Raw genomic sequence first — 124,924 nt, forward strand, 5'->3', positions numbered from 1 at the left:
AGAAACCTTCACCACTGGCCTGAAGCATCTAGAATTAATTATCTTAACATCTCAACATTATCTTAAAAGCAAACTCGGGCATGGGGAGATGGCTTGGCACTGTCAGCCTCTGGTCTGAACAAACAGGGCTTCCTAAAGCCATGGACTCTGTTTCCAGATGCATCAGATCCACCTTCCTGCCATCAGCTGAAGGTAAAAGGGTTTGCACGCAGCTTGCTGTGTGATGAGCCATGCTGCAGAGCTCAGTGCTGTGAAAACACTGCATGTTATTTACCGTTCCCAGCCCCCCCTAATCACGCCTTAAACAAAGCCATATTTATTGAAGAGAGGCTTAAGAAATGTCCCAAGGCATGCTTTGTGTGACTGGGGACTTTCCTCAAACGAAATTTCATTGCTCCACCTCCTTCTGCAATGGCATCCATGTCCCAGTTCACAGCTGCCCAGTCTCCTTGAACAAGCTTCCCTTTAACAAAGCTCAAATATTTAATTTGCTGAGTGCTGTGGGAATCCCAAAGGTTTGGAAGAACTATCTATTATAAATGACAAAACACGACATTATTATAGGTAGCCTGCCTACTCGATGTCATCTGTGTTCTACGCTGCTCCTTTAATGAGGCTCTTTCAGATCCTGTGCATAATAGAAAAAGATCCCGATGTTAGCACTTCCCCCATGCCGTAAAAATTAAAACAGTCAAGTCCTTACAATACAAAAAAAGACACTTACTAAAGCCTAAAACCCTCATGTTCAGAGGAAGAGCTTTTAATATGTGTTATTTAGTTGTACAGGCATTCGGACGGAGGCTACTCCCAGCCACCCGGTGTAATTCAGTAAATGTTCCCCTGAAACCTAACAACACACTGCCCTCTGCTGCATTTTTCTCTGACATATTAAAGGAAAAAAAAAAAAAAAAAAAAAAAAAAAAAAGTGCCGTGCTTTGCAGCCTATCCTCTGGCTCAAATTGAGATAAGCAGATGGTTTGTTAGCACTTATCAATGACTCAGTAACATCCAAGGTACTACATAAAACACTCTAGCCGGAGAGAAGTCAAAATAACAAAATGGATTCCATATGAGGGAGAGCAAAAGCAATTGAAAAATCAAGTAGTGAGCGCAGAAGTGCGAGCAGTTCCACGCCCTTGCCCGGCTGTCCCTCCACTCCAAGCGGAGCTTCAAAAGCAATTATTGAAGTTAAATAACTAGTTGCTATTGTGCCTCCTCGTGTTGTCCCTCCCACTGCCCTCAGCCCATCCGCCACAGCCTCCTGTGACAAAATGCTTATGAGAACTACATAAACAGAGTCAAGGATATGCAAGATTGGCAAGAGCAAAGACGATGGCATCCACACAGCCCTGATGCCATCTAACATCACCTGGAGCTGGCTGCAAGCAGCTCCACTGCAGGGTACAACGAGGACCTTGGAAGAAGTAATTTCTGTCGTCCTACTGTTCAATCTGACGGCCGTGCTAGGTGTTGACATTCAAGGGGAGAGGGATTTGTGGATTACTGTAGAGGAGAAGGACAAACACCAGCAGCCTTGGGAAACTCCAAGGCCAACAGCAGTACTTCAGCAGTTCTTACGTTGAGCTACTATCACTTCGGATTCAGTTAATTAAAATCAATAAACGCATTTGCTTTGATTTGGATTTTAGACCTTTACTGAACAGCACTAAGGCTTTCCTCCACAGATCCACCAATCATAAAGTCAATAATTTAAAATTAGCTAGATAAACTCTGAATATTGTCTCAGCAATGTAAGGGACCTCTGAGCGCAGGCAGTCCAACAAGTGCACAGGAATTAGGATTTTAACGTAGCGCCCTGCTGGTGCTGTGGCTGAAGCCACCAAAAGCTATGTTTAGACCTGGCCAAACATCAGTGTTTGGGAATGTTTTGTTCCGGTTTCTGTGCTAAGCCGCTAGAATGCCATTAAGAATTCTTTGCATGGTCAGCCTGATCTTTGAGATTGCCAAATCTTTATTTCCAAGCCATTGTTTGCAACAAAAGCTAAAAAGGAAGGCTGAGTTTCTCTCCTCGCCACTGCTTTAAGCAAAACCAAAATTGAGAGAGGTGTCTTAAAATGCTGGGATTTGACAATAGTCTGGGTTTGTGTCTCGATTATGCTGTTATCTAGCAGGGCCATGAAAACTATCCCAGCACAAACACAGGTTTATTTGATCCTTCCCTGAAATTTGAGCTTATCCAGTCTCTAAACTTTTAGCAAATGTAGGTTCTGTTATGCCTTTCTCCTTCCACAATACCTTCTCTTGTGCTTCCTGCACCCTCCTGGGCCCCAGCCAGGCCTGGAAGCATCAAATAACCACAAGAAAGATTGCTGCTTGAGATCACCACCCAGGAGCAGGAAATACTAAGAGCCTCTTGGGCGGGTCTGTTTTTACTGATGGAACCACCCTTAGCAAATGTGAAACCTTGAATGGATCAAAATTCAGCCTCCAGTATCCTCATCAGCATTAGCCACTACTAAGAATTATCTCATTCCAGTGAAGCCCTGAAAGTCCTAACAGTTTGGGTTTGTTTGTTTTTTGGTTGGTTGGTTGGTTTTTGACATATGCAACCAACAACAACATTCTGATCAGCAGAGAGCACCAGATGTGTGAGCCAAAAGGAACAAAGGGCAGAGCTCTCTGTACCAAGGATTCAAAGATTTCCAGCCTTCTCATCCACAGAATGGAAGAAAAAAAACCAAGAGGGTGACTACAAACTGGGTGGGAATTGGGACACACAGAAGGATCTCTCTCTGATGCAGCTACCCCGAGGGTGAAAAACTGGGAGAATCCCTGCTCTCTACAGCACGCTATTTAATTACCTGAAGGAAAACCCATGTAAATAGACTTTAAGAGACACACTTGATAATAAATCTACGACAAAAGGCAGTGAAGAAATCTGTGCTTTTGAATTTATTATCTGACCTCCCTGCTGAGCATTCCTATGCAGCTGCAGGATAAAATAATTTGGCCTTGCTGAAAAAACGGTAGGAAACATTTGAATATTCCCTATTCTGAAATTTTAACCTCTGGTGCTTCTGACCACCTCTCTCTCAAGTGCAGAATGGCACGGTCACAGTGGGCAGATCAAGACACTAGAAATTTCACTGGAAGTGAGGACTGCAGAGGGGTGTAGACCCCAGGCCAGGATCCCTGCATTGCAAGTGCAAAAGAGCTGTCTTGCTAAATCTGACTAGAATTAACTGACTAGGGAAAAAGAGAAAAAAAAAAATGAAAGAAAGAAATAAAAAAAAAAATGAAAAAAAAACACCTTCATTAAAATACTCTCCTGGGAAATGTGTAACATATGACTACTTAAGGGAACTGGTTTTGCTTAGAAATACAGCCAACTTTCCATATTTCTAAAAGATTAAAGACTTTTATATCCTTTCTCTCTACACTTCTTTTATTTTCTTTTCTCTTTTAAGAAGCCTTTGTAAGAAATGTAGCACGGAAAGGTGACTCGGGTGCACAGGAGATGGACACCATGCTGTTCATTAAAGCAGGCAAATAGCGGGCTCATTCTGTAAAGTAGCTGAGCACCAACTCTTTCTGTCAGCTCTAGAAAAGCTTCTGGCTTGTAGCATTTAGCACAATTGAATGCTGGAGGCCATTATTCTGCAGGTTTATATCCGGACCATGTCTCTCTGACATCATTAAAGCTTGACCAGGGCAAAGGGAGACCCTGGTCTGCATGAATCCTTGGAGCCTGACAGCCTTTCCCTCTTGCTGCAGCCACCTGAGGAAGAAGACCTGGCACTCTCTACACGACTGTTTATTGTAAAATACGTATACCATCATAAACCAGCCTTGTGCCCTGCACCTCTGGGAGGAGACGTTCCCTGAGACAAAGTGCTGGCAACCTTATTATGATGCATTCAGACAGCCTCATGCTCACCTTAGTGCTTTATAATAATGATGTTAATTATTACTGTTATTAATGAACAATTAATCATTGTTCAAGGGACACTCATCATACACTTTAGTCTGAAAGTGTGATGGGTAAAATTAGATTCAGCAGAGCCGAATTTTGAAATGCAGGACCACCAATATCACATCCACAGAAAGGCAAATCCACAGCCACCTCTCATGTGCAAGCACAAACTAGCAGATGGTTTGCAAAACCAGGAGGGTGAACTTCAGAAACCCACTCTGTCTGTTATGACTTCACAAGCATGAGTTTTGCATGGAAAAAAACACATGTGCACATCATTAGCAGCAGCAGGTCCCAAGTGTTCCACTTCAATTATTTCAATTTAACTGCCTTGTTTCTGATGCCCCCTTAAAAGGAGCACAAATGTTTCTCACTATTTATTCAAGATCTAGAAGAAAAAATAATTCCTGGTGGGTCTTGAGCTTCCCCCATCGACTTCTCAATAGCAGTTAACTTCCAGGCCTCATTTCAATGCTCCACCAATGCCCAGACAAGCATTTCGGGGTGGGATGTTGGATCTTTACAACAATGAAGATGTGATTGCCCTCTGCTGTGTGCATGTTCACTCTATTTTAGCACTACCGCTGCTAACAGAAGGTACTGCTATGCCCAGCCCTTCCTGGAGAGTGTTTCTTCTCAGCTAAAGAGCTTATTTCCTCTTTCTTCGGTGAAGGAAGAACAGGCATTCCCCCTCCCTCTCTGGATGAAGTCTCTTATGATCTGAAAGGCCCTCCCAGTCTCAGGCCTGAAGCACAGGATTATTACACGGTCTGTATTTTGTGTGCCACCAGGACTCCAACAAGCCGACGGTAATGTACTGAATTGTGCCAAAATCTGTCAATGTGCCGGCAGGCTTCTGACATCATTTGCCACGAACGCTAATTCATAAATTCAGAGCTGCAGGCAATCTGCATGTCACCCAAATGACTGGCTATCAAATCGGGTTTTCAGCAGCCTCCAGCATGGCTCAGTCTCTCTATTGTTAATGTTGACAAAGGGTGGAACCATGCTCATGGCTAAAGACTTCATCTGTCTCCTGGCTTATGAATGATTTCTATGGTAATGCTTGAAGCTCTGGGAGACAGGAGCTCCTTCTGCAAAAGAGGAAATGTGGTCCTAAAATGTGGCCCCCTTATTCTTCTCGTTGTGCAGAGGGTAAGCTTCCAGGTCAGGGAAGGCACTGGCATAATGTGAGGAAAAAAATGGGCTTTTGTCACCCTCTTGATCTTTAGGACACATTTTCTATTATTTCTTAGCTCTGTTACAGCATTAAAAAGGGAGAAACCTTGGGGAATAACTCCTCATAGAGAGATCCCCAGTGGAATATAAAGCTGGAGACAGGCCACGCTCTTTCCTTTCCTGTGCTGTGACATGAGGGCTGAATCAGGGAACAAAGGGATGTGGCTGTGAGGGAGCTCTCTGTCTATTCTTCACTGTTAAACTGACTCCCTTTAGCAGCATAAAGGCTCACAGCTATGTGAATGTCCCCAAGGAATGGGAGCAAGCCCAGGTGACACATGATTTTGGTTTTAGGCAAAAAGATGGCTAAAACCTTTCATGTTGTTATGTTTAAAGTAGTTCCCTGGTTCTTTTCTACCAGCCATTTGTTCCTTCCTCCACATCTCTTCTTTCAAACAGTTTTGTTTAGAATTCCTTCAATGCCTGCTGTCTTCATCAGTTTGTCATTTGGAGACTTTTTTATGGCAGAGATTGTCTTACTCCATGTTTTCAATGATGATGTGTACGTTTACACTTTTAAATATGGGATCAGATGCCAAGATGCCAAGAGCCCTCTAGTGCTGTTGAAGAGCTGTGGAAATTATGTATCTTTATTCTATTCTATTCTATTCTATTCTATTCTATTCTATTCTATTCTGTTCTGTTCTGTTCTGTTCTGTTCTGTTCTGTTCTATTCATCCTATTCTAGAATCTCTCCAGTGCGTGTTTTACCTCAATGTCTTACCGTGGCACACCACCCACTTGTGACGTTGTCCCTCTTATCCATTCCCGATCTAAGTTAACACTGATAACAATAACCAACAGCAGAAAGAGCACAGAAAGGAAAAACTCAAGTGACATTATTTGCTTTGGACATTCATTCCTCACAGAAATTGACACATATCCATCACTGTTCAGAGTCTACAGAAAAAAAGTATTTTGAATGTTTTTTTTTTGTTTGTTTGTTTGTTTTTTTTTTTTTTTTTTTCTGTTCTGTGACTTTCTAAAGCTGATGGATACCAAGTTCAGGATGAAAACAGACCAGCCTTCAGATGGTGACACAAAATCTTGAGCTTATGATAATAATTACTGGAAGAATACCAAGGGTAGCAATCTTTCTCATCTACCAGAAAGAGTCTGAGAAGGAGGGAGAACAATTAGCCAAAACTAGGAACAAAACAAGCAGTTTTCATTGGACTATGTACCAAGCACAGTGAATAGTTCTGGACCCTGCATGCTATGTCAAAACTCAGCAGCTGCGGTACTGTATCCGCTTTCCTACATGCTGATACTGAAATAAGAGCCTGCAAAACTTGGATTTGTTTTTATCTGTGGGGAGCATAGAAACACTTAGTCTAGAACTCTTTCATTGTCAACATTAAAATACACGTAATATACAATTTTTCAAGCTCACTGGGCAGCGAACACCACTGATATATGTGATGAAAAAGGAATTAAGTTGACTCAGTTGCCTTCCACCAGGCCCATTTTCATCACTGGTGGCAGTACAGCTTTTATATGTGATTATTTTTAGCATTACTAAATAGCAGTAAGGCTGCTCTGTGGCAGGCGTAGGAGGGAGCACTGGACTTTATTGCCGGCTTTGTTAGAAACTCCCCACTGAACTGAGTAAATCACTGTTGTCTCTGTGCTTTCGTCTCCCCACCAGTTGAAAAAGATTCCTGTCACTCAGAGGCTTGCAGGGTTTGTTCTAGTAACACCAGGGAAGTTCTCAGATGTTAAACCAGGGTAACCCCTTATGACTGTTTACGGAAAGCTATTGCTGCAATCACTGAGCACGGGCATGCTCTGCAGGAAGATAAGCAGGTTCTTGAGACCTTGACACGCTGCCGAGCGTTCCCCAGCCAAAAATCCACCAGAGCAGGGGAATAACCTGACAGGGTGCCTCCTGCTCTGTGCCCTGAGTCAGGCTCGTTGCGCTGCTCAGGTCAGCACCACGTCCCCTCCACCCTGCAGTCCTGAGAATTGCTGATTCTTGGGAGAATAATGAACCTAATCAGAGATGCGTATAACGATAAGCAGGACACATGATAACACTTCAGCATTTCCTTTCCTTTAACCCCGCATTACTTAAGGGATTTTATTTTGGCTGCCTTAGCCGACCTTTCCTCAAGCCAAAATCCATTTCATTTATTAATAAACACAATTATTTTTTCCACGCGGATTTAAAGGCGATCCCCTCCACCTCAGGCCGGGTTGACCCTGTGGAGCCCAATGCGCCCTGAGGCAGCCCTGAGGCGGCCCAAAATGCCGGGGACCCCCCCTCCCCGCCAGGGGAGGGCTCAGCGGGCACGGCCCCGCCCCTCAGCCGGCACAGCCCCTCTGCGCATGCGCGCTCTCGTCACACCCGTCTAGGGTCATTCCACAGCTCTCGGCGGGGGGGGGATAAGGCTTCAAAATGCACGTTTATCCCTCTCTGCACCACCTCTACATAAACACTAACGCTTTGCTCTCTAGATCCAAAAATATCCAGATTATATGATGCGGCTTGCGTTTCTGCGTGCCCTCATTATTTTTTTTACCCCCCCTTGGCGGAGGGTGGGTCGGCCCAGCCCTTCGCCTTCCCTGCTCCGGAAGGGGCAGGGCTGTTGAGGGGAGGGAGCCGGAGCGGGCGTTGGGCACGCGCGTGGGGCGGCCTCTGGCTGGGAGGGGCACGCGTGGGCGGCTTCACCTCAGCGCCGCTGCCCTGCCCGCGCCTCAGCACAGCCCGGCTCGGCTCGGCTCGGCTCGGCTCAGCACAGCACAGCCCGGTACAGCCCGGCACGGCTCAGTACGGCACGGTACGGCACAGCACAGCCCGGCCATGCCGCCACCGCCGGGCCAAACCCAGCTCCCGGACTGGGACGGCTTAAAGCTCCGCGTGCGGACCCTGATCGCCTCCCACCGCGTGATGATATTCAGCAAGAGCTACTGCCCCTACTGCAACCAGGTGAGGCGGCGCCCCCCGGGCCTCTCAGCCTCTCCTTCAGGCCCGACGGCCCAGGCCTGGGCTTCTGCGGGCTGAGCGCGGTCGCTGCGGGGATGCTGCTTCGTGCCAGGGCTCCAGCGGGGCTTTCGCCGTGGTGTTGGGGTGCTGTGTCCGCCTTAGCGCCCGGTGGGAGCACGTTTTGTGGGGATTGAGGTGAGGTGAGGTCCGAGCTGGGGTTCTGGGTGGCTTTTTTCTTTTGCCACGTGAGCGAAGGGCAGCGGAGTGCGTGGGATGTGCGACACGGCGTGCGCCTTCCTCCGCTGCGGGACCTGCTGCTTCAAGGTCAGGGCGCTGGCAGGGCTGCTTTCCTGCCGAACGTGTGAGCGCCTTGTTTGTGCTCAGCTTGGCCGAAGCTGCACCCTCAGTTAACAAAAAGTTTCTGTTTTTGAAATCTTGGGAGAGAAGACTGACTGTAGGTAACTTCAATGAGAAGTTCAAAGTTCTAGCCATGAAGCGTCTTTTCCCAAAAGAAATTACTACTGACGAGCTGTGGTGATTCTAGGGAGCAGAGATCTTCCCTAGCCCTGTTATGTGTGAATCACACAGGTTAGCTGTAACTGGTGAGCAAGAGTCATTAAAGAAATGCGGGATCTTCATTAGAATTCAGTGATACCAACAGGCTGTAGTCATAGCCCTCCCGGATCTGGGTGTTTGTAGGCAGTATGATTCCTGGATGTTTACAAACAGCATGTCATGGGATGTTAGTTAAACCTAATAACGCCAAGTTTGATGTGGCCATGGTGGAAGAAACACAAGTGGAACTGTAGGATTGAGTTCTGATAGGCTTCAATGGAGCTGACAACCCGGGAAGGTTCTCAGAAGCTGCGCTCCTGTGTGTAGCTAGGCTTAGTTACAGTCCCTCTTGGAGGAGGTGTTGGGGCCCTGCTGTAGGAAACTTGAGTGAATGTATTCTGTCTCGCTTGCAGCTTAATTGATGCTTTAAGAAAGGGCACTTCTGTGTGTAAGAGGACAGGACAAACCAATCTGTTGTCTTCTCTTGAGGAGAATCGTTTATCGATGGCTTCAGTGCTGTCCTTTGAGGAACAGTTAAAGTCATTCCTATCTGTATTGTTCTGTGTGCTTGTAGTGATCATGATTGGCCAGCTGTTGACAAGTATGGCACTCGGTCCAGTGGTTTTTGAGGTCATAAAGCTTTAAAGCTTGCAAGCTGTTCATTCATCTCTTTTTGTCATTGTGGTGGGACTTCACTAATGTAAGGAGCTTAAGGTAAAAATACACTCGATTGTAGTCCAATAATTAAATGCCAGATTAACGTTCTTTTTTTGCTCGTTCGGAGTTTCTTCACTAGGCAGGATTACTTCCTTCAAAGAAACATTCAGACCTGAGGAGTGTCATCTTTATTGTCCTGGAACAGAGAAGAACAAGTATCTGAATTTTGGGGCCCTTTCTAGGAGGGAGAGTTAAAAGACCTACTATGAATCTTTGAGGAGCAGATCATAAATTGGGAGGGAGTAGGAGGTGAGGGAGAGAAGAACTGAATTCTCTTGTAGGCAGGTTACCTTAGTTAACCTTTCTTTTGGGAGGGAAAGGTAATACAATGAAGAAATCCAGTAAAAATATATATTGCAGAGAGATGATTAGAAGAAAGCTTGAGAGAGAGAGGCCTTAGGAAAGACATCAAGTGGTAAAACAAGTATCTCCAACAGCGTGAGTTTTAACGCCCCTTCCCTATGAAGACTTAGAAAATAATGAAAGGAATGAGAGAACAATGGATAATGCAGTGTTCTTGCTAGCTGATTTAGTCTGCAGAATTAATGAAGTGGATATAATTTGAAAAAGAAGTTACCAGCTTAGGTAGTTAGCCTATAATCACATAGTTTTGAGACAGAGGGATATCAATGCTGTGCAGTGTGTCTTCTTTCACCATAGATGGTTGTTAGCAATGTGCTTTTGGTAGGATTAATTGAAAAACGGATGGACTTGAGCACTGGTGCTCCATGTATTTGTGTTCTAAAAGGGCTGTAATTAGGTGTGGGGGAAGAATTCTTTGTTTCAAATGGCTGTAGCTGTGCTGGAAAAAAAATCTAAAGGAAAGCAGGATCTTAGGAGTACTGCAAGTAATTTCTCTAAATAAATTAAGTAGTTGATTCTGTTTGTTCCATTTAGCAGCATGACTAGGCAGTTGTGCAGTTCTTTCTGCAACTGCAATTTATTGTTCAATTGCTTTAGCCAGCAGTAGCGGGAAAGGGGTGGTGTTAGACTGACTTCCTTGTCACAACTAAGTTTGACTGTTCTTTATTTTTTGCCACCCTGAAAAGATTAACTTAAGGTAGAAGTGTATAAAGAAAACACTTTTAGCATGAAAAATTGCAGAGTCTGAATGCTGTGATGTGTTGAAATAATTCTAGGAGCAACAGCTGTAGCTGTATAGAAGCTGCCAGTTATTCTTGTTACATGTTATGCTATTACTGATAATTGTCTGTATCCACAGGAATGTCAGGTAAATTCATCTGTAGCTATTAAAGAGTGCTAGCTGATAGGTGAAACAGCAGACACACGACATACCCTGTTACTTAACTTTGCTGTATGAAGCTTCACATCTACTTAGCTACCGTAATGACAGAAAGCATCTCCGGGAAGAAGAGTTTTCTGAAGAAACTTGCCTAACACTAAGTTTTGGAAAACCTGTCTAATGTTTAGTAATATCTAGAGATCTTCCTAGTTTCTCTCTTTGTGAAAACTGGAAAGGCTCAGTAAGGAAAGAAGGCCAGTGCATTGATCAGAAAGGAAGTAAATGATTGGATTGAGGGACCATGCAACCTGATATCCTGGCTCTGACACTTGGAAAAATGACCTTAGGACTGAGGAATAAAGAAGAAAACTTCCCAGTATGCCACTGAAGTTTCCCGCAGTGTGGCTCAGGAATTTGTTGACCTGAGTTTGTAATAATTTTGAGTTAAATGTTTTGGGTGTACAGTTCTTTCATTAGCTGGTCTAATAGCTCTTTTGATCTCTTTTCAATTGTGTCTCTTAAAATGTCAGGGGCAAGTAAGCTCTCCAGTGTATGTATTGCATGCAGGTTTACTTTTTGTTTCTTTTTTTTTTTTAGTAACTTCAGTTGTTGCTGTTTGTTGAATTCTTAGTAGTTCTCAGAAATCTCTTCCTGTTTACTTTCTTTAGGTTACTCACGATGAGTGTGTTATCTTTCTATTCTTTCTATTGTTCCTAATCACTTTCATTTCCGATATGAAATCTAGTCTCTTGCCTGCATTGAAGATCTCAACCCTTCATATAGTTGTCATTTTTCTTTCTACTTCATCACTGCTAACACATGCATATTCTGTTCATACAGGTATAAAGTGTAGTAGCTACTTCTATTTAGAGTGCTGGTATTTCTCTAATTTTTTCTTTACACCATATTTTCAGTGGAGAATAAATGTGACCTAAAGGCATTGTCTTATATCTTTTTCTTTATAATAATCCTTTGTTGTTCCAAAAGTGTTCTGTCTTGTCTGCCACCCTGCTGGCTGATACGTCAATGTTCACGCTGTAGAGCATTTTTTCATATTTTTTTTTAAAAAGCTGCTAATAAAATCTTGCATGTTACACCCTGCTGTCTTGCTGCAAACTAAAACGGCAGCCAAGTAGCTAATTTGGTGAGTTCACATTCTTAGCGTACCACTTCATAGCAGCAATCATTTTGAGCTTTGCTTTTTAGATCTTCAGTGGCATTCAGGTTGGGCTTTATAAGGCAGTTGCAGAGCTGGAGCAGTTCCACTGCTGTTTCCCTTTGGTTCAATCCACGGCTATAGTCACTCTTAGCCTTAGGGTAATGGTGAATTTAGGACAAAAGCCTTTGGGGCCATGTAGATGGTTAGAGGGCTGGAGTAAAGGGTGTGTGTGAAAAAGAGGCTGGTTTGTTCTGCCTTGAGAAGAGAAGGCTAAGGAGGGATTTTGTTGCTGTCTTCAACTACCACTCAGCAGATGATTACAGGGAAGGGAGCCACACTCTTCTCAGAGCTGTAGAGCGAAAAGCCAAGTAAGGAACAACGTGTATGTTTTGAAATGGGGGATATTCCAATGAGATAAAACGGAAGTTCTTCACTATGAAGATGATCAAACATTGGAACAGCCCAGAGAGGTTGTGGTATCTCTGTCCTTGTAGATACTCAGAACTGGGTTAGACAGTGCTTTGGCCAACATGATCGAACTTCACATTTGGCCCTGTTTGTGTAGCCAGTTGGATCAAATGACATCGAAGGGGCCATTCCAACTTCATTTAACTTGAAGCTGTAAAACTAATGTCATCAGTCATACACACGGGGCTTATTGTAGTATGCTACAATTACTATATGATGTGGTAAGAAATGTGTCATGTTGGTAATACGTAGTACAAAAGCTTTATGTTTGAAGAAAGCTGGAACTCCAGTAGAAGACAGGAAGCAGTGAAATACCTGGCCTTTGTCATAGTAGCACTATGGATCACAGCAGCATTAAAAACACTTTATCATGTGTTTAACATTTGTAAGCTTGTTAGATATGACTCAATTTATGAGTTGCCACCAGTAAATCAGGAGTTCATCAGAAAGCTGGTTGTAAAAGATTTCTTTTTCTGAATTATCGGCAGCTTAGTGTTTTATTGTTCAGACTTGATGCTGGCAAGGAGCGCACAAATCTAGTGCTTCTTGTTAGTGCTATTCCTACATCACAATGGTTATGATTAAAAGCAGATATTTTATCCAATGCCTTATGATATCTGTTGGCACAGATAAGTCTGTCAAAGTATATTTTGAAGGAATAAATACTGCCAGCTGTATTATTGCCTCTCCCATGAGGTATGTCCCCCTGGAAGAACAGTTCATAATTTCAATGCTGCTGATTTGCAAATGGATGTTACTGTAAAAATACTATTTCAAAAAGGCCACCTGATTTGAATCTGGTAATAATAGCACCCTGTCCATTCACAGCTAGTGTTACAAGAACACCCAGAAGTTGTTGGGGAGGAAAAAAAAAAATCTCAGCTGAGTTGTCATTTAGGATGACTTTTCTTTTTAAGGCTAGGCTTGTACATAGAGGTTTTAGCTTGTTTCCATACTGGTTCATGGGTACATGAAACATGTTTCTGGAACATGTTCTAGTGATGCTGTGTCTGAGATTTTTCATGGCAACATAGGAGACAAGCAAACTTCTCATGACCAAGCATCGATAGACCCTTCTCCTGCCTAGTGGGGTAGAATAGCAATTTAAAAGGTTAAAAATGTAACTTACATTCTGATACGAACTCTGTCAATATTTCCCAAGATGTGAATGACTTAGTAAAACAAAGGCGAACAAGTTAGAACTATTCCTGCTTTATTCCAGAAGTCTGAGGCAGGTGTTGTTAAACAGCAAACCAAAAATCAGAGCTGGAAAAAAGTCTTCTCTCCAACCTCAGCGTAGGAGAAGCTGTAGGTCAAATACTTGTGACGTGTACTTTGAAGCCACTCACTGATCAAGATTTTCTTATATGTAGGTTATATGTTTCAGCATTTTGCTATTAGGAAAAGCGTTTCCTGAGGTCTCATCTCAATCTCTTGATGCAGTTCAAGCCCATTAGTTGTTGCATCCACCACCACTTTTCTTCTTCCTTATGGCAGTCAACTCTTTATTGAAACAGTTCTTTTTTCCACTTATTTTCTTTAAGTTGAACTGAGCTTATTGACTTCTTAGTCAGAATTGTGCTCCACTTGTTCTAAATCTTTTCTGAGGTGCAGTGAACAAAACTGAATGTAGGCAGGGCGGGTGGACATGAGCTGTCCCAGTGCTGAGTACACCTGGGGAGTCATTCTTCTTGTGGCTTTTTTATAATGCAATGCTTTTATTGTTCAGTTTTGCATGTGCTCACCAGTGTTTTGCAAGTTATCCTCTGCTCCATGCTCTTCTGCCTTTCCTTAGTACTGTCAAGGAGTCTGGCTGCTGCATTCTCTCTCTTCTTTGATACTGCATATAGCAGTTACTGTCATGGGCTTTTGTTGTCCATCAGGGGATGGAGAGATCTGCAGCTAAGCCAATTGTATAAGGAAACCGTCTGTTAAGGTCAGTAAAACTTGTAATAGAAGATTGCTCAGACGTGGGATACTTAATCTGAATGCTGTTTAATAGTCTGGCTTTAAATAGGGACCGTGCAAAATGTAGCAGTAATGCCAAACTTTATCAAGGACATCTACAGGCCCTCGAAGAATTATAAATGAGACTTAAAAGTCCTTACATGCTCATATAATTAAGACTTAAGTTCTTACATCCAACAATTAGGTTTTACCCTGAACTGTGCATCAGATCTTGTGAAAGCTTTGGCTTGGCAGTCTGCCTGTGTACAAAAACACTGTGTCCCTTTCTGTTGCAGGTGAAAGAACTCTTCAGCTCCATGGGTGTAGAGTACTATGCTTTAGAACTGGATGTAACAGGTAAGTAGCAGAAGGGAAACCTACCAGGTGTTGCTTCATGCAGCTAAAAATCAGCGACTGTGCATGACCATAAGCTCTCTTGAACTAACTGGAAGTAATATAGAGCAATTAAAATCAGTTTTAATGTGTACAGAGATAAAAGACTGGTTAGCCTTCAATGTGGATTTTAATGGAGCATGTGTTTTTAATGTAACTGATGGCTTTGACTCTCTGCAAATTGTCAACTGATTACACAGAGGATGTGAGATCAGATCTCTCCATCAGGAGTTTTGTCTTTCAGGAAAAAAAACTAGTAGTTTTCTACCTTCTCGGTTTCTGTTGTGGCTTTAGATGAACTGTTAATGTTTGACGTGTTATAAGAGTGACCTTTATAGGGGACATTGCTGAGTCATGGGAAAGAACAGTGAATTCCAGTATCTTGACTGTTGCCAGTTTTAGTTTTTTCTAAAACCCAAGTTGCTTTAGTTTCACTACAAATATGGTACTGTGTGCCTTGCATTATTTATACATAAGTGTAGTTTTAAGAACAAATATTTTCTAGCTATTCTAATTCTTATTAAGCTCTTCACCACACCACTGGTAAACTGTTGATTGTTTTTCATCACCCACTGACTTTCTCTATATACAGAGACAAAACTTAGTTTCTAATGCTTTTTTTTAAAGTATTTGTGCTTAAGTTGTGTTTGGGGGGAAAACACATAATTAGTAATCCAAAATATCTCTTTGTACTTTTTACTTTGAAAGATGAGATACTATGAACCAGTTAATAGTCTAAGATTCACATAATACAGCTCTCAGTATTTTTTTTCTGGAATTACTTCTCATTAAGAATAACTTTTCCTTGCAATTGCTGTAATCATTGATGCAGAATAGATACGGTCTTGGAGTGAAAAGCATTTAAAATAGTTGTGTAATTTACCTGTTGTATTTATTTTTAGCTGATGGACCCAGTATTCAGCAAGTATTAGCAGAGCTAACTAATCAGAGGACAGTGCCTAACGTATTTGTGAATGGAAAGCATGTAGGTGGCTGTGACGCAACTTACAAGGTAACTTTCCTTTTAAAATCAACTGGAAGTAAATAAGAGTAATGAGGAGTGGGATGTTAGGTCAAGCCATTTTTCTTGTGTTTTTACTGCCTGGTTTGTTAGTGAATTAACTGCTATGTTTGTTACATGTATGCAAGCATTTTTTCTTGAATTTGTCAGTAAGACAGGCTCTGGAACTTCTATACTGTTCTTAGAAAGTTTGTGTAGCACTTAATCTAAGCTGTATGACTGAGGAAATAGACCATGAGTAATTTTTTTAATTTGCTGTTTGATTCTTAGTGCCTTTTCTATGACATAAAGGCTGTTACACAAATAAAATGTGAAACACGTTTGAATCTTTTCCAGGACCATGATCTTCACAATCATAGAATTACTTTAGGAGCCCCCCTACTTTCAATGCAGCCTTAACTAGATCAGGTTGCTTGGAGTCTCTGGCCATACAGATCCTGAAATTCAGGAACAGCTGTATCTTCTGTTAAGATATTTCTGTTAAGATATTCTGTTAAGATATTGAGGGGAAATGTCAGCCTGGATTATCTACATCAGAAAAGGCAATGTAATTCAGTCTATTGATTTTACAGGCTTATCAGAATGGAACGCTGCAGAAACTTCTTGGGGATGTCAAAGATGCAGAAACCTATGATTACGACCTCATTATTATTGGTGGTGGCTCAGGTGGACTTGCTTGTTCCAAGGTATGACACGAAGAACAGGTTCTATATGAAACTTCTTGAAAAATTAGTCTTCATATTAATCACAGTAGAATAAAAGAATCTATATTTTGATGATTATTAGTGTTCAACTTGCTAATGAATCAGTAGTGGTCTAGTAGTGTGGTTACTGAAAAGATCACAGTCTGCATGAAGCATTTGCAAGCCAATGCCTAGTCAGGTCATCTAATAATAGGTTTTAGGTTCCTGGCTCAGGGTGGAACCAAAAGCTTTTTAAGTATCTCCTCTTCATGTGTAGTGTACAGGCACTTGAACACATCCAAACAGTAATCTAGAAACATACAGACTATTCTTGAAATATTTCTGTTTAGGATCCAGGACTACCAACAGTATAAAATGAAAAGCTTTTAGCTGTTATCTCAAAAAACTGGCTTACTCTTTTTCTCCTTCTAGCTGCTTTTGCAGAAATGGTAATAGAGATTGTGTACCTCTTACACAATTAGCTGTTGTTCAGAATGCCTCAGGACCTGAGATGCGGATTCAGTTTTCTCTTCTACATGAAGGATTTGAACCCACAATTCCTACCTCTCAGCTAGCTATCCTAACCATCAGTTTATGGTTTGGCCATGGTGAGGTTACTCTTGGCAACATTTCTGATTGCTGTACAAGACAGTTAAGTATGCAGCTATAACTAGATCAATGTAAAAATGGCAGAAGGTGATACAGCTTCATGCTTTATTCTAGTTTGTGGGAGAAGGTGTGAGTTCTTTTCTTCCACCAGAACTGCCGATATGTCACAACTGGCAGTCATGGGTGATTGATGAAGTATGGACTTCTATGTCCTCAGACTAAAGAGGGCTTTTGAAAGACTTTGTCCTATTTTCTGAGATAACACAAATAAATTGTTAAATATGAACCACCGTCTACTCTGCCCCACAACTGCTCCATTTGGACAGTCTCCTTCATTAGTTATTTTCAGAATGCTACAGATCCTTCTTCAAAGTGCCTTCTGAGACATGAATTGTAACCTTAGTGATAATGGCCAACCTGTTCAGAGTGAGTTTGAATATTCATAGAATACAAAATAACTGGGTAATTCTAAACCTTGTTTGATCCAGGATCTCAGCAAATGTGCAGGAGTTCTTAAACAGTTTTGAGACACCTGAAGACTTGTTCCAAGCCCTTAAAATATCAAACAGCGAGTAGATTCAGTCAAGTGTCTGGTCATTCCGTATGTATAAGATTATTCAGATTGGAATGGACATTAGGAAGTTGTCCTGCTCCAAGCAGGGTCAACTGTGAGGTCAAATCAAGGTTATGTAGGGACTTAACAATTTAGGTCTTGAAAATCTTCCAAGGATGGAAGTAGCATAGCATGTCTGGGCATCCTGTTTTGCTGCCTGAATGTCCTTACAGTATGAAAGTTGTTTTTCGTATCCAACCTGAACCTCTCTTGTTTTAGCTTATGGACTTTGTCTTTTGTCCTTCTACTACTCGTTGCTGTGATGAGCATGGCTCGTAGGTATCAGGAGGTTGCTGTCATGTACCACCAAAGCCTTATTTTCTTCAGGCTGAACAAGCCATATTTCCTCATACCTCTCAAAGGATGTGTTCCAGCACACTGAGCATCTTGGTAGTCCTGCATTGAAATTTATCCAGTTTATTAAAGTCATTTGTCTTCCTTCATGAACGTACTAGGTCAGTCCTGCCATCCTGAGAGAAAAAGAAGAGGGTATGCATAAGCACTACTTTGGGTGGAGTAGAGGAGCTTCATAGGCTGACAAGTCCATTCATACCCTCTTCAAATCATGGCTTTGACAGTATTGGTTGATATGGATGCAGCACTGAGGGTGATAAGCATCCATTAAAAGTTTAGAAGAGGTAATAGTCTTTGAGGGATATGAATTTTTACTTAGTGGAGAAGGTAGAAGAGGCATGTAATGAGACTAGCAAAAGAGCCTGCTATTATTGGTGAATATATCATGACTGTAAAAGAGCAGGCAAGCTTTCCTTTGTTGAGGAGTAGTATGTTGATGCTGTCTTTTTTTTACAGGAAGCTGCTACCTTGGGAAAGAAAGTAATGGTATTAGATTATGTTGTTCCAACACCTCTTGGAACCTCCTGGGGTAAGTCTCAGTTAACTTGTATTTGGTGTTTGAATGCCTGTCATAATTATTGTTTTGTTAAATGTTAGGAATTTGGGGCAGTAATTCTGGAACACATAACAAACATGATGCTTTTCTGGACAGTTATTTCTGTTTTGCGTATTGTTAATTCTCAGTTCTTTAAGTGTCATTCTAATTCTATTCACTTTAAAACTGTAGCCAAATACTATGTGTCCATGTGTTCATTTTCTTGTGTCTGCTTTATTGTGCACTTTAGTTCATCTAGTTCTACTTCAAGGACAACTGATCTAGGCTACCACTTAAAAAATGTAACTATGGCTGTCCATGCCTCACCTTTTCATAATTAGGCAGCTACTGTCTGACCTAATTAATGTTATTGGCAATTGAGAATGAGTAAGGTATTTCACTGGTCAAACTTTGAGTCAAGCTATGAATGTACTTTTATAGCTAAAACTTCAATCAAATACATATTCCAGATTCCACAGAATAGACAATGCTAAATTTTAGCAACTCTGGGCTTTTTGCCATGCTTACTTGCTGATCCCACTAAAATATGAAGCACTCTGTAAGTAACTATCCTCTGCTTAACTTCACATGGTATCCTTCTTGGCTTGATAAGTCAGATGAAGTTCATTGTATTTTAAAATGTCTAACAGCAGAAATTCCATGTTACAGCAAGCATCAACAACTGATCTATGGGTGGCTGTGTAAAGCACATAACAGCAGAAGCATGTTCTGTTCATGTGGGCATACAATAACATGTTTCTTTCCATCTTAGGTCTTGGTGGCACCTGTGTAAATGTAGGTTGTATTCCAAAGAAGCTAATGCATCAAGCAGCACTTCTGGGGCAGGCACTCCAAGATTCAAGGAAATATGGCTGGCAATACGAAGAACAAGGTTAGTAAGAACAGAGGACAGACAAGGCAGTGTACAGGTGGCTGAGATAGTTGAGATGGTTCTTGTACTTCAGACTTAGTAAATAGAGGCAGAGTTCAGTAGTTCTCGTAAGTGAATCAGAAGCATTTCTCCTTCTTGAGTCATACATGGAATCTGAAATAAATGGATTAACTTTTAGAATGGGCTTATTTCAGGTAATAACAAGTCAGGTAAGTGTACCGTAGTAACACATGACTTTAATAAGTATCCTAATTACTGATGACGATGGCTGCTTAGCATGATGTACAATAAATGAGGCAAGTTTTTCTTCAAGGGTTCGTTGTGCTTTGTTTTCTAAAATATTAATGTCTTGTTTCAGTTAAGCACAACTGGGAGATCATGGTAGAAGCAATTCAAAACTACATTGGTTCTTTAAACTGGGGTTATCGATTGTCCTTAAGGGAGAAATCTGTGACATACCTAAATTCTTATGGAGAATTCGTTGAACCACACAAAGTTAAGGTATGTGCTGTGTTAAAACATTTTATTCACCTGGGAGAAAACTTGTATTCTAAAGCTGCCTTTTAAAATCCGTCAAGGAAAAGGCTTCATGATAACACTGCCAACTTAAGTCAGCCTAAGTTAAAAGAAATAATTTCTGAAATAAGTTGATTAAAGTTAATATTGTGCTTTATTATGTGTCACAGTATTTGCAAACCTAGTAACTTACATAAGAGTAATGTGGATTTTGGTGAACTTAAGTTTTGCATGAGATGGTCTTAGTTGCTAAGGTCAAGATTAAGGTCAGCAAACTGAGCCAAAACCAAAGAAAATAACATTTAACACAAAACCTTCAACTGTAACAATATGCCACTTGGAAGCTCTTCATACTAAATCACACACTGTAGAAATCAAATTTGGATTAAACACTTGCATAACACTGCTGATAGAACCTTATGCTGTATCAGCATAAGAATTAAACTGTCAGTTTTGCAAGACAAAGCATGTGCCTGGTAATCCTGCTGTGAGTGATAGCAATGTAGCAAGGTTAACTTAGAAGAATTGCATTTTGAAGACAACTGCTTGGTTCAGTGGCTGCAATTTTCTGTTTTCAGTATGAGCTTATGAAAGTTGAATTAAATGTCTTTCAAGCTAAAAGACTAGTGGTGAGGAGATGATATGCTTTACTTACCTCGTCTACCAACTATTTCTGTCCACATACAGGTCATCTGCTTAATAGTGTCCTTAGTATTATAAATGAATTAGAACAGGGACTTTAAGATCTAGGTTGTACTAGATGACCTGAGATCCCTTCCAACCTGAATCCCGTGATGATTTGATGGGGGGGGGGGGGGTTAACTTTATCTGTTTTGGCAAATAACTAAAGTGTGTGAATGAAGGTTGGATTTTGGAATAGATGCATTAGCAAGATGAAATTCCCAGGGCCTCTAGAGATCAAGAAAATAGCTAAATTTAGAATTTAGTTTTAATTAATTTAAAATAAGGTATTAGGCCCCCTTAAAGCAAGTAAATATGATTTATTTTTTTAATTCCTACGTTAGTTTAAGAAGTAATTGAAGTTACTCTGTAATTAGCATAGTGTTGGCCTTTCCGTGGGAGCACCCTTAATTTGGTGTGGGTTTTTTGTGATTTTTACTTTCAAGTTAGCAACTACTCGTTTAGGTTGAATCCTGTCCATATAGCAGGATTCAAATAGTAAATTATTTTAGGTACTCTAACCTAAAATGATAGTTGAGAATAGCCTAACAATCTGTAATTTAAACCTTTTAATTCTTCAGTGATCTACATGGGTTCTCTAAATGTATGAGGCTTATATTTGAAGCTAGCAGTTAATTTTTAAGCATATCCACAACGTTTAGGTTAGGATTATGTAATTTTAAATTTGTAGTTCCTGTTCCTATGATAAAGACTTTTAACTCTGTCTATGTAACAGGCAACTAATAGAAAAGGACAAGTAACCTATCACACAGCAGAGACTTTTGTCCTGGCAACAGGAGAAAGGCCTAGATACCTGGGTATCCCTGGAGATAAAGAATACTGTATTACAAGGTGAGATGAAAAGGCATAATAGACTGAATTTTGTCTGCTCTGGTGTTTGCGAAGACAAGCCTGCCTTCAAAGAGCCTTGTAACCTATACTTCTTTTCTTTTTAGTGATGACCTTTTCTCCCTGCCTTATTGTCCTGGCAAAACGCTAATTGTGGGTGCTTCCTATGTGGCACTAGAGTGTGCAGGATTTCTTGCTGGTCTAGGTCTAGATGTCACGGTAATGGTGCGTTCCATACTTCTTCGGGGCTTTGACCAAGAAATGGCAGAAAAAATAGGTGCCCACATGGAAACACATGGTGTAACGTTCATCAGAAAGTGTATACCTACTCAGGCAAGTGCTTCCTAAGCTTTCTTCTCTCCACACTAAATTACTGTAAACAGCATAGCTAGAATGCATGTGCTGTCTGGGAAGGTTTTGGTGTTGTACAAGAATAGATGTTTTATGAGACTAAGCTTTTTTTACTGCTGAATAGCAGTAGGTCAAAGTTTGAAGTGCTAATGCAAAGAGTTCTGTTGTTTGAGGTCATTCTAAACTTACAAATGTTTATACAGGTCGAAAAGTTGGAGGATGGCATGCCTGGAAGACTGAAAGTGACAGCACAGTTTACTGAGGGACCAGAAACTTTTGTGGGAGAATATAACACTGTAAGCACTTCTGGATTTAAAATAACTGAATATTGGAGTACTATGGAAATATATATATAAATACCTTAAAAGCTGTTCAGGAGAAAAGTTAAGTCTTGCTTGGAAAATTGTTTACATAACTTACTAGCAGAAAAAAAAAAGAAAAATAAATATTCATCTGCAGTTGTGCCCTGTCAGCAGAACAGGTGAAACTTCTCACGATTGGAATTTGGTTCTGGTGAACAGTGTTATTTCTGTTTTGTTCTGCTACTAGCATTTTGCTGTTTGTTGCATCTCTAAAATAAGTTGTGCTTGGAGGAGACTGAGTAGTGGGTAGCTCCTCTTTCCAGAGTTTTTTTTTTTTTGAGAAGTCACGTCAGTCATGTATGCTTTAAAGCTTTTTCAGAAAGAGAAGAGTAAAACATAATCAGCATTACAATTCCTTGTGTAAAATTACTGGATGTAATCTTATTTTTTAGGTTTTGATAGCTATTGGTCGTGATGCATGTACCAGAAATATTGGTTTAGAGACGATTGGTGTCAAAATCAATGAGAAGTGAGTATTTCTCAACTCCCTTAAGCCACTGATTTTGTTTTTTTGGAACTTTTTTAACAATGTCTAATGCTACTGCTGCTTTTTTTTTCAACCCACACCTTTAAACAAGGCAATTAAGTGAACCTTTAACATCTCTCCTGGATTTGAGTAGAATTGCTCAGGGACTTAATTTCTTAAATATTCAATAAAATAATTATTCTAATACCTACTTGTTGGCTACTGTGCTCAAGGAATATGTTTATTTAATTTTAAAGATTTTATACATATTAACTTTAACCCATTCCTCTGGTTTTAGTGTACATTTCATCATTTCTTGAAGGCTGTTCCACATAAGTGAGCTTTAACTGTGGTTCAACAAGAATCTCTCAGTACATCTGTAACGTTTTTTTGCCTAATAGGCTTGTAAGTCTGTAGTCCTAGAAATCATGCAAGCCAATCTGGGCATCTAAAAAAGAAGCAAACTACTCACTACAGTTTTTTTTCTCCCTACTGTCAGTGCAAAGCTGGTGCAAAGAAAAAGGCATGATTATGCAGATTAGGCAATAGAATTAGAATCAACTTGCAGCAGTTAGCAACTTATTAAACCAACTTATTTATACATGTGAGTGATGATGCAGCTTTTTTCCCCATAGGGGAAAACATAAATTGCAAGCTGTATAATATTCAAATAAAAGATCAAAAGTCCAAAGATGCCTGACTAACTTCATTGTCACCAGACTTTTGTTGCTGGAGACAAAAATGGCTCATTGAATGCTAACTTCAGCCTTGTGTCAGAAGCAAATATAACTGATGCCTTGAAGAACTTGCACCTGAAGTAAAGTGGCATAAACATACTTAATAAAATACGCTGAGTGGCTAAAATAACATCTTTGTAGCAGAACATAGCCTGTGTTTTTTTTTTTGCTGAGCTCTGAGGAAGGTCATGATACTGAACACTGCTTTGTTTTCCTTTTGTTTTAAAGGAATGGGAAAATACCTGTCAATGATGAAGAACAAACCAATGTGCCTTATGTTTATGCTATTGGGGATATCTTGGAGGGAAAGCTTGAACTTACTCCAGTTGCAATTCAAGCAGGGAAACTCCTAGCCCGCAGGCTCTATGGTGGTAGTTCCACAAAGGTAAAGCTGTAAGAACACAATTTTAATTTACTATGTTTTTTTCCTCAGAATTGCAGTAACACAAGTTGTTCATATGACTGTGGGCACTGCAAGTGTTCTGCAAACATAAGACTGGGTTAATACAATTTTTCCTATGATGTACCGTGTAGAACTTGCACAGTCTAAATGTAAACTTTGTTGTGTTTTTTTTCAGTGTGACTATATCAATGTACCAACAACAGTGTTTACTCCTTTAGAGTATGGCAGCTGTGGGCTAGCTGAAGAGAAAGCCATAGAAGAATATGGAAAGCAAAACTTGGAGGTGAGAGCACTCAAGGCTTGTTTAATTTCTAGCTTGAGAGCTGTTGTGTGCCTAGAAGATTACCTAGATGGGCCTTTGATCATAGAAAAATCTGACTATCAAGTTAATGGATTGCCAGAAATACAGGACTTGACTTGATAAGGTTAGAGTTCTACATAGCTATTTCTGTGCTTCTGAGAATAATTTGAATTCAGGAGGCCAAAATTAGGTTTCAAAACTGTGGGTAGCTCTTTTGTTGTAGCAAAGTAAATACTCTTGTATTTACTGAAGTATACCGAACTCTTGGGATTGTCTGTTTTCCACTTGTTTACTGTACCTGAATTGGGAATTAATTTCTTCCTGACCTTTACTTAGGACTCTAGAAGTATCAGCTATAACTTGTTTGTTTTATGGTACTTTCCAGCTTCTGCACTTCCCTGAAGACAATTTCAAGAGAGTTGTTTGCATTCCTTGTATTTAACTCCTTTGTCTTTCAAATATAGTTGGCATTATTTAGCTTCTGCTTTAATTGCTTTGCAGAATAGGATTAAATATATAGTAACTAGAAATTAAATCTGTACTACTGAAGAGCTTCTCTCACTGAAAATAGTCATAAGATGCTGTCTTTAAACACTTAATTAAACAGCTACAGCTTTAATTGGGACACTTGTTTTGAGTGTATCTCTACTAACTTTTGGAATATGGACTGCTGGGATGCGGGTGACAGATGGCACTGTTTAATATGCTACAACAGTCCAATGAGTTAAATGTCAAACCACCTATTTGTAAATACATGTTTAAAAAACTAGAATTATCTGACTGAATTAATTCATCAAATTGTTATGCTTCTTTCTTGTTATCTTCCCAGGTTTATCACAGTTTATTCTGGCCACTTGAATGGACGGTACCAGGTCGAGATAACAATACTTGTTATGCAAAGATTATCTGCACTAAACACAACAATGTAAGTAGCAAGCCAGAATGTATGTGCCGAGTGTATTCATGAATGTTTTTATTTAGACCAGCCAAAAGACTAATATCTGGCCTGCCTTAGGCCAGCTCTATCTGTTCTGTTAACATAAGTATTAGTTTAAGAGGTTCAATCAATTTGGAAGGAGTTGATTTTTTTGATTTTTGTATAACAGTTATTTGAGCAAGTGATAGGTTTATAGGTTTATGAAACTTCATCCTGAGTCTCTATTCAAGGATATAGTTGTGAAGTTCTCCAGGGTTTTTCCAAGGGCTGTTGAACTTATTATATATCTACAATCTTCCCTTAGGCTTCTGGATCATCATATTTTTTTGCTTTGGACTTTTTGCAATGTGCAGAGGCTTGCATGTTTTACAGGAACTTGGAAAATACTGTTGATCCTACCTCAGTGACGAGAAACTTATATCTAGAGATCAGTGAGTTCTGTTGCAAAAACAAGTGCCAATGCTGTCTGTTACCTGTCCCAAAAAACGGAGAGAACAGATGTACAACGGAAGAATTTAGAGTTTAAAATTACTTTGGAGACAAGGAGTGATATGACAAAAATACCTTGGCTTTCGAACTAAGAGGAAATAAACTTACTCTTCCTTATTAGCCTACCAATGCCTTCCTCAAATACTGCAGAAAGACACAAAGTTCTGCTGTTGGTGGAGACTGACTGGAAGAATGCCAAGTGAAAAGATCACAATGGAGGGGAAGATTTTCTTTAGATTTCTATGCAAAGATTTTCCTAGTATGCTTAAGTAATAGGGGGAATGTCAAGTAAATAGTGTCTTTGGTTCTCTGTGTTATAAGGAATTTGTATCCTGTCTTGCAAATTACGGTCAGACCTGGGCTAGGGCTTCTCTGAAGGCATTAGTTTGTAGTTTGTCTAGGGAAAATGTTTTAAACCATTGTTTGTATCCCTCTTGATAAATCAATTCATCAGGCAAATTAAAACAGACCACACATTTTGCTCAAAATTCAAACCTAGGGTGTTCATACTTTCCTTTTTGTAAACTGTCTGGGAGAGGAAGGGAACAACCAGTAAAGCTGTTCAGCGTCAAATTTTTTAACAGACAACATACACAGCTCCATCTTACCTACTTTCAATGTAGAAAAAATAGATCTGAACATATTGCTTACCTACAAAATAATAGTAAATTAGTCAGCTGCTTGTCTTTAGTTTTAGACAGCATCTTTTGAGTGGTAGTGCTGTACGATGATTTTTAAACTCATTCACTTTAAAACGTGTTCAAAACTTGATCTATTCTGATATAATGGACTAAAATAAGCCATAAAACTACTTTATTTGGAGTGGCTTGGTTTTTGTTCAAGATTCTGCTATTGACATGCTTGCATAACATACAATTTTAAGTGTGGTGGGAGTTACGTACAAGAGCATTTGTTAAACTTTACCTACTTATTCTTGTTTTCTGTACCCTTAAAGAACCGCGTGATAGGATTTCACGTTCTTGGACCTAATGCTGGTGAAGTTACCCAGGGTTTTGCTGCTGCAATAAAATGTGGTCTCACCAAAGAATTACTAGATGAAACAATTGGTATCCATCCAACTTGTGCAGAGGTAAGTGGGTGAGGGGATAAGGAAGAGCTTGATTTTAAAACCTGCTTTTAAAAAATATATGTAAGAAAATAATACTGAAGTACATTCTATACTGAGTTTTATTTAGTGCTGGCTTAACTTTTGGCTACAAGATACTGGCACGTGATAGGAAATATATGTTAACTGTGCACTGCAGCTTATTTTCCACAATAATAGTTATGGAAATCTAGTATTGTTACTTTGCAAGAGGAGACTGATAGCCACATGCTTACAGAGCAACAGTAAGCAAGCTGTTGTTTTGGTGTCTTACAGGTGTTCACTACGATGGATATTACAAAATCTTCAGGACAAGACATCACTCAACGGGGCTGCTGAGGTTAAACCTGCTGTCTTACATGTTTTCATGTTGTGCACGCTTGGTTCTGTGGAAGCCCTACTACATCCAACTGCTTTGGGGCAAAATAAACATTTGCATCGGTACCACTGCTTGTAGTGCAGTGGGGAGTGGTGCTTTTGTGAGACTTCCTCAGTGAATAGCGTTGCAAATGGAAACAGTAATACAGCAGGGAAATCTTGAACAGTGAATCCTGACTTTGCTTGGAATTGGCACTAACGTGCTTTTATGATGTTATGGCTCGGAACCTTATTGTGAGGTGAGCTATGACTGATGGCTGCCACTCAAGGTTGGGAGATTTATTCGTCCAGTCAGATGACTGAACTCCTCCTGAAGGAAATTCTTAAGTTGCACAAATTAAAGCTGACACTTCAAGGCTCCAGTATCTTGTATAAATGCCTGAGGTAGAAGACAAATATGTAACTGAATGATTCTTGCCAACAGTTTACAGTTGACTGATTTATCTCTTTTTGATGCATTTTGCTTTACTTCATTGTATATCCATTTATGGCAAGATGGCACAAATTGTATGCAAGTGATGAGCAGTGCAATTAAAGTACTTGTATCTCACTTCAAAGTAATCTAGGACATTGCTGCTGTTCACATTCATAGTTATTTGACCTCAGGTGACAGTGTCTTTAAGATGAAAAATTGAATGGTAGGAATCTTGTGTGTCAGGGTTGCAGAGCATAAATGGAAGACCTCGTCAATTTGGTCTTGCTGTTTATGACTATATTTAGAGCTTATAGTCTCGTATTTGATTTCAGCTCTGGTGTAAAACATCACAGAACCGAGAAACTGTAAGTTTGTACTCTTATATGGAGTGTTGAAGCCCGGAAGGAAAAATTTCAGAGCAATCTGTCCCACTAATGTTGTAGGTGCCTGCCAACAGTGGTAATTGTAGAGAATGTCTCTTTTGACTGTGTTGCAGCAGACAACAATGACTTGATGTGTTGTCATGCTTTGTGTTGTGTTGTATACAGTCAGTACTCTGAAGCTTTCTTCCACCACTGGCATGCTGCTCTGGGGGAATTATGTTTGAATTTGGCTCTTAGTTTTGTCCAAAAATATGTTTTGAAATACTTTTTGAACACTGTATGATAGTAAATAAACAGTTTTTAACTATTTAATCTATGATGTACCATGGAATTTGAAGTTCAATAAACAACACATACAGCACTGTTGTCTGACCGTAACTTACATTATTACATAAGAAATATTACTGTGTTTCATATGCAATACTAAAGCCTCCATAGACTTTTACATGCTGTAATCTCTCAAATGGAGAAGCAAGTTGTCTTCCCAAATTTGGGGCATGCTCCAGAAATCTAACACACTTCTACTTCAGCATGCAGATTTCTCTGTTGAGACTGAGAAGGCAATTTAATATCATTTTCTTGTAATCCAGAAAATCTTACTTATATATGGTAGTGTTTGACTGCACTATAGCTGAAAGGTGCTCACTTGGCTCGCTCTAGCAAGGCTTTTAGCACCAAGTTGTGCTGGGATTTTGCTTTGGGATTTTGCTGTGGGTGCCCAGCAGTAATCCAAAGTATTTCCACTTGGCAGTAGGGATGCTAACTGTACTTTTGCTGTTTCTGTGCCTCAGAGCTCTGGGGAATTGGTTGTTCCAGTCTCACAGAATTATTAGCTAGAGCCACCTGCTTGCTATCTTCTGCAGCAGTAGCTTTAAGAGCAGCATTGCCAAAATCTTTCATGCCTGAAAGTTTGCCTTCTTAATAAGTCAGATATTGTAGTTTGAAGTAAAGAAAACACAAAAAACACAATAGTGTAGAAGTGATAACATAGTGAATAAACTGAAGTGGATGATCCAGGGGGTTCATTTAAGCTGTTTTAAAAAGTGAGTAGAGATTAGGATGGACTGCTTGGAACAAGTAACATGTTGTGGACTTGGCACTGTATAAATAGCAGAATTGGAACTTAGTAAGTCAATGGCTGTATATAATCATGAGCAACTGGCAGGTAATGGCCAAGTTTAACTTGTGTAGCCATTTTATAGAGCAAGTACGGAAGGAAACAATTGTTAAGCTAATGAACAGCAACTTCTCAAATTTACTAGTAAGTAAGCAAGCACTAATTGAGTTTTATTTCATACTCAGATTTGTTTTACAGGTTCAAATTAATTGATCAATAATTACTGCTTGCATATCAGTAACAATGTGCTAATTGCGGATGTTCCTTGTCAAACTTGCCCAGGCTGTCAGCTCTGTCTAAATGATACTACACATGCATTGGGTGCTCTGTACAGTTAGTCTTTAAGTTTAAAACTCTGCAGTTAAAATATACAAAAATTAGTTAACAGCAAAAGCAGTATTTCAAGTGAATGTGTTCGTATTTCACTAGGCTGGCATGTAAAGTAGAAGGTGCCATGACAACAAGACATAGTTAAAAGCCAAAGCATTAAGCTTGACAGCAGATATTAGGGGAGGAAAAAGAATCTCAGAAGTAAAAACCTAACTGAACAAAATACCCCTGTATGTAGAGGTTGTTTTCCCATTTTTTATTTTTATTTTTTTTGTCTGAGACTGAGTTAAGTAGAATGGCGTCCTGCTTCAGTCGTTTCTAAAGTATCTTTTCTCAAGTATTCTGCTCCTGGAATCTAGCTGTTATATGACCCTGAACGCTCAAGTTTTCAGTTTTCCCAAGAATTGGGGCTATAGTGTATTTCCACTCTCAAAGTTAATTTTGCCCAACACCATTCTGGGTCCTCAGGAATGCATTATTTAAAAACATAAAAGAATTGTAGGCCCTGTATAGTGGCCAAATATGGGGAGAATTTCCTGATGTGGGTCTGAAAAGGCTTTGAGACTGCTCAAGCCTCTTTCATTATGTTGCAATTTCTATAGTTCCTGCTGGTCTGCCCTCTGACAAGAAACTTCAGGGGAATGATGAACATTCTAGTGCAATGAGGTTGGGTTGTTATCCCAAAAGAATTACGAGAATCAGACATCACTACACAAGCTGATTAAATGGTCCTGAGTAACTGCAGGTAGTAAGCATTAGCACTTTGTGTGTGCATTTGTTTGCTTTAGTGAAAACAGACACTGAAAACTACATGGAGAGCCTCTGATTATTTTTTTAAAGCTACATAAGTAGCATTTAAATGAATGTCTACCTGTGTTTGTATTCTGTTGTCAAACTTTGGAAGCTTAACTAGTGCAGTTCTAACTGGGTTTAGAATGCTTTAAAGCAATCTTCCCTCAAACTAACAGATACCTTGTTCTGAAACTCATTTGCTCCAAATCACTTGTATGTTTGAGTAGTACAGATATTCAGACAGTGACACCAAAGGCCAAATGGTCTATTTACATTTCTGTTGCCATAAATGTTCACCAAAATCTAATGGGCTGTTCTGTATACTTAAAATACCAATAGCCTTTTATAGGCTGCAGTTGAAAATATTCAGTTGCTTACTGAATCTGCTCTTAGCTGAAGTAATGGTTTGTCTGGGTCACTGATAATTATGGTATTCTGTGTCTGGACTGTAGCTCTTGAAACACTGAATAAACAGCAAAACTGTGTGCTTTAACTTATTGGCTACATTTATCCTTTCCAGGTCCAGAAGTGGTTATGATTATAGTTATTGAAAACATGGAAAACAATCATCAAATTAATAGATGGATTTCCATGTAGCATGAATTTTAATTGTATCTTAAGCACTGTAATTGGTCTTAAGTAACACAGGAGTACCTAGCTGGTCTGCACAAGAATTGTGGGGGCAAGTTGACAGATAGAAAAGTGTGTAATAAGCCGTGAAGTGCCAGAATAAGACATTAAAGATTTTTTCCATCTAACTCTACTATTTAAGGCTTCAGAGTTTCAGTATTCCCTTTGGAGTGGCTTTTGACAAAAATTTGAGGGCTTTGCCTTCATCTCAAATATTCAGAAAAAGAAAACGTGAAAAATATTTTTAGCCACCAACTGAAGTTCCTATGTGTTTAAATCTTGTAAGTCTCCATTGAATACTGGCAAGGGAAAAATTCCTGGATGTGTCTTAGGAGTTAGGAATGGCAAAGGGAGTAAAGGTCAAGTGTTTTAATTAAAAACAACCAGTGGTCTAATGAAGCAAGCTATCCTCTCTTTCTTTTTTTTTTTTTTTTTTTTTGTAGGTTTGCAGCACTACATAATCTATTCTCAAGGTTGTAATTCACATAAATGGAGAGGCAGTTTAGGAACTCTTTAAATGACCTTTCTTTAATTGACAGTACACAGTGAATATCGAGTGTGGGATTAGACATCTTCACTTCCATTAAGGTATATGAGCTCACAACTCAGAGATGACTTGCTCAGTTTCCAGTGCTGCCTCTAAAAATAGCCACCATCCTTTAAGATAATTTCTTTGCAGAGCAAAAACAGGAGCAATCCTGTGCTCAGAAGTGTTATAATGACAAGATGTTTGGGAGACACCACTGATTGCTTATTAACTGGGAGGCAAGATGGAAAACACTGTTTATTTTGCAGAGCTGATGTGACTGGTCTATTGCCTACTTGTGCTTCCATTTGGACCAATAAATACGACAAAATCATGTCTGTGCATGCATGGTGATGCTCTGCAAGGGGAGAAAAGATCAGATTACCAAAACAAGCTGTGCTTGTGCCTGTAGCAGATGTATTTAGGTAGGGAAGAAAAGAATGACTTTTTTTCTGTATAGAAAAACCTACAGGGGGTTCCTGCTCGCAATGTCCAATAAGGATTTGCAATCAGTGCACCTTGAATTGCAAGGAATTCAGTCTTCAAATAAATCATCTCCTTTCCCTACTGTATTGGCCTAACAGTTCCCAGCTGTGTTTAATTTGACCTGTTTGTTTCTGCTGATCTGAGTAGTGTGCCTGCTAACTGTAGGTCAGTGTAAATTATACCTAAATTGACTAAGAACTCAGCTTTTATGAGCCCAAGAGTTTCTGGGCAAGAAACTCCCTTTCACTACTTAGTGTTGTTGCTGTTTTGCTTTTAACTGAGGCTGAGAGTTGTGGGTAGATGCTGGCATGGTTCACCACCTTCTTGCCTTGTAAAAATGACTCCTGGAAACCTGGCACGGACTTCCTTGTGTAATCTTCCTTCTGACATGCTCTGACTTGGGCTTGCTTAGTTTGTGGGTGGAGGGCGATTTAGAGCACTGATGGGGTCTGAACCACTGTGGATGGAATGGTTGAATTGAGTGGAAGTCGTGATCCAGTATTGTGCATTGGCAGGGAGGGACACCATACTGGCAAAAGTTGGGCAGAAGAGGAGGAAATTAGGGCTGGTGGGAGGGAAAAAATACTGGTTTTGTCAGGGGGGGGTTTCATTGGTTTCTCCATCTTCCTTCTCCCTGACCTTAAGCAGGAAAAAAAGTCATGGTAGAGCCTCTGCAACCTGTGTAAAACCCTGTGCTGGGGATATGTCAGTCAGCTTTGTTGCCAAGAAGTGCATCTGCTCTGTCCATCCCATCTCTTCTGGGTGTAGGTAGTGAGACCGGCAAGTAAGTGGACTGGGAAGCAAAGATTTTGCTATGCACTGTTCCATTCTGCTTCAGGCAGAACTTCTGTCAATCTGAGTAACTGTTTTTTCCACCTCTGTCCTGACAGATTATCTACCCTGTGAGATAACGAGATCTGAGATCTTTCTTGTCTCTATTCCCAAAACCTTCCTTGGAGCAAGCACCTCCAATACAGCCTTGATTCTCTTCCCATTCCTCTCTCACTTTATATGTTTTTGATTACAGCTGTCATTTCCTGATTGTATTTCTATTGCTCTTAAATGTTATTTTTTTTGACATTTGACAAACCCTCTCGGGTGAGGATTGAGTTTGAAAAGGATTGTTCCTCTTGAAGGGGACTAAAGGTGCTCCTTGATTGCCAGATTGGTGTCTCCATAACATTCAAGGCCTCTGCTAGGCTAGGGAGGTGGAGAAGTCATCTTGGGAAGGAAGCCAACTGCCTCCCACATTGGATGAAGCATCACTGAACCAGGCCCTTCCCTTCAAGCTTATTTAGTAAAGGGGTTGAGTCGCTGAATTAGGAAGCCTAAGATTCTGCTGTTGAGGTGTTACATGTAATTTAGTTCAGTCTCCTCCAGAAATTAAGTTAACCTTACTGATCCTGACCTCAATCAACAGGAAACGCACATCTTTACAGTGTTCGCGTCTTCTGGGTTTGCTTATTGGGGCAGTGGCAGTAAAGGTTAGAACTTCCTTGTCTTGCATCTCTGGTGTGACTGTTGGTTACTTAACCTCTCTGAGGATAAGCATATATTGCAAGAGCACCGAGAGGATTGATTGGTGTTTGCACAGCATTTTAAAGTTATAAAATGGGATGTGTTAAGAACAGCGTCATTGACAGGATCTGTTTGCAGATCTGGCAGATCACCAGCAGTTGCATTAGGTCTTGTTAGGGGGCTCTGCAAGAAACTGAATTCAAAGACTTCTCTTTTTGTATTATTCAAATTCTTATAAACTAGGAGAATTTAAAACACGTGCATAAGCATACATATACCTGATGTTCAAGACAGTCCTTCAAAGGAGTTGTGTACCCTAATACCTGGATTGAGTTTCTGGTGAATTTATGTGGGTGTTCACATGCTGGGATTTGTATAACTAGATCAAAATATGGGACTGGGAGAGGGTATCACTCAAGACAGGGAGTAGGTGCAGGATGCCTTTCTACATTCAACTTTTGACAGGTTTTCTGCAAGAATAAGCAGGTCTTATGTTGTCTGCCTTAAGGAAGACAAATTTTCAGTTGTCTCAGATATGGGCAACTTCAGTCTATATTTCAGGTGTCTCTTGCTTATTACTGAAGTATTTGTACGCAGCTTTTGGGGGTGTCTTAGACTGATGTTTATCTCCAAAAGTTTTTCACAAAGGAGATAAACCTGTGGCAAACTAGTAAGTAAGCAAAAAGGGAAAAAGAGATATCAGCTAGGGAAAAAGGTCCATTGTCATCAGTGTCACATTTACTGGTTAATTGCTTTTGAAGATAAAACTCAGATCAGTTGCTAGTGAAGTTACTAAAGCTAGAGAAGTTACTAAAATAACTAGCAAGGAAATAACAAATTTATGGAAAACAAAACAAAACAAAAAAAAAAGGTTTGTAATTTAAGGCCATAATATATACATTCCCACTTCCTGGGCTGCTATAAACTTAGCGTGTAGCATGATACTCATCCAGTGTCTTTGAGGCCTATAGGAAACAAGAAATGTTACATAATGCTGCGTGAACCTATTTCATTATGATTATCTCTTAAATATAGCACTTAAATTTAATAATCACTTTACTGGCTAAACCTGTAATGGAACAATTTGTTCTCTACATGCAAGCTGAAGTTTGCTTGTGTGTTCTGACCTTGTTCTCCGTGACAATGTTACGGGTGCTGTGATTCAGTTCCATCAGAAAAGGGAAAATGTTATTTCTCTGATCTCTCTGGTTGTTCTGGGACCCAAGCCTAATAATTATCATTTCTACTCAACCCTATTTTAGTACTTCTGACAGGTGATTTGAAAGACCTAAAGACTCTGGGCTCTATTATCAACAGAGGAACTAAAAGAATCATTATTCTTTTAGAATAAATAAATATTTTAGATAAATATTTGCAGATAAGCTTAAGAATGAAAAATCTTCTGTTGATGTGTGTTTGGAATTTTGCTAGTGCATCAGATTAATGTTAAATGTTGGGGTTTGACTACTTAATTCTGTTTTATAGAAGCAATGATGAACTTCTCGGGGAGACCGTACTTACATAAGGGTATGTGTTTACGCATTGTGTTGACTTTGTTCAAGAGAGGAAGTAGAATTTTCAAGAAAGTACGGATAGCATTCGTTGTGAAGTTTTGGATGTTAAATAGTTTTTGACTACTTTTAAGAGCGGAAAGCCCAGTTCAAAGAGTTTCAAAGGCTCAATAATAGATGATCTGATTAGAGGTAATAAATGTTGGGCTCCAAAGTCATCTAATTCTTTCTGCCAATCCCAGTATGAAAGAGGAGAGATTAACAAGAGGGGGATACTGATACTCTTTCATGCAGCTAGCACATACCTCCACCCAAAATGAAAATGGGATAGATTTAAGAAGACAATTGACTACATAAACAAGTGCTTGGAGACGAATAAAGAATGGTATTATCTTTTTCGCTTTTTCTAGTATAATAATCCTGGTCGTAAAACTTGCTGTGCTATTGACTGGCACTTGTTTGCTTGTATTCTATGATTTTATGCAAATCCTAACCATGAAATAATTAATCTTTTCAAAGCTAAACTACAGCAAGTTTTGTTCACCTATTAGCCTTTCAATTGTGCTTAGGGAGTTTATTAGGCAAAGCTGACAGACAACAAGAGGTAATAGCAAGGAGGTTAATAGCAATACATAAATCAATAAAAAAAAATCCAATTTGGGAGAGAATACAGTGAAGTCTTTAGAATATATAGAACAAAAGGTAGAGAGGATTAGTTGTGCAAATATTGAAGGACTCATGCTCTTCATAAACAGTTGTCATTTGGGATTTAGCTCTGCAGTTCCCATTCAAGTTTTTTGCTGCTTTTGCTGTAGTTCCTGAAAGCAGACCATTGAGCATAGCCAGTTGAAAAGAAAAATTCAGTAAGGCACATATGCAAAATGGAAAGGCAACCTGTGCTAAGGACTATTTTAAGACATTTTGGTTCTCTGTTGAAGACCTTCTTTCTCTTACAATGCTGTTTAGATGTGCCTGAATTCTTGTGCACTTTTAATACAGAAAACACTGTCTCCCAGGAGCAAATCTGGAGGCCTAAATAAAGGGAGAGCTGAGGGAGGAACTAAAGACATGAAATTATGTAAAAACCTTATCCAAATAGCTCTCCTTTGTTGGTGTTGGAGTAAAGGGGAGGGAGCATACTCAGTATACACTTAAGTTTGAACTTCTGTCTTAAATGGCTTTTTAAATATAAAATGCAAATAAGCAATTAATGCTTTTGACTTTAGATTTTGTCTTGGCGCTTTGCATGTTGTCTTGATGCTGTCCACTAAACAGTATTAGTAGGGCAAAGCAGTGACATTTAGTATCACAGCTTCTGCACATTGCTTCAGTATTTCAAGAGCTGGTACTTGTAATCAGCGATTGAACCATCTTTGCAATTAATTCTAGTGGCATGTGATAGCAAGCATAGATTGCTCATAAAAATTGTGCAAGTTATTTGAGCTTTGCATTACTTTCTTCCAGTAAAGTAGGAACGACAGCTTTATTTGTCAGACATTGAGAAATTAATACATCTCAACATTTAAAAGTTCTAAAGAGAAAGTGAGTTCCTGAGTATAGCTTGAGCATACTTTCCCTATGTATTTGTGTTTTTCTCCCGCTCTCCAAAAACAATGGGTTTCTGCATTATTATTTTTTTTTACCACTAATGTATTTTTAATGATTTTTGTTTGTAACAAAATGAGATAAAAAGCATTGTCATCTCTAAACCCAACTTAAGTAAACTGGATTAGTTGCTCACACTTGTGTATTGCCTTATAAATGTATTACATTGCTTTCCTTGGGATCATTTTTTAGGGTGTGTTTTTGGTTCTTTTGTTTATTTTGTTTCTGATACTTAATGGCTTAAGGAAATAGAAGTAGGGAGGGGAAAAAGGCAAATAATTGATTGAAATCTGTTTATCTTCTAAAGCCCTGTCTGTCAAGAAATGAGCAATACACCTGCAGTAGAGAGAGGCCATCTTCACCTCTGACTGTCATTAGCACTGTTGCCCTTTTCACAGTATTACTGAAGGCAGCATCATGGATTTGCACATCACTGCTCCCTCTGATGGAGGTGACTTGGTGAGCTAAGCTATGGAGTGCTCGTCTTGCTGCTTTTTAATTGTTTCTCTGCTGTAAGTAGAGAAGCAATGGTTAATACTCTGAAGATCTAAAACTTTTTTTTTTTTTTTTTTTGCTGGCTAGCCCTAAAAATAGTAACATATAGTTAAAAACTTAATGATTTTCAAAGTGAAATATTAAAATGTCAAGATAATTCTTAGAGTAAATTGTTTTTTCATTCTTGTGGTTTCTGAAGTCATCCTTTATTAGAATAATGATACTTTAAATGTATTCATTAAATATTACAACATGAAAGATTATAACCTTTAATTTGGGGAGTTCTTACCTGCTGGGGGAACAAAACTAAATGATAGTCTAATGCTCTTTATCACTAATTCGTGTTACACTAAAATCAGGGTGCCAGTGGGCTAAGCACAGGTTATTGCGCAGAGCCTTACTTCATCCTCAGTTGTTGTTTTGTTTTTCTTGTTTTCTTGGGTGAGATCAAATAGCCCTAAAAAATCATCTTTCTTCCAAAGATCTTTCTTCTGAGATTTGTGCAGAGAGCGTACTGTACAACACATTCTAAAGGAATGTCCTCATCTCATCTGGTGGGTCTCATTCAAGCCATAGGGCATGGCGGGGTGGAGGGACTGGATTTCATAAATTAGTCTTAACTTGATTGCAAGATAATAACACCAGGTGCTATTTTTAGTCTCTCTCAAATGAAAACAGGTGTTTACTATCTTCCCAGTTTCCTAACTATGCATTGTCAAAACATATGTTTGGATGCACTGAAATAAACCTCATGTACAAAGCCAAAATGCATAAGCAAATTGACAAGGTTTTTTTTGATTTTTTTTTTAGTGGCTATTACAAGTCTGAGTTAAAATATGTCATAGTCCCAAACTGATACAGAAAGGAGGACTATGTGAAAACACTTCTGAAAATAATGAAATATCCTTAAAAAACCTGATGGAGTGCAGAATTAGATTCCTCATGGAGAATATAACTTTGTGTATTTTTCCATTGCAAATGGATAAATGTTATCTGTTCTGTTTCTGGTCTTATGATACCGGCTTTACCTATGTGCATCTCTGCAAAAGCAGAGGCCAACAAACTGAACAAAACTCGGAAAACTTGGATTACTTCTCTGGTAAGAGCGGTGTAAGTGCTTTGTCAGGTGACTCATATAAGGTTTCTCACAACATAGTTCTTTAAATTTCAGTGGAACATATTTAGTTCATCATGTTGAAAAAATAAGGGTAACGCGAGATGAAGAAAGAGTCTGCTTTTCTCATCCAGTCTGGGAACAAAGAAGGCAGCAAAAGTGAATGAAAAGCATGATGAAATTTTGTCTGACTGTCCTGAAAGCCAGAAACCAATTCTGATTTCATATCAGCTAAACATGGGAGAATAGTCCTTATCTATCCCATATTACACCGAGAGTCTCAAATAACGTATTAAACAGACAGTACTCAGTCCAAAGCTGTTTTTTTTTTTTTTTTGATACATAAAAATGTCCAGGTTCAAAATATATTAAAATATGACCAAGTTTTATGTCTTTGGGAAGTGAATGTTAACAAATATTCAGGGAATTCGTGGACTTGCCTTGGAAATTCCTGAGATGTTACACTTTGAAGCATAGAATGAGTGTTTAAAATAGTTTTATGGCTTTCTGAGGCTCATGGATTGGACTCTTGATGATTAGGGTATTTGGTTTCAAAGGCCAAGTAATAATTCTCAGACACTTTTATGCACCACAGCTATTCTTCATGTTGTCATTTCAGCATGTAGCAGTGTACTCTGAGTCATTTGCTGGAATTTGGGAAGATGGTATAAATCACTGACAGAGATAGATGCAAGCTCTGTTGCCGTTATGAAAGGGGATCGAGAGGACTTTTTAAATGATCTTTTACATATTCCACTGTAGTGTACATGCTAATTGTAACGCAGTAGGAATACAACAGTCAACTGATGTCTCTATCAAAACCTTTACAAGCATCTTAGAAAATATAAATAAATAACATTATAAATAACATTTTTAAAATCACCTTAATCCTGAAGTTTTTACTGAGTTGTTAACTACTCCTTTTTAACCTTGTAGCTTCGGTATTAACTTTCAGCATTTGAAGATGGTCTGGGCAGAGGGGCAGGTGTTGGAGTTGGTGCTCCTCAGTCATTTTGTCTTTCCTTTGATTTTTCAGAAGCAAAGCTCCTGTGAGTCTATAAATACTTCAAACCAAAAGGATGTATGTTATTAACTTCTTATGAATATGGATGATGCTAGAATATCTCCTTCAACTCTGGCTTCTAAGCAAGTCAGATTCTTATATATTAACATTTGACCTTGCAAAAGTGTTTTGATGAAAGGACCACCAGGATTCATTTTCTGGGACAACAGCAAGTTACTAAGCTTAGGCAATGAAGATACTTGGTTGTTCCACAGTTGAACTTGGCGTGCCCTAACTCAGATGTGTTTGTATCTTTTAATTATCATCTCACCTACTTATAATAAGGTGTCAATGTTTTTAATTGCCTGTCATCTCCCAGCAATCTCTCCCATAAACTTATGCCTCTCAAGTGTCTGAGGGGAAGTGTTCCTGGTAAACTTGCACTTTGGGCAGCCCAGACTTCCTTCTCATAAGCAGGAACATTTGGTTGTTACTGTCAAAACCAAACATCAAGTGCTGAAAAAATGTCAAGAATCTCTGATTGTGCTGCGATTGTTACCAGGAGAAAACAAGATTTTTCATTGTTAAAAAATAAATAAAATGCCCAAGACCGTAGCATTTATTTAAAACTTCTTTTAGTTTAAGAAAACCTTTGGCTAAAAGCCAACTTCAGCTTCTATTTTTGTTGTCATTATAGCAATTAGTTCTTTCTTTCTCCCACTGATGTGTCTGTTCTCTATTGGTGTTCTCAGCAAAATAATGGGAGATGGAAGTATTCTTTATCTTCCTTGTAAATTAATCGTAATGTATGATTTGATGTTACTTTCATTTAAAATGATAAAACCCTGGAATAAAAAGAGCTCTTTGTTGCATGTGTCATGGACATATCAAGGCTGTCACACAACTCCTTTTCCACCCAAATACTTCATTTTTGTTCATCTTTGAAGGGAGGTAGTGAGATTACATCAATGGACACAATGCAGGTGTTTTACAGGTGTTGGTGAGGAGATGAAATGTTTGGTTGAATTGAAGGAACTGGAGGTAATTCCTTAAGGACGATGTTTTATGTAATGTACTTGTGAATTTCAGCTTTAAAGGAGAAATGGTTGAGGTGCCAGGAATTTCCTGCTCAGTAGCAATTTAAAAGTGCTAACACAAGGTCCTCTTTTCAACTCCCACAGTCAGATCTGGTGCTGAAGTTGGGAGATACCCCTACTTGATAATTCTGTGTTCGCAAGACGGTGAACGTGTTGCTGCTACTTCTGGTTTTCTATTTTATTGCTCTGACCCCACTAAGTGTTTGGTATCAGACTATCACCAAGGTGAAAGGGTGGAGGTCCCTTTTAAGAAGAATCTTATCATGCTCCATCATCTATGCTTATTCTGTGAAGGTTAACTTTGGGGCTCGTTGACAGTATCCTCTGGTTAGGATCTTTCATTCCTAACCAGGATCTTTCATTACAGAAGAAAAAATTTTTCGATGTCCAGATTAAAACATAAATAAATAAAAATCAAGTTTTATACTTTTCTTAAACTGCTACTGTTTCAAATGTGGGAAATATTTTTTTGTGTTTGCATAAGAAGGACTAATTCTAGGGTTCGTTTTCACTAAGTGGATGCAGAGCAAAACAGTATTGTGCTAAACAGAGATAACAAACCTTGTTTTGTATGATACATAATGTTGGAATCTGTGGTCTTGTAAGAGTATTAGAGCAGCTATATGCTAGAGACTTGAGGTTTGTCTTGCATCTGAATTCTAGCAGTAGAGTTCATTGGTAGGAATAGGCATGCAATACCAAAATTGCATGCTATCCATCATTCAATCATTACCTCTGCTTTACTTATGCAAAAGTTGAGTATAAAGAGGTATCTATCCCACTAGAAGATCTTCTCAATCATTTGTGAATGTTTATACCAGAGCTAAGATACACAATGGGCTTTTAATTGAGAACAACGATAAAATGAAGCACAGAAACTTGTATCTTATTTGCAGTGCATCTTCTTTAATTTTTTTTTTTTTTTTTTTTTAAGGGAAAAACAACTCCCTTTCTGAAGCATATGTAACTCATGAAATCTGAAAATTGCTTTGAAGCTTTGACCTTGTACAGAGCTGTACTGCATAATTGGCTTTTTCAAGAAACCTCTGCATCATATGCTTTGTTATAGTCTGTTATAAGTGATTTAATAGGACATGTCATTTTTAATTACTTTGGAAGAACATTCATAAGTCTGAAAATGCAAGTCATGTCCTCTTGGCATTACAGTTTCTAAAAGCATTTTTTATGTAACCTGCAGAAACTAGTACAGTATTTTTTTTATCCTCTAAGTGCATGATAGTTTTACATTTTTGTGATCTGCAGGATGAGTTCGGTACATGATTCAAGGTAAATTAGTCTTAACTGAGCTCTCTGAAAGAAATTGCTGCCAGTTTCTCAGCTTAAATGGTCTAAAATTAGTTCATCCAGCTCTACAATACATCGCTGTCTTAGGAGGGCTCTAGTTCTCTCCACCCTCTTAATATCATCTAATGCAATATAATCTCTAACTAACAAGATGGGGAAAATGCCATGTCATTGTAACCACCCTGTCCATACCACAGCTGCATCCGATTCCAGTGGCCATCTGTAGCATGTAATTGATCTTTTTTTTTTTTTTTTTTTCTTGATCTCGAGTTCTCAGCAAATCATTAGAATTTAAAAATGACACAAGAACTTCTTTATAGGAAAAAGTGGTTTCCTTTGGAAAAAAAAAAAATGTCATGTGCAATTTAATCTGCAGTCTCTTATAACTGATGTTAGCTATCTTTGATTCTTACTCATTATTTTCTTTGCTGGGTCTGTGCTCTGTTCCTTTGCAATGAAAGAATACTTTAGATGTACTTGCTAAAGGAGAATTTGCTGTGCTGCTGTTCTAGCTCCAGCTTCCATGTGTTTGAACAGTTTTTATCCATTCTGGGTTTGTCAGCGATCCAGTCTGCATAATGCAGGCAGAAAATCCAGCAGAGTAGTAGTGCTAGGAGCTGACAATGGGCTTGTGGATTTAATGAGAATTGCAAAATACTGAAACATCCTGTTCCAGAAAAGAGACTAACATAGGTGCGGTTTGGTAAAGCTCTGAAGTTTGGGGTGAGTAGTAGACTTGTCAAAGAAATGCAATGTCTGGGAAAGGTCCCAGCCAACAAAGCTGGCTCTTGTTACTTGTAGGAAGCATGCCATCAGCCCGCTGGATTTGGTCTTCTGTCATCCACAACACTTCTATCAATGTGTGAAAGTTCTGAATACTTACCAGTACCTCCCGTGTGATGTATATGCTGCTACCCATGTAAGTGTGACAGATGGAGCATGCTTGTAGCATGCAGTGAAGCTGGGTGAAAATAATGGGGGGCCATTCTTCAGAAGAGGACTAATTGAATGGAAGTTTGCTAGGAGAGACTTAGATAGTCATTTTCCTTTAATGAAACTTCAACTTTATATCATAATTCAACTTTACATCATAATTTTCCCTTACTATTTTTTTTCCTGTATTCACGAGTAAGGTTAAAGCATTTCCTCTGCAGCCAGACGAGATGTGATAGATCTGTGTGACCTTGCTCCAACCCACCATCAATTGTAGAAAATACAATTACCTCAGTGGAATAATTCCCTTCTGTTTCTGTGGGATACCAGACCCTACCCAGCAAGGTACAGGTGTTACTTTTGCCCTTTCAGACTACACCTTGGTCAAGCACTGCTAGTTCCAGCTTCTGCCTTTAGTACCTGATGTGTCCTGTTCAGCTGTCTTTTTTTTCCCTGAATTTCTTGACAGAAAAATAAATAAATAAATAAAAAGAGGACTGATTTCTAGCTGAAACCAGATGATGTGATGTTGTGGGTGTGTATATGTATGAATGTAGGTAATATGATGTGTCTGTTATTGGTGCCTTACAGATTTCAGAGAATGGTTTCTGGTTACAATGTCAGGATCAGTCCTCTTGCTTTTACAGGGGAAAAAAATAATAAAAAATAATAATAATAAAAAAAAGCACTAGAGAAGCCACGGAAAACAAAACAAAAAATGTCTTCTGGAGTTCACTTAGTGCAACTTCATCAAAGGTAAGCACAACTATCCTGAAAATGATCATGTTTGATATCTGGCCAGTATAGTCTTGACATCTGATGATAAGAAAATTCATAACCTTCCTGTTCCAGTGCTTGAGAAGCGCTGCTTCTGCCACTGATTTTATTTATGTATTTAATATGAAAAAGTGGTTAGAAAAAGCTTCTCAAGAGAAAGAAGTGAGAATTTTGAAGACATAAGAAGAGTGTGGCAGAACGGGAGAAAGGTTTGGAATTTCCCAGCTCTTTGGCAATTACTGCAAGGCATAGACCAGAGATGCAAGAGCCACTTTATCCTACCAGGAACAGGTATGCATAAATGTAAAGCTGAAGGGGGTGAATTAGTGCCTGAACAGGAAAGTCAGAGTTGCTGGCTCTGTGCTGCTTCTGCTTGCTTTTCTGTAAGCCCTTGTACTTGTTACCCAAACCTGCTTATGACAAATGAAGTGCTGAGAGTCTTACCTCGATCAAGTGCTTTAACATCCCTTTGTTATGAACCTCATGTTATGGAAGAAGCTATTCTGTAAAAGCAGTGACGGCTATAAAGGAAGCTGTGCTGTCATAGCCTTACGTTCCCCTTCCCGACACTAATAAAAAAAAAATACCCAGGGTTTTATGTGTTAGTATAAGCTTTCACTTCGCTGATACTGCTTATTCTGCTGGACTAAATAAAAAGCTGCAAATACTGAATTGTAACCACTCTGAAGATGAGAGAAACTGGAAAGAAAGTCTTGATAAAAGAATAAGAGTCAGATGACTCATTTCCATTTTAATGGGATTTTAGCTGCATTCTGAATATGCGTCAAGTTTAAATCCAGCACTTAAAAAGCTCATATAAGTAGCGTTGCATTTTCAGCAGAAGCATATGTTTTGTTTCCTGAAATTTCCCATCTGCCAAGGAGCAGACTGGTAGCTGATTTGTGCGTGCAACAAGAATTGATTGTGTAATTGTTTATCTACATAGATTGCTACAGGGTTTAGAAGCCTCACTAATAGATCAGCCCCTCTGTAGTGTAAAGAGTTTGTTTACGGTTATGTCAAGATGCATCAAATGGCAAAGAAAAGTAAAAACGTGTGGAAACCATGCTAATCAGAGATGTATTTGCATAAGCTGTAGTCACAGGCAACCTGTAGTCTTATCTGGTGCAAATACTTGAGCAAACACTTCTTAGTTTCATATTCATTTTAGTTCAGGCTTATTAAATCTCTCACAATCAAGTCATGAGAGAGAAAATAGGACAGCTATGAGGTTAACTGAAAAAAATGAAAAAGCAATACTTATTTCTCCTCAGACTCCTTAAAATGTTGTCTCTTCTAATTAATAAAGAAAATGCTGTTTCATATAATGACTGAATTTTAAAACAGGTAGAATTGCCAGATAGATTTTCTGTTTAACAAAATAATTCCAATCTTGCTAAATCGTGGCTCCTCTATAATACGGTGAGACTATGATACTTCCATTTGCTTTGCAGTGGAGTCAATTGCCAAAGGCTTTTCTAATGTGTCTCTAGGGAATCGCCAAGTGATGCAGACAATTTCCACTACCTCACTTGTACCTCTGAGAGGAAAACATAAAAGGACTACATTTAAGATATAAAAGGTAGACCAAATTGTTACAGCAATCACACAGTATGGACTGCTGTTTCTGCTGTCTCTTTTTGTCATATTAAATTTTCATTTCTCTTCAACAACAACAACAAAAAGAAATACTGCATTGCTGATCTAGTTCTGTCCAGAAAAGCCTTACTTGTAAGTGCTCAACGAGGTGCAAAATTTCAGCTACCTGTTTCTTTCTCTGAAAATTCTTGTACTTCTTACCCAAACCTGTTTGGTGTGAATGAAGCGCTGAGTCTCGCATCAGTTGAGTGCTTTAGCATCCTTTTGTCATGAGCCTCATGTTATAGAAGAAGCTTATCTGTGGAAGCAGAGGCTTGCCTATAAAGGAAGCTGTGCTGTTGTAGCTTTATGTTCCCATTCCTGGGAGCTGTGTCAGTGCACCAGTTAACACGTGTCATTCATCCGTACTGCCAAGGATCGGTCTGAATTAGCTCTCCATTGGTGCTTGCCTCTGGTGACTGGGTGCCTTGGCGTGCAAACATTTGGAAGCACGCAGGAAGACTGAGGATGGCAAGGTGGCCTCCTCTGTTGCTTGTGCGTGAATCCATACATGAAGCCTACCTTCTGCTTAAGGTATCAAACCTAAAAGCCAGGAGCTGGAGCACTGCCTGTCAAAGTCCCGTTTTCACTTCAAGAAGTTGTTGCTCTGATCCTTTGGCAAGGCACACTCAAGAGCACGGTGGAGTGGATGGAGAAGAGGCTTATGTGTTATGGAGGATCTGATGCTTCCTACTGCATCTTTCATTCCCAAGGAACCCAAAGCAGTCAACAAATGTATGAACTTCTTTTCATTAACCATCAGAATTAAACAAAACTCCATCTCTTTCCTAGGGCTGTTTCCAAAGTAAACCAGGGCAGGAAAGCCTGCTCCCTCAGATGCTGCATTTGTCAGTAGTGAACCCTGTGGATTTCACTAAATCTTCCAAGGTAGAATTCCTTCAGTTTGCAGATTATTTACAAAGTTATCTGACCAGAATAAGGAATAGGTTGGGTTTTATGCTAGACATTAGGAATTGAGAAGTCTGTCTCCATTGTTCTTGTCCTGGCTAGCTCTGCAATGTTAGTCTTTTCATTTGCGTTTGAGAACCTGAAAAACAAAATAAGTGTTGGGGTTTTTTGCTTTGTTTTGTTTTGTTTTTTCCTCAATTCAACTATAGAAATGAAGCCTGCTTAGGTGGCTGTCCCAGATCCTTGCTGAGTATGGAGTTCTCGAGTAACATTTTAATGGAAGATAGTCAGGATGGGGATGAGTCAGAGAGTTCTCATGGCCTAAGTGTCTTCAATGAATCTTAGTAAGCTGCTACCCTTCTGTGGCCGAGAAATTACAATCTAATGTGAACCTAGGGAATGTTGAGGAGGAAAGAAAGAGCACAGTTTCTCAAATAGAAAAAATCTAGAGTGAATACTGGTAATTTTGTCTTAGGAGTAAAGTGGTATGAAGTGAAAGCTGGCTTGGAGTAACATTTTAAAAGTTTTGTTCTGCCTTTCTAGGTAAATTAAGTACAAAGTGTTGTTAAAGTGTGGCTCTGTTTTGATGCACAGTTAGTGAGATCTGGTTTTAGTTGTCAGTAACTATTTTAACTGCTAGTTTTATTAATTACAAAGTCAGCCCTGCAGTTTGGCATGAATTGTTAAGTCTGGCCTGTACAGCTGGTTGTGCATTGGGCCCTACCGGATAAATTCCGTGCTGTATTCTTATCAAGGCAGTTCTCTCTGCAATTTACACTCTGTCCTCAGTAACAATGCTGCAACACCATCAGTCATTGAAGGTATGTAAAGGTGATCAGAGGGCAACAGAGTTGGCTCTGCCTCTGAAAGCTGCTTAAGGACTGTACTGATGGGACATGAGAAATTACAAAATACAAACTGAGTTCAGCGACAGCTGTACTGCTGTTTATAAGGAAAGGTTATTAAATCATCTGTTTTCACTAAAAAGACTAGGTAGAAGTGGAGTGCAAGTACAGGGCAGATCTTTTTCATTTTTTTGACATTTCTTTTTAGTAGTTGTTTATTTTAAAATGTACTGCACACACCTCTGCCGATGAATTTCATCTTCAGAGACACCATTGATTTAAGTATTTTCTCACAGAGAATGATGAAGGAACTACCTGTGTAGCAATAGGAAAAAAAACAGGATCATTCTTCTTTCTTGTACACATGCTCTCATATAGCACACACTCATACACCCAGAGGTGTAATAATGTCTATTTTGTTGCCAGAGCCAGTGTGAGACTAGTGGTGGCCCCAGGCAGAGATTAAGGGGCAGGTGCATTGAATGACTCATTGCGTTATTTAACTTAGCTTTGTGGGGTCTCGGTAGAGCCCTAAGTAATTGTTATCTGACCCATCCCTCCGCTGGAGCCAGCATTAAATCCAGAATCAATAAAGCAAGTTACACCATAGCTTTGAATGAATAATGCAGTAGTTTTGCAGCACTGTGTAGCTATTGAAGACCAGCAGTTTATGATTCAGGGGATGAACAGATATTCATGCTGTGCGTGGTGTTCTCACGTGCTTGGCTGCGTGCACGCCTGAAGTTCGTGTAAGTTATCTTCATGATGAGAGAGGTGCTGGGAAGGTTATTACTTTGCTGACTTATCCTCGGCTCTGGATGGATGGGTGTGACTCTGCTGGGATCCTAAAACTACTGGGAATCGCGTTGTGCAACCTGTGGGATCACGGCGTATCAGAAACTGTTTTCATAGTATTCAAACCAAGAACTCAGACTGAACAGTGCTGATTTCTCCAAGCATCAGCAAATGTGTTCTTTCTTGTGCTGAGCGCTCCTGATCTTTATTGTAGTAGCAATTTGAGACATGCAGATGAAGATATGAGTTATAGTCACAATTACAGACACACCATTTCCCTGAAAAGTTTATGGAGAGAGAAAATTGCAGCATCATAGCAAGAAAATGGATATGCAGGAAATGAAGTGACTACCTGAAAGTTGTACTGAAGTTTGTAGCAGAGCATAAAATTAAAACACTGAGGTGGAACTAAGAAGATTTTAACTAGAGTGAAGTGAATATTTTTCAACTAAATTAGCAGTCAGTGAGAGATGCAGACTTCTCAAAATTTAAATGTTTTCTAGGAGCATACTGGCTATGTTGGAATTTGTATCAGAAAAGATTCTGAAGTCCAGGATGATTTTCTCCTTTTTTTTTATTGTTATTATTTTGTGCTCAGAAACACCCTGGCGCATTGGTCAAGATTTCATCTAGGCTGTGTGAAGCACAGGTTCACATTTCTGCCCTTTCTCATTCAGACTGGGTGGTGAAGCTGAGTTTTCCTCAACTCAAATAGTTGGGCATATTGGCCTTTCATTGTTTCCAGGCATTGACCACATCAGCTTTCCTTTTTCAAGGAACAAACAAATATAAAAGAGCATGAATGGGTGACAATCCTCCCTGTTTCACAGATTCTTTTTGTTAACAACTTCCACTCCTTTAAATGAAAGCTTCATTGCCCCTGCTGCTTGTCCTAGGAGAAAAATACTTAGGCTTTGATGGCTAAAAATCATCTGTAATTAAGGATAAACTTAATCATGGCCAGATTATTAAACTCATTTGTTCTTCTGAGAAGATTTTCTTCTATATTTTTTCCTCTCTCTGGTGTGCTGTGGCAATGTTGTTGTGTATTCTCATTATTGGTAATAATACGTAACAACACTCCATTCAAGACATGAGAAGAGAGCAGCGTGAAACCAGAAAGCCAAATAGTGTTTCAGGCATTTACCCAGCCCTCTGTTTTCCTTCTGTGCCTTCTTGTGTGTTGCATTGGTTTTGTTTACTGGTTTGGTTTGGTTTTTAAGCACTGAGTGTGCCAGGGCTTGCATTTTGTCTCCCGAGTCCATGCCTACCCCTGATACACAAATAGTTCTGCCTGGGCATCTCGGCTGGGGATTTTCCTGCTGCTAGTCTTCTCTTGAATCTCTTGGGTTATGTCCAGCTATGGTGGACTGGGTGGTGTAATGGTGGAAAAAAATACCTAAAATAATGATAGGTCACTGAACTTCCTCCATCTGTGCTTTACCTTGTTTCTCCAGAGCTGTTCAGAAACTGTGGCCTTCTCTAATGGCTAACACGAGAGGGGAAGAACCACTTCTCCCTGAAATATTTCAGTCAAAAACAAACAAATGCATTTACACAAGTTCTGCAAAATGGGAAATCCTAAGTTGTCAGACAACCTCATCCTCTAAAACGGATTACGTGAAGAATTCTTCTGAAGGTTTTTCTGTACATTTCCCATTTTCTAGATGACAATCAGCCATGCTGCAAGGGTTTCTAGGTTTGTAATTGTTTTGGATGAAGGTAAAGCTGGCTGCAGGAAAAAGCAGCTGGGGTGTTTCCCTGAGGTAGTGGTAAGCAATCAGTTTTCTTGCTTAATATTTTCTAGGCATATTGGAGTTCACCCTAATTGGAGCCAGGTAGTCCTGTGACAGAGCCGAAGCTGATACCTCTACCCTCCAAACCCACCTTCTTCATTTGGATTCAGTGTCACGCTGACCATAACTGTCTCATTCCTTCCAGCTTGTCCTCAAAGGGGGCATAGACACATAACGCTGCAAGGTTCCCACCATCGAGGGAAGGAATCCCACCACCATCTTTCAGGGACTCTCAGCTGCCTGAAAATATTCAGAAACACTTTAATTGCAGCACAAGTTAATGTACATCCAGCCCTCTGAGAATGCTATTTTAACAGCATTCCCATCCTCACAAGAGCTTGAAAAGCTAAAGTTTTTTTGGGCAGCTGCCAAATGCAGGTAATGAATGCTTGTTTAGTGCTTTGGAAATGTACAAAGTAAAGCAAATGCTAAACACCAGTTACATTCTGCTATGCAAGTCACAAGACTGCCTAGAGAACTGCCAGTGATAAATGTCCACAATTATAGTATATAAATACCAACAGGAATTATTTAGGGTGGAACAAGGCAGGGCCACCTAGGAGTAATTAGATAGACTTAAGGAGAGGAGAAAACTTCCTTGAGAGAGAACTTCTGAATCAGGCATATTTGATTAGAGAAATACTGTCTACATAGGAAGAAATAACTCTTGGATAAGCCTGTGGTAGGTTAAATTTACTAACTCTAGAAAAGAAAGTATACGGAACCATTCTTAGAGCCATGGCATCCAAGGGACAGATTGTAAAGTATTTTTCTTTGCTTGCAAAATTGGAAATGCAGGACGTTGTTCATATTTTTGCTCTCTGCAGTGCTTGGTGTAAGTCACTTGAGCATCTGCAAGAAGTTTAGTGATGCATAAGATGGGGAACAATTCAATATGTGTGAGTAGGCTAACTGGGTTTCCAAGCCAGACTTTCTTCATACTCAATAGCATCAAAGGTTTGGTAACAAGCAAGTACATTACACTAATTTATTTCATTTGTCCTTCTTATTGCTTTATTAACAAATCTTGGATAACCTGTTATAGCAAACTAATTTTAATGTAATTTTTCCTAGATTGGAAAAATTAGTGATAGTGCCATTATAATAAATCAACTAAGGACATTGAAAAATTGAAGGTTTTATCTCCCTCTGCACCTGGTGAATGGATGTACAGTATATGTACAGCAGTAGTATGTGCTGTAGAAGAAATATAGCAGCATCTGAACAGAAGGCATCCCTTATCTTCATGAGTTCCCTTAATTAGCTCGGTATAGAATTAAATTGCCTTCCCTGCAGGAAAAGTTTTCTGCTCATTATTCTTTATTTTCTAAATACTACTGAAGTCTTACTGTTTACATAAAATGTGATTTTGTTTGTTTTTTATTTTTTCTCCCCGACGAGCCTTGAAGTGTTTAAACTTAATGTAGGATGAGAGAACGGTCAGTGAGCTAGGAGATTTTTCCTGGGGAGAGAAGAAAATGTTTCTAGTCTATGACAACACAAATTCTGTAGCATATTCGTAAGAAAGCAGAAAAGCTAGAGAAGAGGTGAGGGAGGATTAAAAAGCAAAGTGAACCGAGGGATCACAATGAGAGTGGAAAGGGAGAAGCAAGCTGATATATAAGGCCATAAAAGAAGGTGCAGGAGCTAAATTTGAAAGAGAGGGAGGCAGAAAGTGGGCAAAAGCTGGACGCCCCAACATACATTCTCCTTGACAAGACAATAAATTGGGTGCTGACAAATGGGTGGAAGAGAGGCTCTAAATCCTCAGTGCGGGACTACAACAGGGAAGCGACCAAAGTTCTGAAGGTGTAGAACCACAGGCCCTGCAGAGGAGGGAGACAGGGGTTGAAGTAGAGGCAGTCGTATTAGCAATTAATTTGGCTGTCTTTTTTGCAACTGCTCTACAGCCCCGTTCTTTGAACGTGATTGACCATTACTGTGATTATTTGCCTTTTTATTCTTGTTGGTTTTAAAAATTTAATCAAAATTGCTTTCAATATAATCAGTTTATAAAAGTTGAATTCTTAAGGATTTTTTTCCCAGCACTTTCACAATCTGATCAATCTTTAATAATGAGAGCCAGCTGAAAAAAATATATGATTTTATATTCAGACGATGCAGTTTTATCAAAAATGAATCATCTTAAATGAATACATTGATTTAGATTAAATTTGATGGGAAAATATCAAAATGAATAATTTTACCCTCTTACTTTCTGGCTATATTGAAATCTTTTATATTGGCATTTTATTCTTTTCATTTTAACTTTTATGATATTTACATTATTTTTATATTCCTATACCATTGCATATAAGAGTTTCAGTGATTCCAACACAGTATGTTTTTTATTTGCTCTGAAAAAATGTCAAAGTGTTGGAATTTCCCATGGGATGAGAATTCCACTTCTTATTTACAATGCAATATGGAAAGACATAGTGTTCCAGCGTAAGTCTGACCTTAGTATGTCTCAGCTCTGGAATGCCAGTCAATTTAATATATGCTTGAGGATTGTGTAATAAGCTTTCTGAATGATTTATGCCAATCATCTTTTCATTATTTCTTCACCAATATTGGCAGTGGTAATTCCTTGTATATTAATGCATTTTTTTCTATCCATCTAGATACAACTTATATGAAATAAACTACAAATAAGTCTCCTTGGAGCATGCTTTTCAATTCTAAGAATTGTTCGTATATCTCATCTTCTTTGCTGAATTAGGCTCCAATGATGGACAATGTCTGATTTGAATAATATTTAGTATTATCTTCAGTATTTATTTTACAAAATGTTTTGCAGTGTTGGTGAGTTGCAGTCCTTGTGGAGATAATGACAACACTCCTTATGTGCTTGCTCATAAAATATGAACTGAAGACGATCACTGAGATTGAGACGTGCTGTAAAATACCCGAAAGGCAGATAAAAATGTTAGTAGGAGCTTATTTTTTTTATTAAGTACATAACCAATCTTTATGTAAGGAAAGATGACGAGATGGCTTCAGCTTGTATTGAAGAGGAAATTAACAAATTATCTGAAAGTTACCCTACTCAAGTGGAGCTTCTGCAGGTAAAAGAAACTGAATGCATTCCATGTTTGCTCATCAGAAATATGCCCATATTAAAATTTATTGACTTAACACTTCAGTGATACTATAACAACAGACATAGTGACTTTGGGAAATAAACTGATGAACCATGTAACTTTAAAACAAATACAAAATTAATGTTTAAAGTGTTAAATTTTTGCTAAGTTCCGGTAAAATTATCCTATTTTAAAGAACTAGATTTTGGTCTCTTCTCTCAATATATTGTTGAAGAAGTAGAAAACACCCTCACATTTTCTTATGCATCATTATTCCTGCTGGGTTTTCCTCTCTAACTGTTCTTCTCCTTACAGGATATACTTGGAAACAAACAGCAAAACAAATATAGCAGGCTTATACAAAGCAGAGATGGCAACCAAAGCTTCTGTAACATACTATATTATGCTGTCAAAATCTAGAGCAATACACAGAGGAAATTGCTTTATCAACAGAATCTGCTGGTGATCTGAAAAACAGGTATTTATACATAGTTTCTAAATGATGGATTTGAGGGTCATTTGCTGATGCCTGCTGAGGGGCCTGTGCCTGGTGAAAGTTTACAGAGCATCTTGTACACTCTACTCCCCCAGAAATACTGAATGGAACCTGCTTGTAGGAACCCCAAGAGGTAAATGCCAATTAATGCATCTGAAGTTCTATCAGACACTATGAAAAAAAAAAAAAAAGTCAGTGTAAATCGTTTTGTGGGTTTTGTCTGTGATGGTGGTTCATTGGGTTGTTTTGCTGTTTCATCTAATGTAGAGTTAAAACCAGGAATGTCAAATTAATCTGTTTTTTCTCCAATCTGAGTAAACTGGGCCTATTTCTATTTGCAGAGTAGCTTGCCTGCCTTCTGAGGAAAAAAAAAAAAAAAGTTATTTCTCTGAAAAAAAAAAAAAATCAGGTGTCTTCTGCATACATATTTTGTATTTTATTTTTTAATTCATATGTTAAAACTAAGAAAACTCTCCCACTGAGCAAGGCCACCATAGGAGTTTCTTTTGCTTTGAACAGCTCCAATGTCCTTTCTCCTCCATACTGTTCACCACTGAGTGTCTGCTGGGATGAGCTGGTTCATAGACTTGGCTGGGTCAGGGTGAGTCTGTTCTCCCTTAGATGCCATTTTGTGAAAACCTGCTCCCAGAAATGTATTCACTAATTAAATACATTCTATATTTGTTTTTTTGTGCTCTCTGCCAGACTGATTTTGTAGCAGCAAACTTTTGGAAAAGGTTTTGTTGTCAGCTTTTAATATCTTGATTAGTATTTATTTTTGTACTTCCTTTTCTAAGCAGAAAATAATATATGTAATATATATGTAATATATATTTTGAGTAATATATGTCACTGCCTTTCAGCTGTAATATTCAAAAATATTTTCAAGAAACCAAAATAAAAAATACCATCATGCTTCAATGCAGACACATTTACATCTCTCAGGTCGTTTGCCAAACTCAAACATCCTTTACATGGCATGTCCTTTGTACAGATATCTGTACTGGAACTTGGGTTTCTAGAAGCCTGGTTGGTCTCTGTAAGTAGAGACTTGACTAATAATTTTATTGTTGTTTTCTTTCTCAATAATAGTTTAAACCCAATTCCCTGCTGTCCTATGTCCCTCCTAATTACATCAAAGTAGTGTTGCCACTGTCATTGTAATGTGGCTGATAGTGGCAGCATTTTAAATGACAAAATCTCAAGCAATGCACAAAAGCAAAGCCCCTGCCCTCTGGAACGTTCTGTATTAACAGATAAATCTATGTTGGATATGTAATCAGTGAGGTGGATTTTGGACAGCAGTCATTTCTGGCCTTTACAGAAAGGACCTGGCTTGACGGGCTGGCTGAATAAAAGGCAAGGCAAGGTTGCAGAGAGATGGGAATAGACAAAATGGCAGGAATCGTGAGGCAGAGCATATGGATAAATGTAACAAAAGATACCTTGTGTCTTTTGTAGAGCAGAAACATAAAATCTGGATTTGCTGCTGAAGATGGGAGGAGGCGAGAAAAATGTGGCTGTGATTGCAGTTGAGCTGGTGTTTGGGCAGGGAGGGGAGGTGACTGTGCTTTTTAAAGGGTGGCTGCTGCGGGGTTTCTGGGAAGTAGTCAAAAACAGAGACAGCCAAAGGACAGGCAAACATTTTAGCCACAAAATCTTGAAGGAAAATTAGATACTTTTTAGAAATAGTGGTGGAGAAAATCAAAAGGAAGTGTATAATAGCAGCAGTGCAGCCATGCCAAAAGCACGAGTCAGAAATCTTGAGACTGTGAGCCAAGGTGACAGGATAAATGCTCTATTTTTCTTATGCAAGCTGCCAGAAATAGTAATTATGCTTAATTTATGGTTTTCATTTGAAGATATATTCCATAGTTCTCAAAGGGCACTCCTATATCCAAAAGCACATTCCAAATTCTCCTATCCCCTCCGGTGGAAATAGTTGTCCTCTCCTGTAGCTTATGAAAACATGTTTGGGCTCCTCTAATATCTGTCTTTGGTACACAAGTTTAGCAAATGCACATTACTATGTTGCTTGTTCTGTGATTGCAACACAGAGGATGAATGTCTTACATTGATAACACAGATTTTCTGCAAGTCATCGTGAGGTAACGGGAAGTGTCTGTATCAGCCTTCCTCGCTCGAGTTTTCGTGGTATTCAACTGGGTTTTTTACAGACTTGGACTAAAGTTCACAGGGAAGATTAATTTAAATGACTTTAGCTTTGTTAGATCTGCCGTGATTTGCCAGTCACTCTGCCAAAATTTTCTGCTTACTGTTCTGCGTGGCCTAAATTTAATTGACTAAAGGTGAGAAGCATTATTATGGCTCTGTCATTGCAGCCACTCTTCATATGTTTCACTAGCTCGAAGGAGCAGTTGCTAGGGTTGTTTCTGACCCAGTTTAAGATGATGTAAGCCAGCAATGAATCCACAGAAAAGAAAACAGATGTAGCTGGTGAGAAAGCAGAACTGGGCTCGGTGCTGCTCCAGTAGTTCTTGTTTACAAGTGAGTGGGGGAGTGAAGCCTATTGTTAAAATAAATTTTCAAATATGCAGAGGTACATCATGTAAACTGTTCGGCTGATATAGCAGCATAATTCATATTTTGATTTCACTGAGCCTATTAAGATAAAACTGGAAGAAAGATAAGTCTGGGTTTTACAGCCTAGTTTCATTATAATATCTAATCATTTCACCAGAAGCAAAGGTCTAAAGATCAAAATGGACAGGGATGTATTTAACACAGCAAGCTGCAAGAAACGGTAATGTTATTGTGGTGTATTTGAAAGATTATAATTCCAGTAGTCTCATTTTAGTAAATTCATGTAAATTACTTTATGATATCTGGATTTATCTGTGCATTGATTTATCAAGTATGTCTTGTTTACGAAATTCCCCATACTGATAACAAACAATTATTACTTCGGGTAATTGATTTAAAACATGGTGTAAAGCAATGTCAGCTGATACCGTGCCAAGAGTTATAGTACACATTAATACAGACCAGAAGTTTACGTGCCTTATTCTTGCTCCACCAGATCAATATCTGGAGTAAGACAATGGCATCCACCAGGACTGTAACAGGAACTCATCTGGAATACGAACACACAGTACACTGAGGGACTGGGTTTTTTATTCATATGGTTTATCTTAACAGCTGACTTTGAGAGAATGGAAGGCGCTATGATCTTAGTAGGAGTGTGTGGGGAGAAGTTGAGACTGTGATCCTGCCTCTGTTAGAATTGGTTGCAATGTGAAAAATTGGGTCCCTCTAATCTGGGACAAACTCAGAACTTCCCGGGACCCTTCCTGTGAAATGCTAGTATGAGCTTGAAACAGGGAGTCTTGTAAGCATAGCCATTGGCAGTCTTTCTAGGTAGTATGATGGGAGGAAGTAAGAGGCACCAAGACATCTTAAAATAAAGCCCTGATCAGCTCAGAAATGTTCACCTTCCTGTCAACACCAGCAGTCAAATGACTTTGGAGCCCTTAAAACAACTCCTTGGCCTGGAGACAGGAGCTGTGAACGTTGTTGTTAACCTAGCTAAGGAAAAATGAAGTGAAGTCACTGGAGAAAGGTGAAAACAAACATGGTTCTTGTTAGCAGACAAGGGAATAATTGTCCTCTGCCCTCGCAAAGGTAGTGATTTACTGCTGAGAAAGAGAGACAGTCATGGTATGACAGGCATGTTGCTTTTCCAAATCAGATATTCAATATATATACATATATTATTAAATGAATCACTAAAAGTAAAGTATCAAATTAATGTTTGGAGTTTTTTTCCTTAATTACTTAATTCCTTCCTTAGTTACTTCAATAGCTTTTACCTGACTGAGATCACTGAAAAGCTTAGTTGCTTTTAAGGGATTGTTTCAACAAGAACCATGAAAAGTCTCTAATTTTCTCTCAGAATCTGGGCTTCTTTGCATAGTGCATGCCTCATATCTTCCTACTGGGTTGTTTCTTCTAGTTTCAATATATCCATTTCACAGAGATGATCCAAATTAGGCCTTGCTAATTAGTATTTTCAAAAGTCTGACCAAACTCTGAAGGCAAGTCTCAGACTTGTCTTTGGGCAGAATTTACATCTTGGGCCTCTGACCTTGGTGTTCTCAGAAGGACAAAACAATTCTCAGACACTTCCTGTAATAAAAATTTCCAGGTCAGTTCAGCTTTCTTGGCCTTTAGAAATGTGTTTTCTACTATATTTGGTGCTAATGATTAGTTGTTTTTTCATAAGAGTGCTTGCAGAAGGCAAAGTTTAGCTACTAAGCATGCCAATGTGTTCACAGGGAACAGTGCAAGAGGTGTTTATGGCTAGCCGTTCTGCTATTGATTGAGTAAATTATGGCGATTGCTCTAAATAGCTTCCTCTTTTCACCTCTGGTCAGCCAGTGATGGAGCAGAAAAAAATGGGTGAGAGAGAGGTCACCAGCCTAACATCAAGAACCAGAAACCTTAAAACAAAGTTTTAAGGTTTTCCCTCTGAAGACTTTTCCCAAGACATAAATCTACTTAATGCAGCTTTTGTGTCTAATTTCAAATAGCCAATGGGAAGAAATTTAAGTTGATTCATAAGAAATTAATAGGATGGGCTATTTTGTTGTTTTTTGTTTGTTTGTTTGTTTTTTAATCTATTCATGTGGTAAAAATAATATTTGGGAAGATTTTTTTGTATGTGAATTTTTTTTTTTTTTTTTAGTTCATTTGATTGCAAGAAATTAGTGGGCAAATTGTGCAATTGTGTAGCTTTACTGAACCAGGCTTCTCCAGTCATTCATTTTTATCTTTCAATACAGGTCCCATTTCTTATGTATTTCAAATCAGATATAAGTCTTTTTCTACCAAATATGGCTTTATTACAACAGAAGCTAGAAGTAGCTGTTCTGTATTTGTCATGATGAAGCAATCAGAGAAATGAAAATTGTCACCCAGAGGAATTAAGAGCATGAGAAGGAAATTGCTTAATTGCACAATGAATTAGCAGTGTTTTCAACAGGACAAGAGACAACGGGCATAAGCTGAAACACAGGAGGTTCTGCCTAAACCTCCTATTGGGAAACCTTTTTTTTTTTTTTTTTTTTTTTTTTTTTAACTGTGAGCACTGGCACAGGCAGCCCAGAGAGGCTGTGGGATCTGCCTCCTTGGAAGTCTCCAAAAGCCACCTGGACAAGGTCCTGGGCAAGCACTTATAAGTGGCTCTGCTGGAGCAGGGGGTTGGACCAGGTTACGTCCAGAGGTCCCTTCCAAACCCAACCATTCTCTGATTTCAGGCTTAGTTACTTTATGTATTCTCACCTCTCTCAATGGTATGCTTTCATCTCTTTCTCTTTTTTTCCTTCTCTGTCGGACTCTCACTCTCTCCCCCAACTTCTGTCTTTGAAAGAAATAATACCTGTGACACAGAAGATTTTAAACAATGGTAGTCCCACTTCTAGATTTTGAGTAATAGGGGAAAATATAAAAGGCATAGCTGTGTTACCTTTCCTGTTTCCTGTTGGAAAAGTTCAGCATTGATTTCAAAGGCTGAAGATGTGGGTAGTGTGGACTAGTGCTGATCCCAGCATCACCTCGCCCCCTCGCTTGTCCACAGTCACCAACTCGACTTTCCCTCTTTGGGTTAAACATGATGCTTAGGCATTGCATCTGTATATGGCTTGAGTACTGGGGCAAAGCTATTCTTCATTTGTTCCGCTCCTCAAGACAAAACTGAGAGGTCAGATTTAGTTCTGTTTCTGCCCTGCTACAGAGACAGAAATAAAGCATATTCCAGAGCAGTTCAGTAAGTCAACTGGGAGAATAGCACAGGTTACGTCAGCTCATGTAATATTCTCTAATGTAAACACACACTTTCCCTCCCTCCCTCAAAATGAAGTGAGTCTTAGAATCTGCATTTCCAGATATGAAAATATCCTGCAAGGAACTGGAATACCATGTCTGCATTCCCTAAAATATTAAATACATTTGTGTCAAATTCAATAGGACAAATCTGAATCCCTTGGGGAACATGTAATTAGATTTTTATACTTTTGTAAAGCATTTTTATTTCTGCAAAGGTATGTGGCTACCGTTACATCTCTCAGCAATAGTGTTTACAGAATATAAATGTTCAGTTTCCATGAGATATGGAAACCTAATGCAAATACCAAAAATTTTGAGCTATTTAGGCTGCACAGCAGGCCAAACAAAAAGACTTCATTTCTGTGATTGACCTACAGAGTACTTTTTGATAGAGAAAAATTGGTGTGCTGATGCTTATTCAGTCAAAAGAAAAAGAACAAATGGAAAACAAAGCTGAAAACCCTTGTAGTAAACATGCAGATAAATGCCTCCCAGGCCTGCCTCAAGCTTCCACTTTTGCTGCCTTGTGATGTGATGGGGCAGTCTGTAGATCCAGCTTGCTAACAGATTTTCATTCAAGCACCAGTTGCTGTGGTAACAGCATGAAGAGCAGATCAAATGGATGCCAGGACCAGACAGGTTTCTCTAACAACTCCCTATATGTGAACAATTGGTGGCGACCCAGTTCCAAAAGGTTATCAAAACAGATTTGCACTGCAGCTGATTTAATGTTGCCTTCTCCAGGGGTCTGGACCTGGCTTCTGGTCCCAAGGGGCTCTCATGAATTGGCAGCCCTGGGGTTTCAGCAGAAGCTCATGGACTTCCCCTAAAGGAACTGCTCGAGGATGAACAGAAGTGGTAGTTTCATACTCACGGGTTTAGGCTGTCTTCTCATTGTCAAGGGCTGGGCTGAGCAGAGCCTTGGGCTCTGTCAAAATGTTGAGTAATTATCACATGATAATCACGCATTGGAGCTTCTCCCATGCTTAATCTGATTTCTGCACTGAAGTTACTAACAACCCACTTAAATTCCACCCACATGCACTTTGAATATAATCAGTTATATTGGTTAATTTTTCATGCTTAAAGTTATGTTATGTTCAAGGTTCATCATCAGATTTTTGATCTCTTCTGAGATCCTTTGGTTGGTTCTTCTGCTTCTAAAATTGGATTCTTATGAATGGTTGAGTTGAAATCATCATAATGATCTGGTGCTTCCTGTTTAGCAAAATTCTGAGTTTCTCTTGCTGGTTTGGAATGCTCGGTTTTCTGTTTGTTTTTGTTTCCCTAAGAAATGTGTGAAGGGAGTGTGTATCATGGGTTAGATACAATTACGTGGGTTGGGCCGCTCAGCTTTATCTGGGAAGAGGGATGGAAGGCAACTCCTTAAACATTCCTTGCTTCCCTTCCTCTCTACCTCCAGAATTCATTCCAACATGCTGATATGTTTAATCTTGATCCAGTCTGGAGTATATTGAGAAATTTTAGAGAAATAATGCCAGGCCAAAGGTTTTGGAGCATTTGGGAATACGGTTAGGGCATGGGCTTGCCTGTTCTATACGGTCGATGCATGCTCCTTGCCCTCTGGCCTGGCTGCAGTGTACTGGCAGCCTCACAGCTGTGTAGTTGGGTGGATAAGAAGGTGTGGATATTGATTTAAAGGGCTTAAGGTCTACTTTTTAAACACTTATTTTATACTTTACAAAAATATATCTTAAGTCCGCTCACAGAACTGAGGGAAGTTATATTTTCCACTTTAAATTGCTGCATATTTGATACTTTGGCATACAGTGTTAGGCAATTAATGCCTGGCTGTGCCCCTACGGGCATGCCATGGAGGTGTCAGGTTGTCCTCTGGTCTTCAAGCCTATTGCTACATGGAGCGTCTGTCCAGCCCGTGCAAATAGCAGGTCATTTTGGACTCCTAACATTTTTTCTCTCATAGTCAGCAAGCACAGCTCTAAAAATGTCAGTATCAGGAGACAGAGTAAGTCTCCACACCAATTATATCCTGTCAGCTTTGCCAACCACTTAAAGTAATTAGAGATGAGGACGTGCTGGCTAAATTTACGTGGAGCATGTTCTGTCTTCTTCTCCCTTGCTTGCGTATTGCACTGGGGCTGCAGATATACCACCAGCACAGCGTAGGCACCAGGGGACACGTTGGAGCTCCAGCAAGTGCTCCGGGCTCTTTGTGGAGGACAGCCCCCAGTTTCTCTGGACACACTAAGCAGATTTTTCTGCCCGTGATGCTAAAATGAACCACAGTCTGCTGTTTCTCAGCGGAGACATGCTTCATACATCCACAACAAGGAGTTTTAGAAGTGATTAGCTTGTGCAATTTTAGCTTTGCGCTTTGAATATGTAGATGAAGGGAGACTGCTTGGCCACAGATAGAAAGCCAGAGGGGAGCAGACCAAAAAAAGTGTCAAGAGTTCAGAAAAATCCCTGGAAGTGAATGGGGAGACTGGGGCATTTATGGGACAAGTTCAGTGCCTGGTAGAATAGTCCATCCATGTACTTGTGGATTTGAGGCACACTTTCATGTGACTACAGCAGGTCTGGGAGACATTCTTGAACAGGAACGAGTCTTATAGCATCCACATGTTATGTCGGAAATGGTAAGGTTTCAGATTAAGTTTATTATTCCCAAAGGGCCAGAGCCCAGCCTGTGAAACCTGAGTTTCAGGCAAACTGTTGACTTTGTATTGGCCCAGGATGCCACATATCTGAGTTTGTCAGAAGACTCAGCTCTCTGTGTACGTTGAGCTGCTGTGTTTAAGTCCCCATGGTAAAATGCTGCCTCATACTGAACTGAGACTAGCTTTGCTTTTCTAAGGTTATTTAGCTGCTGTTTGCTGAAGTTGCTCACTGCTTTGCAAATGGAATAAAACTACCAGGTGATGGATTCTTCCTGTGGCAATGTGGCAAAAAATTATTCCCTGGAGAGGAATCCACGCGCAGTGTCGGCATCACTTAAAACTCCATTCATGACCTATTTTGGGGAGCTGACGGGACTTCAGTCCCCCGGGTCTCATCTAGTCGAGGATGAGTTGTATTCACAGGCAATTACTAAATCAGCATTAAGATTGCTTCGTAGATCATCCTGATTCCTTGATCTTCCAGTGCAAGCTGTTCAATAAAGCTCTGGGCTATTTAGGAGAATTTGCTGGCTGAGAGCCTTCTTGATAACACCCCTGTGCTTGTTTCCCGACTGCTCTTGAAGGTATCTTAGAAGCTTTCAAAAATGATCTCTATATCTTATCTGTGCAGTAAGGCTCTAAGTTTCACACTAGTGTGTGCAGATATTCCTTGAATATTGGCAACAGCTGGAGGATGAGTGTATAGAAACCTCCCCACTGGAAGCTGTTGGATCTTCCCTTTTCCTCAGCTGATTTTTGTCTGTTTCCATCATCTGCAAAATATACTGCACCACGCCGTCTGTGAGCAGCATTCAAACAAGATGTATTCACTGTAGAAAAATGGGACAATCTGAATCTCAGTGAGCTAGCTTTTTGGGTCTCTTAATGCTGGCCTATAAGAACCCCTTTTCACAATGATATAGAGGACCTGTGAAGTGGAATAACTGCCCAACCTAAACGTGTTAATGGCAAATAGGTACGTACATAGGGATTATTCTGTGCAAAAGGCATAGAATCTAGTCTGGTCATTTATATCCAAACACGAGTTTGAAAAAAATCCTTCTAATTATAATATTTACTTAAATGTTTTGGGTTTGTCTTTTATTTCAAAAGTATCTTTGTTTTTCCTTCACTCTATCCCCTGAAGCTGTTCATATATAACAGCACTGGGATTTTCAGTGTGGGGAGCCCAGAACCAACCAACCTCTGCTTGCTTTTGCAGTGAATGAGCTGCTGAAAAGGGGAAACAGAACCAGAATTTGGAGGAAAACTAAAGCAGGAATGGGGAAGGAGATCTTAGTCTGCGACATGGATTCAGAAATCTGCAAGCATATTCACATGAAGGTGAGGGAGGTTTTAGCCTTAATAATGTACCCTTTTAATATGTTCATAAAATATTACTCTTTTTATATCTTTACTGCATTCACTCATCTGTGAAAACCCATCTTAAATGGAGAAAAAGGTCGTATTGCTGGGGTGTCTTACATCAATTCCGATATGGAAGGTTACTCTGGATAGTAGTGTAATGTCTGAAAGCCATGATGAGGCAGACCAGAGGTCTGTATAGCCTCTTACAGTGTCCAGATCAGAGGAAAATAAAAGAATGGGGAAAGCAAACCAGGCAATCCTTTAGTACAACTTCCTAGCAACCTGTGCACTGTACTATTGCTGCTGCTTGAGCTTGAACTGGGACCTCAGATGGATTTTTCTATCCTCAGTTTGCCTAATTGCTTTTGAAGCTGTAAAAAATGTGGGTGAACTTGTGCTGCTGTGAAATACAAGGAATTGAATTCTGAATGAGCTGCTGCATTCAGAAACAGGAGAATCAGTTCAGAGCAAAGAAGAATTGATCCCCGCAGCTAAGCCTGCCACCATGTGCTAAATGTATTGAAGAGCAATACTCTGCTGCTGATGTCCGCAGTTGTGTAGTAGGCACTGGAAAGAAAGAAGAAAGAAATCTTGTGTGAAATCTAGAGCCAGGGTACAAGTTTTGCAAGAACAGCTATTATTCTGGTCAAAAACTGGCAGATTTCACATCCTGCTTTACTAAATAGTGTTGCTTCCAAAGCAGAGATTGCTGCCCATTGAAGAAAAATGAACCTTTCATATTACACCAAAAAAAAAAATAAAAATAAAAATGGCATATATCAATTAGACTGTGCAAGCAAGCTGGCTTTTGAATAGGAGTGTTATTAGTGATGCAAGCTGTGTTTCTGAAGAGAATTCCCTTATAAATACTAGACACACTAGCACTGGTTTATTTATTCTCTCTTTTCCTTCTAGCTAGCTTGCTGTTACTCTGCTCCATGTACATTCCACATATTTAACTCAGAAAACTAAATGGGAAAAATAAATGCTGCTTTCTTAGTGAAAATTCTCTGCTTATTTTTGTATTTGACATAGGCCTTTTTTTATTTTTGGTTTTGTTTTTATTTCTAAATCCATATCTGAAGTTTTCCACTGAAACTTAAATTTTGATGAAGAGAAACTTTCATGGAAAAAAATGTCTTTTGATCAACTACACTTATGAGATTTCACTTGTCACAGATCTTTTATTCAGCTTCTCATCTTTTTTTTTTTTTTTTTCCTAAGGATTATGGGAGAAAAAAAATCTTATACACATTTTTATAGTACCAGATACTAATAACTAAGATCTAGCAAAATAAAAGATTCAGCATACTTTTTTCAGAAGAATGCTTTGGATGAAAGCAGCACACAAGATGAAATATGCATGTTTCCCAGAGAGTAGATGGCTTGTAAACTTCAAGTTTTACCTTTGCATTTTCAGTATGATTTTTTTTGCCTATTCTGATATTAAAAAAGCATAACACAACCTTATATTCCTTAAACTGTTTAGTACAGCTGCTGTTCTCTCTTGTGTAACATTTGCATCTCATCTAAACACATCATATTTGAAATTCACTCACAGATGGAAAAATATTTTTTTCTGGTAAGCCCTTCACTTCCATTAACGTTTTTGTTTGTTTGTTTGTTTGTTTTGTTTTGTTTTGTTTTTTTGTATGTGAATCATACAGGTGATGATATGTGGTCTCATATGTGCAGCCTAAAAGTAGTTCTTGCTAAGTGATGTGTGCATCTACAGGGGAAACGCTTTCTTCCAAATCCGTTATTAGTGTTCTCTGACATTTTGCCATTACTCTTTTTAAGGAACTCTATAACATATTTAGCTTCACCAAAGTTTTTGTGGAAGGATTAGCAGCTTTCCAACTGGAAGATGACAAAGTTAGGTTATGTTGAATGGTGGTTTCTTTACCTTCTGAAAACAGTGTTGCACATGAAGATATTTTGAACCACTTAGGTTGTCCTTAAGAAATGTTCCTTTTTGAAACCATGGAGGAAACGAGAACTTCATAGCTCCCACAGAAATCAAACGCTTAAAGAAGCTACCCAAAAAGCTACTACTGATGTTGTTCTCTCAGCATCTCAGAGGTTTTGCTGAAGATGGTGGGATACCTGATTTATCATAGATAGATGCAGGAATGAGAAGAAGAAGAAAATAAAAAGGTTAGTTGTTACCTGGTTGGTTTATGCTTGTTGTTTTACTGTGCTTTGCTTTTAGTGGGTGTTAGGCCCACACACTAAAGTACAGGAAATCACAGACTATTCTCATGCTCTGAATACTTTGAGCGAGGTTTAGCTGACGTACCCTGGGGAAGTCCTACTGTCTTTGCTGGTTCCCAAGTAGCTTGCGCCATTTATATGTTTGCTACAACCAAGTTCTTTTTTCACATGGAGACATGCTCTGAAACCAGAGCTCTAACTGAAGTCAGTACTGGCTGTGCAATTTTTAGAAATCAACCTAAGGAAAAATAATTGTGCTCCCTCCCCATTGCACAAGAGAATTTTCTTCTGTCTTTAGATCTAGGATTCCCCTTTCAGTAGCATGGAAACTATTTTGGTCTCACTTCACTTAGTAGACCTCAGTGCCCAAGTCACTTACCAGTCCGAGAAGACTGTGGTACTTACAGTAATTCATTTGGATGTGTTCTGAGACTTCTTGACAGTTCTGAGTGGCATGGCCATGCTGAGCAATCCCATTCACACTTTCTGGCGAAGACCAGCTCTAGAAATGCGTGTGGCAGAGGCCTTAGTGTTGTCTCCTGCCAAAATACCCAAATCTGGGAAAAGTCCCAGAATGAATGTGATTATCTGGAAGATGAAGGATCACCTCCTTTAAGGAGAACCAAAAGAACCCAGCAAAATTACTCCCCCTTCCCCTCCTGCCCTCAGAAGAACTAAGCTGGATAAGGAAGAGAAATTTTTGTGCAGAGATGGAAAGAAAGAAGGAAATGGGGGAGGGTTGCTTTTCATGCTTTTCGAGAGTTATAAGATTTTTTTTTTTTAAATAAACAACCTTCTTATAGGAATGTTCATTTTTAAACATCCTGACATCCTATCCTGACACTGCACAGCCTGATTAGCTCTCCATCAGAAGCCCTCTTCACGTTCCTAGACTCTGCTCACAGCAGGGGCGAGGCGAATCAGCTCAGGGATTACCTCTTCCTTATCCAAAGGAATGGTTGTGACAGACAACTTGAATAATCCCTGGGGTCAAAGGTTGCAGGTGACAGGGGTTTGGGAACTCCTAACTTGGAATCACCCTGCGTTCTTCCTTAGTCGACGCAGGTACGGAGGCTCGGCCTGAGGAACAGGTTTGCATGAAACCATTTTGCATTGCTGTACAAAGTGCAGCGGTGCGTCATGCGTGTCTTCCTCCAACACTGCACCCACGAGGTCAGAAAGCAGAAATGCTGATGAATCATGTTTGCGCTGGCAACCTCCTACTCAGGTTCCTTCCCAAACCTCCCTTTGGATCATCGCAGTGCCTTTTGCCACACAGGTGGGACAGCTGGGACCTGCCGTGGTGCTTTTGTCTGCTCTTGCTGACATCTACTGGCAGAACTATCTCAGCCTGGGCATTTGCTGCTGCAGAAGGTAGCTTAGATATACATCAGGTTTAATCTATGTACCTAAACGCAACGTAGAATTTATTAGTGTAAAGGTTTCTGTATTTGTCTGGGTTCTTCTGTGAGCAAAGGGAGGTAGATTTGTAGCAGGAAGGCAGGGTTCTTGACAATGCTGAAATGAGAGCAGAATAAATCACTGCAGTGGGTTTTATAGGCAGCACTTCAGCAGAGCTATGAATAAATCGGGTAATGCTATCATTGCCTAGAAAGCATTTTCTGCAGCTTAGTTTAGCTTGCTGCTTCTGCTTTCCTTACACAAGGGCTCTTTTGGCAGGAAGTGCCACACTGTCAGAGGATACAGAAAGCCAGACTCACTATGGGAATCTGAGAAGGTGCTTTTTGTTTATAGTCAATGCTTTCTGGCTTTGGCGTGGCACGGGCTGTTGGTTTAGGAAACAAGGGTAAGGCATGCTTTTCTTTCCACTCATGGCCCCTCTTTATGTGCTTTTACTTTTTGAGTCCTGACACTGAAAATAAATCCCCTGAAAGAGAGACCTCATAAGACCCCAAGGGAAAAAATACATAAATAAATAAATAAATAAATAAATAAAATTGTAAGTGGAGAAAGAGCAAAACCTGTTTTTTTTCTAGCCCTTTTGTCAGGCAGAAATTTCTTTTTGGGTAAGGCACAGATTTCAAAACAAAAACAAACAGACACACAAACCCCAGCTATTTAATGATGATATTCCAATTTGAATCTACTGTCCGCAATATTAGTGATGATATATTTACATTGGTCTGTGCCTTCAGAGGCAAAATCCAATTTAACCTTAATGGTTAATTCTTTGGGGGCTTGAATTCCCTTCATGTGCCTGCAGCTGTTTTGGCTTTACCCAGAGCTGTCCTCTGCTTGCCCATCTCCCAGCTTTTCCACATAAAGTTGCACAAGGTATTATATGGCTCAGTTGATATTTGAGAGATTTCTGAGGCCTGCTGGAAGGGAAAGCATTTTCCTGCTGATAGATTAAAGTACTTGACTGAAGACTAAGCATGAACATTGTCCACATTCTCTGTGCCTTGCTCCTGTGAAACCTGAACACGCTGGACAGAGGAGGAAGATCAGAGCTGTATTCAAAATGTTTTCTAAATCCAATACCCAAGAGCTGAAGTCAGGCTTGCTCAGTTCTTCTGACTGTGTACATCAATATGCACACAATTAAGCACAAGAGACTGGCCATGTGATAAGTTCTCATTGATCCTGTCCTGGCAGCACTGGAAAAGAACAAAAAAGGATTCTATGGTAGGTGTTCAGTGCAGAAAAACAGGTATTCTCCATCATTGTAAGGTCTCAAGTTGACAGGGCATTCCCAGTGGTTTGTATTTTTAATAAGTTCCTACAAGAGTCCTTAAAATTATAGAGTGCTGCTAAGCATGGCAGAAGGGACAGTAAGAAAGCTAAGTTTACCTCTGTATTTGGAGGTAAACTGGAAATAGTCAAACACAATGATAGCCTGATGAAAAATGGAGACAAACATCTGAATATTGTGAAACATATTTAGTGCCACAAGCAAGAAAAACTCCTGTGGGGAAAAATGGGATCATACAAGAATCACTGAGTCATAGAAGGCACATCAAGACTGCAAAAAAGTGACTTTGGTATATTTTCCTGTATATTCATGTTTGGCTTTGCAACAAGCAGATATAAAGACCCAACACAGATTTGGATTTTTGAGGACCCCTGAGGGGTAAGTATACCCCTGAGATTCTGTTGCTCTCATTTATAATAATTAGTAATTTAAATACGACCCTATATAAATATACTTTAGAGCTATATCCCAAGATGTTAAGCAGAATGTTGCTACGCTCACTGTCAGATCATTATACAATATCTGCTTTAACTTGTCTTCTGCTAAGTACAGCTTAGAAGATTATATCCAGGATGTTTCCTATACCAGGAAATATGGGTCCCAGAAAGACACAAATGCCCAAACAAGTAAGAGTTCCCTCAGTGACGCAGGCACTTTCTGTTGTAAATGGAGGTGTTTTTCCATGAAAACATTCTCACTTTGCCACCATTGCTCTTGTGTAAGAGGTGAAAAAAATACCCTGCTGCTCTTAGACTACAGCTGGGCAATGAAAGAATGATGTTGTGAAAGAAAACTCATGAGTGATGATAGAATTTAAAAAAAAAAAAACAAAAAACCTTAAGCTGCTTTACTAGGATGTGTCTCTTGGAATATAGCCACATCGGAAAGGACATTGAAAGCTTTGATGTTTTGCCTCTTAAAAAGAATAGTGTTTGTATGTGATATTTTTTTGATATCTCAAAAGCAAGTCCTACAGATTTCCTGAAATTGTCTGTACCAACAGAACACAGAAAAGGAGGGACTCCTGAGAAAAGCTTGTGTTAAGCAAAAGGTTCCTGCGATCCCCATGGACCGCTCTGTTCTTGGATGGATACTTTACAGAGTTATCTACCTATAAGATATAAGTATAACTTACAGGGAGTGACACATTTGTCACTGTGCTGAGACTCTAATGACGCACAGCAGGGTAAACTAAGCTGTACCCTCACACAGTTGTTTCTCTGAAATATGCTTATTTTTCTGTGGAGGCTAGGATCACAGGATGGCTAAAGACATCAGGAACATCTTGTGAGCACATTTGGCTACTCCTGCAGGCAAGGTTAGCTCTTTCTGTCAATATTACACATAAAATGGTAGGCTTACACGTTCTTGTTCTCAATGCAATTTGTAAGAAAACTAATAAATGACCTCTAGATAGATACTTTAAAGGTGAATGAGAAAACTTCTGTAGTTGACTTCACTTCAGTCAGTGCCTGTCTGCACTGACTGTCCTCAAATCTAGGGAAATTGTAGACCTGGGAACATGGGCACTGACTGGTGTTTGGTCAATTCTGAGTGCTTGTCTGTGTATCGGCTCGCTTGTGTTCCTTGTCCTCCTTCCTTGCCACAAATATTTACCTTGCTCTTCCTTCCTTTCATTTCTATAGATAATTCCTTGCCATCTCTTTCCACTGTTCAGTATCTTCCCTGTTGTTTTCTTGTCACAATGAATGATCTAGCAATAGTAATGCAGTTACAGAGCACTTTAGCAGTGTAGCTTCCTGAAGGGATCAAGTACCCAAACCTAGGACAGGGACTTCTGGTTTTGCAGCACAAAAATATGAGCTTCGTCTCCCCTTGTGCTTGTGAGCACTGACTTCATGGTGTGATGTTGTGGCACCTTGGAAATCAGCTTGTAAAAAATGTAAAATTAAACAGGCCCACAGGTTCATAAAATTTAGTAACAATACACATCGTTCTGTATTGCGGATCTCCACTGTGGGTGGATGCTGTTCTTAACACGTTTTTAGCCACCTTTGATTTCACCAGCCAAAAAAAGAGCAGTATTTTGACAAGTCGTAACAATTGGCACTGCATACCTACAGGTACTAATTTTCCTGCCGACCGAGCCTTTGACAGGTGATTTTCGTGCAGTGCCGTTCAGCAGCCGGGAGGTGGGGCACAGACTTTGCCGGTTCGCGTCGGTATGCTGAGTTGCACGGTCTGATGCTGAGCTCTCGTTTGGGGATTTATTAGGTTCAGCAGAGATAAAGCAGCAGCAGATTGCAGATTAACGTTTCAGAAGTAAAATACGAGGAAAAAATGAGTGTTTTTTAAGATCTCACTCAAAAATGAAGCTAGCCAGCCTGGAGCTAGCAAAGGCTTGCACACCCAAGTGGCATGGGCAAGAAATAGAGGAATAAAGAAGAGCAGGGAACCAAACAGAAGTCAATGTCATGTGGCTATCATCTGCCACTGGTCCTGAAACTGTTTTGGGCAGCAATTATCTGGAACACTAGGTTGCACAGATTTCAGCATGAAATGGATGTCTTTTCTGTATTAATAGCAAGGACCAGGCAAAATCCAGTTGAAAAGGAAACACATACATTTGAATATGAATATTTGAGGTTTCAGTTCTAGGGTGACAAACAGACAAATGTGGCTTCTCGTGACAAGATAACAACAACCCTGCTTTGGTACCCATGAAAAATTTGTTCCCCTCTCCATTCTGGTGCCTGGCTTCATTGCAGTCAGTGCACACCTCTGTTTAGGAGCACATAGTAAAAGGGGCATTCAGATTTTTGGAAAATTCCACAACTGCCCATAAATATCTGCTCAGAGAGAGCATTGCTACTGATTTATTAAGTATGCCACAATGTTAGCATATTTATCCACTCCTAATTAACTTAAACTGTTGTGTAGTTTATAAAATTGCATCCTCTGGATGTACTTCCCAAAACACTCTGCAGGTAAAGTTCTGTGTTAACACACCTCATTAGCATCATGTCCTAAATAGCAATAGACTTGGGCTTTTCCCTTGAGAGTGTAGAGTCAAAGGCCTTTAACTACACAGTGGCACTGGTTCCTAAATATTTGTGTCTGGCATATGTTCCATGCTGCATCTGAGCTGCTCTCAGCTCCTGGGATGAAAGGTAACAATGAGACTGTTACAACAGCCAAGTGCTTTATCAGTCAGAGGTGTCATGAAAAAGCCTTTCCACTGCCCTCATCTCCCACACCTGAGAATATAGAGACACATTGCATTGCCCATCTTAAAACCTGCTGGTAATTTACACAATAATAGGGCCTGTCAGAATTCGGCCCTATTAAAAATTACTCATGCCTAGAAACCACCATCTTCCTCTCCCCCCGCGTTTTCCAGGTGAAGAAGGGAATTAACATCCCATTTTCAGCTACCAGTGCCGTGACGCTACTCCTGACATTGCTGCTGGTGCTATAAAAGCAGGTCAGTCTCCCTCAGGTCTGAGAGCCTAGTCTGTGGGAAGAGTGAGTAAAAGCACTCCTCTAAGTCAGGTAAGGTCCTTCCTTCTCAGCTCACTTTTAATTATAATTGCTACCATCTTCCCTTCTTTTGTAAGGGCTGCAAATCCAGTTGGGGATCTGGCAAGCTGATCTCTGACAATATCAAATGTTCTAAGAACTCTTAATCGAAGGCAGCCCATGAAAGCACCCTGGGGAGCGCTTTATTCTCTGTGTTTAAAAGGACATGAAAGTACAATAGTTCTCTTTATACTGGTACAAAGCAGCCAATTGATCTTGTCAGTTTAATAAATAATACAATTGCTTCCATCAGACACTGTTAATAGACTCCTGTCTGGACTAATGTTGTACAGAATGGTACAAGTACAGCAATGCTATCTGCCCATGTCTGCCCTGGATTAACCACCTCTCCCTTTATCACCTGAAGGCAAAGCTTCCAGCAACAGTCCCCGAAGGGCATCAGGTCTCCTGATCTTCATCTCTTTCTTCATTTTAATGTGTGCTCTTGGAATAGACAAGCTAATTTCCTGATGCATCTGTTGTCTGGCTGGTTCCTAGCATTTGTACAGATTCAAAGAAGCTTGAGAATGTAAAATAAGCAGCAGGTTTGCTCTTTTTTTTTTTTTTTTCTTCCTTTTTTCCCCCTCTTGTTTAAGTCATTCACTAAGTGGGCTCAAGATGCTAAATTTGGATCCTGCTTTCCAAACACTGCAAAAGTGCAGGGTATTTGGATGTAGCTCCTTGCCTGGGGCATTCTGAATACAATGACCAGATATCAGGAAAATTGAAATGAAGGTTTGGACTGAAGGGGCACAGCTCAGGGGTTTGGGTTGTTTCTGGTTTGGTGCCAAAATAATCAGACCATTTTGAATGGGCCTTGAGTTTTTGGACTATCTGCACTGCTTTTTAGGTGAACATCAGACACAGACACACCAGAGTTCATTCAGAAAGTGCTGGCAACGTTGGCAGAGGGGATTAAATTTTTTTCATTGTCTTGGCTTTATTTTCCTTTTTCTTTTCTCTGCAATGACACAAAGTGGTTCTGCGTTTTGCAGCTGAGGTCCTGGATAGGCAGGAAGAGGATGTATTTGTCATTGGAAGAAAGATTCCAGGGTTTTCAGGACCAGAATGATGTGCTTTGAAAACAGTTCATTTTACAGCAGTTAGGGTTTCTACATGTTTACATCTATCGACATAAATATAGCCATCTATCTACCTAAATATATCATATATATGTATGCGTGTGTATGTTTATATATATATTATATGCATATGTACAAATCTAGTCTTTCTTTTCCCGTCAGAGTCCCACAGGTTGTCTCCTTGGTTGGTGAGAAACTGGAAATGCCTCTCTGAGCATAGCTGGACAATCCTGCTCAGCTTGACTGCAGAGAGCGTGGTGAGTAAAAAGCTGACATCCTCTTCCTCTTGCTTGCAAAAAAAAATCACCTCTGATCTTGATGCTAGAATCACTTATTCTACTGTTAATGAAATTTTGTTTACCAGTAATGAATACAACAATGACCAACAAGTAAAAGAGAAGCTAACAGGTTATTTAGATTTACTATGCCTTGGTTTTCTTTTCTGCAAACTTAGGCAAGTAACAGTGCCAGAACTCAAAAGGGCATTAGAGGGATAAATAAATAATTGACATTGAGCTGCTGAGACATTTCACGTACTGGGGCAATGTGTGAAGGCAAGAGATTTGTGTCTAAGCAGAGAGATGTTCTGGTTGAGCAATATGGTCCTAAAGCATCAGAAATCAGCAGGCCTGGGACTCTTTTGATCAATGGGGAAAGCAATTTCTGGGAATTTAATGCTTCATCCCCAAAGCCTTTCTGTATGATCAAGTCTGTGCTTGCAAGAATATTGCTTTTGAATCGTTGCTGCATTGCTTGCAGAGAAAATACACCACTGCTCTCCTACTTAAAAAAACTCAAATGCTTTATATTTTAAATTCAAACACTAATTGAAATACAGATTCCTTAACTGGCTTTAGATAGAGCTTCAGAAAGAAAAACCAGTCCTTTAAATAACAAAACGTTCATGCTGAAAAACAGTTTGCTTTACTCCCATACCCACTTTGAATCGAGGCTACTGTGCTAGAAGGATAAGACCCAATAGTGCCTCTAAAGCCACAATCGGTGTTTGAAAGGCAGCTCTGTGCTCCTCTTTGAGCGCTATTGATACTTTCAGCTGTGGCATGAAAGACCTGGAACTCTGATCTCAGGTTTTGGCAAGTCAAGTCATTCAATTCAATTTCAGAACCGTGCAGCTGTGAAGCTTTACAATTTTTGATGTTTAAAAAGGTAGGGATTATTTCTGTTCTCTGTGATTTGCGAGCAACCGCTGTTTCTGTTAGCAAACCCAGGAAGAAAGCTGTCTGTCTGATGTGCATGGACTGTTACTGATACCTGCACAAACACCTGAGCAGCTATTACACATCTGGCTGGGATCTGTGAGATCAAAGCGCTCTCTGGCACTCTGCTGCCCTTCAAACACCTTTTAATTGGCCATGAGCCCATGTATTAGGGCTTGGGACTGAGCTTTGCCTCCTTGGGTCACGGGGTGAATCCAGGTTAGGTCTGTAGGAAACTAGTCAGTGTTCTCAGCCACCTTTCTAGTGGGGAAAGGGTGGCATCACTATTCCCATTACTCTGGTTCTCACACCTGCAGAGGGTTGGGGTATAGACACAGAATTTGCAGCTTTTAACCTTTCTCAGAGGGGGTTTCCACAAGCTTGGCTGAAGCCCATTAGCATGGGCTGTTTGGTGGGGATACTCCAGGTGTCCTCTAAAGAGAAGGTCTGGGGACAATCCGGCCGGCCTTCATCTTGCAAGTCATGGGTCAAACTGTTCATTTCCAGCACTGTGAAAATATTTCATATATGAAAATATTTCATAAGCTCGTGTTTGGGGGCTTCTTCCCATGGGATTTTCATCTATATTCTTTTATTTCTGATAGAAATTGGAGGCCATTTGGTTTAGCTCTCTGGCAAAACACGTGGAGGATGGCAGGGCTGGGATGTGAACAAAGGCTCTATTCTGCAATCAGAGGAGGTTCTTCTGGACACTGTGCCCCCCGCTAAACAATGCAGCAACACAAGCATGTCCGTGTTAGGGTGCTGCTGAACCACAGGTCATCTTTGCTTGTGGCCCTGGTTGTTTCCATTTCCTAGTAGAGTAAAAGCATCTGGCATCACAGAAAGGGGCAGACCAAGTGTTCTGTGTGGGGAAAAATTGTGCATCTGCACGCTAACCATGGGACCGCCTGCTGCTAACCAGCCCACGGCGCTGTGCATCGTTACTGAGCAGCTCTCTGAGTCATGACAAGGATGCTGTTCTGAGGGCACTGAATGGTGCAGAGAGCTGCTTGGGTGCTTCGCAGACAGATCTGAGACCTAGGTGCCTCCCATGGTGATCTCAGCCTGGACAGACGCAGGATGGACGCGTGGCAAGGACATGGGGGCAGTCAGGGCAACCTGGGCTAAGGGTGGGTGTCAGGACACTGACAACACTCTGAGCATGTTGTATGTGTGTAGGGACATGAGACGTGCAGGTGTGCCCGGTGGAAGGCAGAGACCAAAGCCATGCTGCAGGATGTCACTTCTGAGCAGAGCGCTCCGCTAAGGCTCCATTTGCGCTGTGCTGCTCACCTGCTGTTTGCAGCCAAGTCTAAAGGCAGCAAGGATATCAGTGCCTTGCAAGATTAAATTCTTTGATTCCAATCTCTTTAGCTAGAAAGTATGTTGTTTCATCTAATGCTTGTCTCTGTCTGTTTTAGGCTGTGGCGCCTGCTGTGAAAAGGTATGCATAATGAAATGATTAAATCATGCGTTTTCAAATAATCAAAGTCATGCTGTTTCAGCTATGCTGAAATCCTGTTCCTCTTATGAGACATCCAGTCAGATTCAGAATTTCTTTTGGATTTTGTGTTTCTTAGTAGGACTCTGAATAAAAAAAGAGAATCTGGCTAAGGCCAGTTCTGCTCTCCTCTATGCCCAGGGCCAGATCTGATCACATTCACATTCTTCTTGTGTCGCCACAGACAGAAAATAACTTTGCAGTCTGATTTTATGCTCTAAAGAAAATCATTCACACTGTGACAGCACTTCAAAATATTTCAATCCTTATACTTTATATGCTGCTGGCTATGACTGCAGTGCAGAAAAAATGCTTCACTGAATCTGTAGTTATGGGAAGGGGTAAAGCTTCCAAATCACTCCTTTCCATCTTGATTTTGTAACTAATCTCTTGTCCCTTCTGTATCTCAGCTTGAGATGTCTCCCCTGTAACTCTGCACTACTTCAAGCTTTGGCATTCCTGATGCACTTAGTTGCTCAACACTGCTTAAAAACTGCACAATAAAGTCAGGTGGTGCTACTTGGGCTGCTACACAGAGAATCACCTCCTGACTGTGGGAGATCTCCCCAAGGAAATGTGCCCTGGCACAGACATGCTGAGGAGAAGCAGCTCGTTTTCTGTCCCCCAAAGAGGGATGGAAATCCCCTCTTCCTAGGGGTGTCTGGGGCAAGGAGCTTGAATGCTGCTGAAGTACAACCGGATGATAGATTTAGAAGGATGGCCAGGAGGGGATGTGTGATAGGAGCATGTGTGGGTGTGATGAAGTGCAAACAGAAGGAACAAAGAGCATCTGAAGTGAAAGAAGGGAATCAGAAATACCTTTACTGTCAGAGACTCTCACCAAACCACCAAGGTAAGGTCTCTTAAAAGGATGCTCTCAGGGCTGATTGACATAAAATGAAACATCCTGTTTTGTTGTGGTTTTTGTTTGTTTGTTGTTTGGTTTTTAAGGGGTGAGCATGTTCCCATGTTAAGGGGTGGGTACATTTCCATGTTCTGCTCACTGGAGGCATTCTCAAACAGGAATGGTGTTGTCAAGCTGGGCTTTCTGACCTCCCGAGGTCATGGAAGTGACAGGGAATGGATGGGGGGCAATATGCTCGTTTTAATGAAAGGACTGTATTTACAGGGGAGGTGGCACAGCAAATACAAGAGAGCTACATCATGAGATATTTTTCTAGGTTGATTCTTGCAGATGCAAAATGCAGCCTCAGGGAGAAGAATGGTGAGCATATCCCTCCCTCCTCAGAGTGCCACAGTTAGGAAATTGAGTAACAATTGCAGTCTATCTGAGAAGGCAGAGAAATTTAATTGAATAGCAAAATATCAGATCTGCATTTCAAATGGAGGAATTATCTTTTTTGGGCCAAGCAAAAGTGTTTAATTTTGACAAAAGGAGATAAGAACTCATCTGCTTTACCACAATGGAAACTGTCGCAACCAGGCTCATTTTTATTATGACAGTGTTGCTCCAAGAGGCTTCAGATCCGCATGTGCAGTTCTCCATCCTGAAAGCACAGCACCTCAGCCCAAATGACACCTGCACTTAAAGAGAGGCTCAGTTCTGTACTGCAGGGAAAGGGCTTGGGAGCATATGGCTGCACCACTGGGATGCCACCCTTGTCCTGCGGGTTGAATATTGAAGGCAATGTTGCAATAGGATAGAAAAAAATACTCCTGCAGAAAGCATTAATCACAAGCATTGAATATGGTAAACCTGGGTAGCTCTAAGCAGGCAGCAGATGGAGAAGGAAGAAAAGGAAATAATCTGGTTCTGCATTAAGACAGAATCAGTTTAGACAACTGCTTTTGTTTGCAGTTCAGAACAAACCCAGCGTGCAAAAAGCAAAGAGCAATTTCTTCTCTCCACATGAACAAAGCTGGATGGTTCTGCTGGTCGCCGTCAGCTCTAAAATGCTGCTGCAGAACACAGCCTGATGGTGTTTGCTTTTGCTCTGCTGAGTGGGGCTCTTTGAAACAAGGTGTGATGCTGCCGTGGAAAAGCCCACCTGGACTGAGAAGCTGGACAGCTAGTCTCAGACCTCTCCTGTTGAGCACAAACTTTTCCCAACTAGCTTTTGCCTTGCAGCTCACAGAGACGAGTTATCCCATACTCTTTCCTCATCTGACATGAAGCTTATAGGGACAGACACCTTGTCATTCACCCACTGGTTTGATCCTGCACTTGGAGCTGCACTGGTGAGGTGGACTTCACCCTGCTGGGCATCCAGAGAGGCTCTGTTGGAAAGCAGGTTCCTGGCTGAAGCCTCTGTCACAGCCGCTCCATCACTTTGTGGCCCTATCCATCCATCCAGCATCCCATGGTGTGCTGCAGCACACCATGCAGCACAGGGAGATCTGAACTCAGGGCTTGCACACCATGGTGGGCAACTACTTGATGCACGTGTAGAAACTGGTTCCCAGAGTTAATGTCACCAGTGCCCAGGTCAGATCTCAGCCTTGCAGGTGTCCCCCTCATTCACTTGGCTGCTTTACCTCTTCCTTAAACCCCAAACTTCAGCCATCAGCCCAGAGGGAGAGAAGAGCTGTGTGTGGTTTAGAGTCTTCAGTGCAATCTATTTGAAAAATGTCTATTAATAAAAGGTGTAAGGCCTTTAGCAGTCAAGAGTAAAATGACTTTGTGTAAATAACAAATTATACCAGTCCATATTGATTTTTCCTGTCTGAGCAATTCCCAGATCAAATGTGCTCCTTTTACAAGTCAAAAGGTGATTTTTCTAACTGCAGTCTCTCCAAACTCCGAAGAGCTAAAGCCCAAGTTTTTCTTTCTCTCCTTCATCACAACTGTAAATAAATACCTCAGAGCGAAGACACGCCTTACCATTTTGTTGCTGATCCATAAAGCTTACTTTTTAAATAAGAAAAAAGCTTCTTGGCTCCATAAACCAGGCACGGCTATCAAGAATAATTGCACAGTAAAGCCATAGCCCTGTGCAGCCTTTATCCTCCCAAGCATCCCAAGTGCACTGCCTGACCTGCAGACTCATCCTCCATCGAGTCAGTTCTCTTCTGACCAGCCTTGCTCTGCTTGACCCAGGCAGTGACAACCTTGTGCATACAGCGGTGACAAGAAACACAGAGCACAGCGGAGCAAGAGACGAAAACATCTGAACCACTAAAAAAAAAAAAAAAAAAAGAAAAGAAAAGAAAAAAAAGGCTTGGGATGAGGTGAGCCTGCAGCTCAGTTGTTACCCGTGTTCTTTATGCATTGCTGAGCATTTGGCTTTGATTTGGCCCTTCCTCCTCGAGGCACACCAAGCACATCCTGCTACTGCCCAGTGGTTCGTGGCTGACCCCGCTGCCCTGAGATCTGCTGGCAAAGCCAACGGCAGCAGCGATGCTCCAGGGCCATGCAGAGTCCGGGAGCGGGACCCACAGCCCACTCGCAGCATCGTTGCCTCGGGTAGCATTGTGCAGCCAAGATGACGGGTTTTTAGGAAATGAATGAATTTAACATTTATTCATGAGTGCAGCCTCTGAGGACTCTTAACATCTCTTTCAGTGACGACAACAAGACTGGCATTCCAAAACAGAGGAAAGATATTAAATACCGAAGGAACATCCTATTGAAGGAGAGGAAATCAACTTGATTTAACTCCAGAAATCAAAATTGAATACTTAGGATATTTCTTTCTGTACTGCTGATATCAACTTTTTATTATTATTATTTTTCTGAACAAAAATGAACCTTCCATTTTCTTTTGTTTCTTTGATTTCTTTTCATGAAGGCCAAGTGAGTGGCACTGACTTCCCTTCTAGGACTTTTCCAAGGAAACAAAGCAATGAAGAAGTGACGGTGACCAGACCTGGACTAGCTAAGCTGTAATAAGGTACAAGACATTGCCTGAGGCTATGCCAGAGGCCAGCCCACCAGGACAGGCTAATCAGGGGCATGGACGGTATTTTGGGCTTTGTCTGATGTTAACCCTCTGTATTTTGGGTTTTGTCTCACCTTAACCTCCAGTCCTGCATTGGAGCAGCACACACAGCACTCTGTGGTTTCCACTAAGAGCAGCTCTGAGTAGCCTTACTCCAAAACCCTTCAGTGGGAAGGAAAATCATTTAGAGCAATTCATCTGAAGAAGAAAAGCTTAACAGCACGGTATACTTTGGTGTGTGTGGCACAAGCCTTTCTGTCCCCTCAAGGTTCCTAATTTTCCAGATTTCCCAGCTGTTCTGTGCCTGCATCTCTCCTTTCAGCTCCCTCCTTTGCAGCAAGACCCAAGGGTTTTGCACCCAGTTTTCCCTGATTCTCGTTGGTCTGACAGATGTCCCAGTCATAAGGTTAGATCTGAATACCAGGCATCTTATACCTGCAGAAAAAAAGGTTGCTACTTGGTTATTTCCCCTGTCTTGTTTTGTGCATTGAGCTCTTTGTATTCAAGCTGCGCACCCGATCTTTCTCAGACAATTTCTCTCTTGTTATTTTCTCTTATAGTCTCCCACAGCAACGTCCCCAAAGTTATCTAATAAACAGGGATGTTATGACATCCTTGCACAATAACTCTAAATACCATCACAGGAAACATCACCTAATAAACGATACAATTACTGCAAAGATGAAAACCAGCGTTCCTGAGCACACACAGTGAGTTGTTCTTTGTCTTGTCGAACAAATTATTACCATTTTTTTTTTCCTTGAGTGCTTTGTTTTGTCTTGCTTTGCTTTTCAAGTTGCCTCTTATTTTTCCTCATTGCTTGTGATCGCATGCAAGAAATGTATATCTCTGGGCACAGAAATACAAAGTGCAGCCGTTCAGAGCTGCCACTGGAATGCAGGTCCACCCAGTTCGTTTTTTTCCTATCGTACTGGGTGGAGTGGCTCCACAGACACTCCTATACACACCCTTTCTTTTTTTGGTACCGTTAATTATTTTAAGCTACACTGCAGGTTGGTGGCATAGCTTATTACCATGGAAAATGGGCAGTTCCTCTCCTTCTGTGGCGACTAGTAAGTAATGAAAAGTTTTGAGCTTGATTTATTCTGACTTCCACCACGTCTTGCTGATTTATCTATTATGGTCTGAAAAAAAAAGGCCAATTAAACCCAGCGGTTAAACCAGACAGATAGAAGGGCATGCATTTTCCTATCAAAAGGTGTTTCTGAAACAAAAATGAAGACAGGCTTGAAGCCAATAAATGGTATCTCTCGCTTCAACCTGCGGGCAGCACTGCCCAGTGAGTGCTGGCTCTGCAGTGGCAGGAGCATCTCGTTACCTCCCTGCTTAGCTTTGGTACCACCTTCAGCCCCAGCAGTGCGCTACAAAGGAGCCCGATCGCTGTATTTTAATGATCTGTCTTGTTCACAAGAGCAGAGCCAGCAGCAGCCAAAGGGAGAGCAGTTGTTGGCCAACCAAAACACAGCTGTTGCAGCTCATTTTGAAGTCCACCAGCCTTTTCTGCTGGCCCTTTTCAGAGATTAAGCTTAATCTCCTCTATATGAGGCTTATGTCACCTTATTCGAGAATGGTTTTCACTGAGGGCCTTTGAGTTTTTTCCTCTTTACCTCATCCTTTGTGGTTATGGCAGGGAAACGGCTTTCATAGAAATGTACCCAGGCAAAAAGCAAAGCTGAGCAAAACCTGTGTGGCTCTGCCACGCAGCCACCAGCCAGGCCAAGGCGCACAAGAGCTCACAGACTTCCTGAGAACACAGGGGTTGATATTTGGTATTCTGTCAAAATCAGGTAAAAGCGACTATTTTGTACGATTTGAGCAACTGGGCACATATACTAAATGAAGGCTGTGTTTTAAGTTGAATTATATTCATTTTTTTTTTCAGCTTTATCTCAAATCCAGATGTGAGCAAAGCGTGGGAGAAGGGACAGTTGTCTGGTCTGCATGGATCAAAATTTCATCAAAAAGTGCTGCGAGCTGCAGCACAGTGAAGCAGCCGAGTTCGACCAGCCTCCCTGCCTGCCTCTGTCTGTGCTGTGTGACGGCCAAAGCAGAGATATAACTAACCCCTCTCCTCTGCCAAGAAACTCCCTGCGTTGGTTTATCCAGAAGGGCTTCTGCATCAAAGATAGCCTCTGGTGTGGGGGTTATGTTCCAGGTCTGCTTTTAGGGGAGAGCTGTTCCAAGAGAGGTTGAAAGTCTATCTTCGGGTCTGTGATTATAGTAAAGCCTGGACTGGAGCTTTTTTGGCTGCTTGCATGTCACAGCACTTTTCTAATGACCACTGGTTGCTGCCTCAGTTGAATAGGTTTCCTAGATTAACCAGGAAAAAAAGAAAAAAAAAAACAACACTCCACCCTTGGTTCTTTTTCATTTTATAATTATCTGGTGTTTCTACGGAGCTGCTCTTTTATCCTTATATTTTGCTCTTGCCTGAATGTGCTCAGTGCCTTGCAATTAAAAGGAAGCAGCTCTATGTAGTTCCCAACCTGAGATCACATGCTGCAAATCCTTGCTCATTAGAGCAGTCCCACCAGAGCGAATGAGGCTGTTCCACATCAGGTCTGCTTGCTTTGCGAAGTTTAGGAGGTTCTGACCTTAAGTTGTGTGTTTTAAAATGTCAGCAAAATGTTCTCTGACTCACCGTTAATAGTATAATTGCTAATGTGGTGAATATCCAAAAAAAAAAAAATCCAAATGTGTTTATATAACTATCAGAAAACTTGCATTCCCAAAGGGAAGGAGCAGTTGTACTTTCAACATCACTTGTGTTTTGGCCTAGAGGTGTCCTATGTGCTGTGCCAAAAAGTAATAATGCAAGGGACCGGGTCAACATAGGACTGAACTTATTGAAAATTCCTTACCTGTGCTACTTGGCAATGCAATGAGGTATTCAAAGAAGGGAAGAGTTTTAAAAATAAGTTTGTTTTTTTGCACTTTGTTTTTTTTTCTGTAGTTCTGGGCTTTTCTGGTTTCACTTCTAGTTTGTGTTCGATCAGTCAGTGCTTCTATGCTCTATGTGCTCCGAATTTAAAAGACATCTGCTTCACTTCAGCTGTCTCCCCCACTGTCAGATTCTGCTTCCTCCTGTTATATGAATGCTAAAATATTGCTGGCACGAATATGCAAGGAAAGTAAACGCGAAGCCAGAGCCACAGATAATTGCTGATCCTTTTAAAGTGCCCAAACCTCTCATGAGATCTTTGACTGTTCAGCAAGGCAGACTAAAGTTTGACCACTCTTTTTGCAAGCACAAGAGCAAGCATTTGCAATTACTTTATGAAAACAACCACTGGTAAGAGTTATAATTCAATACATGCAATGTGCTTGGGATATTTTATTTTAATTAAACCATGCTTCATGTAGCATTCAGAGCTTCTCAGCTGTCTTGTTAGATCCCTGGCATCAGGGCAAGAGGACAAAGAGTGAGCCACTGCCTCTGCAGCTGGCATCAGGTGGCCAGATGCATCAAGCAACCCTGCAAATGTTGCTGCTTTAATTTTCGGTGTTTCCTATAGAGGGGTGGTGTTGCAAGTAATTTGCTAGAAATCACAACTCACTTGATAGCCAAGTGGTTGGAAATACAAATTACAAGAGAACTGTTTTAAAATATATAATATATAATATATAGTATATTTTTTTTAAAAAAGGCATGTAAAACTGGCCCTCTCCGAGCTGGCCAGGCAGGAGTGTCAGTTTGTCAGTTAGCGGGCAGTTTGTACCAGGCAGATGTGCCCTGTCCAGATGTGGGCACCCTTCCCTACAGGTTGGGAAAGGGATTTTACTCTGACCCATGCAGCCCTGCAGCATCTGGCCTGTAGCCAGCTTGCATCTGGCCAGCTGAAAATTCAGCAGGAGGAGCTGACATCCCTCTGCACCCGTGGCCTGACACAGCTCAGGGTGCAGTTTGAGGTTAAAGCTAAAACAATCCTTTTTTTCTAGGAACGATGCCTTGGGCAAGGCCTGTCTGATCCGGAAGATTTGATGTTCTCAAGAAAAAAAAAAAAAAAAAAAAAAAAAAAAAAAAAAAAAACCTTCTCTACTTCAAAGCCATGTCTTTCCCCTACTTATAGGGGTTGTAACAAACAGATCTTGTGATCTTACATGGTCAATCACAGCTCTAGGCTTGTCGTAGCCCACTCTGTCAGTGACCTCTTTGTCACAAGTCCAGAAAAGGGGGAAAAAAGCCAAAAAGCAAAATGCCAGTGTGATGTGTAGGGTCAGCTCGACTAGCAGTTATACTTGGGAAAGCTGTGACCCGTTGGTAAGTGTTGCTCGAGCCGGGGCAGAGGATCTGCACACCAAATCACAGAATCAACAGTCATCCATTTCCCTGTAACCGCAGCAGGGAGGAGACAACGAAACAGCCAAAGCGCACGCTTCCTTAGATTTAAAAGAACATTGTGAAATAAATGCCAGGAATATTTAGGCTATGCAAATGTTCAGCCAGGTCACAAGCCAACTGCAGGCGCCGCGCGTGAGCGAAACCCATCCGCGCAACGTGGCGGGCCGTCAGCAGGTTTTTCATCAGCAGAGCCATGATCTCTGGGGAGCCATCCTGTGCTGGTGATTTACTGCCATGATCCCAGCCAGGCATCTCCTGGTGGGGTGGGACTCACCGCCTGGCACGTGTTTTGAGGAGTGTTAGAGGAATTTGTTAGAGCCCTGGTGCTTACAAGAGCCCAGCACTGCCGGGGTGAGAGCGCACTCCCTCCTGCAGGGTGGGTGCTTTGCTGTTTGTGCCTGTTTGGATGGGGTTTTATAATCTCTTTCAGGCTCAGTTTGTAAGTCTTCTGGGTAATGAGTTCAATGCTTTTTTTTTTTAGTTCTAGGGCTCAGCAATTGCTTGGCTCCTTTCCAGTTGATGCTCCCCACGCACAAAGAGGGAAGTGTGCTCCTCTTTATTAGGGCTTTGATGTATGTGCCTTCCCCTAAACGACATGAGGAGAGGATTCGTATGCGCTGCCTTTTGCTGGGGTAGGGCTATGATGCCTGAGAGGGCCAAGGGTGGAATTAGACAAGCTGAAGGACACACACAATGGATGGTTTTGGGAGCACGTGCCCCTTGGTGGCTCTGAGCACACTGGGCAGCTCGGCGTGCCGTCAGTGCCTCCAGATGCATGCAGGTGCTCGGAGGGAAGCGAGAGCACACTCTGCTCTTGGCTGCTCTTTAAAGAGCTGCAACAGCTCTCTGCAGATAGAGGCTGTTTTGTACTAGAGGTGGCATTGTTCCCTGTGTCAGTCAGCAGCACCCTGAACAGATTTGGGTGTGAGCACCCTGATAGAACAGCTTGAGCCAGAGCAGGCTCCTGCTGCAGTGGGCATCCTCGGGAAAAGTACAGGTTTGGGGTTAGAGCATTTCCAGCATGGGAGGAAAGCTCAGTGCATCTCTGCAAATTCCTACAGCTCTCATGGAGAAGGTGTGCTCCCCATCATATTTTCCGGAAATTCAGCCGGTTTGTCTGCAACATTTAATTTCTAGTCCGGATTGCCTGTGTGCTGCAATGGAGAACAAAACCTCCGGGGGAGGTGGTTTGATTCAAATTGTGTGCGTGCCAGGGAGACCTGCTAAAATTATAAAAACCTGGACTACATACATATACTGATGTTTGGCTGTATGGATAATATAATATTTACTGGGCAAGTTGAAGCAAAATAACAGCTTTCCCCGTTAGTCTGGAAGTGAATCTCAAGTGAACTTACACTGAGACGTGTAAGTCCAGGAACTTGAAGTGAATGGAAAAAATAAATTAATTCTTAAAGGTGTCTTAGAGGAGATAACTTGGCAGGAGTCTAGCTGATTTAACATTAACACCCAGAAAGCATAAGAGGCTGTAAGTTAACCATCATTGGCTTCCATCTCCTTTCACCCTATGAAAAGGATTTTCCTCCCATTCTTCTGTTTTCTGACCCTTTTTAAATGCAATCAAAATTAACTCATCTTTTCAATTCAGTGAAACCTTTTAATCCTGTCTGTGTATGAAACTTCACACCACACTGTGGCACTTCATAGTAGAGTAAATTAACTCTTCTGTATACTCCTGAACAGTGAGAGACACTCAACATATAAAATAAATCTGTTCATAAAGAGTTTAGTAGAAGGCTGAATGTTTTCCAGTCCCTCAGAGCCACGCAGAGCCTTGTTTCCATCACATGCTGTGTACCTGTGTAGGTTCAGCCAGATGCCTGACTTCTCTGAATGTCAGACTCCTGCAGCTTTTTCTCTCCTTTTTCTTTAGAGAAAAACCTGCTGTCTTCTGAAAACCTCCTGGAGACTGTGACTGCTGCCTGCTGGCTGCTTCCAGGCAGTCACACATCTTCCCTTCCCCGCCTTGTGTTGTGGGAGGACTGCTCAGCCCTCTCCAGGCTCTCATGCAGGTCAGTCAAACGGTCAGAAAAACCCTCCAGGTCCAGGGTACTTGCATGGGATGGGTGTTCAGTACAAGTTAAGACCAGACTGTTCCTGATTCTGATGGCAGTGTGCGAGCCTGCAGCATGGGGGTTTCCCCGTGGGTTTCACATTAGAGGGATCCCCTGTCACGGCACTGGGTGCTTTGGGGAGAAGGCTTCTAAACCCATTTGTCTTCCTGCGACACAGGACCACCGCTGCCCTCACAGGGTGCAGGCTGTGCAGGTGTCCACGGAAGCCAACACCACAGCTCCCAAAAGTTTGTCATCAGAGACTGGCCTTCAGCACGTGCAAGTCACTTCACCTTGATTCAAGGATCATGCCCCCAGGAGAGCCGTCTCAACCCTCTCTAGTAATGGTTCTGTTTACTTTCTGCTTTGTCCCTGTTCAATTTTTGTGGGATCACGGCTTCTGTGTTTGGAGGAGGATAGTGTGGATTAGACAGCCACGTTGCAACAGCCAAATGAACAACAGAGGTCTTAAAATGGGAGCAAATGTGTAATTGGTTTAAGAGGTAGTTAAGTGGGTAGGAACCAGCGGCTACTGGTAGGGCACAGAGCTCCATGTTCTCACCTCATCTGCATTTGGAAATATTTATGGGGCTCCTGCAAGGCTTTCAGGATTCATTGTACACTTGGCTGTGTTCTTTTTGCCATAAAGAGCCGTGAATGTGTTGTGCTCCCCATGGCATTAACTTGTCTGGCAGCACAGCCCCTCTTAACCAAGGCATTTTACAGTCAAATCACTAAAACCCTTTTGGAGCTTGCCAGGAAGAATCAAGCACCCCCTTTCCAGAGCAGAAGTGTGGGGAGAAAGCTGCTGACTTCTGTGGGCCAGTGGACTTTCCTCCTGCCTGTGGGAAGTCCTGCTGAACGTGTGAGCAGAGCTCTGAATTCACATCTGCTTCCCTTTTAGTTTTACAAAGGACTTGTGCAACGTGGTAACAGGGAACAGAGCTTGTCAGTGAGTGTGGCTTTGGGGCTTGATGTTGTTTTGCAGAGGAATTTGGGGAGGACACATGCTGTTGCACTTTTTATTGATGTCAGTGAATACAAGTCTCATCCCAAGGGGTACGGCCCTGCAAGAGCATTCATCTCAATGGGTCCTGGGGGTTCTTTGTGTTTGAAATTGCTTTGACAATTCACCTGTCTTGGTTAGGTAATAGCTATAACACTCCTCTAGAGCCTGGCTGAAGAATTTAAATTCAAAACCTGGGATGCTGTCATATTACTAATCTTTTTTTTACACAACTGTCAATCCAACTTGTAGGCTGGTGCACTCACTGTGCACTCCTTCCGCGTGCTGCTCCCTCCCATCAGCTCATTCTCCCACTTCAGGCCCCTACACAGCTCTGCTTACATTTTCTATAATGTACCCACACCTTCATCCTTAGGTTTGTAATGCAGAGATGCCACAGCAGCTGTCTGCTCAACCAGTGGTGTCCCCCCGATGTTTCCTGTCCTGGCTTCTGTGTTGGAATGGGTAATGAAAATGTTGCTCCTTTCATCTTTATTCAATTCACTTATTAGGCTTTTTGAAAAGCATTAGGAAATGAGATGCTGTCTGTTTGAGAGGATCTCAGAATTCATGGGCTCGGTTAAATGCATGGATTAGAAATGACCTGGAGGGCTTTTTTTCTTTTGATCTGTGAAAATTTAAAATTCAGCAACCAGTGTTTCCACTGCAAGAGAGGGTGATATTACCACCTCTTGACTCCAAGGAAAAGCTGCTTTCCCTGGCTTCCTTATGCTGCTTTAGGTGCTAGCGATTACCAGCCTTGTTTTCTACCTTTGTCATCGCAGTACCAGATTTTGTGCAAACAGTAAGTGATGCAGGTACACCACCTATTGTTAAAATCGATCAGCACTTCCAGCAACAATAACTCATTTCAGCTGCTTACAGTTTCACCAAATCACTGCTATTTGGTTTGAAACTTCCCAACCAGAGCCTTCTGCTTCATGCTGATTAATTTGCTTTAAATTTCAGCCAAAGTGTTTCAGCTGTTCGATGACCAAGATGAAGGAAATGTGTTACTGAATGTTGTCCTTACCACTTACTGGCCTATGGTGGAGGTTCTTCTCCTTTTTGTAATAGAAATTCTGCCACCAACATGTGTTGGATCGAAACCTGTAATGTCTGGGATGTGCCTTCTGGTGTCAGGCAGGGCTGTGCATACGAGCACCCGTATGAAACAACTGGTGAAAGCACAGTCCATTTCCTTGCCTTCTGTTGCAGTCTGTCTCTTGGATAACTTGCTTTCCCTACTCCTGTCCCATCATCCAACTCAGGCAGCTCACTGCTGTCTGTTTTCTGCCCGTCTTTACCAAACCCACGTGAGGTCTCCTTTTCCTTTTCCCTCTGTGTGGCAGGGCTGAACCCTTGCAAATCTGTCCTTGGTCCCTGAACTGGGTGACGCTGTAAGAGAGCATCTCATCAAGCAGATGCTGATTTGGCACCAAGTCCTGTATTGTCAGAAACTGCATCTTCTGGTTCTGGAGGTTCAGACCCTGTTCTCCTGGAAATGCTTGTGCTAAGAGGGTTTCTTCAGGTAAAAGGCAGCTGACGGATTTTGCAGCCAATATTCCTGAGGGCAGGCAGGTGGAAGGGCTTTTTTGACAAGAAGACAAACAGATCTCTGAGACTAGGTAAGGAAAGACACACACACACACACACACACACACAGAGAGAGACACACAGACACACAGACACACAGACACACACACACACACACACAATTTTGCACTTAATGTGATTTAAAGCTGGCAAGAAAGGCCAGATACTGGAGAACAGATATATTCCCATTTGTCACTGAAACTAGAGGGAGGTTTCTCTGAGTGCAGCCCAGAAAGTCAGGTGCATTTGCTTTCACTGCCATTGGACCATTCACCAAAGTACTGTTTTTAAAGCATTTGGTTCCTCAGCAGGATTTCCCTCTCTGGTTTCCATGAGATTAATTGTTTGAAAAGCTGGAGTGGATGGAAAGATTTGCTGGCCAAGTCTGTATAGAAATACCACTTCTCTTCACAGGAAAAACTGATACTTTTAACACTGCCCTGTGTTTCTCTATGGTCTAATATTTCACTCAGCTGTTACATATTCTTACTTTATTTGGCCATTATTTAACACAGTAACGAAGCATGTGAAGTGGTTTCATGTAGCTATTGATTGATTCCTTTTCCTTGACTGTTTTCTCAGATGTCAACATAGAGTTGACTCCTTTGAACCCACGACAGGTACTGGGGATACTATGCTCAAAACGAGGAGGTTTTGCTTTGTGTCATTCATTGCCCTTCCTAGCCTTGGTCACAAAGGGTGGGATTTAGGGTTAGGCTTGTCTCTAATGTGCACTTGTCCTGACTGACTGCAGAATACATTTTAGAGGCTACAGCTGAGAATGGTTTTCTTTTCTTGGCTACTGCATGCTCCAATTAAGCTTTCACTGGAAAATGTTAACTAGCAAAGTATATCTCCTTTAGCTAAAGCTGTAGCAACTGCATAACTATACATTCCTGGGTAGTCAAACAGGGGCTCTCAAGATCCATGGAGCTGTGCCCACTTTGTCAAGCTTTGGAAATCTTGAGAGGAGGTCCTGGAAAGCCAGCATTATCCTTGACTGCATGGATGGCTGCTTTAGCACCATGAGCCTCCCTCAGGCTCCACAAGAATAGTTTTGTTGGCCACAGACCAACCACCAGGGGAAATAAAGCTAAGAGAGCAGAATAGGAGAGGACAGTAAAACCATACATACTGCACTGCAGCATGGATGAGGATTAACTGGCAGAATAACACAGCTTTATTACATTTTTCCACAATTCCTGATCTTTTCTTCGCATGGAGCAAGAGTTTATAATCTGGGCCAGATGTATTTATAGAAAATGTATAATCATGGTTCTCCCTCTGATTATTTTCCTGTTCAGTTACAGCCACTTTGCCGGGCAGCATGAAGCTTTTCCACATGGGCAGTGGGCATCCTTAAAAAGCAACACCAGGCTGGTCCTCCCAGCCCAGAGGGATTTATTTGATCCCCATTCAGCACAGGGCTCTGGGGCACAGAAGCAGCCCCTGGATCTAACCAGCTTCATGGTGCAAAGGGGAACTTTGAACTGGGGTCTCAGCCCCCAAGCAGGTTTGGATGAGGGCCGTGTTGCAGTACCATGTGGATTTATACTTCATTCAGAGCATGTCCTTCTCTGCCACCCCTGCAATTTGCGCAGCAGCCTTTCATTTCCTTATTAGCTATTAGGTATTCCTAGTCTTGCAAAAAAAAAAATAATTAAAAAAAAATGGAAGAATGGGGGAGGATTTCTCTCCTGTCTCATATTTGGGAGAAGCCTCTGAAGGAACAGAGGACTGCAGTACTGATTTGTTGGGCAGGGGCATTTCAGGGCATAAGCTACAGAGAGGCTGGCTGAAGCACTTCGCTGGAGCTCCTCCACTCCATTAGCTCCAGGATGCCAAATGGAAGTAAAACAGAGCAAGCTTCAGTGCAGCTCTCATTGCTTCAGATTTTAAACATTGCAACGTATATGCCTGAGGTGTCCTGTACTATGTCCTGGTGTTTTCTGAGAAAAGAGTATGTCTCCATTGAAAGAGAGAATCTTGTTTTGTTTAAATCTATTTCTGAAGTTTGCAAATCAATTTCCCTTTCAGACTGCCCAGTTCACTCAATCAAGCCTCTACACAGTAGCGTATTCAGTTTCTGCTGTAACCTGCTACAGCTGCTTTTAGCTGTAGCTTTAACCACAGAAATCACAGGAAAAAAAATCCCCAGTATTTGCTTTTTTTTTTTTTTTTTCTCTAATTTTTTCTTCAATGACACTGGTTTCACTGTTAGTTGGAAGAAAGGTCTGGGGAGTGCATTTGACTGTGCTCACTGCCTTAGCTAAGCAAGGCACTTGAACGCTCTCTGGTTTTGCTGAAATCACAGTAGTGCTGAGAACATCTGTAGAAAAGAATTAGCTTTTTCTCTCTCTCTCCCTCTCTTCGTGACAGCAAACCTCAGAGAAGGTCAGGCTTATGGGTGTTTCTGTGGATTATTTTAGCTGCACTGAAAAGTGCAGAGCCCACTGCAACCAGCTGGAAATACAGTGACTGCTTAACAAGTACAGCATTAGCTGCCATAATATGTAGACTCGGCAGTAGCCAGACTATTTAACATTTTCAGCAGTGCTAACATTATGAGCAAAGTGCTCCGAGAGGAAGTCGGGCCATGGCCTGAACAAGGCAGAGCATCAGGAACTCAGCAGCCAGAGCACCTGCACTTAAATGAGAGGTGATCTTGTAGGTTATGCTGGTACCATCATGGGGGTCACCCAGAGTAGGCTGGATAGCGTATGCTCACCAGGCTGCACCTGAAAGCACTTGGGAACTAAGCCTGGGACTCACTGGATGATGTTTCTGGGAACACAATGCAGAAGCTCACGAGTCCTCACCCCACAGTCAGTATTTGCAGGAAGAGGCTAAGGCTTTGCTTGCAATCCTTTGATATGAGTTGTCTGGGCTGTGGTCTGGGAGGGTAGTTGGGCTGCTTCCTCTGCCTTAGCTGTGGTAGCAATAAAAGCTGCAGCTCAAATTCAGTGCCCTGTCCCCTCCTGTCTACAACAGACTGTGCAAACACTGGACCAAAGTCCTTGTCTGAAATATTTCTTTATAAAAGAGAGGAACCAGGCAGCTGCGCTTTCTCTGCGATGGCTCAGAGACTTGGAATGCGCTTTCTCCTCTCCATAATTACAACTAACCTGATTTGGGAACTTTCCAGGGCTAAACTTCTTGCAAAAGACACCTCTGGATAGAGTTTCTGGAGGAGGCAGACACTGTGCCTCCTAGACATTATGGGTAGGAGGCTGTCTGATTTTAGCAGTGCTAGGGTTTATTAATGCAGACATAATTCAATTAGGGCATCCAGAGGATTGGAAAGTAGCCTTTATTATTTTTAGTCTAAATAAAAATAGTATCTCAGGCCGCTTAGAATAGTGAAAACAGAGTCATGGAGGATTGCTGGACAAAGAATATTTATATGATTTTTCAGCCAGGTTTCCAAGAAATTGCAGCTGTTTAGATTGGATTTGACCAGCCCTGTCATGCCTAGGTGTATGCAATTAGTTCTCTGTGCTTAAAATTGCAGGAACAATTATGGGCTTGAGTTTGTGGCAATATATGCAGGGTACAGCCTGTCGAGTACTATTTAGACTATGATGATTATTTTAATCTTTCCCCCTTTAGTAAACAAGAAACTCTGTTTTTAGTCGTGAGGGAATGTTTCAGTGGTACTTACAGGATTTAGGAGCCTAAAGACTCATCTAATTGTGGTCAGTGAGGACAGCACCTAATTCACATGGGTGTCACTGGAAACATTGCTCCGTTCTGTTGCCTTCTTTCCTTCTCCTTTTCCTCCGAGGCCAGTCTGCTCTGTTGTAGGGAGTCTCAGCAACGTCAGTGTTTCCGAATGGCCTGGTTGTGCTGCCAGGGCTGCGGGGTGAGAAGGGGAGAAAGGGACGGACTCAGCAAGCCCTGGAAGGAGGCAAGCAGCACACTAGACCTGAACACTGTTGCACTGCACACTAACGTGTACAGCACTGATGACTGGAAGGATGACTCGGTCCACAGGAGTTCTCAGGCACAAAATAAGTCCTCCTCTTCCATCCCAGAGAGCTGCAGATGCTGTCTGCAGCCCCATGGAAAGACCTGCCCAAGCTTCCCTGATGTGAGAAGGACAAGGACATGCGGGGCTTCCATTCCTGCCTATAACACAGGGTTTAAAGGAGAAAGGAAACTTTCTCAGCGTGCTCATTCTGTGGTTGAGGAGACTTTTATAGCACTGCCCTGACCACTGATGGCAATTCAATTTATGTTGTTATTTACAGGGTCAGACTGGCTTTGGACTGCATGCATTGCTTTTTTTTTTTTTTTTCCCTCTTTTTGTTTGGAGCCAGTGCCAGTTCAGATGGGTGTGTGCACAGCAGCAACGTGAGCGGTGCAGGGAAGAGCAGGCTCTCCAGCACGCCGTGCCCTGCCAGGCTGCAGAGCTGCTGCATGTGGCCAGGAGCATCTCCCAGGACACATCCACCCTCTGTGCCCCCAGGGGCAGATGTGCCTTTGCTCAGCTCTAGGGAGCTGTGGAACGAAACACCCCAGATTGTGATCGTGTGCTGTGCTAAGAAAGGGGGCTTTCTTAGCCCACTCGTGCAGACTTCCCACCTTGCGTGTCCCCAGCTGCAGATGCAGAGCTTTTGAAACAAAGCTTGGCCAGCTCTCAGTCACTTCTCTTGGTGCACAACTGGAAGGCACTGGGATGCTACACTGGTGAGTGCAGTGAAAGGGAGCTCAGGGAGCTCAGTGGTGTGTTCATACGGCTTCTACTGGGTTTAGATGTTTGTCAGTGTAACGAAAGCTGTTCCTTGGCTTCAGTACCGGGGGTATCTTGTTTGTGATGCTGTGATACTAGAAACAAAGAGCTTTGTGTGCATGCTCTGCTTTCCTAGAAGCCATCAGCAGCTCCCGGCGGCAGGCTGCCGGGCTGTTGTGTACATGGATGCTCTCCAGCGCTAATGTCACCAGACTATCAAGTCAAAACACGCTGGTGTGCACGTGGCATCTTTATTTACCAGTCTGAGCCCAGCCATTTCCACTGGGGAGGCACCGTGCTGACAGAAGAACTTGTTTTCTGGCAGCCGATGAGGCGATCCTGCTCACACGTGCCAGTCCCTCTTCCACATCTCTAAACCAGGTTTTGGGGCCACTTGATGAAATTTGGTTTTCTCCTGCTCTGCAGTGCCAGGTGGATTGAACAGTGGTATGAAATGAATATTGCAGCTTCCAGACCTCAGAAGGGACATGGGGCACCTGGTGCTGCATGGCAATCAGTGGAAGCACGGGGCTGGGAACAGAGCTCGCTCCCCTTGGTTTGTTCACTGATACCTGCTGTTTTCTCATGCACTGTGATGTGTGGTTAGAAAATAGCACTTTCCCCTTCACTCAATATGAGCACACCATCAGAGAAACCCATGTGGGTGTCCCAAACGGGAAGGCTGGTCCAGCTGAGGGGCCTGGGACAAGTGCAGGGACCATGATGTAAATGTGTTGGAGGGGCAGGCTCGGAGCGGGACCGCCTGCTGTGTTTGAGCCCACGGGTGCCCCAGTCTGCATGGTTGTCACACTGAGAGGGATGTCCCAGTCCTGGCATAAGTTACAGCAGTGTGGCTGCAGCTGGCCTGGGCTTCAGGAGAAGGACCTTTTTTCTTTGGAGAATATGAACCACAACTTGCTTTTAATCCCAACCTCAGTGGTAGGACTGTGCTTCTAATCCTACAGTGACTTAAACATCACTGTGCCGCATTGCAATCCACGTGGCACAACAAAAAACCTGTTTCCCTCCATCTCCTCCTCCAGAAGCATGTTTCCATCCGATGCAAGAGAAGCTGTGCACTGACTTGAGCGCTGTGCACCAGCACACGATGGGCAGGACCGCAGCAGCAGCTTGCTGCAGGGCTTCACGGCCTGAGCAGAAAAGCCCTCAGCTGGCCCCCATCTCAGCCAGGAGCAAGATCTCAGCACCCCCATCTCTTCGTGTCACCCCACAGGAGCTGCTACAGGGACGGCAGACAGATCTGCCTGGTTGCAGGAGCGCTTGGGCAGCCAGGCAAGAAGCTGCTGCTTTCTGCTGGAGACGTGCAAGGAACAGCAGAGCCCGGGGCAGAGGCTGACAGCAGGAGCCTCGTGCTGCTGGTGGGAGGCCTGACAGGTTTGTTGCTCTTGCTGTTGGAAGTAGCTGCAGTTCCCAGCACTGTGCTAAGATCAAGGGCAATTGGTTTTCTACCATGTACCTGTAAATCCCATTCCTCCTGTATGCAAGCCTCTAAATCAGACATCAGCAGAGAACAAGTTCCCAGCTGGTCACAGTATATAAACTAATGAAATATAAATGCCTGGTACAAAAGGCAAGTGTGGTCTCTAGTTGCCTCTGCTGAATAAAAGGGTTGATGGGATTTTCCGCCATACCAACGGCACTTCCAGTAGATGCAAGCACTGCAGGCAGAGTAGTCCTCAGAGCCTGTAATTTGGCCTGCTCCCATCACCACTGGTGCTTTTAAAAGAAAACAGCTGCTTCTTTTATTTCTGTTTTTTTAAATCGTGTGGCAGCTAGAAAGTTAAATGAGTGATTTTGTGACGTCTCTTTTGACAGAGGCCAGCGTTTCACGATGAGAAGCAGTTTCCTTGTCTCCAGGGAGACTTCCCATGAGACAGTTGCCAAAGGATCTCTGGGAAGTGATTAGCGTTTTGTTCAGGAACAGAAAGGTCAGCAAGCTATGGAATTAGCAAGGTTACAATATTAATTACTCAGGACCAGATGCTATTTGCGCTATCCTAATCTTTTTTTTTTCTTCTTCTTCTTTTTTTCTTTTTTCTTCTGACAAGCTGCATGAACCTGCCTAGCTTTAGGGACTGTACGCTGTCACACCAACCAAATCAGGGGGATTCCCCAGGGTGTGCAGTGTCTTTGGGATTGACTGCTTACTCACTGCCCTGTCCCCCTGCAACCAAGAAGATTCATCAAGGCATCAGAATTACTTTGTATGAAGAACTGGCAAAATCTGACCATAGATTTTAAATATTCACCGAGCCTCTCATTTTATTAAATCTACATTTAACTCTCCTGTTTCTTTTGCAAGGTATTTAATGTAAATTTTACCCTTTATTCAACCTACTTCTCTTATATATTGAGCCCGCGAACAGTTGTTACAGCTCTTAATGGTGAAAGGCCCACCTCAGTGTGATTCTCTGCTGCTTCAAACTATGGAAAATTGGTGCAAAGGGGACTGAAACACTGGTGCTTTGATGAAATAATATTTGAAAACCCACATTCTGCTGATGAAAAGGACTATAGGAGATGGTGGAAAATCAGTGAACTGCTTGAGAAAGCAAGTGTTCCAGCACGGTGATAGCAGAACAGAACCGGGACCCCTGCTCATCTTTTGGGGCAAAATGTAGTGGGTCCCAGTAATGACAAGGATGGTGCAGATAAGGCAGGAACACCACCACAGTGTAATTAATTCCCTAGGTATCTGCCCAAACCCTTGTTGGCCTGGTAAGATGTGGGGGCCCTGGCAGCAAAGGCAGTGTGCACCAGAGCCTGGCCACCAGCAGATGGAGGTCTCACCAGCGTGAGGCCAGAGTAAACTATTTCCGTGGCATTCAGGCTCCAGAATTAAATAGCTGAGTGCAAAAGCAAAATATGCCCACGAAGGGCTCCTTTCCACAGTAGTCTGAAAACCAGGACTTGGGGAGGAGTTCAACAAATTCCTGGGTTTCCAGCTCACACTAGCTGCTGTTAACTTCCTATTCAGCATGGTTATCAGACCAGAGCTTGGGGTTAATCTCCCTCTGTGGTACCAAGAGCCTGGGAAACAGCAGGGAATTTGGTGAAAACCTGCTGAGAAGACAGTAACGAGCCCTGCTAATGAGCAGGGGGGGAATCGAGCAGGCACTGCACCAAAGGCATACCATCTTTCTGCAGGCAAAACACACTGCCTTTTCGCCCACAGATCAGATGCGTTTCCTCAGCATTACAAATAATTTTTGTCCATAGTAGCTTTTGGCCATTATTATTGGCCATCAGCATTGCTGTTACAGTGGTAAATAGCTCTAGCCACGGTCTGACCCCAGGGTGTGAGGCATGGTGTGAATGGGGAGCAGGCTGGCCCTTCGGTGGGGTGTCCACAGGCTGGTATGGAAGGAGCTGCTCCCAATCTCCAGCAAATACCCATTCTTGGTTCTTCCAGTTAACCTGGAAAAGCAACAGAGAGAGCCAGTCTCTGGGCTGAAATCTGCTGCACACCTCAGCTCTTCTCCTGTCACTGCTGGGGCCTAGGGAGGGAGAAATGGGGCATCGCCAGTGCAGGCAGAACTGGCCACAACTTATAATTCAGGATCTCAGAGCTTGAGTTCAATTCCATGTCCTCCTAGGCAAACCAGGAGCTTTGCACTCTTCCCTTAAAAAAAACACAGAGATCAGGAGGAAAGACGTTCCCTTCTATACAGCTTTATTGCTTGCATTAACGTTACTTATAAGCCTTATTGCTTTCAGTTGAAGTCTGCGGGAGCAGGGATTACCCATAAAAAAAAAAAAAAAAAAAAAAAAAAGTATATTTTAAGTCCACAAAAAAAAAAAAAAAGGATATTAAGTCTACAAAAAAGAGGTTTGTAAAAACATAAAAAAAAGATATTTTTTAAATGCATACACACACAAAAATTTATATATAAGTCCTCAAAAAAGAGGTATATTTTAAGTCCACAAAAACAAATATATATTTCAAGTGCATTAAAAAAAAAGAGATTTTAAGTGCACAAAAAAAAGAGGCATATTTCAAGTCCCCAAAACTTTTCGATGCTTACTGAACACGCTGCGAGAAGCCACCAGCCCCCCTCTCTCCCCCTCCCTTGCCAGCACATCAGTGCCTCCTTCCCCACCCCCGAGAGGACCTCGGAAGCCCCGGGGCTCCCTCCCGGGGGGCGCAGCTCCCCCTTCCCCCGGCGGGGCGGCCCCGCTCGCACTTCCTGCCGCTGGCGGCGGGGCGAGGCGGCCCCGGCCGCGGCCGCGGAGCGGGGCGGAGCAGCGGGACTGGGACGGGACGGGACGGGGCGAGCAGGCGGCGGTGCGGGGCTCGCCGGGGGCCCGGGGGCTGAGCAGCTCCGCCGAGCCGCCGCGGAGGGATGCGGAGGAGCCGGGCGCCCCGGCGGCTGGCGCTGGCCGCCTGCCTCGGCTCGCTGGTGCTGGGCGTCTTCTACTTGCAGAGCAGCCTCAAGCCAGGTGGGTTCGCTGCGGGGGTCGGCGGCTTTCTTGGGGGGGGACCCCAACCATATATACCCCGTATTTCCCCCCCCCCCCCATAAGCACCCCGCAGCCGGGGATCCGGGCTCCTCCCGTTGAACTGTCTCCCGTGCCGGGGAACGATGCGGTAAGGGCAGAACTAAAATATGAACTGCTTTGTGCTGGGAGGGTTCGTTATTTCCCTGCTCTTCTGGGGAAATTAGCTCCTCTTTCCTAAGAGACGTTATTGGGTAATTCCTGCCGTTTTAACAATGCACTAATGTTTTCTTGATTACAGCAGCAATCCATCAATGGGGCCTTTAAAGTTAGTTCTGGAAATTGGGAAGACTGATTTGACTGAAGTGTTAGTGGAATGTTATCAGCGTGGACTAAATGAAACGCGATTTTCCTTTTAAAGGGGCTGCTCCATCACTTTAATGTGTTTTTATCCTAAACATAAAAAAAAAAAAAAAAAAAAAAAAAAAGCTTAACTTGTTTGCTGAGTAAGATTGAAGAGGAGTTAGGTTTCAGTGAGCATTTGTTGTTCCTAGGATAGCTTGTGAAGTTTATCAAATGAAGTCAGTAATCCCAGAGGACCACGCTCAGTATTTTATTCCTCAGTAACTTTTTTTTGAAGAAACAATCCTTGCCATCTTATTTTAATGCTGGGAATATTCAGTGAGAAGTGCAGCACCGAACTGGCTCCAAAGACCACGGCTCCTAGCAGAGGGGACTGTGTTGGACGCTGGAGTCACTTTCTATTTGACAGTGTTTGACTGAGAAATGTGGCTCTTCTGGGAGCCTGGCTTTCAAAAGGAGACTTCTGCGGGTCTGTGAGCAGAACTTGCTGTGCTTCCTCAACTTCACTGCCTTGCATGGTCCCCACGCAGTTTCGTACGGGGTTCCCACCAGGTCAGAGCAAACCAGGTGACAGTAAGGGCGATGGCATCTCCTGACAGGTTTGGGGGATTTCCTCTCTGGAGCACTCCCTTCAGAGGTGCTGGCCGCAGCCTGAGGCTTTGGGAAGTGCCCTCACTAGGCTGCAAAGCGATTTCCTTGCTATGGGACAAGTGGTATTTTTTAAAGGTCCTGCTGGTGGTGGTGGGACTGGAGCAGGTACAAACTGGTGTAAACTTGCAGTGTTTGACTTGTTGGAGGCTGTTTGTGATGGTGAACACCCTCTGCACACTGGTCCCTTAAGGTTCACAAAAGAGGTGAATTAAAGTGATATTCATGTTCTCTAAAATCTGGTTATTTTCTAGCCACGTAACTGTCTCCCGGAGTCCAGCCTACATTTTTATGCCATTTCTTTCCCTTGTTATTTTTCAGATTACAGTATTTTCCCCCTTCAGTTCTGTGAAAAATTCACACTAGCAGAGGAAAGGTCGTTACCAAATACCGAAAAGACATAAGCTAAAAATTGCTTCTGTTTCTTTTAGCCCAAGGGAAAGCAAACTGAGCCAATTACTTGAATTTTAGAACTTGCTAGTTACAATAATAAGTAAACAATTTGCAGGCAAAAATGTCATCTTTAAAGTGATGGTTACCTTGAGGTTATTTGGAGTTCTTGGTTGCCTGGTGTCATTTGGTTTCTATATAATAATGAAGAAAAATGCTAGGAAAGGCAGCAGTGCTTTGAGCTCCCCTCTGGAGTGGCCAGATCCTTTTCTCCACCTTCTGCAGGATTCAGCAGGTTGCCTTTCCTGGGCTGCCCATGCTCCATTTCAAGTAATGTGCTGAATTAATCCGTGCTAACAGCGTGGAGAGATTGAACCATCCTGCGACCAGGACAAGGCGTACAACATGGGAACAAAGATGGTATAAACAGAAGCCTTTAAGTCTGGGAGGTGAAGCTAAGGACTCATTTTGGGGAGCAGGAATTGACTCCGTTTGCACTTCCCATTTCTAATTCCATCCGCGCAGTTGTGCGCACGGAGCGGTTTTCACTGAATCAGCGGCTGTGCTGGAATAAGGCTGTCTTGTTCTGCACCAGGAACACCCACACACCAGCGTGTGCTGAAATAACTCTGCTCCTAAATAGCCGCTGAGCCAGTTATTTTGGTGCTGGGCTGTTTGTACTGGAGTCAGCAGCAGAGTCCCCCGCTGGACCTCCTGGAGGCAGCCCACGGTCTGTCCCCTGTTGGCTTTGGGGTTGGTGGTGACCTGTCTGTCCTGCTGGCCTTCGGCTGCTGCACTCCAGACTCACGGACGTGGCCAAGGGCAGTATATCAGCACTGCAGGGAAATATTAAGCTGGTGCCGAGCACTCTGTCAGGTGGAGTTCACAAGCACTGCCACAACAGGTAGCTAGGGGGTTCGACCGCAGCAGTCGTTGTCTGGCATCTCCAGGCTCCTCCTGGACTGGTGGTGTGGGCAGGTCTGCTCCATTCCAGGGAAACCTCGTGCAGTCTCAACATGGTGCCGGGCACAGTGTGGTCCCCCAGAGGGACTTGGCTGTGCTGGTGTCAGCCCGCAGCCATCCAGGAGATCCCGCCTGGCCTCAGCACAATTGCCATCCCTCTTCTGGGTTGATCTTCCTCTGCTGTCTGCTCCAGGGATGGTGTATCGTTAGCAGAGGCCACGCTGACCTGCGCGCCGTATGTTTTCGGCATAGAGGAGGTGGTAACAAGTAGTGGGGATGGATCTCTGACCATCCTTTATCTCACTCCAGTTGTAGCATGTCTAGACCACGGTAACTGCTGTAGGCTGCTGATCCTTGTCTACACCAAAGCTTTGGTTGCTGCTGGTCTCAGGGAACTGCACTGAGGCAAGGAGAGAGGCTGAGATTATTCAGTCTGCCCCCAGGAGATCCTTGTGTAAGAGCACCAGCTGTTTTCTTCTTACCTGGTCCTTGGTCTGTGAAGTCCAAGCTTGTGTGTGCTGGAGGTGATGGGGGACATCGCAGGCAGACCTCTCACAGCAGCAGCCTGCAGGATGGGGACCTCCCCGCATCCTGTTGTTCCTAGCTCGTTCCAGTGCTGAATCACCTTCTCCAGTAAGAAAGAAGGAAAACATCTCCACCATGTTGCTTTATTTCTTCACTGGTTCTGTCCGACTGCAGCATCCAGCTGTTGTTTCTTCTGTCTTTTTAGCAGCACTTGCTTAACGCTGGCTTCTGCACTCCTTGTTCTTTCTCGTCCTGCTGTCAGCGTGAGTTGTGGGACTTTGTGGGGCTTTGCAGGTTAGCCTTACTCAGCTTCTGAGCTGACTCCCGCATAAGGAGACACCAGAACCAGGATCGTAGCTGTGATCCCACTCCGACCTTTAGATGAGGAACCAGAAAGTTTTGGGAGCAGGGAAGCACCAAGGCCCCTCTCTCCATCTGATCTGCTCCTGTATCTGCTGAGGCACCCAACTGAGCATCGCAGGTTGCTCCTGCCAAACCAAACAATGAAGCACGTGGCAAGAGGAACCCCTGGGGGCATGTGCACGCAGGATCACTCTGCACTAAACGGTGGCATTAACAGTGGGACATGAAATAATGCCAAAGCCAGGAGCACTGGGAAATGGGGGACTTTAGCCCCTTCAGCTCTGCCTGACACATGGGTACCAGCCCAGGCATTGCCTGCACTGAGAACTGGCTTTGTGGGGCTTTGGTTGTGTCAGCCCAGCCTGGCTTTCCTGAAGTGACCACCGAATGGCTTTTCTCGGCCAGAAGGTGTCTGGTTTGAACACCCACTGAGTTCTGCCTCCGAGATCTGGGCCTTCTGATCATTGCAGATCTGGCCTTTCACGTTTTCCAAGCCATGCATCCAAGATGAGTGGTTGCTCATGCAAGCTGTCAGTCAGCGCTGTCCTGCCTACAGATTTGTCCCTTCAGGGCACAGATTACAGGTGATTTGCCTGGAGTCCTGCAGAGTGCTGGTCCCGGAGCTTACAAATGCACCTAGCCCAAACAGAGCCACGTAAACACTTAGAAATCAGCAGAGCTTTTCAAACCAGGGAATTTTTTTTAGAACAGGAAAGAGCCTATTTTAGATCCCAGTTCCTCCCCATTGTTTAAAGGTATGTTCAGGCTGAAATTCAGGCACGGCCGAAGTCGGGGACGGGCGCCCTCCTGATAAGCAGGGCTGCGCTGCCTGCGCGCCGGCCACCACTGCAAGCGTGGGCAGGGGTGTGAAATCTAAGAAGCCCTCTGAGATCGTGTTGGTTTTTCTGCTGTGTTTCTGTTTCGTTTGCTTTTGTCGTGAGGCAGTTTTGCCGGGCTCAGGTTCCTGTGAGTTCCAAGCAGCAGCCAGTGCATGGACCCAGCTCTCAAAGTGCAGGGCGTTTCCCAGCAATGGCGTTGGGCAGCACAGGCTGGAACGTCCTGTGACTGAAGATGTGAAGCTCCATAGCTGTGACCCCGATGGTGGAAAAATCAGCCCAGTCCAGTGCTGGAAGCAGAGCAGTAATGAAGCCCATCTGCTCCCGAGCACCAGCCCTTCCATGAGGAATGTTTTTTCTCGTCTGTCTTGGCTCCGTACGGTTTCCTGAGAATCTCTGATATGTGCAAGAGGTTTGGGATGGGGAAGGGGAGGGCGCTTGGCATGCCAGGAGTTAACTCTGTGCCTGCAGGAGACATTTGCACCTCCGTGGCTCTGCAGCCCTCACTGGGCCTGCATCCCGCTGGCATCCTGGCCCTGCTGTCTCTCTCCGGGATCATGCTGCACCTGCACCTTGTGCTTTATTCCCGCTCCCAAAGACCTGGCGCTCCCATTGATCCTGCAAATAGGGCTGTGCAAAAGCAGCTTCTGGGAGCAGGAGGACCTCACCCCATGTCAGTGCAGGTGGGACCTTCTGGTGATCCTCAATCAGGTCCAAGGTGGGAGATGAGTGCTCAGGGTGCCCAGAACCGATGCTGGGAAGGGATTGCTGCTGACACCAGTGGCTGGGCAGCCCCAACCCTGCAGGGAGCAGCTCTCCCCGGGTGCTGGGGCTTGCTGCTCGCTGGGTTTTCTTTCTTTAGCCGCTTCCCCGCCAGTGTCTGAATGGAGAGCATGACAAGCCCTCCATCTTAATCCCAGTGCAAACACAGCTGGCTTTCCCAGGGCTTGCTAGAAGCCAAGAAACTACAAAGGCATTAGGTGCTTAACTCCCATTACTCCCCCTCGGAGCTGAGTACCCAAAGAAGAGCTTAACTCCCCAAATACCTCTGTGGGGCCAAGTGGGGGACACTGCACATCCAGGCTTTGAGACACAGCTGAGCGAATGCCCCAGACTTCCCCTGTTAAATGCAGTTAGAGGCTATTAGAGGTCTGGGAGGGAAGGAGCATCTCATGCAATAGCTCTGGTGGCCTAAAAGGCCCAGGGTGAACATTGCCATGCCTAGGTCTTGCCGTTGCATTCACTCCACACATGGTGCTGCCCAGTGCACATCCCCCTTCCCACTCATCTCCAGGTGGCAGGACCCTTGCTTCATTGCTGGCTGTCAAGGTTTGCTCTGACCAGCCCAGTTTTCTCTCTGCTGCAGGTTTGCACTCCTTGCAATTCCAGTCAACTATCCAGTAAAATCGGTTGTAGAGCTCTGATAAACAAGAATCAACCCCCAAACATCCCTTCTGCAGTCCTCTTCTCCTTTTCCCAATTGCCTTTGCCCCACCCTGCGAAGCCAAAATCTCAGTCTCAACTAAAGCCCAGCATGGGCAAAGGTGGGAATGAGGAGTGGCTCTGCATCCCCAGGAGCTGGGTGGCCACTGCTTGTATAAACTTCTCTTTCTGCATGTTCTTCACGGAGATCTCCCGGCGTAGGAGGTAGCACTGGGGCATGTGGTTTGGTTTTGTTTCTTTCATAGTTTTAACGAGCCAGGGAGCAAAGCTAATGCTATGTTTATTGTGTTGGAAGGAGAGCATGATGCTCTGAGAGAGCACGCAGCCTGTATGAGAACGGAAGGAGAGGGGAGCCAAAGGACATACTGTGAGAAGTGGATTTCTGCGCCTCAGATCCATGCAGAAGCAATACCTGACCTTCCCTGGTGCCAAGTGCACGGTGAGCCCCGTGCTGCCCAGAGGCTCGGAGCACCAGCCAGCCGGCAAACGGGCTGCAGTGGCACTGGGACATCTACAGAGGCAGCACAGTTGGTTTCAGCAGCCACCAGTGCCTGGTCCCCAAGTCAATGAGACCTCGTAGCCAGACAAACATGCTCACCCCACCATGTAACAGCCCCCAAATCCCTGCTCCCCTCACCGGGCTGACTGGCAGAACCCGGTGTTGCCCTGGTGTGCTTTTTTGTCCGACCGACGGCCCGATCTCCACAGACAGGACAGCGATTGCAAAAGGCAAACACACCGCCCTGCCTCGTGCACACACGCTCCCCTGCAGTCGGCAAATACGTCTCCGCGCCAGTCCCAGGCATTGCTGTGACTCGCCCTGGGCGGCTGCCTAAAAACTGGGTGAGAGCAGGCCCGGGGTCTGGATCCTGGCCACACCATTGGAGATCTGGCTTGAAGCTGACCCGTACAGCCTGGCAGGACATGGATTTGGGGATGTCTTTCTGCTGATTTGCTGGGGACAGGTTGGTACAAGGGACGCAGCTCTCCCAGGCAGGTTTTATTTTCACCAGGCCTTTTGCAGCAGTTCTTACTGGGGCAGCTGGGTGAATATGCTTCCTGAAGCTCCCTGCCTCATAGCACTTCCCAGCTCTGAACTTACGAAGGCTTGCAAACAAAAATCTGCACAAGCCTGAATTTTGTTTCTAGCTAGACAAGATCGTCCTTGCCTCGGGGAAGGAATTCAAACTCTGCTTGAATCACACAAACCCATGTCCCTTGAGCTTGCTGGGATGGCTCTGAGCAGATTTCTCCAAGTGTCCTGGGGCCAGCCTTCCTTGGGCTGCGGAGCAGGGAGGTGCCCAGCCTGGAGCCAGCCGGAGGGGAGCTGTGGCAGCGGGGCAGAGGAAAGGGCTGGCTGCTCTGGCTTCTTCTGCTTTTCTCTTTGAGCCCCGGAGCTCCTCATACTTGGATGAACTCTGATTAGATAAAACTGTTGTACATTTTTAGGCGGGGACAGATGGGAGTCGGTATTTCCTGGGAGAAGAAAGTCATTTTTCTCCCAGCTGGTTGCTGCTGCTGCAGGTCTGACACCCCCATTCAGCAGATACATCCGCAGCGGAGGTGGCTCAGCACCGTCTCCCCGTACAGGAAAGCATGGCCACACAACCCACATCCTTCAGCAGTTCTGCGCTGAAGTGAAAATCGCCATTCAGCATTTAAAATGGCTGAGAACTTGGTTTAGAGGGTGCAAAGCTTGTGGGCTCAGTGTCTGCCTCCTTGTACTGTCCCAGTTGCAGGCTCCTGTCCTTTTCCATACAGTGGGAAGAGCTCCCTACAGCTACAGCTCTACAGCCATTCCTGGCACCGTGGAGAGCCCAGCCTGGCTCCTTCAGACCCTATTTGCCTCCCTCTTTCCTCTACCTTCCCTCTACCTTATCAGTTACCATCCCTGATGCCCTGGGGCAATGAAGGAGAAATGCCTTCAGGTTCCCTGCAGCGCTTCTCTGCCAGCACCGAGCCCTGGGGGCAGGTGTCCCGTCGTGAAGCTGTTTCTGCAGCTGGGAGATGCTGCAAACCACACTGCCTGGCGGGTGTCATACTGGGACGGCCGTGTTACGTACATGACCACGTACACAAACCGCGGCTTAGCACAGCCGTGATGAAGAAGCGCCTGGTGCCGATGAGAGCCAGCTTCTTCAGAATGGAGCTTAATTTTCAGAGTCCCTTGGAGCATTATCCAGCTGCATTAGAAGCTGCTTTCTCCCTGGAAAGTCTCTTTTGAAGGTGGCACTGTCTCTGTGGTGGCTGAAGTGGCAGATAAACCACTGGGCAGCTCTCCCTGTGGTGCGAGCGCACGGCAGCCATGTTCTGGCCGAAGTCTGGGCCCTGCACGGCAGCACACAGGGCATGGCATGACCCACGGGCCCCATCCCATCTCTGTGCACCAAGGGACACCCTGGCCACAAGTCCTCGTGTCAGAACAGCTTGTTCTTCTGGGAAGTGCCACCCTAACTGGCCTCCATCTCCTGGCAATCCCGGCCTTTCTGCAGGGGGGAGCAGCGGCAGTAGGCTGGAGCCGTCCGTGGAGCGGTGTCTCTGGGAGCACGGGGCTTTTTGTGGGGATTTGCAGCCTCGTCACAGACATGAAACCTGATCCAGCCAGATGTTGCTTCGCTGCCATGGGGTAGTGACCTTGCAGCAAGGAGGGCAGTGTTGACACGAGGTTCAAAGGTGCTGTTTGTTTGGAGCCGCTGGCTGTGGGTATCTCTGGGGCTCCAGAGGGCTTCCTTCAAGGCAGGGAGCTGGGAAATTAGCACAAACTAATTGGAGGTCAGAAGCTCCTCAGGAATTCCTATTTTCTGTCGTGATGCAGGCGTGTAGCTCTGCCCCCTCCCCTGGCCATGGGGGGTGGATCCGCACGGTCACGTTTCTCTGTGGCATGGGAAGGTGGCAAGTTCAGTCCTGCAAACATCTGCAGAGCCGGCCCGTTCCTTCTGGCAAGGGTGCAGTGGTGGCGTGTTCACAGCTGGGTCATTTCCAAGTTTGCTCCTGGCAGCACTGAAGAGATTGATTTCCCTTTAGCTTAATAGGGCCAGCAGACACAGGCACTGTGAGGCTGTAACAAGGCTGGCCTGACTCCAGATGAGTTGTGCTTCAGTTGCCCATGAACGGCTGCTGGTGGATGGGTGGAGGTGCAAGACTCCCGGTTCCCTTCCTCCTGAGGTCTCCATTAGCCCTTGCTCACAGCTACATAAAGGAAAGAGATGTCTCCAGAGCACCTGCTGATAACAGCTACTCTCATGGCCTGACTGGCAACAGGGAAGTAGATCCACCAGCCCCCTGGACAAGTTGCTGCCAGTGATGAGGGATCTGTTGTGTCTCACTGCTGCAGTGATGCTGGAAATGTCTGCATCCTCTGTTAAATAGGCTGGTTCTCCAGTGGCTTCAGACAATGCCCACTACAGCAGAAGTGGGCACAATGAGCTTTTCATCACAGGATGAGATGGAGACACTTCTCCCTATCCTGCAGCAGCCCATAATTAGCTCCTGTCCTGCTCTGCAAGCTTGTACATCTCTTCCACACATTGTGAAGCCAGTACCTTGTGGCAGTGATTTTCACAGGTCAGCGTCCCACTGTCAGGACGGCGCTCGCAGGGCACAGATGCTCAGCTGCTTCTGCCAAGCACGCAGAGCAGCGCGGACGGGAGTGGCTGTGCACAAGGTGGTGCAATGGGAAGCATTTGCTGAGTGCGCATTTTTTTCCAAGTGCTTGTTGAGCTCTTCATCAATTCCAGATGCACAGAGCTGACAAGACATCTTGAAATGCATGCAGCAGGCAAGTTGCTGAGCCATGCGACGTTAGAGAGGCTTCATTTTCTTCTTTGCGTGTAGGAAGCCTGGGTGCAGAGGGCACAAACTGTGTTTGCCCAAACCAGACCTACCTGCGGGCAGGTTTTGAGCACATCCAGCCTGGCCTGGAGCACCCTGCACCCAGACCCCTGCCAGCTGCCAGCCAGCCCCTGCATGTCCCAGCAGGGATCTCTGCCTTGGCACTGCCAGCACAAGCTCTTCTGCTGTAATTCCTGCCGAGCAGCGGCCTGGAAAGAGGCTTTATTGACGAGGAATGGAAAAGCTGGCAGTTCGGGCTTGCATCATACGTGCAAGCAGCCAGCCGGGGCCAGGAGAGCAACAGGCATAATGGGGAAGAGAAATTGCTCTTGGAAAGCTTCTAGCTTGGCTTGTAGGAGGAATTAACTGTTTGAAAACAGTTTTCCGTGGTGCTTATGTACAGATATTTTATTTGTGCACGTAGGCCGTATTCCTCTGGGATGGTGTTCTGATCATTTTGGATTTCCTATCAAGATATAAATTGCATTCCTTGTGACAATGAAGAGCTAGGCACATCGCCCCAGTGAAACACATCCCCCTGCCTCCAGTGCCTGTGATCCTCCTCCTGAACCTAGCTGACATCTGCCTCAGCCAGGAACCAGGTGACCCGAGCCTCCTGCCGCCACCAAGGGGACACGTGGTTCAGGAGGAACTGCTGAATGGGACAGGGCGTCCAGACCAGCTGCTGCTGGCTCAGGTCCTGTTCTGAGCCCTGCTGACGACAGTGTGGCATTTGGCAGGTTGCTTGAAGCAGCTGGATTCCTTCTTTCCTTCTCAGCATGATTTATTGTGAGCTAATCCTATAGCTGTCGCCCTTTTCCATCACTTGATTAGCATTTCCCTGGCTGATCCTTGACTCGACTAAGTTGGAACAGGAAAGCCTTCCTCAAAAAACAGCTTGAGACATCACTGTCTCCAAAGAAGAGAGAGCCACACAGCCAAGCACCAGCTGTGCCAGCCCCAGTGCCTGGGTGCAGCTGGTGACGCTGTGACAATCCAAGCAGTACCATCAGTGAGAAAGGAAGGCAAATTATCTTCAGAAACATAAAGGCAAAGTAATCTGTGCAAGAGAGCAAGAGTCAAGAGAGGAAAGCACTTACATGAGGCTTTATAGAAAACAAGGAGCTTCCGTATGCAGCTTTAAAATTGTCTTCCTAGTGGCAATGCTAACTAAACTTAGCAGGATCTTGAGCATCGACAGTGATGCTCAGGTGTTTATAAAGCATCTCCAGAATCACACTCACTGCTGGAACCAGTGGCCCTGGGTACAGCCAGCGCTGCCCAAACAGGAGGCAGCTGGCTGAAGCCTGCCCAGAGTGGGTTTTCGGGAGTCACCTCCAGGCTGTTGGTTGTTAAAGGCTAGACCTTCTCCTGTTAGGGGAAAAAAAAAGGTAAAACAGAGAGAGAGTAATTATTCTCCCGCCCAGCATGTGTGATGTGCAGTAGAAGTCTTCCTGTACAGGAAGTTTCAAACCCAACCTCATATCAGGAATTTAATGTTCTTTTTTTTTTTTTTGTAGCAGCTTAAAAAACACCAGCATCTGCTGACACCCCCTCAGATCTCCCCGCTGCTTTTGTGGCTGCTGCCTGAGCAGCCACGTCTCATAGACGGAGGACAGCGTTGGCTGCACACCCATTGATGCTGAGTCGTGTCTCAGCCCCAGCGCTAACTGCGGCGTGCTGCACTCGCACTGAAAAGGGACGGGCTGGGGGCGGGCTGCGTCGCCCAGGCACACGAAGCAGAAAGGGTTCCTTGTGTCTTTTGACACGTGCTGCAGCCGCTGCTGGGAATGGCCATGCACAGCATCCTACTCATGTGGCAGGGGATGCATGCCATGGCTGGGTGCAGTCAGCACTCTGCCCTCCAGGGCCTGATACGTCTGCAGGAGGAGTAACAGAGGTGGGCAGTGGAAATGATGTTGTCAGCAGGTGCTTTTCATAGTTTAATTCAGAGTGTTTCAGCAGAGAACCCTCTTCCTTTGGTGGTTTGGAGAGAAATCCAAATAGTGCCGAGTATTGGACTCCGGTCCCTCTGGTTAGGACTGTGTTAGTCCCGTTGAACCTATTGAAAAGCAGCACCCTAATTCAGACTCCCTGCTTACTTGGCTGGCATGAGGTTTGCGTTCCTCCTCTGACTGTTTCCCACCTTAGCAGAAGAGACCGCAGTCACTGGGGCAAGTTGATGTTCCCTGAGGTCTGGTAGCACTTGGTGCTGGTGGCACCTTGCCTGTGGGCCCCAGGCACGGGGTCCCAGACAGCAGATGACTGCACGCAGACATCTGGGATCACAGGCACAGGTGGAGGCAGGTGGGCTCGGGCTTTTGGACCTGCTTCAGCTCCCTGAGGCCATGCAATCCATCCCCAGATGGCCACCACACGCTGCTGCTGGCAGGCTTAGACGGTCCCTGGCTGGCTGGAAGAAGAGCAGGACGTGTGTTCACCGCTGTGCGTGGCTTCTCCCATCCGTCTCTTTCCATAGGGAATCACTTAGGACCTTCCTCCATGTCCTGAGTTAACATTGCCTGGGGGTTTCACACCCCCTTGTGCCCCTCTCTTGCCCTCCAGCCAGCAGGGCAGGTCGCTAGGAGAGTGACTGATTTTTCCTGTTAAAGGTGGCACTGTCTGTCAAATTATCCCATGTAAAACACTTCACAGTGTGTTTCTTGGCTGGAGGGAGGCTGTCATTAGTGCCAGGGAGATGCCAGGTCCCAGCTGCAGCGTTTAAATCCTGCAGACTGGAGCAGGCTGAACTGTTCCCAACACTTCCTTCCATCTCCTTCCAAAGGAAATCATCTTGGACATCATGCACACCTTGTAACAGCACAAAAAGCTCCTTTCCCTCTTTTCTAGGAGTTTTGTACATCTGGGCAGCTCCTGAGGTGGCCTCAGGAGTGGCAAGCATCACTTCAAGAGTCACTGCCCCTGGTAACTGTTGCAAGGAGCCTGTCTGGGAAGGTAGTGGGGTATTTCATTAGCAGAGACGTGGGCTGAAGATGGCTGCTGGGGACAGGCTGCTCCATCGCCCTTCAAAAGCCTCCTGTGGCTGCTTGGAGTTGACCTCAGGTAGCTTTGCCAAAAGCCGAAGGTGTTGTCTGGGGAAAAAGGGAGGTTATAGGGTTTAGTAGGACCTCTCCATCAGCTCCTCAAGGGTGATGCATGTTTTAGCTGGCTGCTGTGGAGGAGGAAGAGGGAGGACCATTGCAGGTGGACCCCCACACCTCATCTTTCCCTGGAATTACATTTTATGACAGTGGCTAAAACATCATTTCTAGGTGCATCTGGTGCTGCAAAACCTTCACCCTTATGGGAGCGTGGGGAGGTTTATTCGCTGGAGCTGATGGGAGAGGAGATTTGTCTTTCCCTGCTGCACCTCATTGTGCCTGTTGGACGTGGGCTGTTGTCTGTGTAAAACTCCTCACGTGCACGTCCCATCTTGTCCCGCTCAGGTTTGCCTCCGAGCTGTTTTCCTCCAAGCTGCTTTTATTCGTGGTTTTTCCCTTGGCTGTGCGGGTAACCTCCTTGCAACAAATCTCTGTTCAGCCCTCTCACAGTTTCTAAGTGCTGGGAGGTGAGGGGAGCGGGGAGGTTAATTATTTGGTTTGGCTCTTTCAAAAGGGCTGGGGGGGATGGTAGAAAATGTGTAGCAGTGGTAAAAAAGTCTGAGCTAAGCTCTCAAGCATCCCCATGCTGCTGGGATTCGGTTCTGTCTCATCCAGCCAAGTCACTCGGTTGGTTTCATTTTTGCTGAATGAAACAGCTTTAAATCAGGACCACATGAACCTCCACTTGGGGCATCTTCTGAGCTTCTCCTTCCACGGGGAGTGGTCCTAGGAGGCAGGGCTGCCCTTAATGGCATGGCTCTGGGCATGATCCTGTACTAGGTTTATTCAGCAGGACCTTGAAATGAGGGTATTTTGTACCATCTGATCCCAAACTCACAATAGGCTGTTGCTCAGCCACACAGCAAGCAGGTCGATGTTTTCAAGCCCACCATGTCGTATGGGTGCTGTGGGGAAGTGCCTTATACAAACTCATGGCAGCAGTCGGTGGTTTCAGACTGACCATTGAACCTCTGCTCAGCGGAGGTCCCGTGCTCAGCACCTGGGGGCTGTGGCTCAGCTGGGGACACGGAGGGATGCCATCAAACCACATGGTGGCTTTGTGGGGCGCAGGGATGTGCCTGAGCTGCTGAAGGAGGCAGGACCACAAAAGTGACTTCAATCCAGCCCTTGAGACGTGCTGCATTAGCCAGACTGTTGGGGAGGGACTTGCTCCAGGACCTATGCAGGGGTACAACTGACTATAGACGTTGGGCTCCCCTTGGAGGTCCTGTTCCTAATGCTCCCACTGGGCATCCCACCAGGGAGAGGTATTATTTGGGACCTGGTGCGGGCAGCTGTGGGGCCTGGGCAGCCCATGCTGGGCTTTCAGAGGCTGCACCAGCCATCCTAAATATTCAGCTCGGTGGCATCCTGCCCCTTGGCTCTGCCGTAATGTCTGGAAATGCTCTGCAGCAAGCAAGGGGAAGGCCCTGCTCTGCTGGGTGTGCCGGTTGTCACCCTGCTGCAGGAAACGGGAGGAGAGCTGGCAGGAGAGGCCTGATGGAGAAGGATGATTATTCCTGTTCCCTAAGGAGCGAGCCCAGACAGATGCCTCTGACAGACAGACACCACTACACCTCTGCCATGCGGAGCCAGGCAGCCTTCCCCGAGGCTGTCCCACAGCACAGAGGGCAGGATGAGTTATACACCGGGTTATATGGGACCTGCCCATGGCCATGCTGCATGGGGTGCATCAGGGGGACACCGCTGTCCCACATCCACGTGACTGCCAGCACAGGAGGGTCGCTTGCTTGTCCCCCGCTGATGGGATCAAATGATCGCCCACATCTGCCATGCTCCTGTGCATCCTCACCCAGGTCTCTGGCATTCACCATCCACCCCGGGTTTCTTGTCTGGTGTCCTCAAGTCTTGTGCCCCAAATCCAGAGTATTTGGGATGTTATCTTTCTCCTGAGGAGCCACGGTAATGCACATTTTTCCAAGGGTACAGCAAGACGATGAGAAACAGGGGCCCATGTAGCCTGCTGGAGGTATCATCTGTGTGACAGCAGTGTGACGGGGAGATGGGGGGTGTGGGCTCCTCAGCCTCAGCAGAGAAGATGCTCAAGCAGACTTAAGGTTTTTGGGGTGGTCCAGAGAGCTGCTGAGATGGCGCTGGGGCAAAGACATGGAGGAAGCCTAGCTGTGACACCAGCAGAGGTGGTTGTGTCTGAATTTACAATGCTGAAGGATACATTTAAACAAGTCAGACATGTGGCTCTGTTTGATTTCTTTTCCTTCCTTCTCTAGTGTTTTATTTAATTCAGCCTCCGTTGTCTATATCCCCAGCTTTTTAGCTTCAGTAAAACTGAGTGGTCACAGACAGCTGAGCAGATTGGATTCAGCCTCTTTGCTGAAGCCAAAAATCGGTGTTCCCAATCCAAAACCTTCCTGTAAGAACAAAAATTGGAATGGTTTGGATTTTAATTCCCAGAGGTGCTCCCTTAGCTCTGAAGGTGCAGAAGGATGTGAGCACCAGAAGAGCCACACTTCACAGCTGAAAGCAGCACGCATGAAAGCAGAGGGTCACTATTTTGGTCATCGTCTCCATCAGTGGTTCTAATCTTCAGCATTATCAGGTCAATGGGTCTGGAGCTCTATTTGGGATTTTGGTATTCAAGATCACCATTGTTTTGAGAAAAGAGAAAAAGAAAAAAAAAAAAAAAAGAAGCACAAAACAACAGTCAGCCTTTGTGCTTAGGTGAAAATAGAGAAAATGTGTTCTCCATTAGTACAAGCCCAAATATAAAGGCCAGAGCTTCCTAGAACTAAGCTTTGCTTCTTTGCAGCCCTGTTGGCTCCAATAGCTCTGATCCTTCCAGCAAGGGCTCTTAGCACAGACCATGGGCCGCTGCCCAGGGGCTCGGCTGCTGCTTCCACGTGTGATTTCTTGGTCTCTGCACCCTGGTCCATCTTCAGACAGGCTGTGTGTCCAAGGCTTTGGTATCAAACTGGGAGGGAAAACAGAGCTCAGACTGCTTGATCTACCACTGCTGATGCCAAGCTCTATTTTCATCCTCTCTCACTTTTTTTTTTCCTTTTTTCTCTTGGATGTTAAAATCGAAAATTGGACGGATTCAGCAGTCAGTGGCCGCAGCTAGGATTTGGCCTTGAATAATGAATGCAGCCTCAATGTCTTCTCTTAAATCAGACGGCAGGGCTGCACTGGGGTCCTGCTCTGCCCCTCGTGTCAGGTGCGAGCGACGGGTCAGAAACAGCAAAGCTCATCACACGGAGACCCGGCTCCTAATTTTTGGCTCTTCCGATGACTGACAGTGTGACTTGAAGCAAGTGGTTTTAAGCTGATCCCCTCAAGCTGTGGAGCTCTGGGTGTTGTTTCCCCATTGTACAAAACAGGCTGTCCCGAGAGCTCCCTGCAGCACAAACACACGCCTTTCCCACTCCTCCGCGGGGAGCTGCAGGCTGTAATTAACACCCAGACTGATCATTTCGGGTGGCCAGGCAGCACAATTATTTTTTCTCTTTTTTTAGGTTTTGCACAGACACAACAGGAAGCGAAGCTGGGGCTGTGCGACAGAGCGGGGCGATAGTGGCAGGGCCAGGTTTAACTCTTTGGGGCCTCTCGGGTGCGTACTCACGTGCAGGCACACATGCTCGCTCGTCACTCCTCCAGGCCAGAGATCACCACATCTGCAGATTTTACTTCTCTCCAACATCTTGGATTGGAGATGACGCGTGGAGCCCTTTTGGCTCCAGGGCCCAGCCTGAAAAACCCCTAAAAGCTCATTTTCCACCCCAAAAAGTAGCTGTGATTCCTCCCAGCCAGAATCCCACCACCCCGGGGTTTCCAAACCTCCTATTCACGCAGTTTGGCTCCTTAGCAAGTTGGCGTCAAGGTGTCCTGCACCTGAAACACGTCCTGTCCCTCTCCATTGGTGCTCTCCCAGGGCAGCATCCATCCCAGCCCCTGCAGGCTGCCAGGGGACATCCCGGTCACCTCGCTGCCCTTCTCCACAGCTCCGCAGCTGCCTTGGTCCCAGGGGAGCAGAGCTGTCAGTGCTGCAAGTGAAGGTCGACGATGCTATGGATAATGGTATTCATGCTGCTTCTATTTTTTTTTCTCCTGTGGCAAATACCTCACTTGATACGTTTCAGGAATTCATTTGCTTTTTTTATCACTGTCACACTGGCAATTGATAGCCCTGAACTAATGCATCTGGGACCTCCTGCCACTTCCAGCAGCCAAATAGCAGAAACTGCTAAATTCCAGCATGGTGAAATTAAATTCTGTTGTATTTCTTGCTCCCCTGGTCCAGGACAAAGCTTCAATTTCCCTGTTTGGTCTTTCAGTCTTTCCCTGCAATGGCAGCCATTCTCCATGCTTTGTCCATCATCCATATCGTTCAGCTTTTATGTCAAGCTCATTCCTGAAGTATTGATCCCAAAGTCAATCTTAGGGATATTTTGCTAGAAATCCACCTTCTGCCCAGTATTTCCCCTTTAAGCACCACTTGCTTTCCAGCTGCTCGTGTCCCTCACAGTTCCCCTTTTAAACTTCTCTAGAGAAGTACTTATTTCCTGTGGCAGGTCATATCTCATGCTTTACTTGTATCTGGGTGACTATCTACCACATATGCTCAATCTACAGAAACTGCTTATTTTATCAACAGTTCGGCTTGCATGGGCGTAAGCTGCACTCAGTAACTGCCATCTTAATTTTATTCCCCTCTCCAGTTTTGTACCCACATTTTCAATCATTTTCCTTCCTTCAGACTCTTTCCTAGAGCTTTGGTAATGCTGATGTCAGAGGAGCAGGCTTGTCGCTGCCTGAATCCCGTCTCCTCTCCAAAATCTTGAATTCAGGCCCTGGATTTGCTGTTGTGGTCGCCGAGAACTTCCTTCCATAATTAAGAGTCTGCAGCCAAAACAGTGAATTCCTTCGCTGGTGCTTCCAGAAGTCTGGGATGGGCATGATGCAGTCTTTCCCTCAACTCACACATGAGTGACTGTCTTCATAATCAGCTCGTACACCTAAATATTCACAGTTTTAAAATCCATTCCCTTTTCCCAAAGAGAGCTGGCAAGTCATTTGAAGCCCAGATCCTGCTGCGGTGTTGATGTCACACTGCTGCAAGAGAATAGCCTTGGTTTCGATGGGCTAGCACAAAACTCTGGGCTGCAGAGGGAAGGAAGGAGGGAGCGCGTTGTCTTTCCAAGCTCTGAATGAAAGACTGAAAGCATTTGTAGTACAGGGGGCTCCAAAATGTGCCTGAGCAGCTTTTCAGGCTCTTCTCATTCAGTGATCTCTGGTCAACGTAGCTGCTTTAGCACGGGGCTTTCCCTCCCTTCCTCTACATCACTGCTACTCCCATGCCTTCAGGATGCAACTGGCAAATGTGGTAGTTCCTTCTGCCCATCTCAGTGAAAAACAGTTTGGCTTTTCATGAGAGACATATATAGCAGTCACATTTGTTACCGAAGTGGTGATCCAGCAGTTACCAGGGAGTGACATTTTCTCCCCTCTAGAAGCTGGATGTACCGTGGCTAACTGACATCCCTGCTTACGGATGCAATTACGGTGATGCTAAATTTCTGAGGATTGCCATTGCATGCGGGGAAATCTGGGAACCTCATAACAAGCTATAAAGTCAGGAGGCAAGCCAGCGTGCAAAGATCTTGGCAGCTCCCCCGTGATGGAAGATCCTGCTGTACTCAGGGCCGTGGTGCCAAAATGCAGCATGAGCTATTAATTTGCTCTGATGATCCTCCTGCCTCAACGCTGTCATATATTTCAGTACTCCTTGGCCTTCCCAAACTGCCTGGAGTCCCAGGAGCATCCCAAAGATGGGTAAGCCAGCAGTGCAGGGGATAGGGTGGCTGACTCCATCTCAGCATAAATGAGTGGAAGAAAAAAGGACATGTACATTGTGCATCTGCCCCCTTCATCCCTCCTCCTTGCAGCCCAGGCTGCATCCCAAACCTGATAGAAGAAACAGGCACAGACTGAGCCGAGCCTTTCCCCAAGGTCTCACTTACACGTTAGCTTTCCTCTCCAGCCATGCAGCCCAGCCAGCCGCGGATCCCCTGGAGCTCATCTCCCAAAGGCGAGCCATTGCCTATCGGGCTGGGTGGTGACAGGACAGGGACAGCAGGTAGGGGACAGGACCGTGGGACTGAGATGATGAGGTGGTTGGGATGGAGCAGCTAGGGAAAAGGGGCTTTGTGTCCCAGTTGTGGCTGAGCAGGAAGGACCAGGAGGACAACGTGGTGCCATGCCAAGCCGTGCACAGTTTGCCTTTCTCCTGAGGACGCCGCGTGCAGCACAGACGGCTCTGAGCGAGGAGACGTCCTGCAGCTGAGCCGTGTGCCAACTTCCAGCAGGCCCCCCGCTGCTCCAAAGGGGTTGGCAACAGCCCTGGGCAGGGAGAGCAGAAGCTGTTGAGATGCCGTGTGTGCTCAGCACTGCCAGGCTCCTCCATCTGCATGGCAGCAGCAAGCCTGCTTTTTATTTTATCTTTTTTCCTTTATTTTATTTTATTTTATTTTTTTTCCTGTAACCCCATATAGCATGTTTCCAGCAGCTTTGGGTCAACCTGAACCACCCTGGGATTGTTTTATGTCCCCTGTGAGAAAGGTTTTGGGTGACGCACGTGTGAACCTCAAAAACAAACGCGCCCAGGTTGCTTTTGCTAAGCACAGGCCCAGCGCTTGTGCGGGGCGCTTGCAGGCAGCCTGCAGCAGGGTCACACCATTAACTAACAGCAGTTTGTCGGCCCCAGCAGGGAAAGGGACTGGAGTTCAGTGCTCTTTGCTGGCAGCCTGGAGACGCAGCGAGCACAGCTTTCAGGGCTGATCTCGCTCCCTTCTGCTTGCAGAAAGCTGAGCTGGAAAATGTGAACTGGGACCTGCTGGGACAAATGTCCTAGCCCAGGGCTGCGAACGTTGGGTTTTCCGCTTATCTCTCGCTAGCAGAGATGCCCTTTCCCCCTCCTGTGGGGTAACTGGTGCAGGGCGCTGAGGAAGAAGCGGCACCTCATGGAGTCACCGTGCGGTGCCACGGGAAGTAGCGCGTCCCATGGACACGCAAGTGACCATGTGCCAGTGATGAAATCTCGTGAGGCCAGCCAGGCATTTCCCCCTGTTACAGCCCAAAGAAGGAGTAATGTTGAGCTTATACCTGGGTGACTTTGGGGCGGTTTTCATTTAGGCAAAATGTAAGCACATTAAAAAAATACCTGCTGCCATAGCCCTCTGGCATCAGGGCGGCAGCGAGGATGCTTAGGTGGCTGTCTGCATCTTCCAGTGCTCAAGACGATGTCACTGATTAGATGGGGAAAAAAAATCAAAAATACAAATAAGACTTTAAAACTGGGTGAAGCTTGTGACCAAGTTGCCTGTTAATTACCGTGTGACTGAGCCTGGAAATGCAGACTCCCAGCCTGGCGTGCCCCGGCCAGTGCAGCCGGCGTGCAGCAGCACTTCCCACGTGCACATGGGGCCAGCTGTTCCTGGTTGCTCTTGAAATTGTAACAAGCTGCTGTCTTTATGTATGGCCTTTAATTTGTTTAAAGGATCTCTGGACCTTTTGCACCCTAACTGTGGACTCTGTTGAAAAATAAGGGGGAGGGTCAATTGTTATTATTAGTGAGAAGTCCCATACCACATAAATTTTGTGCTGGTGGCTGTGGTTTTTAATTTCATATAAATCAGCCCTTTATTTTGACTAAAATCCAGCCTTTGAAGATTCTGCAGTCCACTTAACATCTTGTTAGCATTTGAGAACAGGCCCCAAATTACACAGATTGGATTTGCTCCATTCAGGTCGGCTAAAAACTAGAAGTGACAATGGAAAAACAGTATCAGTGATGGGGAAAAACAAAAGGCTCATCAGCTCATCTTCCTCACCATGCCCTGTAGCTGAGCATCTTTCCCCGGAGCCAAATGGGTTCATCTCTGTGTGGGTTACATCACCACATCCCAATACGGCCCCCACCACCAGGTTGGGCATCACCAGAGGGGGTGAAGGAAGCAGCCCCCAACCCCTCTTATTTTTCTCTCTCCTTTTCCAGCTGCAGAAGACGGGGCCATGAGGACGGCCTGGCAGGGGAAGGCAGGTCGCAGCCCGCTCCAGGCCCTGTACGAGAGTGACCAGGTGAGGGGACAGGGCAAGGGAACTGGGGGGTGAAGAAGGAGGGGGTGGCAGGGTTTGACCCCTTCTCCCAGCCGTCCAGTACATGGGCACTGCACCATTTCCAGCCACCCGAGGGCACGCACCCACACCTTTTGCTGTGTCCAAAAAAAAAAAGACCATGCCCTTTTATGTATATAAAGCTGGTTGTGGTCATGATGGGTTTATAATCCTGGGACATTTCGGGCCTTTCCATCACCAGCTGCACCTGCTGAGATGCGGGGGCTTGGTGGATCCCTGCCCATGCAGGACGCTGCTGCAGCAGAGCCAGATCCCTTTCCATGCTCGACGTTTTGTGTTCCAGCCTGGCATGGTGCTTACACGTCTATAAGCAGCCGAATTACATTTGCTTTGGGGAAAATGGCAAATGCGGATGTCTTTGGCCATGATGCCTGCATACCCTAATCCTGCTGGAATGTCCTGGTGTTATTTCCTTAAAAGCGATGCTTAATTTCTCTGGCTTTTAAAAGGAAGGAAAAGAAGGGAGCAATTTTGCTCTGAATTAACTGAAAGACATGCACTTATTCCAGTGGGCGGCTGCTGAAAAGTAGTCACATTTATTTGTTGCCATGCCTGCAGACAGTGTCTGTCTGTCTGTCTGTCTGTCTGTCTGTCTATCCATCCCTATAGTTTTGAATTATGCAACTGCAGGGAAAAACACCTGAAAAAAAAATCATTTCATTAAAATGTCTGTTTGTTTTTTTTTTTAGCACTTGCAAAAAGCATTTCCATTTTTAAAAGGTGGAGGGCAGCATCCCAACAAAAGCCAGCAAGAGAATTTTCTACCAAAAAGTTTGGCTCTGTAGCAAGTTGTACCATGAAAACACCTCTTCGGCTATGATCATTGCCTCCCTAGACCCAACGTTCCTCATATCCAAGTTGCCAACAATGCCAAAATCCTGTCTCAGAGGCAGGTAGAGCCCATTGGCTCGTCCTTTGCAGGAGGAGCTTTTTGCCCAGGTGTTAGTGCCACCCTGGAGGAGAGGGTATCTGCTGGATCACGCACGGTGCGAGTGTTTTGCTTCATGATCCCAGCTCCTGGCAGGAGCTTTACAAAGCCCCAGCAACGCAGCACTGCCTCACCCATGCTCTGGTGCCTCCCAAAAGCAATGACAGCTGTCAGAAGTGAGGATGGGGACACCACGGAGGCGGCCTGCCATTTGCCCTTCATCTCGTGGTGGCCACAAGTGGGACACACCGCCTGCAGGGACAATGCCGTGGAGCTGTGTGATGCCTGCATGGCCCAGAGTGGAAGCCACGGTTGTCTTGCAACACAGGGCCATTGCATGGCATTAAAGCAACAGCTCTGCAGGGTCAGATCCACCCTGGGTTAGAAACGGATGGTGAGACCGTTAGCGGCTGTGGCCAAGACGAGGTTTTTGGGTGAGGTGGCCTTGGGGCTGAGTGTGAAATCTCCCAGCCTCGGTTTGTAAAAGGCAGAGGGAGTAGGCAGGAGGAGGAGACGACCTTCCTCTTCTGAGTTCCTGGAAATGGCTTCCTTCCCCAGATGCTTTATTGACATTTTTGGAGTTTCTGACGAAAACCCAGACAGGAAAGGACACGCCTCAAGATTGCAGGGGGATTTCAGCTGGGGCCCATGAACGTCCCCAGACTGGTGTATGAGAGGTTCATCAGCCAGCGTGGGGAGAGGCTGTAGCACATAACTTGGTTCTTGCCCCTTTCTGCACTCCTGATCTTCTCTCACCTCCATGACTTGTCTCCTCATCTTGCTCCTCTCTTTTGCCCCCAGCAGGTCCAAGCATTAAATACACCAACGCAAGTTGAATTTGAAGTCAATGCTGTCCCCAGAAAGTCCATGGAAAACCCCTGGAAGCCCCCTCCAAAAAAACAGGGAAGGGGAAGTGATGGGAACAGTTGTGGGCCTGATGTTGTACGTAGATCCCCATCAGTTTGGGTGAGCTGGTGACCATTGCTCTTTTTCCTCCCCAGCTGGAGCAGTCATCACTGCAGGCAGTTCACCAGCAGAGACGCGAGCTGTTGAGCAACGTCTGCAGCCGTTACACCCGCAAGCGACGTCTCCTGCGGCCGGATGACTTGCGGCACTTGGTGGTGGATGACACGCACGGGCTGCTCTACTGCTACGTGCCCAAAGTGGCTTGCACTAACTGGAAGCGGGTGATGATGGTCCTGACGGGGCAAGGCAAGTACCGGGACCCTTTGGAAATCCCTGCCAACGAGGCCCACGTCTCATCCAACCTGCGCACCCTCTCCGAATACAGCATCCCCGAGATCAACCACCGCCTGCGCAGCTACCTCAAGTTCATCTTCGTGCGGGAGCCCTTCGAGCGCCTGGTCTCGGCGTACCGCAACAAGTTCACCCGCAGCTACAACACGGCCTTCCACAAGCGCTACGGGACCAAGATCATCCGGCGGCACCGGCAGGAGCCCAGCGACAGGGCGCTGGAGCGCGGGGACGACGTGCGCTTCGAGGAGTTCGTCTACTACCTGCTGGATCCACGGACGCAGCGGGAGGAGCCCTTCAATGAGCACTGGGAGCGGGTGCACTCACTCTGCCACCCCTGCATTGTCCACTACGACGTGGTGGGCAAGTACGAGACCTTGGTTGAAGATGCCAACTACATCCTCCAGCTGGTGGGGGCCGACACGAGCGTCAAGTTCCCGTCCTCGTCCAAGACCACGAGGACGACAGACGACATGACAGCCCAGTTCTTCCAGGACATTAGCCCCTTCTACCAAAGGAGACTCTTTAATTTATACAAAATGGACTACTTGCTGTTCAATTACTCCATCCCCTCTTACCTCCGCATCCGATGAGGCAGGGGCTGGGGGGGGGAGGTGGGAGAGAGCTGGGTAACTCTCGTTTTACCACAAGTCCTCTCCTCCCACCCTGAGCTCATCTGTTGGTTCACTTCTTGCCGTGCCCTCTCCGTTACGGTCTGCTCCACATCCTGATGCCTCATTCAGGCAGGGTCTGGAAGGAGGAGGCCTCGCAAAACACTGGGGCAGGAGCTTTCCTTCCCTTTCATCTCCAACAGGAGATGTTGGGGGGGACAGCACAGGAGGCTGCTGGCTTTGAGGGCTTGCCTTGTCAGGACTTTTTACTAAGGGACTCCTCTGTAGGTCCAGTTTTGGGAAGGCTCTTTTTTCGGGCAGGATCCCTTTGGGTCTTTCTCCTCCTCACTGGGCATGGACTTGGGGGACAGGATGGCGTGTGTCAGAGACTTGCATAGGACCAGAAATAAAGCAATAATTTAATGTAAGTTTTTCCATTTCTTTCAAATTGCTCCTACCTTCTTTTTTTGCCTCGTTCTTCTCCCTCCACCCCAGCTTCCCACACTGTGCCCCACCTCCGAGGAGTGCAGAAGCATTTCTCTCTGACAAAGCCTGGAGGGCTTTTTTGTTCCTCTTCCTCACGTGCTCTTGGCTGGGATGCAAAAAATACTATGAACAGAGAGAGAAGAGCACGTTTGCAGCTGGCAGGGGCTCCTGCACCCTGAGTCTGGTGCCAAGGGTGGCTGCGTTGCACCAGGGACGGAGGAAAATCATCCTGCAGAGCAGCACTGGAGCAAACTGGGGTTGGGAAGGGCCATGGGGAGCACTGTGCTGGGGAAGGGGAGAGCAATGGTGAGGAAAAGGTGATACTGCACTGGGAGGGCTGGAGAAGGAACGTGTGTGTATGTGTGCCTGCTTATTTGTGAGAGTGTGCGTGTGTGCATCAGAAGAAATAGAGAATTAAAAATGGGGACAGAGACACCTAGAGGAAAATTCCCCTCTGGTTGGCTGGCTTTGGACAATTCATTTTTTTGGAAGAAGAAATGGGGGGGGGGGACACAAAAGAAAATGACAGACCCAGTCCTAAAGCTTGAAATTCAAGCAGTCCAAAGAGCTGTATTTCTTTAAAACCATATTTCAGTCTTTCCTCTTTTCTGTTCAGCTTTGGCTCAGTGGCTGCCTTTGTAAATAAACACACTGGTAATAGAATTTGCCGTAGAGTGTGTCTGCTGGCTCAGCTGCGAGCACTTGACTTATTAGTGCAATACAATGGGAGGTTTTATAAAACCCCAGTGTGCTCAGACTGTTTTAAAAAATAATGTTTTCATCTAACAACTTTTGGCTGCTACGTCTTAACCTTTTTTGCTCTTTGCCTCTGATCTGTCCCTTTCTGCTGACATTCCCTCCTTGGTTACGCTGTTTGGACAGTGGGTTTAGCAAAGCCCTGAAAAAGAAAAGTAAATAAAATTGCTGGTGATCCTGGCCTGAGTGATTCTCCCAGTGTGGGTTGGAGCTCTCACAGAAATGGCCTGTCTCATGCTACCTTAGTATCTCTCTGTCTGGCTGAAAGTCAAAGCACAGAAACAGCTGATATGATGCAACAAATTTCATCTGCAGCATTCAGGCTCAGAGTGACTTCCTCCTGTTTTCTCAAGAGTCTCACGTTCTCCAGTTAGCACTTGCCTGTGCTTGGATAAAAAAAAAAAAAATCATTGTTCAAGTCACTGCAAACTCTCTTCTTTGCTTTTGGTCATGAATCATAACTTGGGGTCAGCTGCGGAGTCATAAAGGGATGGATTTTAGATGGATTTCTTTTCCGAAATACCACTCCTTGCAGGTAGCTCTTAAAAACTGATGGCACGGTGAGCGGCATGGGCAGGCACCCAGCAGCAAGGACAGACGTGCAGCGGTGAGGACAGACACACAGACTGTCCTGCTGCCCTCAGGTGTTCGGACTGGCTGTCTGGGAGCCCCTTTGGGATCTTTGGTGTGACAGTGAGGGCCTGACAAGGCTTTGTCCGATGGCGGTGTTTTGAAGGTGGTGGCGGAGGTGGAGCAACACGCTATCATTTAGGTCACATATTTGGGAATAACCACTTTTAGGCTTTTTCTAGAAAAAAGTACAACCACCACCCAACACATTCAGGTCTGATCCTCGGCCGTCCTCCTGCCCAGAACCACCCTTCGGAAGCACGGCCTGCCCCCAGAAAATGGCCACCCTGCGGCCTGCAGCCCGGGGCAGCCCCGCGGCGGAGGCCGGGGCCGGCGTGGAGCTCGGGGGACACCGTGCGACAGCAGGGCACAACTGCAGGCCTGCCAGACTACTTTTTTTGTTGTTTTTGTTTTCTGTTTTCCAGCTGTTTCACCGCATCCCTTCCTCTTGCCAGAGGAGAAAGCATCAAGGGAATCGAGGCCCCCTCGAAAATGGAGTTGGATTTCTGTTTGCTCCTCTGCCTCAGGATGGGAACATGAGGGGACCCCGCTGCTGCAAGCAGGGAGAGAGTCCAGGAGGAAGACGATGGTCGGGTGATGAAGGCCAGGAGCACTACTGGGGTCCCAAATGGAAGGGTCTCCGTGACATTGGGGTTCGCAGTGGCCGACCTGTGTGACCACACACCACAGGGTTTGGCAGCAGCCAGGTGACACCGCTGGGCCCTCCTGGCTGCACTGACCCTGCCAAAAGGAACAGAGGTTCCTGAGCAAGTGTGGCTGCAATTAGCCATCTACATTGTTATGAAGAAGCTCGGCTGCTGGCGGGCAGGGGGCCGGGCAGTGCTCCTCACCCAGCCTGGTGGCCCCAGCGGGTTGGGGCAGGAGAAGCAGGAGGCCAGGGGACAGCAGCAGCCGGTGCTGCCAAGGTCAGCCCAGCTCAGCAACAGGAGCCCAAAGGCAAATGGAAAAATCCAAGTGAGATGCAATAATTGCACACGGCTCGGCCTCAGGCAAGGAATAACCTTGCAAATTCTATTTAAACCCTCCCTCCCCCTCTACCTCCCCATCAAGTGCCTATTAAAAATAGTATTTTTTTAGGAAAAAAAAAAAAACAAACACCACATCTGTTGCCATATGAAGCTGCATTCAGACCCCTGGGTTGCAGAGTAGCCCTCTCACAGATGGGGTGAATCCTCCCCAGCTGTGGTTAGTGAGGGGCTCCGTAGGATCACCCACCCTGCCAGCCCTGGCCTTAAACAGGCTGCAGGGCTGGGGAACAAGCAGCCCCGAGGGAGCCGGCTTGGCCCTGGAGTTCACAGTGATGCTTGGGAGATGCTGTGGAGCTCTCAGAGCCCCAGGGATGCAAGGAGAAAATAAGAACAGCATCACTTTTATGTGTGTGTGTGGACATGCATACATATGCAGTGTAAATAATGATTATGTTATAATGTATAATAGAGTTATTGCAAATAATTTTAATAGTTATATGTTAATACATATGTAATAAGTATGTATATAAAATCTGTTACAAAGATAATTAGCATATGTGATTATACTGTAATGTTTAATAGAGCAATTATATTTGCATCTGATTGTAGTATTTAATAGGCATTGATTTATGTGTGTTTACGTGTGTGTGTGTGATACCTACACACATACGCACACACAAAACTCCCTCCTCATACAAGAGGAGCCCCTTCCCATGTTGAGCTTTCAGGCAAATGTGGCTCAGCAGCTAACGGAGCCGGCCCCATCCTCTGCATGCCGCTACCTTCCCAGCTCACTCTGGCCTTCAGCATGTGGCAGGCACACTGCCTGTGCTCGATACTTCGTGCTGCAGAGCTGCCAGCCCAGTCCCTGGTGACCCATCTGAAATCATCACATTTCTCCATCCAGCACAGCACAACCAAGCTTCAGTGATGGGGAGCTTTCCTTCCCCAGCTCGCTGTGCACCGCAGATTGGGTTGTTTACCAGCTGGAGGATTAAATAGACCTCCATTGAAGGGGAAAAAAAATGTTTTCGAGTATGTCTTGGAAATGGTGTCTCGCTTGAAGGAGGCTTTTCAGACTTGCTTGTTTGCTGGCTGGCACTTCACTCGTCCCTGGTGAGGATGCAGTGTCTCAAACAAAGTAGTTTTTCTGGAAAAATACTGTACTAGGATGGAGGCGGTGTGTGGAACCTGGGGAGAGGCAGATAAATCCTTCGACTGCCCCTGAAATCAAACCCCTGCTCTTCTCAATACCCTATGGCCGGTGACAGCCCCTTCTTTGCCTGCCAAAGGACACCCAACCTTCCTCCCCAGCACCTCCAGGATCTCCCCAGGGCCACCCCAGCACCAGGACAGGCACCCAGCTACTCCCAACCTCAGCGCCCTTCCTGAGTCCCCTCCCAAAACATGGGCATGAACCTGACATTTAGTTTACTGGGGAGCAACCAGCAGCTGGTCTCAGGCGTGAGTCTTATACTCACTGCTATTATAGCACGAAACAAAACAAGAGGGGAAAGAAAAACAAAACAAAACAAACAACAACAAATTTTACAGTTTTTCACTGTCTCCTCCTATGGCACAGCTCAGCTGGCTGATGGCTGCACAGAGCTTGGAGGAGCCCAAGGCATTTGTTTTTTTAATTTCTGCTTTATTCAGAACCAGCCAGTCTCTGCCAAAACTCCACATTTGTTCTTTTTTCCCCATAGAGATTAAAATAAGGTGAGACTTCGATGGGGACCTTGTAGTATTTGATGGATTTCCTCAGTCCAGGGCAAGCACAGAGCCCAGAAGGTCAGATCAGCTGGTGAGCAGTGAGACAGGAACACTCCTCTCTGCCTCCTTCTATTTAAGGAAGTTGCTTATTTGGGAGCCATGAGGAATAAAAAATAAAAGCCACCATCAGCTCAAACAGTGTACTGGTGG

At 43.6% G+C, this 124,924-nt stretch overlaps 2 protein-coding genes and 2 long non-coding RNA genes across 10 annotated transcripts; all 4 read left to right on the top strand.

Annotated features, from left to right (window-relative positions):
* Positions 1-7,763: 7,763 nt before the first annotated feature.
* On the top strand, positions 7,764-28,022 carry TXNRD3 (thioredoxin reductase 3). 2 transcript variants are annotated; one of them, XM_035337651.1, is made up of 17 exons: positions 7,867-7,885; positions 7,946-8,102; positions 14,485-14,545; positions 15,484-15,593; positions 16,175-16,288; positions 18,318-18,390; positions 19,169-19,288; positions 19,647-19,789; positions 21,222-21,337; positions 21,442-21,667; positions 21,889-21,981; positions 22,440-22,516; positions 23,479-23,635; positions 23,829-23,936; positions 24,784-24,879; positions 26,336-26,470; positions 26,762-28,022. In XM_035337651.1, exons 2-17 carry the CDS (start codon positions 7,977-7,979, stop codon positions 26,822-26,824), a joined length of 1,818 nt encoding a protein of 605 aa, XP_035193542.1. In that variant the 5' UTR covers positions 7,867-7,885; positions 7,946-7,976; the 3' UTR covers positions 26,825-28,022. The 2 variants fall into 2 exon arrangements, with proteins under 2 accessions (XP_035193541.1, XP_035193542.1); XM_035337650.1 differs by having other exon boundaries at positions 7,764-8,102.
* A 24,260-nt stretch (positions 28,023-52,282) lies between these two features.
* Positions 52,283-81,424, top strand: LOC118173451. Of its 6 annotated transcripts, none has more exons than XR_004754197.1 (8): positions 52,283-52,595; positions 62,171-62,292; positions 68,491-68,561; positions 70,605-70,756; positions 72,028-72,122; positions 74,507-74,529; positions 78,367-80,293; positions 80,389-81,424. It is a non-coding gene; the product is annotated as an uncharacterized LOC118173451 (long non-coding RNA). The 6 variants fall into 6 exon arrangements; XR_004754199.1 differs by having other exon boundaries at positions 70,605-70,688; XR_004754198.1 differs by having other exon boundaries at positions 68,491-70,688.
* An 11,882-nt stretch (positions 81,425-93,306) lies between these two features.
* LOC118173394 lies at positions 93,307-95,915 on the top strand. Its single transcript, XR_004754167.1, has 2 exons — positions 93,307-94,206; positions 94,327-95,915. It is a non-coding gene; the product is annotated as an uncharacterized LOC118173394 (long non-coding RNA).
* Positions 95,916-96,467: 552 nt separating this feature from the next.
* CHST13 (carbohydrate sulfotransferase 13) lies at positions 96,468-120,588 on the top strand. Its single transcript, XM_035337627.1, has 3 exons — positions 96,468-96,718; positions 117,208-117,290; positions 119,277-120,588. Exons 1-3 carry the CDS (start codon positions 96,622-96,624, stop codon positions 120,120-120,122), a joined length of 1,026 nt encoding a protein of 341 aa, XP_035193518.1. The 5' UTR covers positions 96,468-96,621; the 3' UTR covers positions 120,123-120,588.
* Positions 120,589-124,924: the final 4,336 nt, after the last annotated feature.

Source organism: Oxyura jamaicensis, chromosome 12 (genome assembly GCF_011077185.1).
Source record: "Oxyura jamaicensis isolate SHBP4307 breed ruddy duck chromosome 12, BPBGC_Ojam_1.0, whole genome shotgun sequence".
In the NCBI taxonomy this organism is placed as follows: domain Eukaryota; kingdom Metazoa; phylum Chordata; class Aves; order Anseriformes; family Anatidae; genus Oxyura; species Oxyura jamaicensis.

Coding starts and splice junctions, on each gene's coding strand:
- CHST13 (XM_035337627.1), top strand. CDS start 96,622: ATGCGGAGGAGCCGGGCGCCCCGGCGGCTGGCGCTGGCCGCCTGCCTC. Junction 96,719..117,207: donor GCAGAGCAGCCTCAAGCCAG/GTGGGTTCGCTG, acceptor CTCCTTTTCCAG/CTGCAGAAGACGGGGCCATG. Junction 117,291..119,276: donor CCCTGTACGAGAGTGACCAG/GTGAGGGGACAG, acceptor TTTCCTCCCCAG/CTGGAGCAGTCATCACTGCA.
- TXNRD3 (XM_035337650.1), top strand. CDS start 7,977: ATGCCGCCACCGCCGGGCCAAACCCAGCTCCCGGACTGGGACGGCTTA. Junction 16,289..18,317: donor GTGGACTTGCTTGTTCCAAG/GTATGACACGAA, acceptor TTTTTTTTACAG/GAAGCTGCTACCTTGGGAAA. Junction 21,668..21,888: donor GAAAGTGTATACCTACTCAG/GCAAGTGCTTCC, acceptor ATGTTTATACAG/GTCGAAAAGTTGGAGGATGG.